Below are 112,925 nucleotides of genomic sequence, written 5' to 3' on the forward strand. Positions count from 1 at the left end.
ATGTTATTGCATGAGAACATATGTGCTTGTGTATACTGTGCGCTACATTACCTGTTATAGATATTTTCACATATTAAGCTGGTCTCAGAAAGCATGTTTTTTTTTTTGCACCCAAAAAACTTTTAACTCCACCTCGATTTAAAGCAGCCTGTCTCTAAGCTTAATCCACACTCATTAACATAAGCACATTACCAAGCTTTAGCAATTTCCTCTACCTCTGTTAACATCTGCTTGTTAGTCTAAAAACAGATTCATCACCTCATAGATGGGACATAATGTCTGAAAAAGACTATGCTCTTTTACAAAGAAAGGGTCAGATATGCCTGGGAGCAGGATGTGAATCCAAAATCCCCATTCATAATGGAAAGGTATGTATGTGTCTGACATCCCCATTGAATACACTGACTACTTCTTATACACAAGACTGTCTCAGAGCCCTGGTTGCCATAGCTGGATGCCTAAAATGAGAGCCAAAGAGAGGACAAGAGAAGGGCACATTTATATTTCAAAAGCTCAGTTCACCTTTAGAGAGAAGGAGGAAGACAGAGATCATTTTTGATTACTTAAAAATGTATGGTGTTTATAGGGCAAGATATCAGCACTATATAGATCTTAATGCTGAGAAATGGGGACAGTGAACGAGTCGCAGCATAGTCAGCACCAATGGAGCTGACATGGGAATCTAAATCTGGGAGGGAAAAAAGTCAGTTTTAGCTTTAATTGAGCTCAAAAGAAAATGTTCAAGTGATGGGAGCAGTTTGGGGAGCGGAAACTAAAATTCGGTTCCTCTCAATAAAATATTGTGCTGTGCTAGATGAAAAATGTTGGGAAATGGGAAATCTAGAAGCCCAAGGGTTTCTGACCCTACTTTGAGGACTACTGTGGTGTAAGAGATTGGAATAGTTGCAGGCTGTCTGTTGCAGCTTCCAGATGTGTTTGATAATTTATCAGGTGCCTGTTCTCAGAGCAGCAATGATAGCCTACAACCCACAGCCTGCAAGACACCTTGAGTCACAGGTTATCATCTCAAAATGAACTTTTCATGCTGACTCAACAGTACTTCAAGATCATATCTTTAATATTTGTAACTTTTCAAGGGAGAATCTAAGATTAAATCTGGAGTAAAATCTTTTAGTTATTGAAACTTTAACTTTTATGTTCATTTCAGTGCTATTTTACCCCAAATGTTTCATTTTTCCCCACACTAGATGATTTGCAGAGGGATTATTTGTGACACCGACCCCTGCATGCATTAAATTGCTTACCAGCAGCTTCCCTACAGCTGTCTTTTTATGCAATGTGAATGCGCTGTGTGTTGTTTAATCTGCTTCCATACCATTATCAATGAGCTGCATCATTTCTGTTCAGAAGAATCCAGGTAATAACATTTTTATTGAGCAGACGAATCAGAGCATAGTTTCATAATCCCTGTAGTGTTGCATCAGCTTGTACTTATGTAGTTTTTATCAAGATGTCCTAAGAGCAGATTTGATGACTTGATAGCAGAGGGAACCTATTCTGCAGTACTGGAATACATGCACCATGACTGAAAGGTTAGGCAAGGTCCATTATACTACTTGTCTACCTCATTACAAATGAGTGATAGAAATAGAGGAGTCATACTGGCTCAGACGTCGCCCGGTTCATCAAGGTACGTGTCAGGTGCAAGGGAACCAGGCCAACCTGATGAGAAATGGGCTGCTGGAACACGACACTCATGGACGAGGGCTGAGAATAGAGAACTGTTGGAATGCTACTACATTAGTAACCCCAGCAATGGGGGTTACATGAAGAGGATGTGGGACCTATGGAAAGTTCGAAACCCAACATCTAGACTAGGGCCAACTTGCAGCTCAGTGTTCCAACATCTGCAAACGGCAATTGCTATCACAACTGGTGACTGAAGAGATGCAACACAAATGATACGGCAAGGGGGAGCCAGGACAAGAGGTCAGGGGGGAAACAGCACCATCCCCACCCGAGATTGGGTACCAAGCCCCAGTAACAAGCCCCCACACGCTCAGTGCAAGAGCAGCTGACCTGAGATTTAAAATCGTGAGTAAGATGGACACCTGGAACCTCTGTAGATGGTTACCAAGACTAAGTGAAGTACCCTCTGAAAATCTACTGGAAGATGTGAATGCAGCATTACGAACAATCCCTACTGTGACTATCACTGAGACCAACAGCTGATATACACCACGGCAACAGTGATCCTTGAGATTGGCCACATAATATACACCACCACTAAGGAGAAGTATCCTGCATGGAGAAGGAGGTTAAGGGCAAAAATAAGGGCAACATGGAGAAATGTTAGCCAACTATCAGAGGTGGGATGAAGTTGGGTAAGAAGTACAGCAAGCTCTCCATACCTCAGTGCCTGGAGACTGCCAAACAACGACTCACAGCCCTGGCCACATGCCTAAAGAGGGAGACCAGAGAAATAGAAGCAAAGAGACTAAACATGGTGTTCTCCACTGAACAATCCAAAATGTATTCCCAATGGCAGGGTAGTAACATGAGAGCAGACCCACCAAGGCTGGAGACTGAACAATACTGGGAAAACATATGGGAGAAGGAGGCATCACATAACACCAATGCCCAGTGGCTGGCGGACCTGAGAGCAGACCACAGCAACCTCCAGGATACTTAGTGACTATCTCAGGCAACAGAAGCCTGATGCAGAGGAAGATCTGTGGAATCATCTGGAACATCTGTGCCGAGTATGGGCTGGAGGTCCCAAGGTCAAAATGGGACAGACCTCCAAAGGTGGTGGAGAATGACCGAGCAAAGATCCTCTGGGACTTCCAGATATATACCGACAAACAGGTGATGGCTAACCAACCGGACATAGCAGTGGTGGACAAACCACAGAAGAAAAGTGTAGTGATAGATGTAGCAATGCCAAGTGATAGCAACATCAGAAAGAAGGAACATGAGAAGAACTAGAAAAGATGTATAAGGTGAAGGCAACAGTGGTCCCCCTGGTAATCGGCACCCTCGGGACTGTGAGGGAATATTTTTAAATGTATAAAAAAAAAAAATTCCCTTCTCACCCTTATGGGTGGTGTGTGTGTCTTGACGTGGACCTTGTTGACCCGAGTGACGTCCGAGCCGGTATGACTCAAGTATTTCTATCACTCATTTTTAATGGGGTAGGCTAGTAGCGTTAAGGACCTTGCCTAAGGGCCCACACTGGTGATGCCGTGGTCGGGATTCAAACCCCCGACATACATATATATATATATATATATATATATATATATATATATATATATATATATATATATACATATATATTTAAAGCAAAGCCCAGAGATGATGATTTGTTCAGTGATACATCATTTTGTAACTTACCAAAGAATCCCGTTCTTGTATTTCTGTTTCAGTACTTTTCAAAAGTCAGAACATTGTTATATTGCCCCAAATGCCTTCACATATTTTAATGTGATTGTAAAAACAATGAACTCTTGATGATTTTGCTTTTGGCACTGTGCGTCTTGCCAAACTGTTGCAATGTGGCATGTGCTCCATGTTTATTTAAATATTTGAAAATCAAAAGAGGCTCTTGATCATCACTGAGCCAATCTGATATTTTCTAGTATATTTCATGTCCATAAAAACAGGACTGCTGCTTGCTTTTAAAACACTTCTACATTGGAAAGATCCTTGATGCTCCAGGACTCAAACCTTTGAAGCCAGATCATTTTATGTTCTGTCACAAAGTTTTTACTTGTAATGAATCATTTCATGAGTGTTTCAAACTTAAATTGCAAGGTTTCCATTAAGATAATGCATGTTGGTTTAAAGGTATGTTCCAGCAGTAAGACTTGTACCATTCATTAAAAGCAAATTTATGCTTTGGTCTTTATGGAGTTTGTGATTATCTGCAAAAGTATACGCCAACACTCCAGGTCATATGATTGCCAAGTACAGTACAAAGAGTAGGAATCACCGCTGGGTGTCAGGTGACTCAGTCACTATGGTGACAGAAGAGGCCGACACATTGCTTTCTTGCATGACAATGGAGTACCTTACTTACCTGGAGGACGGGATCAAGAGCTGTGACCTTCTACTCTAATGTTGATTGACCTGCTGTTGATGATTCAAAATGCAGAACGCTCTGAATTATCCCTTGAACAAAGCCAAATTATGAAGGAGAGTCAAGTGCTGATCCGGTATGTTTGAGTCCTCTTTTGCACTGTCCTAGAAAAATAGTTCAACATTTTTGAAATACACTAATAATAAGTCTTGCTAGATGGGAAGTTTGATACCATTCTCATATTTGTATGATAAATATGAAGCTACAGCCAGGAGAGGGCTAGCTCAGCCTTCCATAAAGACATGAACTCCTGTAAAACCACAACATGTCATTCTGACACTTTTGTCTATGTTTTGTGAGCTTTAGAGGTTCTGGGAGGCATTTTTGTTATCCTCAGTGAAGCCAAGCTAGCAGTTCCCCCCTGTTTATATTCTCTATAGTCTAAGATAACTGGCTGTAGCTGCAGATTTAGTGTAGTCACAAGAGAGAAGTATCAACCTTACCTAACTCTCTGCAAGATAGCAAATGAGCACTGTTCCTATAATGACTAAATATTCATGGAGTAATAAGTATAAAACAAATGCAGATTCCGTTTTACTGGGTTTGGTCCTTTTGTTTCTGTTTTTAGTGAATTAGAAACAGGGCAACAGAAAGTGAAGAACCGATTCCATGATTCAGTTTGTGTGTGACAGAAAGTATTTCCAAGCTGTCATCTCCTGTCTGTGTCCAGGGCTGATGCTCAATCTGAGGATGAGCCAAGCTAATTTGGAGCAGGTGATGTGGGAAAGTTATAATTGTGCTTTTGTTCACACATTCACAGCTGACAATGTACCACCTGCCACTGTGTGAATCGTGTGCTGATAATATGCCGCCTGCACTTGCCATGTGGTTTTCACCCAGAATTTGTGTTACACATTACATCTACTTCCATAATAATTCAGAGATGCTTTGTAAATTAGCTCATTAAAGATTCAAAACATAATCTTATCTAACAGTAACATATTTAAAGTCCTCAGAATGAATACATTTAGACCTTGCTTCATGCTTAAATATTTTAAGTCATTGCCTTATTGTCAATTCAAGCAAGTTATTTGACATCTGAAAAATGGAGGTGGTTCTGTGTAGTGTAGCAGCTTAGTGTAATGTGAAATGTGGCCTGACTGCTGGACTACATTATCTGGGTCTTGGCCTAGTGCCGGTTGAGCAAACCTCTGAGCAGGTTTCAGACCCCATTCAGATGAGCATGAGCTCCCTCACAATGGCTACCTATGCAATCAGATGATGACACGTCTCATTCTCACTTGTCTATAAATCCGATCCACACAAGCCACTGTGTTTGATCGGTGGGGGTATTTTTATGTTCAGAGGTGACTTGGGGCTTCCCCGTCAAAACTCTGAATTTTGTTCTTTTTTCTTAAAACATTAAATGTCTGCCTTGATTGAAATCATGCCTGCTACATGAATGAAAACATCTCCAACAATGAAACCTACAGCATATAAAAGTAAACAGTGTTCTTGGTTAAAACAGACATCCTTTAGCATTTTTCCATCTCACTGCAGCTGCACCTGCCTTAAACACCTTCACCGCCCTGAAAAAACAGACTTCACCAACAATAGAGAGGCTGACAGGAGTGTGATGTAGGCCTACGGTGAGCAAATCCGACAGGGCTATGCAAACATCTCATTGCTGACTTATTAGCATTTTGAAAAGTAGGTCAATCAAGGGAGGAGGGGGGATAGCATGTTAAACACACACACACACACATTTTACAGTTGGAAACAGTACACCCAAAATAATACCAAATTGAAAAAATGTTGCTGTTTTTTTTAATTGTAGTAGTACTTTGCTGACCATTAAACTGATTTTTAAATTATTCAAATGTGCAGGGGCCTAATGTTATAACAATCTGATACAAAAACAAGTAGGGACATTTCAGAGCCATCTTTAAATAAGTAATAGTTGCTTATTAGCACTATATCTTCTCTGCTCTCACCACACTATGGTTTCATACAAACTAATTGCCAATTAAGCCATGTAAGAGCCTTCCAAAAGATTCCTTCCCCACAGAGCCTAAAATCCTTATTTTTCATTGTTGTTGCCAAGTACTCAGTAGGGCAGGATACATCCATCTTAATGTCAACCAGGCCTTGTTGCTCAGATCTGTATCTTTGCATTTTGACACTTAAATGTGTATAATTGCAGTCAGCGAATAATTTAAACTCCCCCCAGGAAGGGGTTGTACACAGGAATCTAAAATACAGTGTCAAAAAATGAGCGAATCCTGGATTATGTGGTATGTTTGCAGTATAACACGAGCGTAGGGGATGTGGTTTTTAAATGAAAAATCATCAGTAAATAGAGCCAATACCGTATATTGTCACATTGTGATAATGATGATAGTAGTGTCCTTTTCATTTGATTTGAAGCTGAGGTCCATGTAACCTTGCTACATTAATAATGAAGATGGTGATGTCAGCTTCTGCGGATGAGAAGTGGCACAGTGAAATATGCAGATCGAAGCATATCAAGCTTATATTCAAGCAAATAAGACTTAATGCATGGAAATGAGAGAGTTCAGCAGAATATACTGTATATGTATATATACTATAGGTATCCATTGTTTACATAGTCTATAACTATTTTATGCAGAGCATCTAAATATTTAATGGCATGTAAAGGCTTTTTTTTCTGGATATGCTGTGTTTGCATATTTATTTGCTTTTAAGGCTCAGCAAATAGCTGTGTTGATGGCTCACAGTAGATTCAATAAGGTTGTGATTATGGGAAAGTACAGACTTTTGCAAATGGACTCCTTGTACATTTATCACTCATTTCACTGGGCCTATAATTTACTCTCTGGCCCGTAATTTAAAAACACAATGCACTTGCACATAATGCAAATGCACGCATGCAGAGCAGAGGTCTCTGATGGAATTGTGTTACAATGCGTGTGCAAAATCCTAATTATTGTGGCTGCTGAAAGGCTAGGATTGCCAAGGAAATGCAAAGGCAAAGTGCTGTCATGCTGATAGTACTCGTGTAGTTTTCACTGTGAACTTACTTCTTTTTTTCTTCTTTTTTGCAGTCCAAGTGTTATCGTGGTGGTGCTGGAAGGAATCAACAAAATCACCGAATATGAAAGCTTTGTCCTGCATTCTGCATTCCCTGCCCTGATCCCTGGAAGATGGTAGGGCAGTACTTTTACTTTTAGGGGGATTTTTTTTTTTTTTTTTTTTTTTTTGCCTTTTCTCTGACAGATCTTTGAAGTTATTTGTATCCTCAGGCAAAGCAAAAGTACTGAGTGTGATAGTTTTTTTTTTTTACTTTAAGATTTGGTTTTTGTTTTGTTTCTCTCCTCAAATCTTTTTTTAATGCAACGTAGCATATTTTAGACACACTGATAGCGTCTGAGCCTAAGGGAGTTATAGCTTGTCTGCATGTAGATGCACTCGTTAGGGTTTCTAGGTTCTACCAGCGGAGATCAAAATGAAACTGTATGAACAGAAAGATACTGCTCATAGTGCTATAGAAATGTGGCAACTATTCATCATTGTCCTGCTGACAAATGTGTTTCTTTATAGACCTGTTTTGCTATGCAAAGTATCAGACTTGCATTTGATGGCTAGTAACTTGACAATGGAGCCCTGCCTGCTGTAGTGACAATAAAATCGAATAAAATGTCATATTCTGCAACAAAATATTTAAAACACAGCAACTTTGTCAGGCTGTTAGGTTTAATGTACAATAATTCAAAGGAAATGATGCCTTAGCTTAAAAAAAGAAAAAGTTCAGAGTAAGGAGTTGCCTTGAAACTTTATGTGGCAGTTTTGTTTTGAGCTGCTAACATCAAGCTGCTAAGTGACAACATCAACATGTTACCATACTAACAGTACATTTTATCCATCTATCTGAATCTCAATTAATCTATCAGCTTTGTTGATTGTGTCATTTTGGGCCAGGAGGTGTTATAAATCATGTAAATGAATGGTCTGTGGTGACAACTTAAGATCTGTGCTTTCATACCCTTGAAACTTTGCAGTATAGGTTCTTTCCAGCAGTTTAATGAGCCATTTTCCCAATCAAAGCTTGTCTTAACGTCTCAAAGGGCATTGAGACGTTGTTTTTTATTTGTCTGACAAGGTGGTTATTTGGCATTCCAAGTTAAATGGCAATTTCTTACCTATCTGTTGATGAGTTCGCATAAAAACTTCTCAGCATACAAAAATTGAGCGTTTGTAAAGATGAATAACAGACGAGTGTTGGTTTAGAGGAGATGAATTACTTCTACATTTGACATACAATTCATTGATACATGGTTAAAGATGTGTGCTTGATAACGTCAGTGATGTACCTTCTTCTAACAACCAAGCATAAAGAGATTACTGAACAGGACCATGAGGCAAAGGCATAGTGGCGCAAGGACACACATCAAGGGCACAATAAAAAATTCTATTGAGTTAATGATTAGTTCATGGTTTTATGTACACTTTTGTTTGTTTTTGCTCCTGGTCCTTGTCAGTTCAACTTTAGTATCTAGTTTGCCAATTAAATATACAGTGCATTCAATTTTTTTCAATTTTGTTATATTGCAGCCAGATACAATTGTTTAAATTCATTGTTTCATTTCCTCCCACAGTCCAAAAACATGTATGTCAGGTTGATTGGTGACTCTAAATTGCCCATAGGAGTGAGTGTGAGTGTGTGAGGTTGTTTGTCTCTATGTGGCCCTGTGATGGACTGGGGACCTGTCCAGGGTGTACCCCTGCCTTTGACCCAGAGAGAGCTGGGACAGGCTCCAGCAGATCCCTGTGACCCTGAAGAGGACTAAGTGGGTATAGATGATGGATGGATGGATGTTTTTCTCATTAAGCTCGACTCAGTACCTCATAATGACAAAATGAAAACAGAAATTTAGGAATGTTTGTAAATTTACTAAAAAGGAGAAACCTGAAATATCACATTTACAAAGTATTCTGACCCTTTACTAAGTACTTAGTTGAAGCACATTTGGCAGCAATTACAGCCTCGAGTCTTTTTGGGTATGACACAAAAAACTTTGCACACCTGGATTGGGGGATTTTTCAGGTCTCTCCAGAGATGTTCCGCAGGGTTCAAGTCAGGGCTCTGGCTGGTGCCACTTGAGGACATTCACAGAGTTGTTCCTAAGCCACTCCGGTGTTTTCTTGGCTGTGGGCTTAGGGTCGTAGTCATGTTCAAGGTGAACTCAGTCTGAGTCTCCCACGATTGCTCGGTTTGGCTGTCCTGGCTGTGCCAGCTTCTTTAGAGAGGTGTGTGCCTTTCCAAATCATGTCCAATTAATTACATTTACCACAGGTGGACTCTAATCAAGGTGTAGAAACATCTCTGCAAAGATCAAGAGAAATAGGAGGCACCTTCATGTGTTGTTGCAAAGGGCCTGAATACTTATGTAAATGTTGATTTCAGTTTTTCATTTTTAATAAATTTACAGATATTCCTAAAATTCTGTTTTCACTTTGTCAATAAGTGGCACTGAGAGGAGACTAATGAGAGAAAAATGAATTTAATCAATTGTAGTATCAGGCTGCAACATAACAAAATTGAAAAAAAGTCAAGGGGGTCTGAATACTTTCTGAATGCACTGTACTGTGTTATATACATCAGTGGGGACAAACCCCCTGTGAGCACCGCTGGACTTACAAGGGTGGGGTGGGACAATGGCTAAATATGAATAATGAATGGTGCTACACCGCTAGCATGCAGAAGACTGCCAAGTAAAGCGAATGACAAACTAACACTGACAGTTCCAAATGTGGCAGGTACCGAGACCAAGACAAGAAAAGATGATTAGGCAGATCTCGCCCTCAGCTGCACCAGCACTATGGTCAATAAGAGAGAGCACGGTGTATCGTGCCTCTCAAAACATCAGCCTCTGACACTATAAAGCCAATAAATCAAGATGCTACTTGAAGGTATTATATCCCAAATACAGAGAGAAGCAGGTTGATTTATTTAGGTAAAAACTAACCAGGTGTGCCTAAAGTTGTTATACTAAAGCAGCATCTGTATTTTCCAGTGCTCAGTTTGCTTTCCAGAATGCAGCCCAGTGTAAAAAGCATATGATGTAGTTTCAACTCTGGTTGATGAAGCAACAGTCAGCAAATTAAAGGCTATTCCTCTGTCAATCAGCACTCTCACAAGGTGCGTTCAGGATATTGAGCAGCTTCATGCATGAAAGAGAAGCATAAGGAATTAAAAATGACTACAAAAAGACACAAAATGACTTCAGAGTAACACACAACAACAACAAAGAGAAAGGCAACAACAAAAAAAATGACACAAACTACAGAGATTCAAAAATGCTACAAGGGCATGAAAAACAGCTGCAAAGACACACTGCCAACAGAGACACAACTACGAAACGATGGAAATAGGCAACAAAGAAATGCAAAACAACTATAAAAGGATGTAAAAGAACAAATAAGACAAAAAAAAAAACAACTCCAGAGAGAGCAAAAAAAGGTTACAGGACAAAATGATGCAAACTGAAACAGTATCTTCCTACAAATCTTCCTACAAATCTCTATCTCTTCCTACAGGAGGGGAGGAGGCCCCTTTACATATCTATGACCAGGGGCCCGTTTTCTCATAATCTATCCATACTACTGAGGCAGTTTGTGAGTAGCTATGACTGGATAAGTGTTTGTTTTGTACTCTAATATATTTGCACAGTGTAATTGAAGCACAAATTCCCAGGCTGACAGACAGTGCAACTTTATTTTCACACATATGCATGTGCATAAACCTCTGTTCACCTTAGAATATAATAAGTAGACATGCTCTGAACCATCAAGTCTATACACTGTGCACAAAGCTACCTGGACCTGTATGGTCTAGAGTTTTTATTTCATTACAGTCAGGACTCCTATGGATCCATAGAGCTTCACATGCATTATTCATTCACAATATGACATCTGTAGAGCCTAATGGACCTGCTAGGGCCACAACTTTGTCACTGTTGTCAGGCGTGGTGATATTCAAGCCCTGCTGGCTGGAGTGTATGGATGACAATGTTTTGCATTTCTACTAACTTAGAAACAATGGTGTTGCATCTCTTCTGAATCCATTCATAAAGATTCCATATTTTCCCAGTGTATAATTAGAAATGAACACACAGGCTGTGGTAATATAAGTTGAAAGGGTGACTAGACCAGAGTGCTGAGAAACTGATTGTCATGTAAGTCTTACTTCCCATGAAACTGACTCCCACAAATTATAATCCACTTGATTAAAGAGTGAATGTTTCTTCTGCTACAAAACAAATCACAACAATCTGGAGTACCACTCCTGTATAACTACAAGTGGTGCTGGCTCAACTAAATCAACCACATGCTCATTACTAAAATTAGATTTAAAAAGCTTCACCACTCATCTGTATTTCTGTCACTTTATAGTCTTTCCGTTTATGATCATGCAATTCTTTACATGTACAGAAAACTTAGTCAATGAAAAAAAAATTAAGTTACAAACTTACTGTTTGGTAATAAATTAATAAAGAGCTGTAATAAAGTTAAAAGAAAATAATTTGAGTCTGAGTAATGTTATTCAATTATTATTATTATTATTAGTAGCAGTAGTAGTATTTAATATTCTACTGCAGCCCCATAAAAGCACACAGAGTATAAAATGGGACATCAAAGGATGTAGCAATACATGCAAATAGGATGGCAACATGTTTCAAATTCATAGCTTTTCTTCAGGCACCACGGTTTATGAATAAGGACTCTAGAACTATATAAAAAGGAAGAAGAAACCTACAGTGACATAAACTGACCTGGGACAAGTCCCTTAGATACAGTGGGTACGGAAAGTATTCAGACCCCTTTAAATTTTTCACTCTTTGTGTCATTGCAGCCATTTGCCAAAATCAAAAAAGTTCATTTTATTTCTCATTAATGTACACTCAGCACCCCATCTTGACAGAAAAAAACAGAAATGTAGAAATTTTTGCAAATTTATTAAAAAAGAAAAACTGAAATATCACATGGTCATAAGTATTCAGACCCTTTGCAGTGACACTCATATTTAACTCACATGCTGTCCATTTCTTCTGATCCTCCTTGAGATGGTTTTGCTCCTTCATTGGAGTCCAGCTGTGTTTAATTAAACTGATTGGACTTGATTAGGAAAGGCACACACCTGTCTATATAAGACCTTACAGCTCACAGTGCATGTCAGAGCAAATGAGAATCATGAGGTCGAAGGAACTGCCCAAGGAGCTCAGAGACAGAATTGTGGCAAGGCACAGATCTGGCCAAGGTTACAAAAGAATTTCTGCAGCACTCAAGGTTCCTAAGAGCACAGTGGCCTCCATAATCCTCAAATGGAAAAAGTTTGGGACGACCAGAACTCTTCCTAGACCTGGCCGTCCAGCCAAACTGAGCAATCGTGGGAGAAGAGCCTTGGTGAGAGAGGTAGAGAAGAACCCAAAGATCACTGTGGCTGAGCTCCAGAGATGCAGTAGGGAGATGGGAGAAAGTTCCACAAAGTCAACTATCACTGCAGCCCTCCACCAGTCAGGCTTTATGGCAGAGTGGCCCGACGGAAGCCTCTCCTCAGTGCAAGACACATGAAAGCCTGCATAGAGTTTGCCAAAAAACACATGAAGGACTCCCAGACTATGAGAAATAAGATTCTCAGGTCTGATGAGACCAAGATTGAACTTTTTGGCGTTAATTCTAATCGGTATGTGTGGAGAAAACCAGGCACTGCTCATCACCTGCACAATACAATCCCTACAGTGAAACATGGTGGTGGGAGCATCATGTTGTGGGGGTGTTTTTCAGCTGCAGGGACAGGACGACTGGTTGCAATTGAAGGAAAGATGAATGTGGCCAAGTACAGAGATATCCTGGAAGAAAACCTCTTCCAGAGTGCTCAGGACCTCAGACTGGGCTGAAGGTTCACCTTTCAACAGGACAATGACCCTAAGCACACAGCTAAAATAACAAAGGAGTGGCTTCGGAACAGCTCTGTGACCGTTCTTGACTGGCCCAGCCAGAGCCCTGACCTAAACCCAATTGAGCATCTCTGGAGAGACCTGAAAATGGCTGTCCACCAATGTTCATCATCCAACCTGACAGAACTGGAGAGGATCTGCAAGGAAGAATGGCAGAGGATCCCCAAATCCAGGTGTGAAAAACTTGTTGCATCATTCCCAAGAAGACTCATGGCTGTACTAGCTCAAAAGGGTGCTTCTACTCAATACTGAGCACAGGGTCTGAATACTTATGACCATGTGATATTTCAGTTTTTCTTTTTTAATAAATTTGCAAAAATTTCTACATTTCTGTTTTTTTCTGTCAAGATGGGGTGCTGAGTGTACATTAATGAGAAATAAAATGAACTTTTTTGATTTTGGCAAATGGCTGCAATGACACAAAGAGGGAAAAATGTAAAGGGGTCTGAATACTTTCCGTACCCACTGTATACCAGATTATACCAGATACCAGATTTTGTACCAGATTTGATGTAATACTACAATATACAGAGATATATTTTAATTGATTAAAATAGTTATTAATCAGAATATACCAAAATGGCAAACTGGCTGGAAAAATAATAATAGCGCAAGAATCCACATGAAAGATTAAAAAAATAAGACAGATGAAGTTCCTCATTTAGTATGTCTTCTGTTTTGTCATCAAGATCAAATATGTATTTGGCTTCTGCCTGCAGCAAAAACTGGATGTAGCCTTCATTCCTGGTGAGGGGTTTGATCAATTTATGGAGCAGAATTTTAAACTTGTGTCTCCACAGGTCCAAAGTGATTCACAAATGGGCTAGAAAAATGTTATATTAATACTGATTTAATGTTCAATAGTGCATGTGCTTAGGGTCCACTGAGCTTTACCTACAATATATATTGCTTGGGGTTAAGTGGACTGAATAGCATGAAAACATGATGATGAAGATGCATGAAAACCATTATCCTATCCAGAACATGACTACAGACCTCTAGACAGCAGCATGACACAGTTAAGTGGTATCTTTTTTTTTTAGATATATATATTTTTGGTGAATAATGACAGATAATGACAGATGATCTCTGACAAATACACTGTGTTTTTGGTGACTGCTTGTCATGACAAGAAAAACACACTGACTGAATCAGCGTCCCAGGAGGGCAAAAGTTTATCATGCGTCATACTTACACTGTCATTGCAATTGAGAGACATATTTTCTTTCAGACGTTTTAATCACTAAAAAAAATAATTAACGTTAACCGGCCTGTCACTGAGCGCAGGTTGTGACACTAAAGGTTATACAAAGTTACAGTTACAAAGTTATAGTCAGCTAACGTCGATTGTTTCAGTCAGTGTGTGGATTTCATCAGCATAACGTTAGCAGGCTAATAATTAGCAAATTGCTGACACTAACTTAGGGTAACAGTAAGTAACAGCAAATATCAGCAATAGAAAGTTATAATAAATCATCATGGATTTAAGATACTGGTTGGTTCACTCTTTCTATGTCACAAACTACTGTGGCAATTGTCTGTCCTGTCTCCAAGGGACAGTAAAAAGTGACGGACAGATTAAGTTGCTCCTGAAAACATTTCTATTGTCTTCTGTGGTATTTGCAGGGTGTTTGTTTATTTGGTTGTGTTTCGTCTTTGTGCAGCAAATTGAGCTCTGAGGGCCACCGTACAATTCAAAGACCAGTAAAGTTGTGTTTGAGGGTTTGTGTGGGTGTATGTTAATCAGTGTGATAATATTGGAAGCCAGTTTGTATGTCCTTTTTCAGTTCAGTTCAGAATAACAGAAGCACAGACGCTAAGAGACGTGCAGGAAGAGAAACTAGGCTTAACTTTCCACAAGACCAGGAAGTCCACAGTTAAGTCCAATCAGGATAGGAAAGCTTTACTCACCAGTCCAGAAAATTCAGCCAGTTCATGCAAAACTTGGCTTTTAAATGTTTTTTTTCTTTACTTTTCCAAAAATTGAATTCAGAATTTCTTTTTTTTTCCCCTCTTTGTCTTTGATTCCATGCTAATCTGGAAAATGTTTGTCCCCTCTCCCAGCTATCAGGCATCGCTATTTCATTTTTTCACCTACCGCTTCCTTTCCTGCCAAGATGGGAAAGTGCTATTCTGTTCTTTTCTTTTTCAGCCCTCTTTTCTTCCATAACTAAGGCTGATATTAATGATAATAATCACAAACAGTAACAGTAGTTACATGGGACGTTGTTTTTTGTGAATCCCTCATGGTATTCTCTGCCCATAACAATGAGATCTGCTATTGTATGTAGAGATGTAATTGCAGAATGTGAATATATTAAATGGCATGAGAAACCATAAATAAATAACACCCAAATTAGGGGTTATTTAAATTAGGGGCATCTTTTGTTGGACACTGTGACTCTGCTTTTTTTATACTGCTACTTTATGTCTGAAAGAAAGGTAATAAGAAGCAAATAACATGCAGCCTTGCCTCGTTTCTATGGTTCTCATAAACAAGAACAATACCAAAACAAAAGCCTCTGCGCACTTACCATAAGCAAATTAATGCCATCATACAAACACCCACACAGTCACATGCAAATGATCTTGTGCCAATACCTCCACAGGCGTTTCAGAGTCTACCTGAACTGAGCCAGGCTGTGAACTCTCTGTGACACCAACGTGTGAATAAACTGCACCTCTTCATCCATCTCTGAATAATTTGTAGACTGCCAGCTGAACCAGGCTAAATGGTCTCCTGGCCATTCAGAGATGCACCCTGCTCTGTAATCTCAACTGGTCCACATTTTATCCAGGGTTACTGCGATGACAGACACAAGGTCACAAAATAAGGGTTGCATGACAGACTTCTCAAGTATCTATGTGCTTAAAAGATCATACGACATTCTATGGATATTTTCTGTACTGAGGGTAGATGTGTGGGAACTGTTGTGTATTTGTAAATATATGGGGACACATTAAGCAAATGGACCAGGGGTGTTGTTGACGGTGAATGTCAATAAAGCATACAGAAAGCGTTACATGCCCCCAGGCTGGTTGTTTACACAAGGCCACAGTAGGGTATGGTACATGGCATCAGAAGTGCAGATATCAAGAAACATCTGTTGTGTAGGAGACAAATATTACAGACCAGAAAGTGGTTAATGTTGATTTATTCAAATTTAAGGAAAAGAAAAGCCTAAAAATTGGCAAAAGACATTGGCAGTGAATGGCCAAGAAATGACCTTTAAGCAGCTATACTTCCAGTCTTCCTCAAAAGAACTGCATGACCCTTTCATCAAAGCAGAAAAGCACAATGGAAAGATTAGGATCTGCACTGGTTTAACTCAACTAAATGAATATGTCTGCCGAAAAAGACACATACTGCCCGCAGTGGATGAAACCCTGGCCAAGCTGGCAGGAGCAAGAGTCTTTACAAAATCGGATGCCACAGGTGCTGATGTGGCAGGTGCCGCTAGATCCAGACTAAAACCTGTTGACCACATTAATCTCCCCGCTCAGGAGATACTGTTACAAAAGACCGTTCGAGATTTCATCTGCACCGGAACACTTTCAGAAGCAGCTGAACTATATGCTGGCATGGTTGGAAGGAACCGTGTGTCATGTAGATGACATTCTCATCCTCAATAGGTAAACAACATGACCAAAGACTACACTAAGTGTAGTGATCAGAATTGTCAGTTCGGAGTGGATAAGGTCACTCCTGGGCCACATTGTCACTGCACAGGGCATCGAGGCGTGCCCAGGAAAAACCAAGGTTATCAAGGAGATGCCCACACCCAAAGATGCTGCTGATGTGAAAAAGTTTGTGGGCATGGTTAATTATGTAAGAAAATATTCCCCACACATCGCAGAGCTCACACAGCCACTAAGAGAACTGCTCAAAACAGACACAGACTGGGTATGGGGGAGCGCACAGCAGCATCAGGAATTGAGCTCACCCACGACTCATGCCCAGTACTGCCTGAGCAGAGAGACAAAAGTTGCAGAAGATGCTTTCTTCCTTTGGATTAGGAGGTATCCTGTCTCAGTAGCAACCATCAGGAGACTGGCACCACCCACAGCAGAGGACAAGCAGCTAGAAGATGATGTGGCGGTGTCCATCAGTTACATAGTGGAACACTTGCTGGTATCAGAAAGGAGGCTGGCACAGGTTAGGAACACACAGGAAACAGACAAGGCCTGCAAAATATTGAAAAACAACAAATTGGATGTCCTGCCAAGAGAAGAGCTCTTCCACCAGAACTTCAGTTAAACTGGCAGTATCATCAGGATTTACTGGTCATAGACAGACTACTGATAAGTAGGAGATGCTCCATAGAATAGATGACAAAATGCATCACCAGGGCACAGCGGTCCATATGGTGGCCAGGCCTGACCAAACAAATCACACAGAAAGTAGTCAGTTGCATCATATGTGCAGGCTCAGTGCACCAGAACCACTACTGACAACTCAGTTGCCTAATAGGTTGTGGCAGCGTGTTGCAGCAGATCTTTTCCAGTGGAACAGTGACATGTACCTTGTAAATCCTCCCACAGTCCAAAAACATGTATGTCAGGTTGATTGGTGACTCTAAATTGCCCATAGGAGTGAGTGTGAGTGTGTGAGGTTGTTTGTCTCTATGTGGCCCTGTGATGGACTGGTGACCTGTCCAGGGTGGACCCCTGCCTTTCACCCAAAGAGAGCTGGGATAGGCTCCAGCAGATCCCTGTGACCCTGGTTTTAAGGAATCAGTATAGTATATAGGTATAGAAAATGGATGGATGGATAAGAAACAGGCAGCGGTTCTACACTAGAAAATGTTTATAAGCAAAGTTGGGTGCTTTATCAGAGCACAGAGCTAAAGTTTTTGTTGGGTACAAATTTGAATTGTATGCAGTTGATTTTTTATGACCTACCTTTCCCTAAATATTTTCCAAAATTTAAAGTAGAGCAAACTTTATGATTTATCATGACAGTGGCAAGAAAAAATATGTGAGTCCCTTGGAATTAACTCTTTTTCTCTATCAATTTACTATAAATTGTGATCCGATCTCCAACTTAACAATAGACAAACACAATCTACTTAAGCTGATAACACACAAACAATTCTAACTTTTCATGTGTTTATTGAACACAGACATTACACATTCGCAGTGCTGGAGGAAAAGGAAAGTGAACCCTTAAGAGTTAATCGTTGACCCAGTCTCCTCCAGCAGCAATGACTTGAAGCAAGTGTTTCCAGTAGCTCTGGATCAGACCTGCACAATGTTTAGGAGGAATTTTGGACCATTCCTCTTTAACAGCACTCTTGAGGTCACTCCACAGCATTTCCATGGGGTTAAGGTCTGGGCTCTGACTGGGCCACTACAAAAGGTACATTTTCTTTTCTGAAGCTGTTCTATGGTGGATTTATTCTAAAGTTTAGGGTTTAGGATTGGTAGGCTGCCCCCTTTTTGTGTCATACTTAGACCTGAGAATTCTTTCTAAACAATTCAACTTTTGTTTCATCAGACCACTTGCATAGGGTAGACTCATGAACTGAGATGTCTGACAGTTCCAGTGATGTCTTCAAGCCTTTACCTGTTACTCTGGAGATTTTCTTCAGCTCGTTGAGGATTTTGTGTTTTGCCTTTGGACTCATCTTGGCTGGGCACCCACTTCTAGGAAGAGTAGCCACAGCACTAAACTGTCTCCATTTATAGACAATATGTCTGTCAACCAATGGATGCCTAAACACTTTAGATTACTTTTTGTTCTTTTCCAGTGTCATGCCAATCAACTACTCTTGATCGTATGTCTTTAGAGACTTCCTCTTGTGAGGCATGGTATCAGCATCAGCAGATACTTCTTATGAACAACAGACTTTAAATGTTTGAGTGTCTTTTATTATTTAAAGTAGCTCTAAACCACACTTCTTATTTCTTTAACTGGACTCCAGGTGTGCAAAGCACAATTTCAGTTAGCTTTCATTGAAGTAATTAGCCTATGTAGTCACTTAATTTTTCTTCCAGCACTCTAAAGGTTTAATGGGTGTGTTCAATAAAGACACAAGAAATTAGAATGGTTTGTGTGTTATCAGCTTAAGCACATTGTGTTTGTCTATTGTGTGACTTAGATGACGATCAGATCACATTTTACGGCAAATTCATGCAAAAAAGTTATTTCCATAGAGTTCACATACTTTTTCTTGCCACTGAAGGAGCTCATCGTAAATTGCATTAGAAATGATTTTAGCAAACCGTTCTTTTCACATTCACAGAAACAATTCTTTTCGTTTGGAGTCGGTTTACTATCCACTTCCTCAATATAGATCTAATATCCCTTCTCAATGGGGTTCTGTTTTGGTTTCCACCAGTATGTGGGTCTTGAGCTAGTTAATGTTCAAGGCCAAAACAATAATGCTGCAAATACATTTGATAGAGCTAAGAATGACTCCAGAGCAGAGTGATAGTTATTTTCTGCATGTTTGTCACTGCAAACTACACTTTCCCATTCTACATGTAATCTAACGTCTTGTTAATTTAGAAATATTGGCTGTACAAATATACAATGGTGCATATAATTCATGCAATGTTCAAATGATGTGTCCAGAAAATGGAGTTATAGAGTTCATTTTAGCACTAGTGTCTCCAAGAAATATCCTGTACATGTAATGTACCAGTAAAGCTAGTCTGAATTATTTAACTTATTCTAATATTCCCTTGAGATGATAACAGAGGAATGAGGTGCTTTGGACAAAATGTATATATGCATGATTTACGTGTCCAGTGAAATATAACTGAAGACAACTGAAGATAACTAAGACACTGTAATCAAAATTTCTTCTCACCTGAATAAGCACCACGAAGACATAAAGTGGTGGTACGTTCCTGCTTTGTGAATAGTAACAAATTAATTGTGGAGCTTTTGGGATTTCAGGGCCACTGAGATTACTGATGCACTGATGCTTGAGCAACACTGGGGATATCAATTAGAAAAGGGCTTCACCCACCTGTCCAGGAGCCCGGGCTATCTGCAGGCTTAAGTGGTCTTACACATAGATCTTTCAGTGAGCCACAGCTTAGGAGAAAATGTTGGATTCACACCCCATTTAGTCGACATTAACATAAATTATTTTGGGATAAACAGTAGCCAGAACTGCACTGGAACCCAGCAGTCTATGGTTCCCCACTATTTCCATATGGTTTTCCCATTTCTGATTATTAATGAAGCTTTTTGTAATTATGAGGAACCTTTTAGGTATTTTTCACTTTATGAACAACAAGGGAGAAGATATACTCCTCCATTTTCCCCATTGCTGATGTGGAATGTAGTAGAATCCCTTTTTCTTTTTTACTACTTTCAAAAGTGAAATACTCATTTATAAGATGAAGCAGCACTTAATTTGACTCAATCACTTGTGTCATTTAAGACAACTTAGAATATTCCAGCTCTTCCTCCTTGATATGCACATACAGTTGTGATTTCGGATTGAACACCAGCTTAATAGCCCTGAATGCTGAAACATTTACTATGAACACATTTTGGTAAAAGTGAAAAGAGACGCTGCTCATCTTTTATTTAACAAACAGACATCCCATGAGGACAACATACAGTATACAGTAACTGCGTTGAGCTCCATGAGTGTTACAGATAATCCAGACCCACAGTTTATACAGTAGAGTCCATAATCCTGTATGTTTATTAATAACATAATATTTACCATACTTGTGTTAGCTCATCACTTATTTTTACTGTATATATGTGTACACATGTATGATATATAAGAACATATCATGTTATTCTTTTGAGATGCAGACATTTGATATTAATACATTTTTCAATTATGAATAGCCTACATAATATTATCATTTTTTTTAGTTATCTGAATTATTCATTTAGGAAGATCTAAATGACAGTGTACTCTCTAAAAGCATGCATGCATGTACTGTATTGACTTTCTGCAGAAGCAAGAACAGACAAGGACAAATCATCTTTCTGCTTCCATTTGGCAGCCTGAGTCAAGGGCGTGAGACTTGGCATGTTTCAGAGATTGCCACAGAAATGTGCTGATTGCAAGTTGTTGGAATCAACACGGCTTCAGTGCAACTCCCATGCATATCTACAGTTTAAATTTTAGAGCAGATTAAAGACTACGGCTTTGCTGGTGTCAGGAAGTCTTTATATTTTTCTGCTTACAAATACCATTTTTTTAAAAAACAGTGTTAATATGTTTACTCAGATATGAAAACATGTTAAATTGTCATTACATGTACATACAGTAACAACATTTACATACAGTAACAAGGTAAACGTCTACAAGTGGTTTAAGTGTTAGCTGGTGCAAGAAACCTGCCTCCCTGATTTTTGTCTAAATGTTTTAACATGTTTATTAACCTGCAACTTTGAGTAGGATGAATTCAAATAATAACATTAATAAATAAATACCTCAGAAAGTTGTAGGTATTTGTGATACACTGGGTGCAGTATGTGTCACTAAATCAAAATTTACTATTACCATGATGCAGTAAAAATAACAGAAATAACATTTTTCCTGACATTGTAAATAAATTGAAATAATGTTGAAGCTCCATTGTAAAACATTAAATTTAGATTTTGGCTTCAACAATAGGCACAATATTTTTATTGTAACTCCTACACTCTCACTGAAACACATAATCTGTTAAATTCTCCAAGATTTTCAATTTTGTAGATCAAACAATGTCACCGTGTAACACTGTATTGCTCATTTTTCTCATCACATGCATATTTCCTCACATCTTCCTCTGGACCCAGCACCTGGCCCTTCAAAGCCCTGTGCATCTGCCAGTCATGCTCCAATAAACAAATGGTTCAATGTGGTTCTTAGTGCTGAGAAATGTAATCCTGCATTCAATTTATTCATATCTTCATATTTCTCCATGGCCTGGCATTGAAAACGGGAGAACCATTGTTTTTTTGAAGGTCTTCCATTAAAAATGAATGGCCTTTTGATTTGGTGAAAAGAAGGCTGGGATTGGGATCATCTCCCAGACAAAGATGGGCAGAGGGAGGCCTTAACATGGTTAGAGGTTTTAAAAAAATGTTGCTCAGTGACTACCCTAGCTGGGACGTAACAAAGGAGACTGCAGTAACTTAATTTATGCCCGTTCTAATGGTAAAAATGTCCCACAACCAAATTATGTTAAGAGCAGTCAGATTAAAATGAGTTCAATGAGTGTAACAGTTGTTCATTTCTGTGTTGTGGCTGACAAGCCAGTAGATCAGAGAATTTTTCTTTGTTGTAGGAGAAAAAAAAAATTGTAAAAAAAAAAAAAATCCCAAATAAAGTTTTATCTGTGGTGCACCTGGGGAAATGCTGAATACAGTCGAAAGAATAATCACACACTAAAATCTCATTCTAAAAAGTTGTGTCACCTGTAGACAAACAACACAGTACAAAATTAAAGTGTTCTGGGAGCAGGAGGGGGTTGGAAGGGAGTACTAACTTGCTTCAGGCTGATTTTAATCGACAGCTTAATTTTTATTTTTAGTTTGCTGGAATCTGGTTGGACTTTGTTAGGTGCAGTATGAATAAATTAGTTTGTAAGCACATGAAAACACCTTCCAAAACTATTGCAAGACACTGTTTTAGAGCACTTACTGACTGATGCGGTATTTACTTTATTTTATTGTATTTATTTGCCACACGTATGGGTATAGTTCGGTGAAGGATGGGCAATTGAAGCTGTTTGGTCAGGGTAAGCTTAATGGTGGTGACGCTGATGATCTCCATAGATTCCAATTTGAAGTTTTTTTATAAGACAAGTTCTTGGTTTATTTAAAACTATTTAAATTTTTTATGAACTAACTAAATTTTCAATACTTAACTGAATTGCATTGTCATTCCTAAGAACAGAAGGTATTTTTGTGCTGTTTCTTTGTTGACTCCTTAAACTCTTAAACATTAAGATGCCCTTGTTTGCCCAGCCTGCCTTTCTTGCCTTGTTATGCTGCAGTCCTTCAATAATAAACAAGGTTATTTAGTATTTCTGTGCTTTGTAGGTTCTGCTGTTTTGAGTGATACCGCATGTGTCCATGTTTATTAAAGGACTGTGATGTAAAGAAAGAAACAGAGTGGGCAAAAGAGGATGAGGTGTAATGGAGCTTAAGGGATTAAAAATTGATGTTGTTCACAAAATTATACTTAACAAATCAGAGTCTTGTTCTGGTTTGTAACCCACTCAATTGGTTCCACACTTGCCTTTAATGGAGAACTCAGGCATCATGGTGATGAGTCAAGTCCTCTTGTCTGTAGTGGTGTGCCACAGGGATTTAGTTATGGCTCTTTATTATTTATACTGAGCATGAGGAACATTACGTTCTCTATTGACACTTTATTTCTATGCAGATGATAACATATTATATGCACCTGGTTCCACTGCAACCCAGGCGCTTGGACATCCTTAGTTTTCCTTAGATAATGTCCATATATCCCAGTTTAACTGTCAACTAAAAACAAATAAAAACAAATACATGGTGTTCTCTATGACAGAATACAATAGATGTAGAACATAGATATACAGTAGATGAATCTATGGCCTGAAGAAACCAGCAATGACCAAGGGTAGGAGACTCTGTCGTGTCATATTTCATCCCACATTGACTTTAGACACATTATGTTTATTTAAAGTTCTGATCATTATATATTTTTAATTTAATTTGATTTAATTTGAGGAGGTTTACATCAATATTGAAAGAACAATGACAGGTTGCTATTGTAGCTGTGAATAATATATTTTGAAGATTAAATAGTGTGTTCTTCATTGTGGATGGAGAATTCCTGGTCATTCAATGTCCCAAGCTCTGCCTAACAAGACGGGTGAGCTAAGGATACCAGTGTTTTAATGTGTGTGTTTGTGTGTGTGTGTCCTAAGATCACAGGGCAAAAGCTGCAAGTAAAATGCATCTTTAATTCCAACATTGCATAGGTTTCCTCCTGGTAAGAGTTTAAAAGTCAGTAGAATGTGAAAACCTTAAAAATAATTACACTCAATCTCAGTTGATGCGCTGAGGAAATAGCTCTCTGTAAATCCTGAAAACAATCTTTAACACCCTCGGAGAAGCATGTTTACATCAAAGTGGCATCAATAATTCCTCACTGAGACTAATTTCCTACAGGTTAAGCTTGAGTTTTTCCTTGATAAGCTTAGCAAAAATGGTACAAGGGTAAATCATCTACAGAAGAAATCCATGTTTGTGATATTAGGCCATTTTCTACATCTAATTATTTAAAGTTCTTGTCCCCTAAAACCTACCTACAATGTAACAGTGGAATATACTTTAATTGCTTATTCACTACACAGCCAACATTACATAAGCAATTCAAGGGCTGAAACCACTGTGTCTATAAACTGGATTTCCCCTACATTTGCATGAGCCTTTTCCACACTACATTAGGCAGAAAGTGACGATAGACCTAATAATGTGAACCCTCTCTTTTGCTACAGTGATGACCTAATTTCAGCCATTACCTTTGAGAAATATTCTTTATTACTTGCAGGAAGCATTTGCTGAGCACACATACTCTTTTTCACTAATGTTCTGCCGCAAGATTTACACACTTTAACCTTTTCGCAACTAATCAGTGAAAGCAGAATGGCACTGGTTAATAACAAAGGGCAGAGTTAAACTCCTTATCAAAATGAACATCTGATTTTAAACAGAACTACAAGTAATTTCTTGGAAATGAACACCTTAAAAACCATGGGCCTGATTTACTAAGATCCCATCAACTGCACGTTTAGTTGGTGAATCTCATGTGGGTGATCAAAATGGGTGAGGGAACGGGGAAGAAAGGCCCCTAAGCAGCCCTGTACTACATTAACCAATTTGCATCTTCTCCATCAAATGTACTAAATGGACAAGGCCCACTATTTTGCACATTGGTTAGACGCAATTCTGCATGGATGCTGTTTGTTGATCAGGTTGCAGGTTTATTTGCTATGAAGTTTGCACACGTTTTTATATACACAGACCTTCAGTAAATCAGGTCCCATATGTATTAAAATGACACTGATAGCCAAGAATTCCTGTTATTGGTACATTATATTTTTCATTAACAGAAAATCTGTTGCACGCTGCCTTTTTGGTGTTTTGGTGGATTAAGTTGCCTTACTGTGCTTTAACTTGGGAAATGAGCCTTGGTTATCTGATGAAAAAGGGCTGTCTGCCAATTTTACACAGTAATAGTAGTTTATGTGTCACAGGACGTTTTCAGACAATGAAAAGGGTTTTATATTGATGTGGCTCAGCAGACAGCTTTTTAAATTTTGAGAAAAGTAATTTGATGAGCATGCTTACCTTGTTTTGGGTATGGAAACAACAAAACCCAGAGTTATAAGCTAGAGGTGTGGTGTTTGAAAGACCTGGCAATAAGCATCTAATGAAAGATGTTATTATGTATGTGATTCAGTGTATTTGGAGCTTTAACAATACTGTTATACCTAAAGTCAAGACTCAGTTTTGACCATTTTTATTTTTTTTACCTTGACACACATGGGTTTTAAGTTTTAAGAAGTGCAATCAATACCAATGTAAATTGCAAATAAGAGGTTGTAAAAAAATAATAATGCTGCTTTATGTGGTTTAAAGCAATGTTGAACTGCCTGTTTTTGCCTTCTGGTCTTTGCTTTGTTTTTACTTATTCTAAAATGATTTTGCTTTACAATGAGCTGCCAATTATGCATGAAAGGTATAAGCTGCTGCAGTTGAAAAGTTGATCTAGCTATTACCATAATAACAGTAGGGTTTCAAGGTTGGATTTAAGTGCTGCTTCTGTTCAGTCAGTGAGGTTTGTTTCAGTGTTAGTACTCTGTATTTAAAATCAACACCAACACACACACTCACACATGCAATACACCACTTCACCCAAAAACACATTCCTGGCTGTGTTTTTCCTGAGAAACTGGTTATAGCAGTAATTTACAGTAAATACAGAAAGCTCAATTTCTGGAGTTCAACCATGGGACAAAGGCTGCTGACATGAGGACTGGACATGCTGGCAAGAATGAATGGATTATTGGGAGTCAGAAATTCAGCTTCTGAACTGTTTCAAAAAAAAAAAATCAAGAAATGATTAACAGCTCCTGCATGCACCCACTCCATGACAAATCTTAGACAGCAAGCAACCTAATTATTGCTGTTCAGCTCAGAACTGGGTAAGTTACTGTATGACAGCACCATAACACCTGAGTGACAGGACCATTTACAAGTCCATTGTGTGGATCTACAGGTGTTGTGTTTGTACACTCATGTCAAACTTTAGTCATTGTTTTCTGCAAATATGATTTAAATTCTTTCTGGTCACAGCTGTTCTGTCATCATCAGAAGAACAGTCAACATGAAGTGGAGCTGATGGTAATGGAGCTAAAAAGACCTCTTGATTAATGAATCCAGTTCTTTACTGAGACTTCAAAATCAACAGATTAAACTAATCTTAACCGTTGTAATGGAAAACCTAAATGTAATGGAAACTAATGAGATCAAGAAACGTACTTACTTTTACTCAGCGTGTGCAACACTAAGTTAATGTTTAATTATTGCATCATTACGTGCCATCTGTTACTGCTGATGTTAATCAAGAGGGTTTTAAATTCTTATGTGAAATTGTTCGTCATTCCCCAAAAGCCTTCACTTGATGCAGTTTTATTCAGACAGGATGAGTTTAGCAAGAAGGTGGGGTGATGTAATCATTACCAGAGCATGTCCTGTCTGAATTTACTATGGCAGTCACTTTTATGGACTGTTCATACCCGCCTAGTAAATTTTGAGTCCTTTTTTACATTAATCGTCGTGTAAAGTGATAATAAGATGAGGATATACAAGTCCAGTTCAAACTGACATTGCTCCTTTTGTTGTCAGATACTTTGAGAAGGCATTCCTGCTGTATGATAGTGGACCATCTGCTCAAACTGCGATTGGCAGCAGGATTCACAGCCAAAGACAGAGCTGACCCAAAGTCTCAACTCCTGTTCTGGCTGGGTCTTTTCGCTGTTTATCATCCTCTGCAAATTGGACATTTGATGTCTCGGGTTAGCAACTGTTGCCCTGCAAACTCTGAACAGTGTTTAAGGCTGTCTGTCTGTTTAATACAATTAAAAACCACACGTCTGAAGCTGCATGAGCACTGCACTGCGTGGGTATGTGTTACAGAACACATATTTCTGAAGCCTGTTATATTTTTCATTTGAACTTTTCACGTACCCATTTTCCCCATGTCACACTCACAAGTTGACTCAGAAAAAACAGAATTACTCTCAGGATTTTAATGACTCTAAACAACAATTTTGATCAAGATTAATTCAAAGCAAGCAGGGGAGGTGTGAAGCTATTTAATCTCACTACTGTATGCTTGCCGCACAAAGCACTGACTCTCCACTGAACAGATATACTTATTAAAAATACCATTACTTGCCATCTTCTCACCTTAATTTAGGTTGACAACAAAGGGCCGAGAAGTGGTCTAATAAACAGCTGCGGACAGCTTAATGACTGTCAAATTGAGAGCTGAGGATTAATTATTCCACATACATATCATACTATTGTTGAATTAAAGCCATAATAGACAATAACTGTTTGAGAGGCCTTCCTGTCATGCATTAAGATCAGATAGCTAGAGTGATAAATAGTGCTGAAGAGATTAGTGTTGTTTATCAAAATCTCTTCTGGGAGACCAGAGGCCATAGCATCGTAGTCATTCACTTAGTGATCAGCTTTTTAAAAATGCATTAACATGCCGTTATGCAGGCACATTATTGGTCAGGTATACATTATTTGTGTAGACCGACTATAACTGCCTGCCTGTCCTTTATATAATCTTATGTAAAATGTGATGTTTTGTCACTTTATTTATAAATTTGCTGAGTGCTTTATGCATCACCAACACAGTAATGGAATACCAATAAACAAATCTGACAGCACCAACTATTACATTTTCTGTTGTTTTCCAAGGGTTGATTTGTGCAGGGCTTCTACTATATTGATTAACAGCACAACAGAAAACAGTAAAAAAAAGAAGAAGACTTTTACCAATACAAACAAAGCTGTGGTATGTGTAGTGAAAGAGGTTACTAGACAAATCCTGCTCACAAAAAAAGAAAACAAAGCCCACAGAGGGAAGGGAGCTCGTACTTGAAGCATTAACCTCTTTAGGAGAGCAGTGGTGTTCTTGCAAAGCCAACACTAAAATACCACAGGCAGTAGATTGAATTAGCCATGGCACTGTTTCGTTCAGGGCCATGAAACCATTGTTATCTAAATTAAATTGTATTGATGTATTATTGCTTAAAACTAATGCATGTGGCAAATGAATTACATCTGTCCTTGTCTAATAGCCATTTTTAAGATAATAATTATTATAATTATTATTATTATTAGTAGTAGTAGTAGTAGTATTGGTAGTAGTAGTAGTAATAGATTCTTGATTTAATGTTAAAAATGTACATATGAATATATTTTTATAACAGGAAATCTTTATCTGTTCAGCATCAATTGCAAAATACAAATAAGTTAAAATAAAATATAAGGACTGTTATCTTCTAGTTTGTATATTGTAAATGTAGCGTGGTTTAATGGTATCTCACATTTGAGAGCTGACAGAAGTGTGCATTTTTTTACTGTTCATATTATACTGCAGTTAATAATATCACTGAGCCAAATGCATTCTCAAAATATGTAATCCATCCAAATGTACAATCTGCCTGCAGATCAGCATCAATATATTTGTGCCTCCACATCATGTGTATTTTGTGCAATCTCTTTCACATTCATTGCGCATTATAGCAGTATGCAAAACAAGAATGCAACACAGCTTATTGATTACTAAAGAAATTTCTTGAGATTTGGGTTGGCAAGGAAATGCTTCCTAATATGTCAGAGTACATACGATACATGCAGGGTGAGACATGGACTCAACAGGACACAGTAGCCACCTAGTTGCTGATCACATAGAAAAACTATGATCAGATCAGCATATGAACCAAATTGGAGACCACTGAGTTATATGAGTCTAAAATACAGGACTGTAATAATTATGCTGAGATTTGGGGATTAAAAAAAAATTGTTCTGCTGCATTCTTCCATCTCGTGTTTTAAGGGTGGTAGATTATTAGATCCAGTTATGAACTGACCTTTATGTTATTAAACTTTATCGACAGTTTATTTATTGACAACACTGTGCACACTTGGAGGATGCAGCAGCATAGAGATACAAATATGTAATATTTGATTTTCTGAGTTTATACTGTTTAGTGAGCATTATTTGTTTGGTATACTAGACACTCGATGAGCAAGGTCTTCTCTTCCTCCACCCTCCTCATCTGCCTAGCTATAATTTTCTCGACTAAGCCATCAGCCTGCCTCTCAGTGAGTTCTCCCATTGCATAAAGACAACCATGCACACATGCACCTCTGCATTCCTGAGCTGGCATTTTCACTCTGTAGTGCCCTAAAGTGTATCAGCAGGGGTGCGTTTGTGCAGCTGAACTAGTTGTGAAAGAGTAGTTAGATTAGCACTTGTGAAGCAGAAGATTGCCATTCATTAGCACAGGCACTACAGCAGAAATAATTGGATACATGCAATCTGAAAATGATGAAACTACATCGGCCCATTGGATGCAATTTGATTTTCACACTTGAAAATAAAGCTTATTTTAACACCTAAAGAAACAGGCGTCTCTTAGATTCCCACTACATTACTGACATAACTATTACAGTCACACATCCTGTCAATATCATCTGATCAATTTCTCTAAAAGCAGGTGACACAGTCACGTATGTGATGAGTGCCAACCTATTACAGAATTATAGGAGACAGTCATTTTGAATTTTAAGGATGTTTCTATTTTTGGTTTTTGAATTACATATTACATATAAACACATCCTTTTTACATCAAAACTACTCCATTTATATTTGCAGATGAAACTCAGTATAAAAGCTCTATCTGTTCACTGAAGTGAGATGCAGAGGTCAGGAGTTGCATTCATGTGTGAATATGTGACAACTCAACATGGGTGAAATGCAAAAATAGTTACTCCTAATTGCTGAGGCATTTCTTGGCTCATTTTTATTTTATGTCTATTTTGTGAACTTGCCTTTCTCACTTATTAACATCTGACCTCACTCAGGTCATTAAACATCCTCCGTCCATCCGTCCATCATCTATACCCACTTATTCCTAACCAGGGTCACAGGGATCTGCTGGAGCCTATCCCAGCTCTCTTTGGGTGAAAGGCAGGGGTCCACCCTGGACAGGTCATCAGTCCATTGCATTATATATATATCATGTGTTTCATACATATTTTCCTCAGGAAGTTGCTGAAACAAAAACAATAAAAAAAAAGAACAACTAAAAGCAGAGGGAATTGACTCACCTTGATTGGGTGGACAGAAACATAACTTTAATAAATACTGTTCCACTATGTGTAAAAAGAAAACTTCTAATTAGCACATTCACCAATATGAGCTTTATCAAAGGGTAATATGTTAATGTTCCACAAATAATCAAATAATATTGCTTTGATGTTATCTGATGTATGAAGAAACCATATCTGATGATTGCTAAATTCCCTTGGGGTTAGTTACTTTAAGTTTTTCTGTGTTTGAACCTCAGATCTGTCACGTTAAAACAATGATAACATATTCCTTCTCTGTGTATCATCACAAATCAGTCACAGGACTTAAGTGTACGACTTGAGCAGAGACATGCCTTTGTTTAGTAGCATTGTAGGCTTTTTTCCAATGCTTTCATCATATTACAGGACATTTGCTGCTTCATCTTAAAAGTGACTATTTCTTATGGTGTCAAAGTAATGAATGTTCCCAATGCAAAGATTTAGCCTATTTTTAGTCAACTTGATTAGAACTGGCAGAAATGTCTCATTATCTCTTTGTTTAGTTTGCCATCTCAGAGGCAGTGGATATGTGGTCTCTGGGTGGTGCTTTGGCAAGCATGTTCCTGGGCAGCCTGCCATTCCCTCAGTGCTGCCAGTATTTCCTGGTACCTGTCATCAAATACACTTCATTGTATAGCTCCAGTACAAGTGGATGTGACTGCATATATTTTCTATAGAGATGAAACTCATAGTGGAGAGTCTGGGTCAGCTGGAAGACATGCTGTTAATTCAGGAGAAATAACCCGTTCACAGAGGTAGCCCAGTGATGTTTGACTCCTCTAGGCGGCCCTAAAACAACTTCTTAAAATACTCTGTAAGCTGGAAGTATCTTTTTTGAACCAACTGTACTCAGAGGGGGACAGGTACTGTAAGGATGGGCTAATGATAGCAAGGCTCCTTATGATGCTGCTACATTGTGAGTGCCGGGATGCGAATAACTTTTTATACCTCTGAGTGATCTTTATGACATATGATGACAGTAGGTGTCAAGCCGTTAATAGTGAGTGTTAGTAGGCAAACTCGTTGGTAAAGGCTTTCCAAGGTGGATGGATATGAGGAAGGGTTGTTGGACGGTCAGCAGGTGTTATGATTTGTGGTGGTGGAGGTAGTGAAGGAGGAGAGGAGAGGACCCAAATGCAGGACAAGTTCTTTACTTAACCTGGATAGACCAGGCTCAGAGGCTGACAGGCTCAGTAAGCCCCATGGGCCTCTCAACAGTAATGGAATTAGAGGAAGCCAACAATTGTGTCATCTCCATCCACACTCATGATGAGCCAAATAGTGATTGGGTTTGAGCTTCTGAAAGATCTTCGGTCACTGTGAGATCAGTGGCTGGATCCTCTGCTGCCACTGAATCATGTAGAGAAGATTAAGATACCAGTTGCTCAAGTATTGAATTTTTGCACATTGATGTCTCAGGTGACACAGTGGTACATATTAGCTGATGAAGCTGCATCCGCAGATAAAGTTTCATCTGCACCTGAAACAAATGGCTCAATTGACTCTGTTCCAGGAGTCACGGTATTGAACACAGCGGCAGCAGGCGAGACAGCAGCTTTAAATGTAACTGTAGTGATGTCCCAATAGTTTTAAGCAGTAATAATAGTTTTACATGTTGAAGTGAGAAACCTTGGTATCATGACATTAGAATTTTTAGAAAACAAAGATGGGTAAAATAAAGATGGTCGGACAAAATCAAATCAAACATGATGCCAAATGTTTTTAATTCTAATAACATTCTCAGACACATACAGTTACTTAAATAGCATATCTAATATAATAGTGCTTTCATTTTTAACATGTAATTCAAATTTCAAGAGTGCTGAGGAAATGAACAGTTTGATTTAGAAACACTTGACAGGGCTGGTAAGTGAAACAAAGCGTGGCTGTAATGTCAGTGAACCTGGTTGCCGATTTTGCAAATGTATGCAAACTGTTTGTGTTTTAAATAATGATTTCTAATTAATAATCACACTGTCATCAAACCTGAGTAAATATGGAGGGTTCACAGTTACTAAACAGGTGTTTTCCTGCTTTTTCCATCAGTACTGTGAATGTAAAAGTTCACCAACCTATGATGTAAATTTACTTTAAAATTTAGAAGTTGAGCAAATGTACTCTTTCACTCTGATCAAATGTTCTTAGATCTGTGTACATCTGATAAAGAGGCAAACTGGAGCTGCAGCTTTCTCCAAAGAGGACAGACTACAAAGACTGCTTTTCTCTGCAGGATGCAGTCATAAAAAAGACCATTTTTCATTGGCTGTGGGTATTGACTGTGTAGCCCTGTCTTCACAGATGATCAATAGCAATGTATAATGTCTGCTTTCCACTGCTCTTAATAATGAGCCTCTAACACAGCCATATGCTCATTTTGTTTGGCTTTTGAAAGAATAACAAGGTTGTTAGTTACAAAGGTTACATTGATTAATATCCCTTTCTCGCCCATCAATGCATGAGTAATTCTTGGTAATGGAACATTCTTTGCTCAAAGGATCGATCAGGGTTCATGGAAGTGATGAAAAACTATCTGGATGATATCAAAGAAATGAATTAGAGGAAAATCACAGGGGAGCAATGAGTGTCTGCTTTTTCCAGACGTCCCAACTTGATGGAGTAGAAACAGAGATAACAGGACAGACAAAATAAATAAAAATAAACAAATAATCTGCATTAGCAGTTGGCATTTTGCTGCTGAAAGTGCATAACTAAACCCTCTGTAGAGGTTGATGTGCAAAAATCTACTGTATGTGGGCAGCTTGCTTCCAGCCCACATCGTGCTTGTGGACAGATTTATAATGACTCATTTGATTTGTAGCCAGAAGTGATTATACATATGGCAGATAAGGCATCCTGTACCTTCAGATAAACCCTCAACCGCACACTAAATTCTGCTACATGAGGCATATTTTGCTGCATTCAAACAAGAACTCACACACTCTATTTTTACATGAAGAAAAAAAACTAAGAAGATTGTTGTTTTTTTTTTTTTTTTTTTTTTTTTTTGCTTCCATGTGGCACATCTCCTGAGGTGAGGGGGAGATACCATTCTGATCATCTAATCCCCACCTCCTCCCCTTCTATACGCCTCTCCTGCCTATCTCTGAGACTGAGGCAGGCACTAGTGGAGGGCCAGATGGTGTGTGTTACACTTGTTTTGCTGTCATGCGACTGTTATTTATATGCCACAGAGGCAGCAGCAGCAGGCCCCCTAGACGAAAGCTTTTGTTTCAGAGCTTGAAGAGGAGAGGAGGTGAGGAGCGAGGAATGAGCAGCAGACAAAAACAAATGTCACTATTAGATTATCACCTCAGCCCCTGTGGAAGAACTCTCTCCTCCTTTTTTGTGTGCAGAAGCTCTTCTGGCATGAGCGTGTGTGCCCCTCTGCTGCCAGGAACACAAAACACCATTGTGATGTCTCAATATCACTGGTATTAGCCCAGGAAAGAGGCCATGGATCATTTTAATGCCACCTTGTGTACAGGAAGCTTTGAGTAGCAGATCGATGATACATGTCCCCCGGCCACCCATGACACCTACAGTACCAGCCACACACACAGATCCTTGCACCCTGCTTTCCTATATTTCTGTATCTCTCTCTCTCACACACACACACACACACACACACACACACACGCACACACACATTCATACACACCACTCCCCTATCCACTCAATACAGTGTGGGAAAAAGCAATATCTTTCTTGAAGTCAGAGGAATATGATTAAAGGTTTTGCGCTGCCGTTATCATCCCATGAGCCGTTAACTGCAAGCAAAATGAAGCTAAGTGAATTACCTCCAGCTGTCACTGTGTAGCCTGCAGACCCACAGCTAAGGGCCTGTAATGTTCAAAGTATTGTTGATACTTACAATGACAGATAGAAGTCGAGAAAAGCACACTGGGCTTTTGTTAAAGAAACCGTGTTATTGTGGTGAAAAGTGTCTGCCATTGTTTTCTCTGAGACATTATAGAGAAAATACTGTAAACACCTTATTGTTACTGTACAGTGTTACACACTGCTTACACAAGCTCAACATCATACATACAGTAATTTCAACAGATAACGGCTGATGTTTTAATTCACTAAATATTTCCACTTGCCATAACCTTTTGGTTTTCCTATTTCTATTCTGCTTTATTTTTTAACTTTAGCTCTCCCAAATTCTAAAAAATATATCTCTCACTTACCTCTAGCCATGCTGAGAGCTTTGGTTTTATTGGGTTTTAATGTCCTGATCCCAGTACGATGGAGACGATTGGGATTTCTTCTGTGGTGCTTACAGCCTTGAAAAGGACATTTTACAAATTGAAGAGCAGCATTTCTTGCTAGAAACAGTATTCTGGTATTCTACTCTTGACAATGCACAGAAAACACAGTTCCAGTGACTACACTTGCAGAAAAATATTGCTGATGAATACCTCAAAAACCAAAGCTATGGTATTTGTATTTGCAAACTGACCCTGTAGTTAAATTATACAATTCTTTACTGTTTATGAACATTAGATATCCCTTAAAAATTCATCACAAATGAATGACTATTATTATTGCACTTTTGGACAAGACACACATGCACAGACACACACACATTGGTTTTCATTTCTTTAGGTGATAATTACCATCTTGGGTATGGGGTTACAATAACACTGTGAAGATCTGGGTGTGCAGTAAAGTGTAAATTAATATTCCTGTCATCACACTGAGATGTCTGTCTCATGCCTCTTGCAGTGTATTGGCTGATTGAATCTCATACAGGTAAAAAAAAAAGAGAGCAATGTAAAAATGTAGCAATTCCAACATGCCATTTACTCTTTTAATCCCATCCCATCAGTCTTCTTGCTATTCCCAGAGTGCATTTTATGTCGTGTGGTGGAAACACTGCAGAGAGCGAGAAAGGTTATAAATACTGTCATTAGAAAATGTTTACACTGTCCCTTTGAAAAGCCCAGGATTTTACAATCTTTCAAAGATAACATTAGAGCTTACCATCAAATGAAATCAGCTCTGGCTGCTGCACTAATCGGCAGCGGCAATGAGACGAGAAGAGACTCAGACAAGACCAGAAGACAGAAAAATAAAGCAGAACCAGTGAGTAGGAGACTGATTGCAGTCGGCTGTCTGATCCCTGTTCCCTGTTTGATTGCAGCCTTGTCAACATGTGTTAAACCTGCTTCTTTGAAGAAGATGGACAAATATAATGGTTTACTCTGATCAGCAGTGAAAGGTAGGAAAGGCAGCAGCTACAGATGCCTTGTGTAGGCAGAAAGCAATACAATGCTTACTACAGCAGTGGGCTCTCGTGAACAGAGAGGCAGCATGTTGATAAATTAAGCCAAATAATTTGGGACAGGAACTCATTTTGTCCCAGACTGACAATTAAAGATGCCTTGGGATTCACTCAGTGATAACATCCATCTCCTCTTTTATATCCATTAAACAGAAGCAATCATCCAGATTGACACAATGAGTGCTTATGAAAAAAAATCACATGACGTGTCTACTTCAGTGTTCAGTAACAACCCAAATAATATTCAATTATCTAGTTTCCTGTAAAGGAAAAGTGCAGCATTTGAAGGTCAGTCGTCTGCTGAGTCCAGTATGCAGTCAGTCACAGCAGTCAGTAAGATCAGCTAATCATAAGGCCTGGAAAGAGCCTTGCTGTGTTTAAAGGTAACAAAAGATAAGGACGTTCTACAATGGTCTCATGTCATTATTCTTTACAAACCAAAGTGTCAAAATAAGCAGTTTTATTCTCTACATCATACAACACCCTCTGTCCTTAGACCCTCAATACAAAACTCCCTGAAACGTTTTCTGTTTTACTGATGTAGTTGTACTTAGTGTTAGATCAAATCATACTCTTGGGGAGAGATGACTTTGTAGCAGCACTTCACAATGATCAATATGCAATTTCAAGCTCATATGAATGTACAACCATATAAATTTCATAAATGATGCAATTGTGACAGTGGAACGTAAACTGAGCTTTACATTAATGGGAAAATCAAAGCTGTTGTAATTTTCTGCTCTACAGCAACCCAGCAGATTTCACAGACACACTCCCGCCACGGAGCAAAATGTACATTTAACTACAGAGAGGCCGCCAATCATTCTGACAATGACCACAGTTTACAGTCAAAACCCCAAACTGATGATTTACTAATGTTAAAACTCCACACTACCAACTCTAAAAAGAAACGTATTAAAAACCAGGTTGAGATATGACTTGGCCTTGCATTGTGTGCTTATCCAGAGAGACAATATTTTACTGGACAATTGTCAGTCAACACTAAAAAACCCACTGTTGCCGAGCACATTATTTTCTTTGCCCAATCCATCAGGAGGTCATGTGGCTCTCCACACAAGGATAGCCAAACGCACAGTAGGTGTTTATTCAGCATGAAATGAAATGAAACCTAAAAATACAAGGAGGTCAAAGGGGGGGCGGCAAGCAGAGTTAAATGGTTGGCCCTCCATTCAAAGAGCCATAGAATGAACAGCATCGCCTCATTAGCAGCCTGATATGGAAACAGGTCCATCTGGAATAACAGACAGAGAAACTGGAGAGACAGGGACAACACAGAGAGGGAGGCGGGTCAGAAATAGCTGAAAGATGACCACAGGACACACGCACACACACACACACACACACACACACATGCAAAATGTAAAGCAAGTGAAAGAAAGAAGCACACACAGATAATCACTGAAACTGTTGAAGTCAAGGACCCTGTGAAAGCCCATACAGATGCACACACCAAATAGCAAAGAGACATTCCGTAGACTGTCACAGACTCCCACACTGTAACTAGACCTCTGTTCAAGGTACTGCAGGATGTGAGGTTTGTGACCCAAAGTCAGTATAATAATAAAATCCATAAAAACAGTGTGAGCATATGATCAGCGCTTGAGTTGTGTTGCATATTTTTCTTTCATTTCTTTTTCATAACTTGATGTTAATATATTGATAAATAGCTTAGACAGTGAAGAGGATGAAGTGTGTTTCTGCTGAGCTCAAGGTGATTTCTCTACCCAGCCATATTCAGGCTTTATTATCTTTATATGAATGCATGTCTATTTAAAACCCCCACAGAGTGATGAAGTAAATATGAATACCATATTTGCAGCATCTGTATGTCCCCAGACTCAGAGACAGTTTTCTTTATGACTGATAAAGAGTGGTCATGTTTGCAGGGCAAAAATCTAAGCAACCATCTTTTTGAACAATAGGTTTTCTGTTAAGAGTCTCAAAGCCCAAGCTGAGTTAACCCTGATGGCATCATTAGAGTTTTTTAAAACTTGACAAAAGCTCCTTCAGAGACATAGACAACAATATACAACAATATTACACCTGGTCACGGGTAAAGCTTCCATGTTTGAGTTAAAATCTATAACCTCTGCAGACTATGAAGAAAAGCTCATTTTAATTTCAGCATAAATGCATGAAACCATACACACACATTTACACAGACTTTCATTCACTGTAAGGAAAGAGGTGTATACACACATTCAATCAAAAACAAACCCATCAGATTCTCTTCCCCTGGCCTGTTTGCCACACAGCAGAAAGCGGAGGGAGGAGTGTGTGACATGCTGCAGCAGATGGCCCATCTCCTCCTCCTCCTTATCGTCCTCCCTCGTTCGTCTGCCACTCGTGGAGGACACACACTCTCTGAAACCATCCGCCCTCCCAGAAATCAAGGATGCAGGTCATTTATCATGAAAGGAACAGGTCACCTCAAATTAAAGTTGTTTGGTGAGTTGGTGATTTTCCTAATGTGTGTTCTGCACATCACTCTACACTCTACCCTAAATGATTCTGAATGTCAGTGACAGTACTGTGAGTTTGTGAGCTACTAGGATCCCCTAGTAAACATCTCTCTGGTCTTGCAAGTCCTCTAATTTAAGAGAAGTAATTTGTCCCTAACTTGGACTACAACACTGAAAACTAAGCATGGAAATGTCCTGTGTTTTCTCACTTCGTCGCTCTATGTAATACATCACCAATCTGCCTCCTGTGGTTGTTTCTAATCACTGCTGTTTCTAGACCACACCTAATTGTTGGTCATACCAACCTGCTGACACGACAACATATTTGATCACTGCACTCTTCAATATCATTTCTGCATTGTTTCAGGCAAACTACAAGGGCCTGTGCAGAACCAAATCGAAACAAAACAGAACCTTGTGTTTCTTGATTGTATATATGTACATACTGTGAGAACTGCAACTCTTAAATAAAGCTGAGAGTATTTAGAGCAAAAGCAAATCTGTAGTAGTGACAAGGTCAAGACAAAGAAATCCTTTAGAAAATCCTTTAAAACTCTTTATTTCTATTGAATGCAGATGTCACAGAGCTCAGAATCTTCTGTTCGCTCTCCATTCTTTTGTTTCAGTTCTGGTCACAGCCATTCATCGCCTTCACTTCTCTTTGACTTAGTTGACGTTGCGACAGGCAAGGAAACACGGTGTCCTTATTCTGTCACCTTCTCCCATTGGCTTTGACTGGCCCCAACACATGAATCCAAGGCCCTAAAGCATAGCCAATAAATCACTGTCTTCTGATACAATACGAGAGAAAGTTTGCTCAAGGAGCTCGGCTGTATCAGCCACTATCAGTATTTGGTCTCAATCTATTTTGGTTCCCTCCTTTCAGTCGCTGGATGTCTGCAATGAAGGAAAAGATATGCCAGTGGCCCAAACTGTAAGAAAAACTGTGATGTTTTTCGCTGCATTAATGGTTTGGATTTGATTCAAAGTGATCTGGATTTGTGCATCTGCCTCTTTGTGGCATTTCAGGCACAGATACTTGCTCTCAGCTCTGAACAATGTGTCCACAAAATTATTCATATTGCACGTTTACCTGCTTGTTCATCATGACCTTTTGTCACATAACTTTGAGAGGAAAGTGACACTTTATATTCTATCTTCAGAGCGTCTCTGGGGAAACTTTATGGCTGATGCACGTTCCCCTGGGTGCATGTGTCCTCCGCAAAGAGCCACCCATTAATCTTTGAGGACTTCCTATCAATGCACACCGTCCCCTTATCATCAGCTCTCTCATTCAACCTCACCGTACAGTATCCGAAGTGACAAATTAACAGAGCTGCAGAATGACCTTATGTCATTTTCACATTGCAATGTATCTGTGGACAAATGAAGAGACAATGCACCCAGACAGCAAGACACCCAGACTGACAAAAAAGTGGAAAGAGTGCCATCATTTTGAGTCTATTTGTGATCGTTTGCCAGTGTGGTCTTTCTGTATCTCTGTCACAGCTTTATTCTATCTCTTTGAAGTCATTTTACATCTCAGACTTTTTTTTTTTCATCTCTATGTGGCTGTTTTGTGTCTTTGTATGATTATTTTGCGTCTCTTAATGGTCATTTTGAATCTTTCGAAGTGTTATGTGGTGCTTTGTGGTCAATTTAAAGCTATATATGGTTGTTTTGTGTCCCTTTGTTGTCATTTGGGTGATTTACAGTAAATTTAGCTCAGTAATCCATCCATGAATGCATTCCAGAGCACATGCTTGTTAAAAGGTAAGGACTGAGGCTGCAATGGTGCGAGACACAGACTGAGTGAAACCTGGCTGGCATATACCATCAGCGTGTCAATATAAAGCTCCTCTGCCACGATGGATCTGGCTGTTAAAAGAATGGGTGTCAGACGGTGATGATTGAAGGCGTTTGGCATCCGAATGTGGAGATGTGAAAAGATTGCATAGGTAGAAATGAAAACTGATTGGATGGCAAACTACATTTATGTCAGCAAATCAAGCACTTTTATGCAAATTCCTGCAAGCAATTTTTCATATATTCACACATCTGTCATCTCAGTCAGACCTCAGACATCCAGCCTGCAAAAAAAAAAAAAAAAAGTGTTTTCCAGACTGTGAGGAGCCAAAGGCGATGATTTGCATAGAAAATGGCCACATGTGATTGGATGAAAGTGATGTATATACAAATAAGTTAGATCTGAGGCTTTAGAGCTGGACCTCAGCAAAAACTATTTCTCGCGGTGAAAATGCAATTTGGACTGTAATGAGTTAATATAATGTTTGAAGTAAGTATACTCATGAAATATTTAGCCTTTGTAGAAAAACATGGACTGGAAAGCATTCATAATAACTGCATAACTTTGTTTTAGTTCTACACATACAATAAAAGTCAATGGGCTGTTTTACTAGAAGAGCATAAAAACAGGCACAATAGATGGCTTGTTGCAGTGGGATGGGGTTGAGTTTAACTTTGGTACGGACATTTTCTCCTGGACAACCAATATCCACAGTTGTTTATAGGTGTTCCTTTTCCTTTTTCTCTGTTTCCTATTGATACACCCAAATGTACTGCACATACATACACACACAAACAACTTGAACCTACAAACATAGATCACAAATTCTTTGTCTTTGGATGTATTAACCGACTTGTCTGTCTTTTTTTTAATCCAGCAACTGAATTATTTTAGTTCTGTGATGGGCCATTTTAGGGTTCCTGTAATTTCTGAAAATCTTTCTTACAAAAGAATTTGCACTCAGCCGTAAATATTTCAAAGAAAGGCTATGCAGTCTGCTTATCTTTCAATTCAATTTAAATATGCATTAGTTGGTTATCAACATTCATCTGGGACTAATATGTGATTTACAATTTACTAAACAGAAAATGTACAACTTCACTGGTCCAGTCAATGGAAAATTAAGTATAGAAATATGTCTATAAATGTAACAGTGTGCTTTATCTGCTGATACACATCAGTTTAAAGCAAAAAAACTGAGGGATTGCAGCTGAAAACTACAGTTAGGCATGTGATTCAACCAATATGCACCAAGTGACCTATAAAGGACAGCAGCTCAGTGTTATGAAGAATTAAAATCAGGACATTTTTTATACTGATGAATATTAAAGTCTAGTCTGGTTTATATTCTCACTTACCTTGTACATAGTCTCCTACAGTTTTTCTTTTAAGAACTCTAACAGAAAAAATCCAATAGGCTGGTGTTTAAAGCAAACAACACTTCCTCCATTTCCCTTTAGCACAATTCACAGCTAAATCTTCCATCAATAGTGAGGAAGGTTCCAAGAAATTAGATGGAAATATACAGGATCTGTAAAATAAAGACTATTTATTTTTATTCTGGAATTTGGACTCCATTGCTGTATGTGTATAAGTAAATAGAAGAAACTATTTTACAAGTAATGGAGTATTTTGACATTAAAGCAAAATTCTCTGACCATGGCTCTTTATTAATTTCACAGATGCTACTGGCTACCTGGAAATGCATAGTACAACTTTACAGTCATCAATACTCCACAATACTGCGCAGCCTGGCAGCTCAGACCTTACAAGAAACATTAAGAGTTATAATGACAAAGTCATTAATACTGAACACAAACTGAGAAAGGACAATTTAGCACCACTTTAACAGTGGTAGGAACATGTCCCTGCCACCCATACCCCAATTTACGCTTAGGGTTTGTTGATTCATGCAAAGTACTGAAAAGTCTGTGATTAGACTAGTCAATGCATGTGCTTTCCAAATTAATTTGCTGTATTGCAATTAGTAATTACCTGAGATCACAGAGGTTAAGTGTTAAAATACTCCAGCATAATCAGTTGTACTGTTATGCATTCACAGCTGTCTCCTGCAGTATTCCAGATAAAGTAACTAAGCAAAACACTCACTTAATAATCTGCGATACCATGTAAATATAATGCTCTATAGGGAATGAAATAGAGGACTTAGTAGCTTATAATGTTAGCATGCTGCACTTAATTCTTAGATTTTCAGCTTTACAAACAGTTTAAGGCTAAGACTAAACAACAATATGTGAATTTTTAAATTGAGTGTTACAGCCTTTAAATCCCTTCGCACTGGTAAATATTTAATGAAAGAAAGAGATCTCATTTGCACTTGAAAAACATTTAGGAAAAAGAAAGCAGGACAAATGTACAAAAAAAAATTAAGCTACAGGCCAGCTTAATTTTTTTTTTCCTCTGGAGAGGTCCCCTATTTTTTGGCAAACTTCATTCACGTTTTAAAAGAAAACATTAGATAACCCAGGAGGCCGACGTGTTAAGACTTTGCTCCATCTGGTTAACACTGCAACTCAGAACCCTTAAAGTTTGTTGTTTGTGTCAGTGAGGTTGAGAGAGCGGCACAGCAGGAGAGAGAGAGGCTCAGGTCGAGTCCTCAAAGTGCAGGGCTGTTCCACTTAAAGATCTTTAAATAGGGTGATTCACTAAGAATGCTTTGCTCTCATCTGTCTCTGCGCTTGTTGAAGCACCACAGGATAAACTGGGGGCTGAACGTCACGAGAAAGTGGGTTGACGTGTGGAAGGCAGGGCAGGTCGTGTCACTGCTTGAAAAACTGGGCAGACTTACCCAAATTGCCCAAAGGGATCAATAATGTTTATTCATTAGTGGATCACTGTCGGACGGAGCCAGCATACATTTGAAGAATAAAGACACAAATCTTAATAAACAAACATCTTACATAAAACATAAGCCAAAGCCAGAGCAATAAGATAATGGATGTTTTATGCACTGGAGCCAGAGTCACTTTGAATGCCAAGATCTATCCATGTGGTTAGTGGGCTCATTTACCTTCCGTCTGAATTCTTCATGATTTCCCGGTGCAGCTGATTGCCTCTAATTTCAGCTGAGCATCTGGGGAGAGGATTCATTGTGGAACACGAGTGGAGACTATGGGTCTTTGGATAGCAGAATGCCAGCTAAATGATCTCCAGTGGACGTAGGCTTAAATGGAGGCTAAATGGCGACGGCGAACGCTCTTCTATCTGAAGCTCATTACCCGCCTCTCAATTCCCTAGAGACCTGGCTCAGCTTCACGCCGAGCACTTTCCTGCCAGGAGGAGGGTGATTACAACATTTTGCTCGACAAAAGCTCTCTTCCCTCCCCTCACTTTTCTCATCGCTTCATGTCTTCTCCCTCGCTCTCCCTTTCCCTCTGTGGTCACCCCCCAAACCCTCTTCCCCCACCCTTCCATCAATTTGCTCCCTCTCTCCTGCACCTCACTCACAGGCGCCCCAGGCGATTCATACTGACTGATTTGTTTTTGTGTCCTGCTTATGATTACAACACTTAGAGACAGTCAAGCTGTGAATGGTAAAAGAGAGTTTACTCGCCAACAGACAATAGTGAATAAGCAGAATTATGAATCATACAACCCGCATGTAATCCAGACAACAATAATGGCAACAACAACACAAAAGTGCATGAAAATCAAAAGCTGAGTGAAAGTGAATCACAGAATAGCTGCAGAACGGAAAGCAGATGGGATAAACAGTGATGTACGCGCAGGGTATCATCCAGCCAGCGAGAAGCGGAGGCCTACGCATTTCTCTGCCAAGGCTCGATGTACTCGAGACCCAGATGGGCAAAGATGTCCCTTTCAGTCGTAGCCGCCAGAAACTCTTTCTAGAGACAGGACAAACAAACAGATAGTCAGTGACTTGTGCAGAAATGTGCAAGATGTTTTCACTGTGACACCAGGGTAGATCCACAGATTCTCAACCTTAAGCTTCAGTGTTCCTGATAATGTTCATGGCTTGTACTTGCTTAGACTTTACCATGCTCATATTTGGAATCCTATCTCCACCTCAAGCTGTCAATATCAGCTCCGAATTGTATTCACTCAGTTTGTGCTGTGCCTGTGTAGATTACATTTGACCGCCCCGCTCCCTTCCAACCCATAAACACTCTAACCTTGCTCTAAGTGATTGCCCTCTCCAGCAGATGAGTACTTTCCCTGACAAATCATGACACGCTTATTAACTGCTGGCTGTCCACCAACACTTTTTCTCTATAGGATTGGTGACGAGGCCTGACTCACCTTGGGAGAAGACAGCCCGGAGAGAGGACTGTGAGAGCTAAGGGCTGCGATTCTGACACATCCTGCCTGCAAGAGCTAAAGTGGACCTGACACGTTGCATGTCGGCTCCCACTGCCAGCCGACGGCAGAGATAACTAAGAGGAAGTAGCAGGCAACCAGGAGAGGAAAAAACACTACAAGGCACGTCTCCCACCATAGTGGCTTGTTATTTATAATGCAAATGACAGGTAACCACAGTGCACAATGCACACTGCATGAAACACTGTTCATATCAAACCTCTTTAAATCTCTTTAGAGTTTATTTTGGGTTAGAGTTAAAGCACAACTTAGTTTTAGTCACCTTTTCTGGTAATATAACTGTACACAGTGATGAAACATGGTAACACATATATATTAATACAGCAACAAAAAAATAAATCTGCATGTAGTCAAAACTCTATCAGAAAGTTATTTTGAGCTGTGATGGATGTTTATGATGCAGTGGTGATAATTTCTCCAGTCACCTTTGTTTATGCTTCCAAATATCTTTGGCTAACCAGAGGGTTTGATCCACTGGTTTTTACTCCCTCTGATTTGGAGACAAACTATTGATAGTTTCAGGGATGTAAGACCATGTTATTGCTGATGTGCAGTTACTGGCCCCACCAACCTGCAGTGTCTATTTGTTGTTTATTGTTACTGTTCTTTTCCCTCTCCTCTATCCACTCACCCCAACCGGTCGAGGCAGATGGCCGCCCAAACTGAGCCTGGTTCTGCTGGAGGTTTCTTCTTCCATTAAAGGGAGTTTTTCCTCTCCACTGTCACCAAGTGCTGCTCATAAGAGTTGTTTATTTTTTGTTTTTGTAAAGTGCCTTGAGATGATTTATATTGTGATTTGGTGCTATATAAATAAAATTGAATTGAATTGAATGTTAATGACATCCTTATCTGTAGCTGTCAAAAATAAGACTGATGGTTTGTGGCACTACTATTGCTTTTCATTTCTAAGTGATTAATATATTTGAGAAATTTTTACAAGGAGTCACTTACAAATTTCAGATTATTATTTGGTATATGTTGCCCCCCGTTTTTTAATCTATATTGTTTACATTTTACTCGCACTTAATATGTTTACATGCAATATTAACCAGGTTACAGGTTGGCTTTCTCCAGTCAGCTCATTTCTCAAATGATTATTTTGCAGAAAACTAATTTTTGTGCACCCAGGGATGCACACTGGTATCTCAAGAACTCCTTCCAAAATCCAACAGAAACGAGCACCAAACTAATCTAGATAAACTAAACAATATTGGTTTCCATTCCTTAATATGGAACTATTTTTAATGTAGTTGACAAAATGACACTGGGTGTGGGGAAGTAATCTAACTAGTGACCAGCTGCATGTATATGCATATTGACAGTAACTACATTTCTGTTACCTGTGTTACCTGATCTCTCTCAGTATCATGGGTACTTGAATGCGTGTAAACACACTGACTTACCACTGACAAGCTGTGCAAAGAGCAGCCCTGAAGGCTTGATGTTACAATACCTTGGCAATGATAAAAATGACCAAAACTACAAAAAATAAGACCCAAGTTGCAACAAAGCAAAAATAAGAAAAATAAATAAAGTTCACTTCAGAAAATTTGTGGACTCTGACATGAGCTGACTCTGAGGTTCGTTCTGTTTCCATCTTTTCTCTTGCACACAAAAACAGTCAATCAGTACCATCCAGAGAAAGATTATCTCTCTTTCCCAAAAAACAGTGTATTGTTGGTGAAAGTGTTTTATATTTGAGTGAAACTATCTTGAGGCCCATTAAGCGGCCTACCTCTGCCTGTATTTTTCACTGTTCTCATAACCCTGAGCCCATTTATTGCTCTAACCGCTCAAAACACATGAAATGCAGACACATATTGCTGTAGTTTATGGTGCAGCAAAATATACTGTATTAGACCTACAGGTGATAAAAAGTGGAGGCAGGGGCAGAGAAGGAATCAAGGAATAAAGGAAAGAAAGGAGAGGACTGTATGGGGCTGATGTGATTTGTAGTAAATCCACATTTCAACCATCACAGCAAAGGAAACAGTGGACAACCCAGGAGATCCAAGCAAGTAAGAACACACAGGCCACAAATCAGATTCTCAGCATTAGAAATGTTGCCATTGTCTAGGATCAGGGCTAAAGCCCTATCCCTGCTGCACTGTCCATTTTCCTCAATTCCTACAATCTTTACACGCCCTCAGGAAGACTTTGCTTTATTTACTTAGCACAACACAGTGTGAACTCTCCCAGAGATTAATCCAAACCTATGTTTTCCCCTTTAGGCATACACTGGGAAACTACTGTTAAAATGGCAAAAGCAGCTTTTATTCCAGAGCTTTTTGGTATATCAAAAGGACCTTAGAGTTTAAAAGCAGAGCAGTGTTTAATTGGAAAGAGAAGTTATCTCTCTGAGACACTCAGGTTCCCAGTGACTGGCAAGCTGTCAGCACCACAAGCCAGAGTGGAAGCGGGGTGTGTAACTGTGAGCCTGTGTCCTTGACTTAATAAGCCACTAATCAGCTACATGTTTCTCTGTCCGCTACGTAATGACATCCCTTGTGGACGTGAACACATATCAGTTCCTGCGAAAACATCTGCCTCTTCTCTGCTGCCCGTCATCCTCTCTCTGCCACCCGGCCCACTGCTTGATAGATGGAGCTGATGGACATGGCTGCTTGCCCAACTCTGAGCCAACTGAACTGACATCAAAAAGAGAGGGAGGGAGAGAGGGAAACAAAGAGACAGGAGGAAAAGCTGTATGGCTGTTGAAGGATGGAAACATATAGGAAGCTCACTATCAATCCAGATGAGCATATTTCACAACTGAGAAATAAAGAAAAAAATGTAAACATATTGCTTTGACTAAAACACTATGAACAATATGAACAAAGGAAATTAGGGAAATCCACTAATTTTATGTCATTAGAGGTTAAGGGTTTGTTCAATCTGCAAGTTTCCCAGAAAGTAATTTCCCGAATATAGGCTGATGATGAAAGATGTTATTCAATGGACATCTTTTCAAAGAGCCTTGTGATGGACTGGTGACCTGTCCAGGGTGGACCCCTGCCTTTCACCCAAAGAGAGCAGGGATAGGCTCCAGCAGATCCCTGTGACCCTGGTTAGGAATAAGTGGGTATAGATGACGGATGGATGGATGGATGGATGGATGGATGGATGGATGGATGGATGGATGGATGGATGGATAGATTGAAAGAAATAGTTTTGGTTCCTGTATTGATTTAAATAGGAACATTATTAAGACCCTTTGCGGACATGGTTTAAAAGCTGTGGTTACAACATTAATAACAAGAACAATAGTTTAAAACAGACAGTGAACAGCAGTGTGCCATCTTCCTCCTCCATACCCAGACTTTGTTGCTCTTTAACAACATCTCCTGACTTCCTACTGTGCTGCTGTCATAATCACTAGGGCTTCATTTTAGGCTGGACAAAGGGTGGAAATGCAGAGAAAAAAATCTGTTTACAAATTTAACCAGCTTAATGTGGTCTTACATTCACCAGATGGCCAGAAACATGATTCCAAATGAATGCAAATGTTGCTCCATGTCTGCTGGTTGTGTAAACATGTGACAACACTTTCACATACAGTAACAACTTCAGCTAATTTACAATCTTTTAAAGCGCAAACCACGATTTACAAAGGTGTCTATCAATGTCACTCTATTACCAGACCAAATGCATTAATGTTGTATGTCAAAGCTACAGTAACTGTTTCTGCAGTTAAAAGATTAAATATAGACAAAGAAATAACATGATGGATTGTATAAACACTACAGATTTAACATGTAGCTAGAGATATCTTTAGAAACATAGTAAGACAAAAGGTCTGCTAAGAGGATGAAGCTAAAGGTCAGTCAGTATGCAAACACAACCTGAAATCCATGCAAATGCACTTATACAACCTTGTGAGTAGGAAAATGTATCTGAACAAAAAGCTCAGCGAGAGTGCTGTCTTCTCTGTTTCAGTGCTGATTGTCTGCTTGGCCACAGCAGCAGTGACCGTGTATCAAGAACTCGAGTGTTGAGGTCAAACCGAATGGCAGACGAACATAAAGCTTTCAGAGGCATCGGTTTCAACATGCTGTATTTTCACAGGCTTAACTGTGTGAGAGGAACATATTCAGAATAAAGTATTTTCTGTTTGAGGCCATTCACCTTTATATAATATAAAGAGCTCAAGGTCGACTTCCATCACAGGAGGCTCATTCAAAAGCACAAAGGCAGAAGAAAGATTTGTTGTTTTTTTTTTTTTTTTTTTTTTTTTTTCACACAGACGTTTCAACTAATGTTCTGAGTCTCCTCTTTTTTTTATTTGGACTTTCTCACTGACAGTTAGAAATAGATTACTTTATTGCCAAGAGATAAAAAAAAAAAAAATCTTTGATTGCTTCTAAGTTAATTTGTCTTTATTACAGCACACAGAAAAAGGCTGACAGGGGCAGAAAAAGTGGGTAGTCGATTATGCCCTTGTGTCTTCCTCCTGCAACGATCCGCCACACACCCACACTTCCCCTGTGCTCTGGTCTGCAAGAGCTCAGTTCACAGGACAGCCTGAGCAACCAGAGAGGGCACAGACACCTCACTAATCACACCATCAATTAGTACAAGCATCATAAAGCACCACTGCCTATAAAACAGCTATTGAGTTTAGTGCTATCATCATTACCTATCCTTCCCCGACTTGCTAATCAGTCCATGCACAGGGCAGAGAGGCAGACAGGCAGCAAATAATGAATTCCTAATCAGAAACAATGGGATCCTCATTTGACGTCCCTGGTGTTATGGCTCTTTGCTTTCATGGAGGAGTAAACATTTGCGAATCAACGTTATTTAGTTGATTAAGCTGTCCAAAGGTAAAAAAAAAAAAAAACAGGTACAGCAAAGAGCCTGAGATAAGTGTAATAAAATGTCTATTTTTCCAGTGTCATGTTGAACTGACACGTCAGTATCCACCTATCATGGTGACTGAATAAGCAAACGGAGTGAAGCAGGAGAGATTTCGGACATATTGCTTATGTCAGGGCTAAACACATCATTTGTCATTTGTTAAATGTAATTTTGGCTCATCTTTTTTATTTAACAACTTCAGCTGTTTTTATTACTTAACAACCTATAAATGTTCTCCAATGCCAAGCATCCAAAGAATTGTCACATAGACAATACTGATATATGTATAAACATGTTACACAATGGACTCGGACTTAGCCGAGATTGGTTTGATTGGTCCAATTTGAGCTCATTTGATTTTATCATTTGTAAATGTTTTCAGCTTATGTCAGTGTGGCTTCGCTCTGCACGTTCCAAACTGTGGATTAGAAGGCAAAAATTTCAGCAAATATTTGTTTCTGGCGTCCAACGTCACTGAATGACTGTCAGACAGGCAGATGTACTATTTGCTGAAGTACTTAAGTTAGATGACAAAGACACTGGCACCAGAGAAGTATAAACTGCCAAACACAATCAGCATTTCTCAGTTCCAGAGAAAAAGCATGCCCAGCCACTGAAAATCATTTTTCACCAAACTCAGATCAAATACAGACAGATATAATGACACCACATTACAGGGGTTACACTTTGCTGATTTTATGTTTCTCCACTTGTGCTAATTCACAACATTATAGTATCTAACATTATGCTACAATTACATGCGGCCATAATGACTGTTCAGTAAAAGCTTCATATTCTTGCTTTAAAGCTTATGGGAACAGTTAAGAGGTTACTAAAATATTTTATTACACATATTTTCATCTTAAAGTGCAAGCTGGAGATCTTTTTTGTGTTGACCTCACAGAGCTTCACCTCTCACCTTGATGCACTGATGTAGAGAAGTGTACCCCACAGTATGTTGGTGCCCCCCCCCCCCGATATCACTGAATTTCTAACATCCATTTAGTTGGCATTTATTAAAAACTGAAGTTTGTCACTTATGTTTGGAGCCATCTTGTGAACATGTGGTGTGTGAGAAGGGCTGCCTAGCACAGGCATATGAGGCTCTCTGTAATCTGCTGCCTGTAATTATAGCTTGACTCTTCCTTATATGGACCCAAACAGAACACTCTTCTAATGACAACAATAAATTAACTTTCTCTGCTCCACTGAAGCCCGTAAATAATTAATTGGTTTGTTGAAGAGGGGCTGGTTTTGCATGATCAATTTGTTTCCTGCTCCAGACAGTGTGATCGGATGCTGCTGTCTCAGCACTGCTTTCATTGTGCTCAATTAAAACAGCACTTTGGCAAAATATGAGCTTTGTTTGGGAGTTTTCATGTCACATTTTCTTACTGATACGAGCCAGGATCTCCAGCCCCACCACTGGGGAAATAGCAAATTTTGAGGTTAGAGGGCTAGAAATCCAGGCTGTAGATTAAAAAAAATGAAGACGAGCCAACAAGAAGCATTTGAGTAAGCTGTGATTGCCTAATTATTAATCATTTGTGCTCTAATACAATTGCAAGGGCAACTCTGGGTTGTACTTTAAGGTGAAGGAGCTACTTTTACTGTGGTAGCTCCTCACTTGTAATCTATAATGTAACACTGAAATATATGAAAAGCTTTTATGTTTTAACCTGGATATAGAAGACCCTGTAGAACCTGTTTAATGTTAAAAAGTCAGTGAATGAAATGTTACAATGAACATCCACTGTGGTGTGCGACTGTTCTCTTGATAAGCTGGGGAAGATATACGCTGTATAATTTGAAAATTCCACTTTTACAATTTCATCATCTTAAGATTTAAATTAAACGTCAATATCAAGGACTGAATTAGTGCAGACGCTCAGGTTGACATGTCCCTCTCATTTTTCAAAAAAAAAAAAAAAATGTCAGGTTAACTTTCATACTTAGGTTTCTGAATATTGTCCTCTTACTGTCATTGTTCTAAAATCCAGATTAGAGAGGAGCTGATGAAAGGACAGAACAGACAATGCAGCAAGTGCTTGATGAACTTCTGCCTGCCCTGGGTTTAATCATTCAGGCCACATACAGTCTGACTAACCTAGATGGTAGAAGTTGTTGGGGCTGTTTACAGCCTGAAAAGAATTGGTAGAATTGTTTGGGATGAACACACAGCACTAAGTATGGTAAACAGAACCAACATCTAAACATCATCCCAGCAGTGACGTACAAAGGGAGCATCATGATTTTGGGGCTCCCTCTTGGGGCGTGAAGAGGACAACAAATTCTAAGTTTATCAGAGAATCCAACAGGATAATGTCAGGGTGGCTGTCTGCCAGCTGAAGCCCAGAAGAAACTGGGTGATGCAGCAGGACAATGAAACATCAAAGTATATCTGTCTTCAGTGACAGAAAATCCACCTTTGGGAGCGGCCCAGTCAGAGCCCAGACTTCAACCCAGTAGAGATGCTGTGGAATGACCTCAAGAGAGCCGATCACACCAGAATAAGGCTGAACTGAAGCAGTTCTGAAAGCAGAAATGGTCCAGATTCCTCCTGAACATTGTACAGGTCTTATCCACCACTACAAGAAGCACTTGGTTGAGGTTATTCCTGCCAAAGGTGATTCAACCCCTATTTCCATTGCTTTTTTTTTTACCATTAATTTGTATGCTTAATGAGTGTGTTGTTGGATGTTGTTTGTGTTTTGTGAACTGTCTGTTGATATCAGTGACTTTGGTGAAGATCAGACTGCAAAATGCAAATAGTGACATAACGTTTTCTTGTGACTGTGTAATCATAAGGTATCAGGTGCCATGTAATTTCATCAGAGAATTTCAGATGTCAAGGAGGGCACTTGTTAACTTTGATAAACCCAAAAACTGTATGTACGCTCCCACTGTCAGTGAAGGATGCGTTCAGTTTGATTCCATAACTACAGTGCTGGAAGAGGTTAGAGCACAGCACATAAATCAGCCAGCAGACACGTCTACAAGGGCTTTCAGGGTTATATTTTTGTGACAGTGCATTGGCAGGCTTTACAGAGGCAGTTTTGCCAGATGCACATGCTGTAGCTTTTCGCTCTTGATGGCACTCATTTTGTATTTTTGGCCATTCTGTGTGATGGTCACTGTGTCATTGGGGGAACTAAAGGTGCCATATAGTTTGCATCAGTAATAATCAATCAGTGGAGGGTAATTTTGGTGTCACAGTGCTGGAATGTGAGCTTACAGAGACAATTGGTTAGAGTGTCATGGCAGAGGAAGGATTGATTTTCTGTTATTACTTAAGGCTTTACTGCACATACCAAGAGATTCTAAAACTTAAAGATATGTTAAAGGGTGGCAAATGGGATCCGAAAAACAACATGGAGCAAAATATACCATTTCCTCCAACAAGTTATGTAATGTAATTTGAGGTATCTCCTGATCACACCAAGGTACCAACATAGTGCTGCTGTGGCCACAAGATGACAGAAAAATCCGTTGCCACATCCTGCACCACATCATTACAAAAATAGGGTCCTGGATGTACTGCAGCTTCTTAGCTGTGTGCCTTCTAGTATTTCATCCACCGCAGCTCTTGATTCTGCAAACAGAATCACATCATCTCTGGGCAGGCTCTGATCAACAAACAGTATTGCTCATGTACACCCTTTCATGAACTGGGTACACTCTGACTCATCACCATACGACACGAACTGACAACAGGGTTGCTAAACAGACATTAAAACTGGCAGTATGCTTTACTAAATCCTAGTCCAGCACTGCGTGTGCTCTTGGTAATCAGACATAATTCCATGACATATTTACACATTTACAGAGACCATGATTACTACTAAAGGTAGGAAGTGCAAATCACTTTGCTGATTCAAACAGTTTTGTTCTGACCAGTTCAAGTGAAGGGTGTAGTTAGAGGCAGAGGATAAAGGTCTCAAACATGAGAAACCAGTTCATCCTTTTTCTTTTGAACTGTAGAGCTGAAATATACTGTATATGTTTAAAAGCCAGGGGGAAGCTTCCCATAAAAAAGCTAGTTCTGGCTCCAAGCACTGGTTATAACAACAACATAACAGCAACATTATCACATCATGAATGCTTTGTGGGTGTGTTAAAGTGGCAGTAATTAACATGGGAACAAAGGAGAGAGTCAGGTGATATTAGACAGCAACAAAGTCCATGTAAGTGGGTGGTTGGACTGGATGAATGGCTCAGAAAAACAATGGACCAGCAGTCAAGAGTTTTTAAAGCATGACTACAATCATTCTGTAACCTTAATCAAGTATTTTGTATTAAGTTTTTGTGTGGTATAGAGGACCTGTTGCACAGTTCCACCAGTCAAAGGAGGTCCACCGCTACAAGCTACAGACAATACAGCTTTTCGTCCTCACTTATCCTGGTTTTTCTACAATAAAACCAGCCCTAACTTTAGAGGGCACTGCAACACAGTGACCACAAGATAAGCCTGAACCTCACCAATGATTGTTCAGTGAAGTGTCTCTGTAAATAAATCATGGGACGAACTGAAACAGGAGCCCCGGATGGACGGTTGCCTGTTCCACCACACGGACTGTGTAAATTAACGTTACACGACAAGGGGACACGACCACGACACACGGCCCTACTGAAACCTTGTGCCATTCACTTTAATCAATAATAGAACAGGATCTGTCTCCTGAGTGAGTCCATGCCCTGGTTCAGCCCAATCCCCAACACCCCCTTCTCCATAATTATATTCCCTTTGTTTGCCTTCCTGCATCTCTGAAATTCATAGGAACAACTAATTTCTTCTCTTTATACTATAATTCCAGAAAAACAGATTGCAGGTTTCAAGTGGGATAATAGCCTGCTATTAAATTCCATTTAGTTTTTAGTGATTTAGTTACAAGCTCAATAGAATCTATAAATACTTCTCATCCTTTCTGTTCACCCATTAAGCGTTGGTAACAGGCACTGTGTAGGTGGATGGGAGGCTGGAAAAGTGGAGGCAGAGGTACAGCACAGTGAGTGAGGTGACAATGGTGAAATGGGTGACAGGAGGAAAGAGGGGATGGGAGAATACAGTAGATGAAAAGTTAATATTCATGCAATAATCATTAACATGCTTCACTTCTTTTACAGGTTTTCCCCACCCAAATCATGTCCATCATTCTTCCATCCTCTCTCTTAATTCACCTAAATTTCTGTCTGTTTTTACATTCCCTCCTCTATCATTATTCCCCTGCTGTCAGGCAATAGCTGTCAATATGATTTATTGTTGATGCCAACTGATGTAGCTGTCCTGCAGTGAAGGCTGACTAGATGACCATCCTGCTGATACAGCCAGGCCAGGGAAACAAGTCTGCGGAAATAGCGACAAAAAACTATCACGCCTCTAATGTCTGTCAAGTGTTACTTAATGTCTTTCTCTCTTCGTTTTATTGTCATGGCAGTTTGCCTCCCCTTAGCTTGTTCCCACATTGAGTTTTGCACCATCACATCAGCCACTTAAAGCTGCACCATTTTTGAAAAAAATCGTATCAAGAATGAAACCAGCATGTACAGAGACTGTTTAAATGCAGCCGTATTATTATTCCCTTGTAATGAGGAAGACTTTCTGCAATGTTAGTTTCTCTTCACAAATGGCAATTTTTACAAAATCCACTGGCTCAATAAGTGAATTTGTATCTGACTATAGAGATGGCAGTGTCAGTTGGTTCATTGATTTGGTCCAGACTAAAATATCTCAGCAACTATTTGATGGATTGCCATGAAATTTGGTACAGACACTCATGGAGAGGATGATTTTTTTTTTTTTTTTTCTTGGCTGACTTTTCCTCTGGTTGTCAGTAATGTTTTCCTCTAGTGCAACCAGGAGATTGAAATTTTTGGTTTTGGAGTAAAGGTCACAACAAAGATTATGAATTGATGACACAATAATTAAATCTGCCATTTCTAAAAACCGGCAACAGCTTTTTTCATTCTTATAGTCTTTTGTGAGGCAAATGGCTAACGATACTCAGAAAACAACACCGTGGTCCTATGAGCAGGTGCGGAATATTCTGTGTTTGGTGGCATCACAGCAGTTTGGCACCGCCGCACTATGACCCATTGAGGTGGCACTCAGCTGTAATGGAAAATGACCTAAACCGTGTTGAGTAGAGCCGAGTAGTGCTAAAGTTGTGTAATGGAAAAGGGGCATGAGTCACTTGTAGCAAAAACGGCCCTGTTGAACAGAAAAAACATATATAAGTCGCTTTGGTGTATGAGTCACATTTCTAATTATACTAATTATAGTGTAAATTGGCCTATTAGGAACATGGGCTAGGCAAAACAACAAGCAGGAGTGCATTATGAAATGTATTCAAGTGACGTCAAGTAACGTTAAACAGCTACATTATGCACTTTCTGCAAACTGCATGAGTACTTTAATTACATGATATTACTTCAGTACTTAAATAAGGTTATGAATTCAGGACCATATTCATACTTTAAAGGGTTATTTCTTTCACCTCTGGAGCATGGTACACATTTTATCTGCTATGTGTCATTGTGAACAGGCCTTAGCATTTAGAAATGCACTGCTGGGCCTAAGTACACTTAGTACAGCAAAGCTGTAGACTCTTTTAGACCCTGTACTATCTGTTCTCAGTATATTGCGTACAATAGTTGTGAAGAGCATGTTTGAGAAGCCTGATGGAAAATAAAGTTTTGGAACAAACAACTTCAATGAAATACTAAAACTTGCTCTAACAGTAATATAACAAAATATGTGGAACTGAAAGTGAAAAAATGAACAAAAATTCTCATCACAGCAGTGAAGTTGTATGAAACCTGGCTTACTCCAACGCTGAGCAACATTATTACAGCAGCTTCACACTCTACAATCATACCTATTAAGGTCCCTTAATTGTTTCTCTGACCTCTATGTGAATGACCCAATCAAATGGCAACTTTATCCTGCAATGAATGTCCATATTTGAATTGTTCACCTGTCACTGGGGTGTCATTACCAGCGAACAGGCACCTTGTTTAAGGGGAGGAAGGACAAAAAAAAGGGCCTCACACATATGAGCTCATGAATATGCCAATTTTTCACTAAGCAAGTCATCATGTGGACGAGTGATTTTAATTTCCCAGCTCTTCTGGTGGTCAAGTATAACTATTATTTGAGATTTGGTTACAAAAAAAACAAAAAAAGTAATGAGCTAGGGAAATGGTTTAGTGCAAACAGGGATTTTAAACTGGTCAGAAAACCTGAAGAGTGGAATTAGACATTGCTGGAGCAAACACCTACAGATTACATTCAGTGATTGCTGTCACTGCATAATCCATCATGCGTCCACACACTGCATCCAAATGAAAATTCCTTGAAACCTTTTTGACAGGCAGAGAAAAAAAAAAGAGAAATATGTGCAGGGTTCTTTGGTGAACCAGCAAATTCCTATCTTTGTAAAAATGAATGACAATTTCATCAGAGGAGAATAGGGGTTTTAATCAGGCTAAATGCAAGAAGACACTTAGACCCACTGCGTGGCTTTGGCATTAACGTAGACAGAGAATTACCAGAGACATTGCAGCCATGCAGAGGAGATCCTGATTATAGGGCCTGCACACTGACTGGAAACAAGTGGCTATCAAATATTAGGAGGAGGAAGTGCAGAAATAAATGATCAGACGAGGGGGGTTCTGATGTGCTTGGGAGTATGAATGAAACAAAAAAGTTAAAGTGTTGCCATCCATCTCGTTTACCACTTATATTGCTCCTAAGGAATTGCTTTGTAAACAAATACACAAAGACCTAACTTCCTCCTGGTTATACAACCATATAATACCTAGCTCATTTACAAACTGATGGTACACATCACAACCTAATATGTTGCTGTCTCTGACATGCAAGGCTGTCTTGTTAACCAGGACTTTAGCCTGCTACCGACTAAATCTTGTCTTAGATGTTTGATTGTGAAGTGGACAAGTAAAAAAGCCCAGTTCATTGTCCAATCCATTTTCTGATGTGCATGGAACATAATGAAAAGGATGTGTGGTGAGAACAAAAGAAACCTGTGTTTGCTTTTGGTTTTGGTTAGCATTAGCTCTCACATACAGTATAGTGTCACTCATGGTAGTGGCTCAGAAAAGGGAGCTGGAGTGTCCCACTGTTTCAACTGATCACATAGACATTGGAGTAGATAGATGCAGGCTGCTTCTCCCATACGTATGCTTCATTCAAGTTCATCCCCAGGTGTGTAATCCAACAGACTGACATCAGGAGATTGCAGTAGCCAGGTCAAACTGGTTATGTCCTACAGCTGTATTGTGATGTTATCGTACTTCTTATAGCCCAAGCCACACAACATTTATTATGTTCATCCTCCAGGGACAGTCATGCACATGCGAAACATTTTGAGAGTGCCACCGCAAAAAGCCAAGCAGTTCTACAGTGTTGCGATGCTCAAATTCATATTTGACATACATTACATGATTTCTCACATATGTCTGTATCTGCTGTATCAGGCTTTATCCCCAGTTTTTACATTTTAGCATGTTTTCAACACGGGTAAGGCTGTGTGTAACGTACATGATCACTACTGCCTGTAGATAGTATTAAAGTACACTTCATTTAATGTATACACTAGCCTCAAGAATCATCATATAGTAGGAAAACCAAACTAAAAATAGTGTAGCTCATGGTTTCCACACTGGCACGGCTCTTCTGTCAACCATATTTCTCACTTCATTTTGCTTCCATAAATTATGATTGCAACTGTATTTACTGCAGGCGGTGTGCCACGCTTGTTCTGAGTTTGTCACCACAAATTGCAAAAATGCACATTTGCAACATTTCAGATGCTCCAATTTTCCAAATCCTGTTTACAAATCCCAATGAATCTTGTAATCTGTAATTTCCTATCCTTATCTCAACTTAGTTGGGAGCTTCACTTGGAATGTAAGACAAGATTTTATGAGACAAATCTGCAGTGGAAGGCCTGTAAATATGAGATATGTGGAGATTCTTTAAATCCTGCAGCCTGATCCCAGCTTAAGAAGCTACTCCTCTGCTTTGCTTCCAAGATGTCCTCGTGCAGTATATTGGTCTATTTTTATAACTGCCCAATTCTCCCAGGACACTACTGTCACATCACAGGCCAATGTTATTGTAAGTTTCATGTTGGCTCCGGTGGTGATAATCACCAAATTTGTATGTGTCCAGTGCAGGAAACATAGTAAGAATGTTATTACCCAAGATGACGTGTCTACCTGCAGTGATGACACTGATACCCACGGTGAAGACATTTCTATCTGCAGTGATAATGTTTGCACCCACAGTGATAACTATTCTACCCACAGTGAGGATGTTTCTAGCTGTGGTGATGACATTTCAACATTAAATTCCCATGGCAGTGAGGTTTTTTTTTTGCAGAAAGATGACATTTATCCAAAAAGTGGTGATGGTTTATCTTGCAAGTCATACTAACAGAAACAAAGCCAATATGCCATTGATTACAGTCCGTTAGTTACTGAGAGCTTCAGAAATAAAGTGGGTTCAATATTTTGACAGTATGTTCATAATGCTTTTGAAGGTCATATGTCATTTTAATATTAAATATACAATATACAGGTATGAGTGGCTTTCTCTTCATTTTGAGTTTGTTACTACACATTACAGCCAATAATATAATGTTGTAAGCTTCAGGAATTTTCTGGGTCTGCCTTATTCATCATTTTAGTTGTGGAAAACAAGCACTAGAACAAGAAGTCACTACAAAACATGCTCAGTCTACTATTATATACTCAGAAACCAATATATTATGTCAGTTTTAGATGTTTTAAAGTATTTATGTCAAGCTTTGAAACTGTCACATCAAAAAACAAATAAATAACTAAAAAAAAAAAACAGATGCATGACACTCCAGGCTGACTGACAAGAAATCTGATCATCTGATCACTGCTGAATGTGACCTACATGTCTGAACACATTCAACTGTTTTTGTATCTGAAACACAGTTTCTTCTTACCCAGGCAGAGATTACATTTTGTTACAAGGTGTAAACGAGTTTGACACTCAAGCTGCAACTTCAAAAATGCCTTTTCTCGTTATGTCTAACCTTTACACTCCGTATTAAAACTAGCTTTTGGCCAATTTATGTGGTTAAACAAGGGTTAAAAATAAAAGGGAGCACAAAGCAATACTGAGTCCAAAATCAGCCACTAACAAACCACACACCGCCTATGATAAAATAGACCATCTCCAAACTGAGGAAGCCTGGAGGAAGGAAGGCAAAAAAAAAATCAATTTCTGTTCCTGAAAATAGAGCACCCCATGTACCAATTACCAATATACTGTTCCTGGAATATTCCACATCCACAACAATAATAAACAGTGTCTGATTCAACTTGTAATCCACTTACTGTGCTTAATGAAATGCTACATTTCTTTTGTACCCATGTAAGATAAAGAAGAAAATAAACTTTCCCTCTAGCTTCTACTTCCTTACCTATACTCAGCCCTGCTCAGCTGTTTCTTATCTGACTATTATGAAACCCCACAACAGAATTGGGTACAGTACATACCTTATTTTGCACTCTTTGCTACTGGTTGCTTAAAAAGTGGGTGATAAACAGAAATAATTTGAGATTTTTTGATTGCTTATTATAAGCAGCACTGGATTTCTGTCAGCTAAAGGTCTATAATGGAAACAGAAATTACAGTACAGTACCTTGAAATTGCTGCATGCTGTTAATTAGTATGGAATCAGATTTGCTTGAGGTTTGGTGCTTGGGATGCTACCTTCAGTGTGAGACTGTGACTGGTGACACTACAGCATGTTATCCTGCAGGCTGAGAAAGATAACGGAGTGTACAAATTTGTGTGTGTGTATGTATGTGTGTGTATTTGCTACAGATTTTCTGTTCTTTCCCTGCAATTATTTTTATTTTATTTTTTTCCACTACTGAAACAAATACAAACAGGTTTGTTTTTTTTATTTGAAAACTAATTGCTTCACACTGAGCACTAAATCAACTGGATCAACAGCTAACCTTGAAGGGAAAAAAAAACCATCACAATGTATCCCCCCTCGTTCAAACCCAAGTACATCAGATCTATTCATCTATCGTTGTTAATTAAAATTCATAAGGACAGATGTGCCATCAAGGTTGAGAAGAAATTTTTCAAAATAAAACAGTGAGTGAACATCCCACCCATCTACTCCATACATCATTCCATTTATAAACAGTAAATTTCCCACCTCTCCCACCCTGTCATCAGGGTGTTTGGAGGACGAAGACCACACCTTCCTCAACTCACTTGTCTGTCAACATGTGCACACAGGTATGTGTGCACATTACAGTATGTGATGCCCTGAGGGTCCCCGTGCCACCATCTGCTAAATTAAACCTCTCTTTCCTTTGCTGTGCTCGCTGAGAGCGGCCGGCTTCCAGGCAGCTCCCATCCTCAGTGCAAACACTGTCTGTGTAAACGTGGGCAGCATTTGAAACCGCCACTCCCCAAAGCCCAGTGCAATTGCCCTGTTATTGTCCACTCATCCACTGTTCAGGTAGTGGAGGAGGGTGAGTGGGGTGGGGGGTCGAAAAAGCTGTGAGCACTCTACTTCCCTGATATTGTAATTTGTCAGTGAACTTTGTATTAAATTTTGCTTTTGCCCTGGTGGATAGACAGAAAGATGAAGTGAAGCATATTCTGGATAAAACGAATATCTTTACTTTATAACTTTTAAATTAAACTTTTATGGAAAATTAGGAGAGCAACTGGCCGAATGACAGTCAATTAGTTATGTATTTCCAAATATTTAAAAGGGATCTCACGTGCAACTTCATCCTACTGCTTTCTGGCCATTAGCTAACCACTGACACATCAAGTCCTTTTTTACACATGAAACAAGAATTTATTACCGAGACAAAAAATAAATAAATGAGTAAGTAACTAAATAAATAAACAGAATAAAAAAGAAGAAAGAATTTCAAATTTTGGATGCTTCCCTAAGGTCTTTTTATGTATGAAAGCTTTTCTGCCTAGGAGTCACATTTATTGTAATACTTCCAACACTGCTATGTTCAGTCTTTCAATAACAGCATAATTTATTTGTTATAAAAATGAGACAAACATTTTTACTTTAACTGATCAACTAAGCATGGAAACAACTAGAATAAAACAGGTTTTGATATTTTTCACTTTCGATGCATCATTATTGCCTGCACTTGTCACACAGTAGTGAAGTCTGTCTAACACAGCTGCAGGACATTCTGCATTTTTCAGGTTGATTTTTTTATTTCAGTCAATTTGATTTTATTTCATTCATATTTATATATGATAGAGTTTATTTATTTTCTCATCAGTTGCTGTTAGGCAGTGCGTCTGCTGTTGCCATCAGGCTAGATAAATGGTCATCAGCTGGGAGCCACGCTTCCCTGATGGTTGGCTCCATTAATTCAAGAATAATCTCAAGGTGGTGCAACTGTAGGCCTAGAATCCTTGTTTTTCTATGTCTTGTCCTTTCTTCTTAGTCAAAGCCAGAAGCTCCCCTGCGCTGCTTCCTCTACCTGGATTGAACCACTCCAAAGGACGCCTTGGGTGTTTGTTTCAATGAAGTTTCTGCATCCTACCTCCACTGGAGAGAAGATCGCCCTTCACGCTACTTCTGTGCACTCAGTTGCCAGCTCATTACTTCTCCTTAACAAAGGCAGCCTCCACGCCATCCTCCCATGGAAGCATCAGCCATGATCACAGTCCTGATGGAGGTTGTGGTGTTCTCCTTTGGGATGGTCTGCTAATAGTTGTGTTTGGCTCTTTGGTTCATCCACTTGACAGGAAATATCACTGGATGGTCTTGCTTGCTGAAATGGATCAGCTATTGTACTGCTGCAATTCATTCAACCCTGTTTGCCGCATTCATTCCACAGTCTTGTGCTGTGGTGTTCAGCACAAAAGGATCAGGTGAGTCAGCTGGAACATGAGCCCGTCTCCTGTTTGTAGTCCGAGTTAATAGATTCCAGTGGGCAGCTGGAGCCTGTTCCTTCCAAACATGCCAGCATTGGAGAGATATTGGAGAAGGCCGAGCCATTAACAGAGGTAGTTGTTGGTTAGAGTTAAGAATTCTCTATAATGATATAATTATATTCAGACTATATAATATTTCCAATGTTTCAGAGCAATAAGAAAATAAGATTAGATCTTTTATTTTAGTATACTTTATATTTTATAATTCTAGGAGCTCATAACTCCTACAGGATAAGTTTCTTATTGTTCACAGCTAATATTACATATGTTTTTTGTTTAACACTGGAGTGTGGTGTAGAGCAGGAGAGGTGTCAGGTAGAGAATATGAATGGGTTTCTCATATCAGTAACTGTGTTTCAGAAGCAAAGCCAGGACATCTATGCTCACAGCCTTTTGACCACAACCTCATTAATCACATTCCTACACATGACATAGAGTAATTACCCTCTGAGAAAGACACATACAGATACACACTTACACTCACAGTTTGTAACACTTTTCTGCACATGGTATTTGAAAGCATGCATAAATAGGCATGTCTTGTGAATTGCATTTATATGAACAGATTTTTAACAGGTGCTGTGGTTAGGAGACTGAGAACACCTGAGCTGCACCACTGAGGATTCAAACACATATGCGCTTAGTGAGTTTCAAGGGTAGATCTTGCCTCACATAGTATGGTGTGTTTTTTCGAGCCGCTGGACAGGTCACGGATCCCTCTTGCCTGGGGAGGGAGTCAGGCTGTCTAGGCATGATGAAATCCTCCACCTGTCCTCATTCATCAAGCCCACTACACATATTAATTATCACAAACCTTCAGACTTACAGCAGAGGACACACACACACACAGTCCCTCCCACGCCCTCTCCTGCAGCAACTCCCTCAGCCAGCACTAGTCCCTCAGACCTGCACTTCAGTTAATATTCAACTGTGGTGGTCAGATACTGATGCTGGTTCTAAATGCCTGTGGCACTACAAGTCAGCAGAGCATTTCCAGAGGACGCCTAGATGTCAGTTATTGCTAGTAGGGTGTCCCAAACCAACCCCACAGTGGAGGGGCCGTTACATCGATCACACCAGGATGTAAAATACAGGATGTCCATAAAGTCTCTTAACAATTTAAAAAAATTATAACAGCAAATGAACAGACAAACATATTTCATATGTGGAAATTATTACAAAAGGAGGAGTAGATATTTAAGTTTTTTTGCCTCATTTAATACACCATATTTAATATGGGCACCATTAGTTGCGTGAAGAACGTCAAGACGGTACTCGATTTCTTGCCATGTTCGCTGATGTCATTGTCACATGGGATCAGGGATCTTTTGCTTTAGATCAGTGATGTCCTGTATCTTTGTTCGATACGCGATATCTTCAACATAACCCCATAGAAAGAACTTTGATCACCACTGAGTACATACAATAAATCTGATTAAGATTTCTCTCTAATCTCATCAGTTGCCTTAATAATATATTTTTTAAATTGTAAAGAGACTATATGGACACCCTGTATTTCCTTGGTTGTATTTTTGTGTTTTGTCATTTCCATTTCACAGTCACTAGTTACAAGAAAACCAGACTGACCCTGGAGCGTCAGTTGCCAGTATGACTAGGGGTTGGATTAGGGCTTCAGTATTATCAATGAGAAATTTTCATTAAATGTCTGTAATGGGTGTTTTTATAGTAATGTTTCAAATAACAAAGTGAAACAGTGTGTTAATGTGAAAGGGGCCACTTGCAGTGATGAATTTAGAATCACCATCTGAATTTGAAACTCTTCTGGGCTTTACAGTTTAGTAGTTTCAACTCAGTGTTTAGTTTGAATCACTACGAAATTGACTTGTTCACCCAGAATCAGTTTTCAGAGAAAAAGCTCTGAAGCCCCACTGTACACTACCTGCTCAGCAGGCAAATGACACACAGAGACTATTTTCTGAATGTAGTGAAGTATTTAGCAGCTGGTTATGGTTCTCAAGAGCGACAGAGAGCCAAAACAGACCTAACATGAATAATGAACTTTCATTTTCCAGGCAGCCAGAAACTCAACTTTATACTAATAAACATTACACATGAAAAGAAGGAACCGTTATCTAACACATTTGCCGTAACAACTTGATTGGTGATCGGCCCAAATCATTTGCGTTTGTACCACTAAAGACACTAAAGACAACAAAATCAGCTCTTATTAAAGGTTCGAAATATATATTCATCTTTAACTGATTCATTATTTAGTCCAAGACTTCACATCTCAAAAGCTGGAACAACAAAATGTTGAATTCATGAATGGCTTCAACAGTTAATGAATAATCCAACTATTTGTCAAATAATTGTTTCACCACTATGTGGAAGTGCTCACTTCAGAAATAAACATCCAACCACTTGTAGCACAGGTGTTGTTTTTATGCAGCAGTAGTGTTTTCAAATCACTCTTCACTTCTGAGTAACAGAAACCTGCAAACACAACAAGTGTGTGCGCATAAATGGCACAGCTGTTCTCTTCTGGCAAGTCAGCTACTATTAATGGTTCTTCAAACACAGTGGAAACCAAGAGTGGAGTGTAAGTCCCTAATTTAGTTCATCATGAGGCTCCTTATTTTCTTTGGACTGTCTGGTGACGAATGGGCTGAAGTTAGAATAACCTGTCAGGATTGGGTAGCAGGCGAAAAATTGCAGGCATCAGTAGTGGAGGCAGAACAAACTCACCTTAATATCTCAAAGCTGTGCTTTCTTTCAGTAACTGGGAAATGTGCTCCTCAGCCCATATTCTCAAAACAGGTTATAGTGTGTTTGTTTTGCTATATGAGGTTTTATGAGCATGAGGAGTTCCAGCTGTCACCATCTATCTCCTGATACACGTAGGCCTTGTGTTGTGGGGTCATTCCCTGTAATTGGTTTATATTATATGTTCTCACTTTGGACCAGAACCTGCATTTTTACCCTTTACCCACCGATGCTGTTTCTTGATGACACCTGTGCAAACAAAATCAATCACAGTAAATGTTGGAAAAATATTTTGTGTGCATGAACCTTATTTCTCTGACAGTTGTCAAGCCCCTTCCCAGAGTGATTGAAGGATTCCCCCTGAGCCTGTCCTTAATTGGGAAGAGATCATTAGCTTGAGTATAGTGCTGTAATCTTTTTTTAAGCATTTTATAATAAGACAGAGACCAGCTTATGTCCGCTGAGAGCCTCTCTGAAGCCCTGAAGATTAAAGTCCTCTAAATGACCGCCTTTGGTCTTTAGCTGAGCTGCCTCCCCTTTAATCAGACAGAAGTCCTCTCACTCCCTTGTTTCTCTGACACCAGTCACACAAGCTGCATCAAATCTGTCCAAAACCACCAGCCAGAGAAGAGAAACAAAAATCAAATAAAGATCAAAGCACCATTAGCTCGCCATCCTCAGGCATACATTGAACCACTTGACAGTGCTGAGCACGGACCAGAAAGGAGCAGATGTTCCTCTTCTACTGCCCAGGCCAAAGCTAATAGAGGGAACAAGCAGTGCTGTGTGAAGGCGGTGACAGGACAGACACCAGGACAGTTAATTGATCTTCATTATGTTAATTATGGCTGTGATATGGAGCAAGGAATGAAAAACGGGTCACACTGTTGCTTGATTCTGTTTGAACGTACCCCATTAGGCTTTCTGCTGACCTTGAAACTAGCTCAGGAAGTGGCACTGCTGAACGAAAACATGTGCGCGTATATAACGCAGCTTGTTGCACTAAACTTTTACATCTCCAACAGTCCGATCGTGGTTTGCTGTGAATCTCCTCCATCAGTCACATTTCCTCGCTCTTTTTATAGAATCTTCTTTTCTTTACTGTGCTTGAGCTTTGTCTTACTTGTTTATGTGTGATGTTCTGTCCACCCAGTGCACGGATGGCTGCACGGTCAGCAAGACTGCCTCTGCCCTTGCATTTAAATAAACACCATCTGAGTTGGCTGCTTGTTTATAATATCTGTCAGGAAGCTGCCACGCAGTGATCCCGAGGACTCTGACCTCTGTCCCCAGGGAGCCACTGACGGGACATGGCGGTGACAGGGTGTCTCGCCTGTCGATCTGCTCGTTGATAAGCCTTACACCCTTGTCCCGTTCGGCTCACAACTCAAACGCCTTGCCGTTCCTCCCTATGCATTGGAAATTAGATGGAGCTGCCTTGCAGGATGCAATGCAGAGTCGCAAGGATGGGATAAACAAGAACTTCAGAGATTCCTGTCACAAAGATTGATGGTTCCCTGGAATTTGTGTTGTTGTCTTGTCAGTACTATAAACTTTTCCCTGCTGAATAATTGAGTCCTTCAGCTGAAAAGTCGTGTCAATCTTTTTTTAAGTTTGCTCTCAGGCTCTTGTGATTTCAGGAGTGTATCTCAGTGCCTGATAGCTGTAAATCAGAAACTCGTCTGGGTAAAAGAAAGCTGAGGTGGTGCAATCCTGGTTGTTTCTGCACAACATATAAGTGACTTGAATTTAATCAAAGATTGCAAGTGACTTCATTGATGAGAACAAGCAAACTCACATGTGCTTGCCCTTCCCTAGCTATGTCTTAAGTATATTGTATAATATTCACACTCCCTTTCTTGTTGCTCTCTGCATGGAGCCTGTAAAAATTACTGCCATCTGTCACTTCTGCCACCAAGCTCATCATATCTGCTGTCAAATTTGATTTGTCACATATGGAGTATGACTTGTCTACATGTATAAAATATAAATTGATTAATTAGCCTATAAAATGCTAGAAAATACTGAAACACAAGGCAAAATATCTGCTTGTATAAGGCTGACACTGACTGACCAACAATCCAAAATGCAAAGATCTTTGAATTTATAGTATAAAAATGCAGCAAACCTTCACAATACAGAACTAAAACAGTGAGTTGTTGCTTATAAATTCATCCCTGTCACAACTGACAAGATGACCATGTTAAAATTGTTTTATCACTCTCATTTGCCTGACTTTTCTTTTGATTTGGTGGAACTACAAACACTGGTGACCATGGTTTCATTTCTGACTTTCAAGTCTGTTTCTTGTAGAAGGTGCTAATGTTTGTGCTATCTCTGTCTGATAGCTGTAAATAAGGGAGCTGTGGAGATAAAGCAAAGCTGAGGTTTTGCAATTCCAGTCAACATAAAAATGAATGGCTTTTGACATTTGATTTATAGTGACATAAAACAGACGAGCAGCAAAGCTTCAGACCTGACGAGCAATAATATGGATTTTTGCCTAATGACATAAAGATGAACAGATTATAAAAACTGTTGACAAACCTTCTGTAAGTACTGGAAATGGCTTCGCACTAGGAATTTGTTGCAATGATGCACTAAAGCAGAAATAAATACCTGATTTATTGTTCAACTCAACAAGCTCATCAAAATCAAAACTGGGATAATGTCTTCTCTGTATGACAAAATACATCTCATGTGCTATTACTGAATGTCTGACTTTGTCATAGGTTACCGATTATGGCAGCCCATCTCAACATCGCTCTATTACCACCACGGCATGAAACTTTCAACTGCTAGATGAAAACACACCTACCCACTGTTTTATCTTTCCTGAAGCCAATTAAGCACATGAGGCGACAGACACAAAACCAAGGTGTTCCTAAACAAAACATAATTAGCTCTTACAAAGAGTTAATTGGCTATTAAATAGCATAGTCAAACTGGACAGCTTGAGTCATAGTGTAAATTGATTTTCTCACCTTTACCGTGCTACAGTGTGAGGCAGTTTATGTCATATTCTGTGCTCTATTTTATATTACTATATTATCAAGCTGTTACAGAAATAAGTTCCATTAAATAGTACATGCCATGATTCAAATCAGTAATGCATGGCCAAAGAACCATCCAAGACAACTGTGAAACAATTTCAGCAACTAACTGTGACAATGTAATATATAAATATGAAATATCTCAATGATTTGCTAGTAATGTAATTGGCTAATGATTTATTAGGCACAACATAACAAGTCGTTTCAATTATCAGGGTGCCATCACAAAACACCAGGAGTTTTCACTCTGTACACTCTGTGTCACACATGCATACATTATATGTATGTATGACACAGTATTTAATTGCCTTATGGTCACAGACTAAATTGTGAGATCTCACTGACAGGAAGCCATTTGACACTGACACTTGGGGGAAGTGGTAAATGAAATAATAGAAGATATTCTGCAGTTTGTCAGTAAACAAATCTGTGCCTTTATCACCCCTTTTGAAGACATTTGGTATCTGCAGGACAGACATGGTAAGTTCCACTTTAACACAGATATAGTTTGATTTTGACATTCAACTCAAAAGTTTATGTCTAATTCCAAACATATACGGTATTCTCAGCAAAGTAAGGCAGACATTTTGTGTGCAGTTTTTATGGTTGTTTTTTGGTTTGTTTTTTTTTTCTTTTGCTGAAGGAATCAGTGACATACTAAGTATATGCTTGACCAGCACAGAAGCACAGAGAAGTCTAAGGCAGATCAAGGTTTAACTCTGATAAAAGATACATTTAACACCTTCAACTAGTGAAAATGGCAACATGTAAGACTTGGTGTGTTTTAAGCTTTTAAGCTATTTTATCTAATAGGATGCTGTAAATCACGTCAGAACAAATGCACCACATGTCATCAATCTGTATTCATATCTTTTCACTTTAGACATCTGAGCCAGAAATATATGGAGCCAGAACAGTGACAGCTAAACTTTGACAGTAAAAAATAACATTTGGCACTAAAAAAAAAAAATCAGAACTGAAAAATAAAACTTTTTTTATATATAATATAATAATTTTTAATGCCAACGTTAGTTTTTCAGTGACCATCTTCTGATTTTCAGTCAATGTCAGTGTTTTGCAATGCCAAAGTTTTTTATTTCTTCAGTTTCACTTTTCTGTCACTGTTTTGGCATGACAGGGAGGGCTCTGAGGGGCAGGGCTAAGAAGAGCGTGATTAATGCATATTCAGCAGCAATCTGCACAGCAAGGGGAGAACATCTGGCACCACACAGCTGTCCAGCCGGACTGCCCAGGTATGACCATAGACTTCTGGTAAATGGCTTCCATGAGCTCAGATGGAGATCCCAAACCACAGGTAAATCTGCCTCTCTTCTGTTGTTTTTTTTTCACACAGAATTGATCTGGTTAGTGTCTAACTATCTAGGCTAGTTTAATGATGTTATACTGGTTTGGCAGATGTGTTAACAAAATGTGCTAACACAAAATGTATGGCAGAATCAACAATTAAGAGTTAATGCTCAGGATCCTGCTGCTCATGTGAATGCTGCTGTGCTTAATTCATGCTGGTCTACAGTCATGCTAGGCAGAAAGAGTCGTCTGTGCCAAGCCATTTTAACATTTCATGTAATTATTAATTTTAGATACCTATAATGGCATTTCTCCTAGTCAAATATGTATTTTCATTAGTAAGGATAGTGATAAAAGATGTCCACAATAACATTCGTACTGGTAGAAACTGTATTTGATGATGTTTACAAAAGAGTAGAGTGAACAGCGTGGCATGAGCTGTGCAGCTCACTCATCATTATGCAAATTATGTGCAGAACAAGTAGGAACCATGTCCCTTAGCCCCGCCCCTCCACGCCACTACATCAAAGTTTTTTTTCCACCACAAATCCTTCACTGCCAGTTTTTTATTTTTCAGTTCTGATTTTTTTGTCATTGTTGTGGCTCTATAAAAATTTGACAAATAAATCTTTACCATATTTTTACATATCATTCTCTAAGTGAGAAGAAAAAATCCAGGTGTTTTGTACGCAGTGTTGCACTAAGTACCTTGGTTTTGTCGTAAAGGGCGTGGTTGTCCAAAAGCATCCCCCGTTCCATTCGAGCAAATCTCCTCAGATCTCTCTCAAACTGCTGTGAAGAAATCAATAGTCTGAAATCAAAATGTTTTACTCGTCTGGCTTTATGGAATTGAAAAGAAAGAGTGATGCGTCAATTTCTGTTTTCTTCGTAGAGGACTTTTTTTAAATCATTAGCAAGGAGGGGCTTGGATATTATATGCAGTTGGGGCACAGAATTAAGGATTAATCATGGAAGAAACAAGTACATTTCTTTGTTTCTACTCATGGATTCTAGTCGTCATTCACTGTGCTCACTGTCATCAATCTCTATAATCTGTAATCTGTAGTCTAATCTCTAAACTCTTCATACCCTGGAGCCTGTCCAGCCCAGGAGAGCAAAGGCATAACGATCCATAGGTGGTGACACCAAGTCGACGCGCACCGCCCTCCAGTCCCTGCTGTCCCCCTCAGCACTGTTCAGACCTCCTTCCACTTGGCTTCCCTCCAGACGCAGGATCAGGAAGCACTTTGCAAAGTGGTCCATGGCTTCAAACCTGTGGCAGGGCAGCTTGGATTTATCAAAAGTAGAAGCCTGGTAATCACAGTACAGCAAAATGCCCTGGGAAAAACAAAAATAAAGTCTTTTAGTGGGGACAACTGTAGATATTGATCATTTATATTAACTGAACTTTATACTGTAGATATAGATCATTTTCTTTATAAACATACTTGCTTCTACTATATATCAACACCCTTTCCTGTGTAACATACCAATCTCTAAGACATTCTCCATAACTATAATAGAGTAATGTTTGGATGCTTTAAGATACATTTAAACATTAGATTTCATACTCATATTCTTTTATTTAATGCAAAACTGAACCTAAAGTCAGAATGCCACATCTGAAGTAAAGCATTCAAAAGCGTTGAGGATTTTGCCAGACCTGAGTCATGCCTTATTAGCATTACAGTAATTAAGATGAGAGAACATAAAGGCCTCCACAGTTATCTCTGTCAGTGACGGGCAGAAGCTGTTCCTGTTTTTAATTTGTATTTTAAAAAGACTCAATTACTGCAGACTGTTCAAGGTTTAAACTTCACAAAATCACTATTAGAGTAAAAAGGTCATTTTTTTAAGAGACCAACAGATTCACTTCCATCGAGGCAATCAAAAGTATTTCTCAGATATTAGCTATAGAAAGTTTGTTGGCAAAAAATCATTTTAATTAATATAGTTAAATTAAATGGTTTTACTGGAATAATACTGTCTGTGTAATAATGATTGGTGGTCTGGCAAACAAGAACACCCTTGCTGCCCGGGACTGACCTAAAATTGAAATGTGAAAATAAACCTGTGATTATGGACACGTTGCCATGACAACAAATTCTGCGAGCCAATCCCCTTGAACAAATCGCTGGTCTATCACAGAAATTTATGTTTCTCAAAATTCCTCCATGATACGACAATCTAAATTATATTTGTGTTCATTTTAAACAAACACTGTAATCAATAAGTTAAGTCTCAAACAAAAACAGGTGACAGTCAAAGGGTGTACTGCTTAAAAATGCTGGCAACAAAAGAAATAAAATACAAAATAAATGAAGAATCACAACATATAGGTCTGTAATTGCACTGAGGCTGTTGGCACTGGTCAAATCTGGCACATTGTGGAACTAATTGCTGAACCCCGCTGCAGACTGTTATAGTTTTTACTGCTTTTATAACACTGTTAGAAAACTTTAGACGATTCAATATTTGAATAATTAAAAAATGTCAGTCTTTGTGTGGAGTAAATCATGTTGATGCTTGACATAACTGAAATCTGCCCTAGGATAAAATCAAAAGCAAAGTCAACGTAATTGGATAAATTAAACTTTTAAAAAAAAACTGTAACTGTGGTTTAACAGAGAACCAAAGTGGCCACAGGGCTATGGATGCCAGTAAAAGGAATCGGACTACTGTGTGAACATCTGCTCACACTTGTCATCACTCTGATTTGAGCCCGGAATAGTGAAAAAAGGGCGATGGCTGAGTGTGAGATCCTATAGAGACACAAGTACCCAGTCAGCCATAGTAGATGGCTGCAGTCCATTCTCTGGTAAATGGTTCCACTCCTCAGATAATGGAAATCTCTGCCAAGTAAGATGTCATTGTCTTGAAGAGAGAGAAGGCGAGAGGGCCACTGATGAGAAACAAAACCCAAGTGTAGAGTAAGAGTAAAATGGAGTGGGGGCAAGACAGTTAGAGAAGCATTCAACCTGTGCAAGAAAGTAATAAATAGGTGGATGAGTAGATCACAGGAAAGACAGAAAAACAGAAAGAGGAGAAAGAGAGCGTGTGAATGATTACCTCTGGGCCTCGCCCCGGCTGATTATGTTTCTCCCTGGATGTAGCAGTGTTAAGGCAATTAAGATTACAAATTGTCAATTTAATTCCAGGGGCCAGCATAATTGTTGGGATACTACTCTCCACTTACTGGCCATAAATCTGCCTTGCTGTCCTTAAAGAGCAATAACTGGGGAGGCAAGTGCAGCAAGCAGCCCCTCTGTCTATCCAGCTGATGACTTAGGTTAATCACAACACATTTAACACCATGTCTGCACAGCCCAAGTAGCCACTACTAAACAGTCCAGGCTGTGCATCAAACTGCACGTTGAGGACAGTGCTTCCCAGAGGGCACGAAGGAAGGAGACGGTAAGAAATCAGTGAACCCTTGAGTGACACACTGGGAGAAGATCTCAAAGAAAACACCAGCCCTCCTCCTCCTCACTCTCCTCCTTTAATTATCTTCAGGGTTGGACACACTGGTTGTGCAATTGCAGGTAAAATTTCTGGATGTCACCCTCTTCTGCACCTCCCCTGGACTGCTTTCCCTCTGCAATTACAGACAACCATTCACCTTCCAATAATAGGCAGAGAGTGGGATTCTTAAAGTTCCCTTTATGTTCCGTAATAGCTTAGCTAAAGGCAGCGACAGCTCCCACTTAGATAATGAGGCCAGAATGACAGCATAAAAGCGCTTAAACACTGACTAATCTGAAATTAAAATCCCCTGGAGCCACACTTGAGACAAGTTGTGCGAGAAGGTCTGCAACCCATCTCATACAGTAAGGCCACAAATGTAGGTCACTTCTTATTCAGATGAATATTTTATTCCCTCCTGGCACTATATTTCTTTCAGCGTTGAATCATATTGATGCCTTCAGAGAAAAGTATTAATGAGTTATGGTGACAGAAGCACGGAACATTAAGTACCTGAATATGGACGCCCTTCGTTCAGTGAGGTTTGAGGCCTTCCTGCCTACGCATATACAGTATAGTCTCTCTTTCTGTCTGACACACATACACTCACAAATCCACCATAAAAAGCAGGATGTCATGAAGTTCCCCATCTCAGCATCACCGGGGGCTGTTTAGCCCAATAGCGCTCTGTAATCATCTCCCACACAGCAGGTAATGTCAGCGAGTATCTGAGAGTAAGCTTATTCCACCAGAACTGTTTATAGAAGGAATTACAGAGGAGGACAGCGGGAAGATAATCGTTCCCCCTAAGCTTTGCCTCACAGCACTAGGGGAAAAAATGTAAAAGAAAAAAAAAGAGTCAAGTGAACATGACTTCAGAAAATGTGATCTAAATGCTGAGGCTTTTTTTTTCTCCATTTGATTATTTTCTCAGGGTCTTGTCTTGTCAGTGTGATGAGTGGCCACAGCATCCGGCACATTCACCTGCATCCAGACTAGGCCAATGTTGTCCGGGACACGAGAGGTGCGTTGATTTCATCTCACATTCTCTCTGACTCACAGGAAGACTTTAGAACATGTCTTCAAGTCAAGTCATTTGAACTGTGCTTTGACTTTGATTCACAGCTCTGCAGGAATGAAAGAGACTGATTGCTGAAATTAATCGCAACACATTATGTGTCCGTCTGTGTCTGGGTGTGTGCCCTCTCTGTGTCAGTCAAAGTAGCCACTACTGCTCAAATTCTATTTAGATCTCAAAGAAACTAATTTTGTGTGAACCTCAGCTGTATGGGCAGCTCTGTTTGAATCACCTATTCAACTAAAGGGAAAACTCTGTGATCCCAAACCACATTGACTCAGACCAAATGCAGAACAATAAAGCCTGAGTATTATAATTGTGGCAAAGCATATAGAGCTGAGCCTTCAGATAGCAGCACTAATATAGTATTTAGACACAGAGATGATAGATGGATAGAGGATGAAACATGGCTCTCTCCATGTCTCCGTTGCTATTACCAGGGCCAAGCTGAATCTCATCTGTCTGCCACAGAAGCTGGTGGCTGACCTTGCCTTTGCCCCCAAGTTATGCTTGGAGAATACCAGCAAGAGGATTGGAGGAGGGTGGGAAAAAAAAAATGATGAACCCGTTTTTACAAGGACGTTGCTAGATAGATGTATTTTCAACTACCTGCAGGCTGAAGAGGGGTGCTGAGTGGGCACGGGGGGTGCAGGAGCTGCCCATGATATTAGGCCTGAGTGAAGGCACATTGATCCCTGGGGGCTCGATTGCAGATGACAAGGTTACACGACTTAGAGTGAACCTCTTCTACCTCCACTTCATCACTGTCTCTTGCGTCCTCGTCCCTGCAGACCAGTCTCCTCGCCATCCCTATTCCATCGAGCTTGCTGCAAATAAAGCTTCTGGTCGTATCGCACTGTCCCTTCTTAGGCTCCCTAAGCCTTTTTAACACCTGCCCTACCCACCTAATTCACTGTCTCACATCTCTTCCACCTCCTTATCCCCACACATTTACACGCTTTCACACCTTCAACTTGCTCCCTCAACTTATAGTGAAGCCAAGTGGTTGCAAGTGGTGAGAGTTCCCTGTGAGAACATACAGTAAGTAGGAGATAATTATCATCAGGGTGAACCTCTGAAGGAGTGGAGGCATGTGGAGGTGCAGATGGAAAAGGGATAGAGAGCAGACGGATATATTTTTAAACCCAGTCATGAAAAAAAGAAGCTGGCAGCCACACTAGACAGTACAGCCCTGCTCTTCATCAAGTTCATGACCCACTCCAACTACGTTTCTATCTGAGGGGGTAGACAAAGTGTTGAAAAAGTCCTTTCACATCCACTTCTTTCTTTTTTCACAGAATGTCATTTTCTGTAAGTGATAATGTCCATTTTCATTTGGTCCTGGGCATTCATTTGGGCAACAGACTCACACATAATTTACATAATTTGAGAGATAATTTCAGAATAAAGTTAAAAATAATATAGTTGCAATAGAGAAACATGAGAGTTGGTTGTATTATTTTTACCTTCTTACTGTAGAACTAGGCAGGCTAATGTAATAAACCTATCAAATATTTGTCTACTGACGACTTCCCATCTGTCATGTCACTCTTTCCTACACAGTCCTCTTTAGTGTAGTTAGCCACCTGGTCCACTTTGGAAATATATTTTTACACAATAGTCACATGGACATTAAAACACACATTGGATGCTTGCATTTAATCTGCATAAGCGCTTAAGCTATTTTTTTATAGCATGCCTGTGAAACCAAGGATAAAATCCACAGCACTCCAAAAGTTTAGCTTATGTTAAAATTAGACATCAGGACTCTAAAACAACCAAGCCAAACAAGGATCCATTCCAGCTATTGTCTTTTAACACAAAGATCCTTTTTTGCTTTTCTATGGACAATGTTTCCTTGCAGAGCTAAACAGGAGAGACATGTCAAAGCAGTCACATGCAGCAACAAAACACCCACAATAATGCTACAAAGGTTAACAGTTAAGTGGCACAGAGCTCATTCAGTGTATTTCCTAGTGTCCTGTGAAAAGTATGTATCAGTAACACTTCTAAAACCACAAGGGCTGCTTTGAGGACATTCATTTTCAAGTAAGCTATTGCATTGATATATCAAACACAAGTGCAATAACCATTGTTAATGGCTTAATGGTATAACCTGTGATTTAACTGCCATGAAAAAAAAATATGATTTATGCCACAGATGTACATAATGAACAAATGGACCAATTTTTAACTGGGAAGAAAACACAAGCTGATGAACCACATTAAGCAGAAGAGCCTTTTGTCTTTTGATTGTAAAAACTGACGGATTAGGCAACTTAGTCCAGCTTCCTTTTTAATTGCAGGAACTAAATGTGGGAACATAAAGTTAATGATATGACATTTGTGACAAAACAAAGGGTGGAATTTTTCAGGATCAAAATGGGACGTAAGAGAAAAAGTTTAGGAGCTGTCATATTAAAGCCTGACACACTCAAGAGAACATCTATTACCATTTATATTTTTATTTAAAAAATATTACTTCTTTACTTCCAATGCATGTTTACCACTTATCTGGCAATCAGTGTTTCTACTTTGGGAACTTGCAATTTCCTCCTTCTCCTTCTCAGAGGCAGGATTTATGCTTGTGCACAAAAACTCTTTATACACTAGCTCCAATTTTCTCCTTTGTTTGAAGGCAAAAGGTGCTGGTATTGAAATTTCTACACTTATTAAATCTTGCAAAACCTGAAAGCTGGATACTGTACTGCAAAAACAGTACAGTATCTACAAATATGAACACACTGGTCTTATGTTTGCACAAATGTGATTAATTGATATAATTAGATGAATGTGTTTACGTGCAGTGAGTTTTAATTTGACTCTTCTGTAGCCCACTGACATTTGTCACATTATTGTGATATTAGCAGCAAATAATTGTCATAATTTGAGTACACCTCATAATTAAACTATTATGTATATGTAAACATAGCCTGACGTTAACGTTGTCTGCCTCTGTGACACATTTCATCACTGTTCTCACTTTCTGCTTGTTTTCTCTCTGCTTTAATAAGCTGCTATCTCTCTCTCTTCCACATTCATCCCCTCCTTTTTCTCTCTTCTCACCCCTCTGTTCTACCCATTTTCCAATAAAAGGCTGCCTTCTCCATTAAAGGGTCTTCAGTGCTGCGCCTGGTCCATGAAAGTCCTGCTAAAAGTTCTTAAAAGTAACCTACTAAATTGTACTATTTTTCTTTTACCTGATTCACTCACCTTTTCCCAAACTCTTTCTATTAAAGACTGCAAAAGTTTCCAAGGACAGATGATAGAAAAGTGACCAACTCAATTTAATATCTTATTATCGAAACATACTGCCTGCACTGTGGTCAAAGATACAGAACGTCCCTAAGGGAAGAAGTACTGTAAATTATTCAAATTTTATTTAAAAAAAAATCAGTATCTAAAGTGACAAATGAATAGAAAATTGACTTGTGGATTTTGCAAGTTTCTGTCATATATCAGTTCCAAATCACATAACATACAATGATTGACAGATTTTCCACCTACTGTCGTTCATTCAGCTGGAAAGGGATAATGGACAGTGCTAAACACTGACACCATGCTACCCATCCCCTGTAACAAAAAAAAGCAGCTGCCCTATTTTAATCATGCAAACACAACACTGTTAAGCGGTAGGTCCTGGGTGCACAGACAGCATAGGTATCTCCAAGCATACTTCCTGTTTTAGTTCATGTAGGTGCAGAATAACCATGTGCAAACAGGCTGGCTGAGGTGGAATATAAAACAAACCGTGTGGTAATTAATAAATACACTCTCAACCGGTCACATCACTGGTGTTATCACTCTGAAACAGCTGTGTCAATCACGGTGTTGCATGACAACAACAGCTCAACAAATGGAGAGAAGGTTTCTCCAGGAAATAACATTATTGGCTGGAGGGTGCGGAGCAGCGCAAGCTGAGCATGCAGCACCTCAAATCAGCCAGAAGCAGATGGTGTGGCTTTTTTACTTTTTACAACTATGACAAAAATAAATAATAAAAAATGTTTGAGCGCTTTATACGACCGCATAAATCTGACACAATTGCAATTGCATTGAAAAAATGCAATCACACATGTGTAGACTGCACCAGGTGGATTTTGGTCTGAGTGCACCATAATGCATTTCAAACAATAATACATGAAACACCACTTTTTGAATTTAAAAAAACTGGTTTAAATGGGTAATGTTGCAGTGCCCTGTATTTTGCTTTAGTCTATAACAAATGCATCATGTTGTTTTTTGTTAGTTTATTTTTTTAATATAGTTAAATTCAGTGATCTTAATTTAAACCAAAAGTGCAAACCAATCATGTACTAAATTGTTACGAAAACACTAAACCTATTTCCCAAATGATGGCTCAGCATCCTCCTTACTTCCTTACTTCCCTTATATGTTGAAAAAAAAAAACATACTTACTTGCCGTGTCAGTCTGTTAATAATGATGGGTATTAGACTCGTCTCCATCCCCAGCTCTGGTGTGGTCACAATAAAGTCTACGTCATGACCAAACTCCTTTCCCCTAGAGATAAAGACATAACACTATTACCCACTCACTGTGGCCAGGAAACAGTAAAAAGAATTACAGTCATAGTCCCTAACTGATGAAGAGGGAAGGTGGCAGACGGAGCTATTAAAAGCACAGGCCAAGTTGGAAATGACTTTTTTTCATTATGCAAACAAGTCATTTGTCCTATGTTGTTAGGTATAAATGCTCACTAGTTGTTGCCTCATCTGTCAGAGCTTTAACTTTTATGAGAATCATCATTTTCTACTTGGATCAGTGTTATAAAAAAAGACCCATACAGAGCCTGACTGGGTTCACAAAACGCATTTTCTCAGTAAGCACAGCCGAAAGCAAAGGGGGCTTCAGTACTGTGAGTGATTATCAAGTGATTATCAAGAAGGAATAAATACTTAGAAATAGGAAAACAGCTCAGCAGAGAACCCCTGCATGTGCAGGAGATATAAAGCATATCAAAGCTTCTGAGAGGAGTCAGTCCACTGAATCAATTATCACAACACAATGTTCTCAAATTACTCCTGTTATGGACAACACTGATGTCTCCCTTTCTGAAGATGCAGTCTGAAATGATGAATGTCTTAATATTTCATTCAGGCACTGCTTATTTCATGATACAACTCTTTAGTGGCTTTAGTAATAAACTGAGTGCAACTCATAAGATAAAAACCTATCATTTTGCTAATGAATGTTGTAAAAATACTATCAATGTGTAAAAGACATTGATAGTATGTTGGAAATTCAAATGTTTCTGTGACTTTATTCAACAATGTGGCATCACCTGTCCTTAGAAGGAAATGTGTACATCTAATGTAACAATTGCTGTACAAATTACTGAGAATATATTCCTCCTTCCAGCATTACAGTCATCACTTTCCAGTCAGTTCTCCACATTTGTCCTTGCTGTGTAAGAACTGTAAATGCATGTCTAGTCCACACAATCACAAAAGCAACTGGGCACACCCATGTGTATGTCTGCACAACAAGTGAGCATCTGCTACTGTGTGCCTACACTCACTCCTATGGGCAATTTAGAGTCACCAGTCAACCTGATATACATGTTTTTGGACTGTGCAAGGAAACTGAAGTACCTGGAGTAACGCCTATACCCAGAATAATAGAAATAATTAAAAAAAAGTAAAGCTTGTAGATTTATTCAGTATTTTGAGCTGCCTACAAAAGTGAATTTAAATGATCGAAGAAACACTTAGAAAACTTGTGTATCTATCAGTTACAAGAGCTGACTGGCTTTTTTGTAGTTTGGTGTGCTTGTTGGCATCCTAGCAAGAAGACAAGAAAACTGTGGTTTGAAAAAACTTTGACAAAGATGTGATCAGGTGAATCATTAAGTGTAAATATGGCAGTGAATGCATCTGAGTGTGCTGGTAGGCTGGTCACCTGTCCAAGATGCATTTCTGCCTTTGCCTGTGCCTTTGGTAGACTAAGATTGGCTCCAGGATGACTCAGACAGCAGCAGATCAGATGATGAAAAGTAACAGTGGAATTCTGTTATTATAGCACCACGCTAAAACGGCATTACGTTGCAGGTGTTTCATCATTCATGAAAGGGAGAGCAATGCTGACTCAAATACAAGCTAGTGCTGAAGTCGCCCCTCAGATGACAGAACCTCCCCCTGCCGGGCCTGGCCTCCCCAGTGCTACCTGACAAAAAGCCATGCACCATTTCAAACCGATCATTAGCCAACAGACACACATACACACACTGACAAACCTTTTGATAATCAATAGGTAAACTCATACAGGTAATAGCCTTCGGGTCACAAAGCTAACAACAAAGCAGAATGACAACAAATGTTGGAGATGATATGACTTTATGAAGCCTCAGCAGCCATGAGGCTCCGTGTTTGATCTCTGCTCACCACCTTTAACAAATGAGTGACGACAGCAAGAGAGAAACATTAAAGGGATGGAGAGAGGCTGAGAATTGCTCGTGGGAAAGCTTCAAAGGTCACCATGGCTAATTCAGGGAGCAAGGAAGTATTAGAAAACAGCCATTAGAGCTCCACAAGGCATGATAATGTTAATGGTTAGAGTTAGTGACAGAGAGCATGTACCCCTGTGGCATTCACAGAATGAGTGCCTGGCTTACAGGTTCACTCAGCAGATGCTGCTTTAGTCACAGCCATTTAACATGCACTGTGACTGTATATAATTTATTCTCTTTCTAAAATAATACAAGATGTGGGAGTGCTCGCATTTGCCCCTATGTTTATACTCAGTGGTATTTATGTAGACCTGTATGTGAAAAGCTGACACTCCTTTATTTAAAGTGACTGGTAGGACACAGCTATTTGAGGACACATCCCAGATTTTACAGATTTGCTGAATAAGCAGCACTCCTTCGAACCTTCTAGCAGTCTAAATTGGCAAAGCTGAGGTTCCACAACACTTCCAGCGGTGCACACAACTTGTTAAGTGAGTCTCCCTGCTCTCCTCTGCTGCACTAGCAGAATTCACTCAAGTGCACTGTATAATTGTGTGCCATGAATAGCAAAAATCCAACACAGGAGAGAGACAGGGAAAGACCATCAGCATAAATTCTGTTTACATCCAATCAGCGTTGAAAACAACCCCGATTGCATCAATGCATGGTTGTGCATGAGAGACTAACAGGGGAAGTGGTGGTTATCTGAAGAAAAGACACTGGCAGTACTCCTCTCTGAGCATTTGTATGTGTTGGGTGTCTGGAGATACTTGCACTAATTCAACCCCAATCAGCAGAAAAATAGATGACAGAACATTAGGCACAATCTCTTTGGCAAAGAGGGTGTTTTCCTTCTTGTGCTGCTTCTCTGCCTCCCATGGTGCACCTTCGGAGTACTTTTTATTTAGCATTAGGAATCCACTCCTGCTCAGCGGGAGATACGCCTGCAAAGATTCAGCTGACACCATTACATTTGATGGACTGTTAACAGGCAGTACACAGCAACACCAGCAGTGTTTCTTTAAATGAAGTGCAACACACAGCAGAGCAGTAGATCCATAAACTTCTGGTGTGAATTTAGCCCATCTACTCTTTTACTGCGTGAGGAAAATTGTTGAATTATTGAATATTTCTGCACAATGCCCATAAAATATAGATGGCTATTTACAAATTTGTGTGGACATCAGGGCGACATGTATGAATAATACAGATGTGGGAAGTGTTGCTACAGCTGGAAATTTCGCAAAATGCATTCATCAGCAGTAAGGGCAGAGGTCAGCACCAGTTAAAAGCTGCCATGTTTGTAGCCACTCATCCTTTCCATCTCCTTTGATATCTTGCCAGTAGAGAAAAAACAAGGGAAGATATAATCTGGAAGATATAGAAAGAAGAAAAAGCAGTATGTGTGACATGTATGTGAGTTATACCTCATTACCAGACAGCTTGTTTTACCCCCCACCCACCCACCGCCAAAAGATCCTGACACACTGAACTCAACTGATAAGGATTACTTATCTCAGTTGTTCAAAGGAAACGATGCAGCCTGCTTGAGAATTTGAGAGCAGACACCACTGCCCCCCTCATCAGTGTCACTTTGAGTCGTATTCCAAACAATCTGATGTTAAATAAGATTCACAGCGGGTCTTGTCGGCTTCACACTGAAATAAATACAGCGCTCCGCTGACGCCTCGTGAGCCTTTCACACACTGTGCTGGTAGAAGTGGTATTTTCAAGCGTAATCTATTTTTAATCCTCCCCCCAACAAAACCGCTTTAAGACTTGTCACCCGCCTTCCACAGCTGTCCTTTCAATAAGGCTAATGTCAGTGGCATCAACAATCTCTTGCAATGCTGTTTGGCTGCGAAGTGGATGACAGCTGGAGTTTGCTTGAGCACAGTGCTTATTTTGTGAAACTTTTGGGAGCCAAGATGTTTCTTTGTGCATGTTATCCAGAGATGAAAGATTTGGAGCCGAGTACATCTAAATAAAGAGGTATATGGTACATGTGTATTTCCATTTTTGACAAGGACTATGCGCTGAATATATGAAGAGATGAAGCTTATAAGCAATTCTACATCACGCTGGATATTATAGGTCATTAAATCAAGCTTTGACATGGCTTTAAAAGAGAACATCGGCAAATATTTCACACTTAAGAGAATTAGTGGGTTATTAGGGTTCTGCCAGCATCTTTGAGCATATGCACTATTTTTGTGTAATAGGCCTTATAATGCCTCCCACTGTGTTTAAACCATGTCTTGAGAATCTGCTTTTCAACCAGATAAAGCTAAATTACTTACTTACTTACTGACTGATAATGTAGAAGTCATCGTTCTTCAATTACATCTCTGCATGATTCCAATTAGGTCTCACGTAATACCCTCTAAACCTGCACCAGATATAAGATGGAGTAAATGTGTGCTTCATCTCCCTGAGTTTGCCATAAAAGCTCTCTCACAGGCCCCTTTACACTTTGCAGCAGACTCCTGGCCCATAAATCCTGTGCTGTTCCTCCCCTTCATTCTTGATGTTAACTATCCATGATGCTCTAATGACTTTCCTCATCTCTTTTACCACATTTTCCCCTTGAGGAGTAGTTATTTACATAATCAGATATCATTCCAGCTGTCATTTACCCTTCTGAAGATTAGGCACATTAGTTTTAGTTTTTTTGTTTGTTTTTTTGAGCTGATAGCATCCATCTTTAGTTAGGAAAGCTGTGGAGCTACAGCTACATAAAGTAGTTAAATGTACACCACAGTTTTTAATAATGAAACTGTTTTGAAAGGAGCGATAAAACAGTCTTTCTCTTACAAATGAAAAGTTTCATTTATAAGCAGTTAAAGGGGCCTTTGACCAATTCATTATTACTAAGCAGGAAATGGAGTTGAGGCAATGCAACTGCAATGCATATGCACATTTGTTGTATGTAACTCATGTTCTTTGCTGACTTGGCAACATTACCCAATGTTAGGTCAACTAAATTTGTTGTTTGAGTTGAGCCAAGCTATATAACAAGAATAATGAGTAATGCAATCCTTCTTCTGTTACGCATTTGGTAAACTCATAGTGATTTATTTTTTAGATTTATTATGTAAGCAGTACACACTTATGTTTATACTGTAAACTAAATAAAAATAGCTTTATAGTATATAAAGTGATCACACCTGACATTTTAAGTACACACAAATAGTCACTATATAGTGTATAACAAAAATATTGGATTTTTGAGTGCACCCATAATGCACTGCAAATAGGAAATGGAGTAGCTGGTCATAGCTGGAAGTAAAAACTGAAAAAGAAAAATTGTGGATGGTGGTTCTAGGAACCCGTCTGAGAACAAAAAGGGTTCTGGGAAATCCCTAAGGGGTCTCTATAAAGTTTCACTGGCAGCAGCATTTTAAGGTCATAGCTTGATTCGCAACTACTGTATAATACATTATTATTATGAAACACCATTTGTTGATTTCTTGTATACTAACTGCAAAAACAGTATACCGTACTCTGAAGATTAACGTATACTGTTCCTATACTTATATTGTTGGTGTTTAGCATTTAGCATTATCTCATAATGGTTGCTTGTAGCCACAGTGGCTGTTATTTATTACATTTTGTACCAAACTCTGACAAAGTACAATATGTTACAGTACAGCAAATACAGAAAAGTGAAACATTTGTAAGATATTTAGAGAAAAAAGAGAACTCTCCCTGGCAACATGTAAAACTTGTATTCCAGGCACCATTAGAAACCATCAGCTAAGCTGTGGTAGCTCTGTCACCCCTATTGAGAAGCAAGTGCCTTTCCTCACTGCCAGACTGCTTTTGAATTATTTACTACACAAGCCACTGGTTAATGCTGGATTTTTACAACAGTACAGAGTGATCCACCCTCACTCAGGCACAACGCACATAAAAAGAGCAGCACAAAGAGGTGGCGACGGACCGAGGCTGTGAGCCAATAGTCACACTCAGTAGGTAGCTTTACAAGAGCAGTCACCATGCACTCTGAGATTGACTAATGCATTTAACACATTCAAGTTTATATCTTGATATGAACAAGAGACAATATGAAGACATAAAGACATTCTTATGATCTATGATCTAAATTTCAAATTCATCTATTTTATGGATAAATCTAATCTAAAACTAAAACAGGAGGATGCATTTGGGCATGGAGAGCTCTTGACATTTCTCTGTGCATAACTATTGCACATTTAAGAACAGTGTAAAAGAGAAAAGATAGGAAGTGCTGTTGTGTTTCAACTAGCATATCAACAGTGAAAGGAGGAGACAAGTCTTGTACCTGCGAAAGCCACCTGTCAGTGCTAGTATACCGTCCGGTGTGATCGCATGGACAGCTTCGTCAATAATGTTCCCCAGGGCTCGGGCCTCCGCTTTACTGACAGCTCTGGAGATGTCTTCATAATGCAGAAAACCTGCAGGGAAAAAAGCACGTGGCTATTAGTCTGGCAGCCAGCCATCAATCATAGCCATTTGCTCTGGGGAAGTGGAGAGTCAGGGTGAATTAAATGTAAGGTAAAATGTGATACATTCTGCTGGCTGATAGAAGGCGACTCACAGAGTACACCTGCTGCAGGCACGGAAGGATAACAGCCACTGTTGTGGATAGGCAAATTTATGATTGATGGATTGATGAACATATTGCTATATTTGTATTTTGTTATTTTTCTGTGCTACATAAAAAGTATGAATCATCTTGTCTCTCCCTTAGAACAGAGCTACACCACCAGTTAATTACAAAATCTTTAATGATATTTCTGCCTGTGCTGCAACACGGGATGACTCATGCTTCTGCTCTTTTAGGATTCACTGTAGACAGTCCAAAGATCAGGGTTCAAACACATTTCCTGTGTCAAAAGCCTGCATTATTTCTCTGTGTGAAGCAGAGACCACTGTGTTCCCAATGATGGATTATGATCAGTTTGATGAAGATGTCTGTCAGCGTAATACATTATCTGCGACCTGCGAGCAGTGTATTACAATGCTATGAATTACAACCTCATACAGTGCTACAGTAGAACAGCAGCAAAAGATAAAGACAAATGAAAAGCTGCATATCGGTATTTCACTTTGAGACGTTTACCCAAGTGGTATGTTAAATACGATTGGATGTATCTGAAGCCGATGTTACCTGCCCGTCTGGTTGCTCCTTTATTGCTGTATTTCTGTTTACTCAGCTACACTTTTACAAATTTTATCAGAAATCAAACTCTCAACAACTATTGGATGGCTTACTGCACGATTCAGTGCAGACATTCACTCACAATGCACGCAAGAAACATTCAACACACCTTAGTCTCTACAGCCATGCTAGTGGCTCTTTGATGCACAGGTGCTTTGAGTTAAATAATAACACATATTAATTTAGTATCTTATCTTGCTAACATTCACTAAATAGTACTAGAAATGAATAAGAGCAGATGGGAAAGTCATTATTTTGCAGGTACTGTGTGTGCTTATAGAATTGGGCTGATTCAGATTTTAAGCTGATGGCAGTTAAAGGGCTGGGAGGTTGACAAGTTACAACCATTACAGATATTAAAACATTTCTCAAATAATTCTCAGGTGAATTCCACAGTAAACGTTTCCCTTCATAGTTACTATTCACTGATTTATATTAAAACATACATCTGCTGTGGTATGTATCTTGTTCTGTGTGTAAACTCCCTGCTGGTCACACCTCATCTCATTTACAGATAGAGCCTGAGATAAGGAGCTTCCTATGGGACCAATAAGGATAAAAAAAAAAGTCCCAGTTGACAGACAGGCACCCCAAGAGAAATTTAATCATAAGGTCTTTGAGTTTTTCTTAGAAGTAAACTCAAGTTGTATTTTCCAGTCTATAATTCGTGGAGAGGCAGAGTGGAGGTGGTGAGATGTTGATGTACCACTTTGTTGCATCTGGTTCAGTTGAATGCTGGGTTCTGCCAGAATGTCGCTGAATGAGCGCAGCCCTCTGCGGTACCACTTCTCAGCTGTCTTAGGTCCAACCCCAAACACACTTGTGAACAGCTGGCAGGAAACGAGGTAAGTAATCAAGAAGACATGCTCTGAAATGACAGACTCTTCTCAGAAGGGTTAGCGTTCAGTGCTTTGAAGAGCTCTATGTCCTTAAGAGACAGCAAATGCAAATCATTTTCATGGTGATTTTAAAGCACTAGAATCGAGAAAGCAAAGCAGATGCTTTTCATCTACTGACCTTTAGTGTTTGATACCTTTCATCAGAGAGTGTTTTTTCCACTTCAAAGGCTCGGCCATATCGGAGGATCTCCTTCAAAACATAAAAATAGATGATATTAACAAGGAAATTGTTCATGGTGCTGTTCATGTCAGTATGTTTTCCCCCTCGGTTTTCGTTCCATCAGCAATTAACAAATGGCCCCAAATTGCTGCTCGTTTGAAAACAGTTTCTTCTTAATCAGGTATCCTCATTTCCATTCCTTTTCAAGAAATAACCACTTTGTTGTTGTGAAGCCTAAGATTAATTCTGGTTTTATGGCATTCATAAAGAAGCCCAAGGTAATGTTTTCCTAACTTCTATTGTTTCCTCTGAAACAACTTTGTTCCACTTTTAATGGCCTGCTGCTCCGAGCAGAGCACCAGTAATTTGCTGGTCACATTTTAACTGTCTTCATTATGTGAAGGCGTAAAATCAGGCAGTTGTTATCTGGTTAATATCGTCCATCTTCCGCAGGGAGTGTTGAAAAAGGATCCGTATATGCAAGTTTAAAAGAAGTATGTGTGTGCATTTTCAGCCTCGTGCATGAAGGGATGACATCTAGTATCAGTGAAGCAGTGAACCTAAGATGCAGACTGTGAGTACGGTGCAGTTTAAAGCAGCCTTCACTGCTCAGCGATGCATCCACCCGTCCACCTCTGCTTTTCAACCCTCAAGCTAAGGCCAACCTCAGACGCAAAGATAATGCTTCAACACACTCCCTGCTCCAGGGAAGACATATTTCTTCGCATGTACACCTCTCCCTCTCTCACACACATACGCACGCACAGAAAACACACACCAACTATTCATCCCAACTCTGCCTCAGCGCTCTCAGACTTTCATGTCAGTAGGTTTATATCTTTTCCCCACTTTGGATGTTCAGTCAGCAGCAAACAGTTCGGTCGCTGCTGACAGAGTGTCACTCTGATGTTCACAGGCACATCAAGCATTTTGTTTTTACTGTTTGGTTTCACATTGTTTGTCGTGTCGTGTCGTTTTCTTGTTTTGAGCCACGATCTGTTCAAAGAGACAACCTGGTGGGAAAAAAAACTCACAGCTGGGCGTGTCATGTAAGAACAAAAGGCAGAGGTCACTCACAGGCAGTCTAATTTGGTCTCCCTGGTAAATTTATGTTATTTTGTTTAATAAAGCTTCCTCGGTGCTGACAGGGTTGACAGATTTTAAAACTTGCTCTGAGACCTTCCTCTGTGTATGTTAGGTTTACTGTGTCAGGAAGTTGGACTGCAGAGCTCACCTTGTTCCCCTACAGGGACTCTGCGTTCAAACATTACACTTTCCCTGACAACCTGCTATGATTCCTGCCCTGAGCACATCAGTAAGTGAGGGGAAAATGGCCGAGTGGTCTAATAAGACTTTTTTTTCTCTAGAATTTTTTCTCTACACTAGATACATTTCTTTGATGCCCTGTCAGTGTCAATGCTCAGGTGTGAGCATCACTGTTTTGTTAGCATGTCTGGACTTCACAAACTATTCTTGAAATTTTTGTGAAAGCTGTAACATAATACTGAATTTTATAACCTTTTTTTTAATGTGTTCTCCAAGATGAAATTCCTCTTCACTGTACAGAAGTGCAGATTGTTACTTTGAAGAAAGATTCAGCTACGGAACAAAAGGAACGCTCCACAAAAAACTTCTCTTTTAGGTATGAAATGCCACATGCAGGCTGGAACTGTTTTATCAGAAAAACGTGAAAAAAATCAAGTTAATACAAACACCCACAGCGGAGACTAAATGTTCTGTGTCAATGATTGTATCTTTGTACTGTAGCTCTTTCTTCCCACAGGATGTACATGTTGTTCTGTTTTTCTTACTGTAAATAAAAAAAACATAACAAGAACAAAACCAACTATGTATTATCCATCTGAATAATTTCTGACTCCTAAGGTTAAGGTAGCGTTTTGACTTTTATCTTTATGTGATGTGATTTGAGAAAGTTTGTTAAATCCATTTTCTTTGTAAACTTGACACATGTATACAGTGTTTGCACCACAGGACGTCATTCCTTGACTTTGTTTTGCAGATTTATAAAAAATGTACCACTCTTATGTTCTGATTTTCAGCAAGTACACAAGAGAGCAGCACAATACAGCTGCTGACATGCAGTGTTAGTTACTGTACATTTATAATTATATGTGTGACCTTGCCATTTGGATAATTTTTTAGGTGCTTTCAGAAAGTAGGAAACTTTTTGTACTTCTTAAAAACCTTTGGAGGAAGTTCCCCTTTTTGTGTGTGTCTGCACAGCAGCAACTGAGAACTAAAATAGTTTCTGAAACGCCGTTTTCGGGGCTTTTTTATTTCCTACTTCAGAGTAGGTACTTTTCCAGTACAATAAGAACCACAAGTGAGGTTCATTTACATTGATTCATCAAACAGTAAGACTGTGTGGCACCAGCAACCACCATTTTTAAAATTGGATTTTAGTAGCATGGCTTTTGGAACAACAAAAAAAAAAACTTTTGCTAGCATTGTTCAGTGTCATATTTTAATGTATGATCATGACTGTTATTGAATGTTATGCAATAGCGACGTTGCTTACATTATTTCAACTTTCCTACTGCTGGTGTGAATGGGAACAGTAAAAAGGCCTTTAAGATCTGTAGTTCTTGGGTCCATTCCTCAGTGGGTTAGTCTCTAGAAGTGTTTGGTCCAAAAGTGCCTTTTCTCCCCTTTTATTAATATAAATCATTTAGTTCTGTGGCTGCTCTCGCTGAGAAGAGGACATCCAGCGAAGATGATTTTAAATGCACAATGCAGGATTTTTAAAAAACAGCCAGGAGTAACAGTTACAAGCTTAAAGGGATAATAAGGAGCTGGTTAGCACTCCTGTCATACAGTAATCACATACTATAGCATAGTGTCCACGGCAGAACACCAGAGCAAAAGAAAAAAACAATACAAAAAAAAAAAAACATCAAATTTGCCAAAAAGCACCTTGACAATCCACAACACTACTGGGAAACTGTTTTGTGGATGGAGAAACATATATTGTATGTAAGGATTACCACCTGTGCCTGGCTGTATAATTACCACTCTCAGTGTATAATGAACCCTGTCAGACAGTATTTTAATGTATGGCCATGGTTCTTGCTGTAATATTATCCAAAGCCATTCTGCCAGATAGGTACTCCAGTTTCCTTTACTATACTTTACTGTATTGCTATTTTAGTGGTGTTATAGATCGGACAGTAATATACATTTCATCAAAGCTTAATCATTTTACTTGATTTTTCATTGTTTTGATTATTTTTGTTAAGTGTATATTTAGTTTTAAATTTATGGCTAAGCAAATATTTGAGGCTGCACATAAACAGCTTTGCAAGACAAAAGAGTTTCACAAAAAGAAAAAGAAAAATTGTAGATATTGTAGTCTATTATTAATATAATGTACCTATTGTAATGTTCCTATTGCTTTTGCAAGTACTGTAGCTAGCAGCGGGGCAAAAGGATTGGAAATTGTTGAGAACAAGTGAATTATACTTCAGTGGAAATTCCAAGCTGACTGTTTCTGCCAACCTTTGTGAAGGAGCATAAAGCTGAAAACCTGTGACACAGAGAACAATCTGAAGTGACATAAATTAGTACAACACACCAAGAAAGATGGAAACCTGTGCAAAATCTGCTACAAGCATATCAAATCAAATGGGGTAATATTTACGTATATTTATTATTATGAGATGGCTTAGTTTTTTTATGGCATTGGAGTAATATTAAACAGGTGAATATAAATGGCTTTTATTGGTCTATAAACTACCATTACAAAGAGGCCAGTGTTACTATTTTATCCTGGACCGAGACAGTTCTCAGTGTTTCTGCATTTTACGTTACTTAGTTCAATGAAGGTCATGGTTTCCTGCTACGATAAACAACCAATTGGTTGTGGCTGTTGTAGCTCATTAATCACATCAAATACTAAGCATTTGTGCTGTCCACTTTCCACTGCATTGTGCAAAGCATGTGGACCCACTTCCTACTGATTTCAGATCATTTCACAGCAGTATATGAATCTAGTTCAAAATCAAATCAAATGAAATCAAAGTTTATTTAGATAGCATGTTTAAAACAACACAAGTTGACCAAAGTGCTTCACAATATAAAAATGGTAAGAGAGAGTATGGAGTAAAAGGTAAAAAATTAAGAACCAGATTAAGAACCAAATGCCTTACTAAAAAATATTTTTTAATACAAACTTGAAAGCACTAAGATCAGTAGTTAAACTGTTTTGAAGAGGTGAAGTGTTCCACAATCTTGGGACCACCACTGTGAAAGCTTGATCTCCCCATCTGGATCGAGTCCTAGGTACTTCTAAAAGCTGTTGATTAGAGATCCTCAAAAGTCTGTTTGGCTGACGGAGAGTCAGCAGTTTAGAGAGATAAGAAGGGGCTAGTCTATGTAAAACTTTAAAAGCAAATAATAAGATCTTAAAATCAATCTTAAAAGAAACCGGAAGCCAATGAAGAGACCTCAGAACTGTGTGAATGTGCGCAAACCTATTGGTTTAAATGCTGAGCCTTTTGGACTAACTGAAGTCTGGAAATAGTTGTTTTGATGAGTCTGGCATAGAGGGCATTACAGTAGTCCAACTCAGACGTGACAAAGGCATGAATAATTTCAAGAGACATGTAATTTGTGAGGTGAGAGAGATATTCAGTCATAATAAACATTACATCATTTGTTGTTAACGAAGGGACCGATTTGGAAACTCTTCCTTCCATTTTACTACTTCATAAAATTAAACACTTTCATCACAACATTACTCAGCTGGACTGAGTGGACTCCACATACAAATTCAGGGTCTTACCTCCATGACTGCCTTAGTGTGTTCCCCCAGGCAGGGCAAACCCTGAGTGGCCGCTAGACACGGCACTGCCATAGGCAGACTCTTCAGGACTGAAGCGGCTCTCCTGAAAGCCAGACATGGGCCCTCAAGCTCACTGAACTCATAGCTTTCAGCCAGAACTTCAAACGCATCCTATGGGAAGAGATATGCAAGGACAGGTGAAGGTAGATGAAAGAATAATGTAAAATAAGACTGAAGTTATACCTGTAGAAACAGTAATACAGGTAAAAGTCAGGCTTGCTGTATGAATCACCAATTCCTTAAAGGGTTTAAACAAACGAAAGGCAGAGAAAGAAAAACAGAAACCACAAAACCTGTCAGGTGTGCATTGCCATATGAGAATCACTGACCCATACAGGTAACCAGAAGTGGATAGCAACTCCCTCCAATTCCTTCTTCCCCCTTCTACAAGTTGTCTGTGTCTGTTCCTGTTGCTGTCACTGTACAGTAGGACCTGCTGCATGTTACGTTCCTTCTGGATGACTGGACAGAGGTACTGGATGCTGGTGAACACCAGACAGGAACCTGTCATTTTCCACTTTGAAAACAGGCTCCAAAGATTTTCCCTTTACCAAGGCACCTTATTAAAATGTTCAGATCAGCACAGCTTAGACCATGAAATGAACCTACTGCAGAGCAGACAAAGTCCCGAGCCTATTGATTTAATCATGCTATAATAAAATATTTTATCATCAAAAATGAATCGATGTATAATATGCGAAGGGGGGCAAGTCGAAGAAACAACAAATGACCCCATAGTCCCTACAGCTTCAGAGAGCATTTCAGTGTTTTTCAGCTCATTGTTTTGGCTTAATGTCCCACATATTTAGGCTCACTCCCAGTTCTCATCTGCATTCTTCCCAGACACAGCTGATTTTGGCAATCAGCTCAAAAAACCCACAGCTCAGCACCAAATGGCAGAGAAAGCAAACAAATTGTGAACACATCAGAACATTTAAGAGCTAATCAGCCAAGTATTTCTGACGAGAATGAAACCTGGATTTGAATGTGTTGAGTGGCCAGAAACCTCAAATTTAATCAAACAAGCCAAATTGACTAAAAAGGACCTCCTGGTTCCAGTTTCTTTAATGTGATGGGTTGCTGATTAGTTTGTTTGCTAATTTATTACTCTAACCTACATAATGATTAGATAATGCCAAGAGGTGCTATCACATCAATTTAAACAAATTTCAAGACAACGGGCAAAAGAAATTAAAATGAGGTGCATTTTTAAATACTGATTCAAATACTCAAAATCTTTTTGGTCAGATAAACATCTTTTTTTTTCCAGCCAGATACTATTACACTATTTCAGACAAACAAGACAACAAGGGTGAGATAATTAAAAGAACAAAAAAAAAAATGTGTTCAATAAAAAAATTTTTTGCTGAGAAGAGTGATGTGTCCCCATCACAGAGAACTGTTTTCAGATTCAACCAAATATTTGACTAAAGTGATTAAAGTGACTAGTAAACGACAACATGGTGTTACTGTCTCTGCCAAATCCTAAACAATCCAAATGAACTAAAATACAAATAGACTGATTCTCTTACTTGAGATGAGCATTCTACATTTTCTCCATCAAAACAGATACGATCATTGTTATTTTACTTCCAAGGCAAAGAAGTGAGAACACCACTTCATGAAGCAACTTTATAGTCCCACTTTCTAATAATAGGGTATACTGGCACGCAGATGAACATTTGGCACACTTTTCAGTTGGACTGTTTCACAGTTTGTGCTGCTGTTGAAGTGATGAGCTATGAGCTGTTGCAGAACTAAGTGGAGGAAAACATGTCACCGCAGGGCCAATTCGATCATCAGTATAGCTATTCATTAGCTAAACGTATGATTTTTATGTGGGCTATGACAAAGAGATGAGATGAGATCGCTGTCTGAATGTCTCTAAGAGCTGCAGGAGGGTTTATGCCTGTAATAACACAATAATTCCCATCATTTCTAAAGGCAGCACTTTCCTGAAAAACGAGTTAGAAAAAGTAAGAAATACGGTGCCAGGTAAAGCTCAGTAACAATCAAAAAAGATATTAATAGCACAATATGTGACAATTTACCAATCAAAATTATTATTCTGTAGCATCTAAAAGTGACTTGATACAAATGATCACATTTTGATCATTTGCAGAAGCACAAAACACAAACAACCATGAAAATCTGTCCAAGCATTTAAAGTGTCTCTTTAAATGAGGGGAATGCGATGATAGTGGAATTTTCTTTTATTCAGTTATTGTTGTGATATCGTACAAAGTAGTTTTAATTTGGTGTGCTAATGTGTGCTACAGTCATTCACATTTTATTAGCAAAAGGTCCAACTGAAAAAGTTGGAGGACATGACACCCATCAGGCTGCAAATTAAATGTCTATTACGTCAAAGAAACTTCAGACACAACATGATGTTTTTCTTTAAATTAATTCCACATTGAGCCTGCTTCGAAACATACTACGGCTGCATCACCCTGATCCAATAGGCTACCATTTGCAGCTTATATTTTAGTGAGCTACTCACACGGCTACATGAACCAGGTGTCATCATAGTGCACTAAAATTTGGCCAGTTGTGGTCATGTGCTTGCTGTAATTATTGGTCATCTCAATGGGGTAAGGTTTATACAGCACCTGAAGAAAATCTAAGAGCTACGTTGTGCTTGGTAAAGAACTTTGTTGTTGTGGTTAGTAATATGTATTAGTATGTGTCGTCTGACATGTTGGAAGGTAAAAGTGATAGAGACTGTCCACAGGTGAACTACGATGATCTGGCATAGAGCAGATGGAAAACAAAAGTGAGGGAATGAGTGATCTTGTGGCTTTTGGGGAAATTAGAAATGAAAAGGGCCAAAATACACTGTTGAGACAGGGAGTACGTCCCAGTTCCCTTAACTGATCGTTCCTGACTTCTCAAACCTCAGTTGACCCAGACGTCATTCTGGACTGCCATCATGAAACACATTCCAGTTCCCTTGCTGCTGTTTGGAGGGATGAGGAGCGAGGAGGCTGCCTGCAGGACACATGAGTGAGGACACACGATACCATCGGTCACAAAGGGGTTTGTTTTGTTTTTTTTGTGGACCATCACAACCCTTTATCAGAAATTAGTTTGGATTGTTATCAGCTTATCAGATTGGCTATTTCAAGTGATGATCAGAGGAAAGGACAGCTTATGTTGGAAAAATGTGTTTCCTCATTTCCTCTGTCCTCGCATTCACTCTGATGTCATGTTGCCACTGTGCAGCCAAAGGAGGCAATGTTTGATCTCTAGAAGCTTAACACAAAGCATTTTGGTCAGTATTTCATACTGCTACTTTTCCCTTTTAGTTATGTTTAAGTTAAACAATAATAGAAATTCCTATCACAGTCTTCCATGGCTCAGGGCCTGAAAGACAGACTTTAAAAACCAGTGGAAGGACTAAAGCTAAATTGTGATTCTAAGTAAACCCTGACCACTGGACATGATGCAGGCTAGTGTGAGCAGAGCCTGGGACATACCCACATTCATGCTTTTATTTCCTTTAACCAAGCCAACATCTGAGGTCACTGCACCATCCATAGTGCTGTACAGATGCTACTCAGGTCGATGAGCAGCAGACTTTAGTCCAGCTCACCCAAGAGACGCAGTGACCCGTTTACTTCTGCACATGGAAAGGAAACAACCCTGTTCATGCCAGTACACACACACACACAACCGGGTTCTCTTCACAGCATGTGATAAATAGGAGAAGCAAGCGTGTAATTGGATAGGCGATAGGGCACACCATTTTTTATAGTGCAGGGTGTGTTACAATAAGCTTGTCTGGGTGAGTTTGGGCTGCTGCTTTGGTGTTCCTGGCAACTCACTAATAACAATCACCACATGATAAATTATTGTTTTTAGCAAAAGCAGATAATTCAAAAAACAAGTAACAGCAATACAACCATGTCTTGTACCGCAAGTCCAATATAAGAGTCCCTACGCAGATAATATACTATATTAAATCAAATCACAAATATGCTAAAAAAAACGTTATCATCCTCACCCTTCCATTAGTCATTTTTTTCTCTCTGCTAAAAATTAAGGTAGACCACATAAAATTCAAAAAAAAAAAAAAAAATTAGAAAGAGAAAATAAGAAAACTTAATCTACAGTGAAAAAAAAGTCCAGGTTTTTGTTTAGAGTGCATTAACTAGTCTAATCAGATACAGTATCTGTCATAGTTAAATAAGAAATAAATGCTTTTATATAGTGTTTAGATAAGTATGCAATGTGAACAGCATTCTTCACAGTCACAACAAATATGACTTGATTCTAGAGTTCCCCTTAACCCTACAAATCTAAACTCTTTTAGTGAACTGCTTGGTTTGGTTTGCTGGCATTAAAGGCCGTCCTGTTTTGTTTCGGACTCATTGCTCTCATCAGTCTTGTTGTCAGCCACACACAGCAGGCAGCTGTTTTCAGAAGCTCTAATAGACCCACGACAGCAAGACAAAGATAACACCAAGCTAGTGAACCAATTGGAACATTTACCAACTAAAGAGCCAGATATTTCCCTCAGGAGCTGGAGGACACCACAACAGAGTTAACAGGAGAGTGATTATTAGACTTAAATTTGTACGGTGTCCAGAAACACAACTCCAATTGAATACTAAAATTGTTTTCTCTCTGCTGAATGTGTAAATAGACAACTGTTAGCCTAACACATTTGCCATATCAGTCAGTGTTATGCTTACAGCTTGTTGAGCTGTCCCCAAGCTGTCAAAAAATAACAAATATGGCAGGTTTAACTCCTGGCAGCATACAAGTGAATTTCCCAAAGTGTCAGTGTTTTTCTTTAAACCAGAAAATAGTTTATTGATACTAGAAGATATTGTGTCTTGTTGATCATTGTCTCCAGACAGTAGTTGAAATGACTGAACCGCTCAAAGCATGTGAAACACAATTATACAACCTAATTATCTCACCTGTGGAAAAACATGATTTCAAGACCTCTTGTACACACACACACACACACACACAACAGACAGTCTGTCAATAATCATGTTGTCTTATCAACTGCATAAAGTTAACACTGCATGCTCAAAAACCCACCCTGCAAATGTGTTAATTTAATAAATGAGGAGGTGAGGCTGGTAGAGGAACTGAGTGGGCTGGGACGTTGATATAGCACAGACATTTACCCCCCACCACCAGATATCATGGACATGCCTGCGAGTCATGTTCGCACAGCAGCCCATCTCGCTGCATGTGCAAAAGAAAATCATGAAAGGAGGTCAGAAAACCCACTGAGAAGATTTTTAACATGATTAAATCTCTAATTCGGAGTTAGGGAGTTGGTGGGGGGAGTTTCATGTTACAATTTGGGCCTGAGTTAGTTGTGATGGTTAACATTACGGCAAAAGACTGGGAAATGCATTATATCATGAATGTCCTCGCAAAGGTAGCTGTACTAACGTGTGTTGCACATCAATCAGCCAAGACACAAATTCTTTTGTCAGCGTGCATCAGGCTTATGGTAAAATCCTGACAGCATAAGGCTCAAGGCTAATCAGATGAAACAGACAAGATGTAAGCTTGATTTGTGTGTGAACAAACGCAAAGAGTGTGTGTCCTCGTCACAGCAAGAGCAGGGCAGCAAGAGACGAGTGAGAGAGCGCACAGCAAGAATGGGTGAGGGGATGGAGTTAGCCATAACAAAAGGGCAGGGAGAAGTAATACAGGACTGAAGGAGTGCAAAGCAAAGATGGTGAGAGATAAAGAGGGAGCGGGGATGAATAAGTCAATAGTCCATGGCTGGGAAATGAAGAGCCACTGTGACTGACACCTCACCAGGGTGCTGTTGCTAAGATGATATTCCCCCTCTCCTCCTAATCTTGACACCTCTTCTACACCACCTACTTCCTCCTTCTTCATGCCCTGCTGGCCCCAGATGCTCCTCTTCTCCCCTCCATCCTGAAATCACTGCAGCTTGTTTTCTCACTTCCCCTGTCTGTCTAATGAATCTCTCTGCTCACGCAGTTTTGTGCCCAAACAGCACAGACAAACAAGCAGCGCACAATCACCTACTGTGCCGGTGAACACATAGGTATATAGAATTTAAAGCCCTGGGTGCGGAGTATTTGCCTTTTCAAAACAAAAAGGTGTAGTTGATCAAATAAATTGTTTTTTGATAGTGGAGAACACTGGTCAATTTTAGGTACTTATAGTTTGCCCTCGGTCTATAAATCACATTTGAAAATGTTGCTGGTTCATACAAATAAACATTACAATCAGCAACATTTTCAGATGTGATTCATTATTTGTTTTAATAGCAATACAATGTAGTAATGCACAATAGCAGATGTTGTACAGTCCCATATTCCCAGAGTGCACCTCATCATCTGTAGCAGTGGTTGACATTTTGGAAAATATGCTTACTCAGTTTCTTGCTAAGAGTTACACGAGAAGACTGATGTCACGCTTTCATGTCTGGTTATTATCAATAAAGTTAGAACCAGGCAGCAATTAGCTTAGCATAGACTGAAAGACTGGAAACAGGAGGAAGCGGCCTACCAGCACTTATGAATTATAAACAGTGTTTTGTTAGTTTGTACACAAACAGAGATGTGGCTGTGGTTTTACCAACAGTCAGAAACACTAGTCTTTACCGCTAGTCCCAAGTCTAAGTGCTCCTAACCCAAGTAGCAAGGTAACACACCTACCTACCTACATACCTATGTTAAAAGCATCATGAGTTAACGCTACATGTTCTGCACCTGTCTTTGCCTCAGGCTTTGTCCTTTTTTCCAACTCTCAGCCAGTCACTGAAACCTGACCGTAGCAGCAGCCATATTTTCACAGCCTCCTTTTGGCTCCAGCCCCTTATCCATTTTAGTTAATAGAAAACACTGATTTGCCAAAAAAAAAAAATCTAACATTTATTCCTTTTATAGGTGTACTGCATCCTCCCATGGTACCGTCAGCTCCATCAAATATGCAACACGGGCAAGATTTAGACTTACATTAGTGATAGCTATTTGCTGAACAGCTACCAGCTATTTTCCTAAATGTACTCTCATACATCAGTCCATCACTGCCTTTAGCTGCCTTCAGCCCTGCATCTTGTCTGTTCAAAGTTGCTGCCTGGCTTGTTCACCATCACAGGTAAACCGAACTCCGCCTTGTTTCCTTTTTTGTATACAGTGAGTTTACCTCTAAGCGCCTAGTCTCAATAGGTATTGCATGACATGCCAGCATTTGTTTATATCTCCAGGTGTATCACCCTGAAGACAGATTTGTTGTGTAGGCCCTGTTTTACCTGACAGGCTGCTGTTGTGCATGCAGCTTCCTCACAGCCTTCTCTTACCTCTGAATCGCCTCTACAGCCAGTTCCCTCCTGTCAGCTGCTGTTGCTTTGCTCTAAGTAGGCTGTGCTGTGCTAGGTTATGCTCCCTACTAAACAATGCCTTGGTAAACTTGCATGTTAAAAAAATGTCTTAGCTTGTTTCTATTTCTATATGTTGTTGCTGTCCTTCTCACAATCTATAGCCTTCCTCTACTGTGACCCCAGACTCAACATTTAGTTTCCTTTCTTCAAGTTCTCCAAACTGTCCTTCAAGTATACCCCAACAAAGTTGAATTAACATTAACAATCTATATCCATCCTTGTCTCCAGCCCTGAGCCTTCACTTTGGATTTCTGCCTTACAGTCCTTTATTTCATTGGCTGCCTACTCTCACCACTCTCCTGGCCCGACTCTTACTGAAGGCATTCACAATTGCTTACTTGTATATTAATGTAAAAACTAGGCTGCTGCCATAAACTGCCAGCCCATGATTTCCCGCACAAGGTCTATTTATGTTTATCAGCTACCTTTGCAGGCTGTCACTTAGCCTTTCTCTAGTTGTTGTACTGTAAAAATGTATGGTAATATAAACTAATGCACATATTAGCCCCTGGGCTTTTAAGCCACTGCTGAACACGAATCAAGAGCGCTTCATTTCATGTAGCTGTTTGACCTGTTGTTGCTCTTCATGAACACGCTCCATACAACGAAAAAAGCCTGTGCAAAAAATCTTTCCTATAAGTAAACAGATTAAAGCTCCACTATTGGTGAAGTTACACAGATCTGTATTCGCTCTGTGTTCTGCAGCAGTGACTTAAAACATTACCTCTAAGGGGGCTCAAGGGTCATCAAAAAATCATTCATTTTCAATTCTACTGGCAGAAGCTTTAAGAATCTTTATCTAATATGATGTTATTTTCAGTTTTCACTTCAGAAATTCAGAATTTATTAGTCAAGTGAAAATGTTGGATTGGCAGGAGGTTTTTCACTGCAAACAATATAAAAACAGCCAAATAAAAAATAAAACCCCTCAAGACATCACTTGAAGACAAACTCGTGGTTGTGGTTGCTAGGTGACATTGGCACTGGACAGCCATGCCACACTGAAGCACGTACCAAAAATACTTCTTGGCCACACAGTATAACAGTAATAATAAACATCATTATCATTTTTATAATTATTATTACCAGCTAATGTGAGTATAATATTAGTTTAGAACATTGGCAAAGAATTACTTTTTTGTTTACATCATTTGGTTTTCTTTACAAAGACCACTGAAACAGTATATATCAACCTTTTCATTTGCCACTACTGTTCATCATTACATTTACAAGTAAATGTACCATCTCAAGTATTTTTAATATCTCAAAGGTGTTTTTATTAGAAATGTATTCACCATTACTCTTCCTTGCAATAAAGCAGGGAGCATGACAGCTCCAGGATTGCGTTACCATGTTGGATCAATAGTTTACCCCTGATTAGCACTATTACAATACTCATATAGTTTGTTGTTGCTTATTTCTAGGCTTTACAGGGCAAGGCAAACCATTTTTTAAAATTTCTATCTAACTTAGCTATTTCAAGTAATTGCATTTTGTCTGCTTCGGTGGAGTGTTTTACCTGTGGCTTTCTCAAGACCACATCTAGTACAACCTCTCTCTCGCTCACATCAGAAAATCTTTGATGTGGCTTTATATGGGGATAATGAGTTAATCATGAGGATAGGGAAATTGAGTGGGATTGCTAATTATGAAGTTAATGCTGTGGAAAGAAACGGGGGATAAGAAATTGAACAGCAGCCCTCCCCAGGTGAATGTGTGTGGGTGTGCACATCTGTATGTGTTTGTCCTTGTGGACAAACGTGTCTGTGAGAGTTTCATCAGATGTACGGATGCACACATGGGTGAATATCTGTACACATGTGTGCATCTATTATGTACATTTACCGTCACTGGAAGTAAAAAGTCATTATGAAACATATGCCTCACAGGCCCTGGGTAAGCTGTGCTTAATAGGTCTTACAGAAACTCATCAGTGGGTCTTCACTCTCCCACACAAACATGCACATAGTGATACTGAACATCTCAGCCTTCCAGCTTCATATTCTCTGCTAAATATGGCACTAAGACAGATAATAACAAAAAGCAAAACTGAAATACATAAATTCTAAGAAGCACACCGACACCAAGTGCATAAATACTATTATTTTTCTTTAAGCTATTCTTTATGTGGATGTTTCATTCTTACAAGTAATTTTATGATAGATTAATCTGCCAATTATTTTATGATTCATTATGTTCTAGATTAATGGTCTAGTCTAAAGAAATGTCAGAAATTATTGAAAAATGTCCATCACAATTTAAATGAGCACAAATTGACTTTGAATAGCTTGTTTATTCAAACTAACAGTTCAAACCCAGACAGTCTATTTACAATTATTAAAAACATCATTAAAGCCTTAGATTCATTGGCTGACAGTTTTGGTATTGTTGCCTGATAAATATATATATATATATATATATATATATATATATATATATATATATAGATATCATTATATATATATATATAATGTCAAAAATGTTTTAAGCACTATTTTTTAATATGCCACTTGTACGATAGTTTATTGTTTGTTTGGTTAATAGACTCGCTGCATGTAAACACTGGCATGTTCCTATTTCCTGGTTTAGCACTGTGTACCTGACTACAATCAGCAATTTGCAATTTCCCCATTCCATGTGAAAACCTCAGTGTTTCTATCAACCACCCCACGCCATCAAACAGATGGCAAAGCGATAGATCCATCATTGTGAGGATGTGAGGATGGATGTCACGTCCACTGCCCAACTTGGCATGGCACACGGCACCTCAGGGCGTGTCTGTGCCTGCCCCTTTGCCAGGGATCATGGGAATGTCAGCTGTCGCACCACCAACGTGTTAGAGCTGCAGATGCTACTCATTTGCAGGTTAATGTATTTTTAGGAGATTTGTGTCAGCGCGCTGGTGAAGGAAGTACGCCAGCCATCCAATTAGTGCAGAACAGATTAAGGGGCTTTTTTACACTGCAAAGTCAGAGTGACAGCCTCTGGTGGATGAACATGTATAAGTGCAGTTGTGTCCACAGTGAATTTAGAAAACTGTTTCTTACTGTGAAAATCTTGTTATTGTTTTCTATGGTTGTCCGTCTCTGGCAGGCATATTGAGAAACTGCGGCCACAGGAGTGGGTGGAGGACCTTCTGTGGGCAAGGTATCCTGTGTAAAGAAATAACTTATCAACACACACATGCAGTACACAGTCATATATCATCCTAATTTCTGAGCCTGTGCAAACTGGTGACAAGCTAATGTGTAAATGTGTGTATGAGTATTCCTCACTAGCACAGAGCCATGAGTTCAAATTGAATTACATAAAAATGTAGCCATTTCCTTGGAGAAGTTATTTTTATGACTGTGTGTCTCCAGGGCAACAGGCTAATGACACTCATCTCACAGTCTGGTAGCATCCAAATCCATTACGCTACCTAACCCGTGGCATTACAAATCTGCTTGCCATCATCCAATTTGCCTCCTGTAAATTGCCTTTTCATTCTATGAAGAAATGGTTCCCCATTTGTAATATATGTGTCAAAAGGATTACCAATGTAATATTAATATTCTTGCAGACAATTAGACATCACAAAAGGGAATATTTTGTCCATAAAATTACCCATGGATTGGGTGGCGGAATGATCCAGAGAGACGAGTAAAAGGGGAAAGAGGGAAATGGAGAGATTGTCACTGCAGTGTTGACTGGGACCAGTGCTGCAGGAAGAAAAGAGGTGTCTCAAAAGATAATGAAAAGAGCTAGTAACTCTCACACTGCTGGGCTAAATCAATCAGTAAGAGATTCAAAAAATGTTCATCATTTATTCTCTGCCAGGAGCCTTTCCTGTTCTTCAAAAAAAAAAAAAAGAACAGAATATATTTCACGGCACAATTTTTCTGCCAATCAAAAGTAAAACTGCCTTTAAAACTTCCAAACTGTGTTCTTTCTAACTACAATAGGGGTTCTCCATTGCCTTTCCACCTCAGCTGCAGTTTGTTTAATCCAATACAAGATTCAGAGTCCATGGAGACAAACGTCTGTGCATCAGCATGCAGAGCTTGGTTTTCCCCATCTGGGCTCAGTTATTATACAGGCCTATACCTCTGTGGCAGTTAAAGCTCTCTGACCGATCTCAGAGGCAGCATATCCCCTCATGGCCTTCTCTCCAGTGTTCTCTCCAACTCTGCTCTACAGCTTAGATGTAACTAAACTAACAAGTCTACACATCGAATGACTATAGACTGTTGCAGGGTACAGGACCTCTCCTGCAGCCTCCTGTAAAGACACTCCAGGCCTGTTCCTCTTTCCATACTAGTGCTTGTCACATAGACAGAGGAGTGTACCCAGGTGGGTTAATCAAACCCTCTAGGGCCACTGAACAAGGCAAAGGTCACCAGGTGTCCTCTGCCCTCACACGCCTACACACTAACCTAAAAACATATTCCTCAGAAACCCAGGGCACCTGGCTCCTTACTGAGGAGTGTAGGTAGATGTGTTCACAAGCCAGATGCAAACTCAAAATCCTGAGCTGTCACTTTATTTTCTTAGATCATGACGCCTCTCCACTTAAACAGACCAAACAACCTCTCTGCAAGCCACAAAGTAGTGGAAAATATTGCATTTCAGTGGGTTTAATACTTAAAATTCCTGTCTACTTACTGTAGAATATTTATGATAGTAAAACACATTACATTTCCAGACTATCAAGTGGAGCCGCAGGCAAATGTGCCCAAGAAGTAACCTGTTCAGGGAATATTTTATTTTTACATAGTAACTTCTTAAATGGATTTATCACTCATAAAAAAAAAAAAAAAAAAACAATCTACTGGAAGTGCTGTACAGAGAAATGCCACCACGTGTTACCTCATTGGCTCCAGAGAGGAAATTCATGACAAAACAAGCAGGGAAGTGGGTTTGTGGTTACTTGGGGAGATGGTTCAATAAATGTCAGCATGGCACCATTAGCCTTGCCACTTAATGATGCAGCCGACGAGAAGCACGCCACTGACTCACAGGGCCATGTGGAACTAGCGCCAGAGCACGACAAAAGCGTTTTCTGGGTATCTCACATGAAGACACTAACGCGGCAAATGTCATTGTAACCGCTATTGTTGTCACAGGCTGTTAGGAGAAAAAGTAGATGGAGCCTGGAAAACGTTACTTCAGAAGTCAAGCCAAGCCCTCCTAGTGCCATCCACAGGGTAAATGTGTGTGTGTGTGTGTGTGTGTGTGTGTGTGTGTGTGTTTCAGTTAGTGGGCTGCTCTGGGTTTATTTGACACTCCCACACAACATGGGGGATGCTTCTGTGACGAAGTGAAGTGTGATAATCTGAGCTGACGCAGAGGCAAGTTACAGTAGGTGTGTCCTTCCTGTCAGTGGTTGACATTGATGAGCAGGGGGAGAAAGAAGCTTACTAAATACCTAAATGGAGACTACACATTATGCATTTCTCGCATAAAAAGTGTTTAATATCACATTTTCATCAAATCATCAAATACTGCATGTCTATTTGATATAAAATCCTGTTTGGCATGTAGTGCCATCTAGTGCTTACCTTATATCTATCTATAAATATTTATATCTGGCTAATGAAAAAGACAAACCTGAATAAGGTGTCTGGTCTCAACAGCAACAGGTCTCCCCTCTCTCATGCTCTCAGTGAACCAGCTGATGTCCAACACTTGTATGTTGGACAGATTCTTCAGGGCACAGTCCTTCAGCCAAGTCCACAGTGAAGAAGCCTGACAGTCCTCTGACACAACATGAGTGACCATGTCGCTATAGAGGGAGAAAAATAAGATGTATGGCCCCATTTACCATTTTATTCAGTTCTATCAAAGTACAAAGACACTGGTGAACATAGTTTAAAACTGGCAAGTTGAAGTTCAACGTCCACTGCAATTTGTATATCAGTTTGTATAGCAATCATTGCCTTGGTGGTTAAACTTGCATTCTCATTGTAACACACAAAAATTTAAAGTTGAGTTTTTTAACAGAAAGTAAAAGTACATTTAGAAAACACATCATAGATTTTCAAGGGGGAAGAAGAAAAATGACACAATACTGACATGATCATTATCATTAATTTAATACGGTTAACCTGTCAGTAAACTGTTGTCTCTAGACATCAAATAAGTACAAAACAAGACTTACACTGATTTGGAGTCTTATTTCTTTCCCACCTGCCAAATTTAACTCGTATTCACTCTCCTATTAGCCATGTTTCAGTTTCCACCGACTCCTGAGGGAACTATCTGGCTCTTTAGCTGCTAATGTGCCACTGTGTTCGCCAGCTAATCACTAAACACGAGCACAGTGAAAGTGGAAGAAAAACAATGAGCTGAGAAATGTTTAAAATGCTTCATAGAACTGAGGAACTTTGCTGATTCAGGTTTGAATTCTTCTTTTAATTCTTTTCGTGACTGACCCATTTCACATTTAAGTAGTTGTGGTCTATTCATTTATATCAAAATATTCACTAGTTCCTGCGAGAGCTTGGTTTCAAGTATTTCTCCCAGGTGATAAATAGCTGAACTAAGAGGTTGAAAAAGCACAGACAAAAACACAAATACAGAAATCTTTCACAAACGAACCAAAACCCAACCAAGGGGTCAAAGGTTCTGTGCTCATGACAAACTAAAACATATAGAAAATTAAATTTCAGGAACTGTTTGCTATTACATTTCTCTTGATGTTGCACAAAAGCAGACAACAACCTTGATACTGCATTCATGGTTTAGTAGAACTCCCAGGATGCTTTGAATTGCTTGACTGAAAATTTTCCTTCACTGCTCGATTCAACAGAAAGAACTTTCCTGTCCTGGCCTCAGCAGCCTATAGAGACTGAAAAGGTTCAACTGAAGCTTTTGAAATGCAGCTCAAATCTCTGCATCATGCTCTTTCAGGGATAAACACTGGGTGAACAACAATCAGCACAGACCCTCTGTGCCTCACTCCACTGTTTAATAGCTGAACTCATTCAACCGGTGCCTCCTACAGCTCTGCAGAGACTTTCTCAACAGACTTTTTATATGGCTTCCTCCCCCTCCGCTTCTTGCCACGGAGTTTAACTACCATACCCAATCAGGGCACCCAGCCGTGCATAATTATCCTCAGCATGCTCCTCCTCTTCAGCTCTCCTAGCAAGTAAACTGGTGGAATGACTCCTCAAAGGAGGACCCAGCAGAGCTCAGGCGGAGACCTAATTGGCCAAATCACTGGCGACAGACAATCCAACCACCAATGGTCCAAATTGAAAAATGGTCGTTCTCGGGCTAAAGACGTGAACCAATAAGGGCCTTTAACACAAACACATATGAGATATCTACAGGACACAGCTATTACCTCAAAAAGCTTAAATTCACATGCTGTGAACAGTTTTCTAACCACTGTAACAGAGATTTGACTCTCAGGTTGATTTCCCTCTAAATTCACAAGGGGGCTGAGTTGCAAGATTGAAGATCATAGAATCTGTCTCTTTGCATGTCATGCTTACCTAGATATTATCCAGCCCCGGTATTTGGATCCTTATCTTAATGCAAAGCTGCACAGAATTTAAAACAGCAGATTCACATGCAAATGAGTGTGAATGCAAGCCCAGCACTAGGATGTACTTCCCAGAATCAGTGGGTCTCTGAGCCCAGACACAAGGACAAGCGAAAGTCAATGGGCTTTGATATTCAGAACTCTCTCGAGTCGTCTCTCTGCCCTGTTCATGTCAGCTGTGACCCTCCTATCCCTTACAACAGGCAGATTAAAGAGCAAGTATGTCCATAACAGATTTTCACACCATGGCCAGGTTTTATCTGTTTGCCTTTCACAACTGCTCCCATGAGACCTCTTCATACTTATGATCACTGTAGCTACTTAGATCAAATTAATTTAAATAAAATATAAAATAAAATTTAAATCTCTCTAAAATGTGATAAATAAATATGTAAATTGATTTATGCCAAATTATTATCAAATTCATTCAAGAAGTGCTTTGATGCCTAATGTCCAGTCACAGCCTTCCTACGTGCAGCAGGCCTGCCAAGCTGTGGATTCCTGTGATGAAGCAATGTGCTTGAGAACAATAATATACATATAAATAAATATCTTTTCTTTATCATGTCCAGAAAAAAATGTCATGTACATAATCAAAATCCATCTACAGAGTCTTTATTTTAAAACCACTCAGGCATAAAAAAATCATGAAACAAAATCTTAATTGACTTTATTCTGGTTATTTATTTTTAATGTTCTTCTATTAGCCTTCTAAAGCATTTTGAACTGCTTGTGTGTTGGGAAAATGCTATGTCCATAAAGCTGCCTTGCCTAGAAATGGGAGGTATTCCTATGTCTGTCACTGTCTGAAAACTAAACCTTCCATTACCACTCCAAATTAGATATGTGCCATGCAAACCCCCAAAGACTGACAGCTCGAGTCAATGATGACACCAACGGCCACTGAGCTTAAACTTTGTAGTGATGACTGTATTTTAAATTGGGCTGTGGTGTCAACAACATCTTGCCTATTTGTCCATTTTATCAATCATCCATCCATTCATCCATCAGTGCTAGTGCTTATCCTGGAGCATCGAGGGCGGTGGGGGGCACTGGAGTCGATCCAAGCTGACATTGGATCACCAGTCTCATAGACAAACAAACACTCCACAACAACATGACTGACCTCATTTCATTTGTGCCTTAGACAAACTATGGCACCACACTCAAACATGATATTCAAGTCATTACTGAGATGCCTGTAAGTCATAACTCAAATTGGATGAAATTCTAACAATTAAAATATTACAAGGAACAAAAAGTATTCTCAAAAAGTGGTCTTATAAGACCACTTTTATTTCTTATTCCTAGCACACAGCATCCTGTTAGGCTGCTCCCGTTCACCTATATTTACAAAAAGAAATAAACAACATTACATTACAGTACATTAGAAGAATTAAAGGGAAGTACAAAAGATATCTGGCTGAGAAAAAGAGAAAAAAGTGCAGTGAAAAGTTAGGAGTCTAAAGTAAGCTAATGTATCTGCTCAGTAAAGCTAACACAAAGCCCAGCACTAAGACTAAAGCAAACAGAAAATGAACAGTGTGCTTCACCCCTGTAGCTAAACACGGGGATGGAAATGGTCTGACGGCTAACTTCTTGTATTAAAGTGTTTGGTTTTAGAACAAGTACCTACTTAATATGTTGATATGGTAAATACTTTATGCTGCTATGGTTTGTATTTACATTAACCATGTGGAATTAACATTAGTCTCTGCTTAATGTAAGTTTAATATACATTTTATTCACAATCACAGTACTTTATATTATCCTGTGCCACTACTTTAGCTCTAAGTGCATCAGTTAGCTCACTGCAAGAAGGCTTTAGTTAACCAACTACACCAGATTATTGATTACTATTCTTATTGTTATTATATTGTTTATTTGTGCTGAGATTAAAATATAGGTGTGCTTGAGCAAGTAAGCATGTAACATCAAAGTCCCAATGAGGAATGAAAACAAGTGCAGGTTTGTGTGTGTGTATGTGTGTGTGTGTGTATGTGTGTGTGTGTGTGTGTGTGTGTTTCCTGCCATTTGTGAAAGAGCATTTATTGCTACTCATCAATCAGCCAGGGCAAACATGTCAATATGTTGATCCGTGTTCATGTGCATCCAACTTGAAATTAGGGAAAAAGGGAGGCTAATGTGTTCTTGTGTTGTGTTTGTGTGGGTGTGCCTGTGCGAGCACATTCCTTTTATACGCAAATAAATGCACACGCTGTATGTGACCATATGCTCAAGGCAATGTGCCTATAACTTGAGTAAGACTATGCACGGTAGGTGTTGCTATCAAGCTGCAGCTGATATCAGTTTTTTTTTTTTTTTGTTGTTTTTTTTTTTTTCTTACAGAATTAATGTCAGTTTGAGGCAGGCACGCTCTACTTCCTGTCGTTGGTCTCAAACAATTGTATCAAGCCAAGTGTAACTGTAGGAACGCTCAAGCTGTGTTTCTGGGAATGCTGCCATGGCCAAGCTGGCACATGGCTGACAGTCACACTTTGACATGCAGTTAAACACTCCCACATACACGCGCTGGTTATACTATACTCAAGAGGACCTTTTACTCGTTATATACATAGCACCTAAATCACATTATAATTTCAAACACTTCTAAATTTAAGCTGCCCCGTCCCAGTGTCTGTCTGTTTAAAAAAGTAGAGGTGGCATTAACAGTGAGCAGTCCCCAAAAAGTGCATCAGACCCTGACTCTGAAGCACTGCAGATGTCACGCAGATGAACACTGCTGCGTTCATACTTTGAGATATAAAAGTTACTTTCAGTTAGAGACAGAAAAACTGAAGAAAACATGCTGCTTCCATAATTACCGCACAGTGGATGATTGATCTTTGCAAGGAGCAAGCTTGCAAAATATCTTTCCTAACTTTATTTAAAAAAAAACACTATACCAGACTTCTGCCAGACTTTGTTTGGGCCTAGTTTTCTTCCAGTGTTTTTATTTTTCTGCCAAACAGGCTGCAGATTTTATGCAGAAACTGTGAGTTAAAGCTCAGAGGGTGAGGGGGCAGGATGGATGCCCTGACCCTTCTTAGTTAAGTATTCATGAGACAATAGTAGTTCTCTAATTAACTAAGCAGACCACAACTATTTAAAAAAGGTAAAAGAAAGTGGCACATAGCAACAGTGAATATTTCAATGAGAACTGGTTTTTTTAATTATGTCCTGAGCATTTGTTTGTTGGGGAACACTGTAATTCATTTTTTCGCTCAAACAGGCTTTAAATAAGTTCTCTGACCTTCTGTTTCACCACAGGCTAAAGCTTTCAGGCTGGTACATAAGCAAAACATTTCTCCAAGCCTTCTTACATCCCTCTAAGCTCGGCATTCTGAATGTGAAGCTCAGGGCTTCACCTTCAGAAAAGCTTCAGGTGCCTAGTCCTGTTCAGTCACTGAACAACACAATAGCAAGTATTTTCCAACCTGAGGACGTTGTCCACAATAAAACCCTTTGACCTCGCCAGCTGGGTCAGAAAACTTCTCCTGCTGCTGCCCATTTTCCTCTCCACCAGGTACAGTCTGACGTCCTCAAACTTCACCTCGTCATGCCTGGGAACACTGGCCTCCGCTGGTCTCGACCTTTTCCTCACACGGGGCACCATGGCAGCATGAAACATCTCTTTAGAGATATGTCACCCAAAATGTTTCTGAAGCTCTAGGAATTTTTGTTTTTCTGAGCTTTTTGGTGTTATTGTTGTATGCCAACTAACCTCCATCAAGGCAAAACACAGAGTTTGGTAATGCCACAGTTGTTTATCTCACAGTTGTAGTTGTTTTTTTTCCCATGGCAGTGGGACAGCGTGTCAGTTGGAGCAGTGTTGGTGAGAGATGGCAGACAGGAAAGCCTTTGGCAACAGGTGTTGAGGATTTGGTGTTTACCAAAAACCACCTGCCAAGTTCCAGTGATTGAGGATGTCAGTAAAAAGATAAAAACATCACATTGGAAACACACATTTGGAGGAAGTAAATACAATCTAAGCTAGTTGCTTCTTTAAAAAGTTTTCATGCAGTTGTAATTTCACTCTCATGGCTGGAGCAAAGCCTCAATTCTGATCACCTCACAAACCCTTCACAGCTGTCCTGCCTTGTCCAGTTCATCTTGCCACTCACCGTCTCATTATGTCCGGACCAAGCCTGTACCATCTGCTCCACCACTTTAATTAGCTTACTGCCTAAAATGAAAGTCTTTGTGGGCATTTCCCCCAGGATCCCACAAGCTCATACATGGCCTTTGCAAACACACACACACGCATGTGCACACACACACACACATACACATGCAAGTACTGTGTATGCAAGCCATAGATGATTAGGGACATTTATCCAGGGAAAAGAATTGCACATTCAGCATTCAGCAGTGCAAACAGAAAATACTCTGTTTTAAGTCATCTATGCCTTTTATAGGTACTGTAATTACAACATTAGCCATTGCCTTGTGTTGTTTTGATTTCTCTGCGGCGGTCAACAATGTTAAAGAAAAGGTTTAAATGTCACCTGCTGTAATTATCTACAATAATGCAACTGTTTCAGTAGACCAAATAGGAATGATCTGCTGAATGATTTAGGCAAAGAGAAAAAAAAACATCATTAAAGGCCCTGATTCTACATCTAATTACCAATGCCTCTGTTCATTTCTTCACTTTAATAAGCACACCTTGCCTCTGTCTGCTAGACAGAAATGATTACACAGCTCTCATTAGCATGGTGCTCTGAGGGTTAACGGGTGTCACAGGCCAGACGTGACTAATTGTTTGACGATTTACCCCCCTACCACCCTCCATCCCCTGACCCCCAACACCCTCAATCGCTCAGCTGTATATGAGGGTGCTGGCCCCTATCCAGACTGAGACTGATGAAATTCTAACATCACTTCGACAAATGCTTCTTACACTGCCAGCAGCAATCACTGCAAAAGCAATGACTAATTTTCGATCGAACCTTCTCCAGTCGCTCTAGGTGTGTATGACAACATATTCTGATAATTACAATTAACCCCTATATCCAGTTATTGTTTAGAAACCAACACTATATTAACTAGCTCTACATGACTGTGTCAGTAATAACAATCCAGTTTTATATCAGTTTGTCACATAATATGATATAGTTGTAGCCTGCATGTATCATATAGCTCTCTATGGGGAACCAGTCTGCATGAGTCAGCTCTACAGTTGGCTCTTAAAATGTACACTTTGAGTATTGGACTTTCACTTGAAAAGGAGCTATTGATTTTTGATTTACTGATACTTTTCCATAGGTAAAGCAACAACACTTATTGCAACCACCATCGAAGACATGTATAGAATATTTTCATTTGATCAAATGGTTGATCCATACAAACAACAAGTCCTGGTTTTGAATATTTAGCTAATCATATATCTTCTATGAAAAACAAAGCACCAGAAATGTTATCACCACAATTTTGATGGTGCTAATATGTTAAACACTTTCCTTGGGGCATATCTAGTAGGCTCATATTGTTTGTTTAACAGATCTTCCTTTCTGAAAACAGCTGTCTGCTGCTGCTTGAAATGGAAAATCCTAAAATAACTAAAGTTAAAACAAGTAAACACTCCAACAAACTGACTGGGACAGCAAAATGAGGTGATTCTCTTAGGCTCTGTCACTAGAAACAGATGTCTTTCACATTATACTGTCATTTAATTTCACTGGGAATATAAGTATATCGACTAGTGCAGCAATAAACATATCAAAGGAAAGCACAAAGAAAAAAGTGCATAACAAAGGGATTTAAAAAGCTAGTTATCTAGATAAACAGATAGATGTAGATGGATAAATCGAAATGTAAAATTGAATCTTCAGTGTTTCTTGCAAACATTGTTTTGACAGCACTGTTTTCTGAAAGTTCCCATATGGAGTAATAAACTGGCAGGTCCAGTATGTCTTCTGCATTAAACATTTTGAAATCAATAGCCAACAGAGCATAAAAATACAGCCTGAAGGTTAAATCTTATTATCCAGTTTTCTTCCTTAAAACTTAAAAGTTGTTGTTTTTTGTCATGAATATTTCAGGTTCACAAGGCTTCCTAACAATGAATATTGGTGTATTGAACAAAAAAAAAGACTAACAACATGTCCTACAAATTTGCCATTGTTAAGGAAGTGTATGACTGTGTTTTGTTTATTATCTAGGGCATTTTCAGTTTGTTTTTGGGTAATGAGAGAAACACATGCATACTAACAATAAGTGGAAAATGTAGGAAAAAAAGTAATTAATCTAAGAGATTATTCTGATCTTTAAGATTAAGAAAATACCACAAAAAAAAAAAAAACAGTTTGAAGTCAATATTCATCACCAGCAGACGCTAAAATGTCTCTTTTGAAGAAAATCAGATGAGAAGATTGATAACATGCGTACACCTGAATATTAAATATGGAGCTGGAGCCAGGAGGTAATTAACTTACCTCTAATGCTTACTAATTTGAGGTTACTGCTCCCAGCTACTATTCAAAAGAAATGTGTATAACACAAAACTTCCCATTTTAAGATTCCACTTTGTATATATATATATATATTAAAGACAT

At 39.3% G+C, this 112,925-nt stretch overlaps 1 protein-coding gene across 1 annotated transcript; it reads right to left on the reverse strand.

Annotated features, from left to right (window-relative positions):
• Positions 1 to 43,755: 43,755 nt before the first annotated feature.
• On the reverse strand, positions 43,756 to 110,090 carry dntt (deoxynucleotidyltransferase, terminal). The gene is made up of 11 exons (XM_026309743.1): positions 109,806 to 110,090; positions 104,427 to 104,601; positions 101,885 to 101,989; positions 91,388 to 91,558; positions 86,545 to 86,616; positions 86,234 to 86,357; positions 84,628 to 84,760; positions 78,277 to 78,379; positions 70,407 to 70,655; positions 70,026 to 70,109; positions 43,756 to 43,882 (listed from the first exon to the last, which is right to left on the reverse strand). The coding sequence occupies exons 1-11, from the start codon at positions 109,997 to 109,999 to the stop codon at positions 43,796 to 43,798; spliced, it is 1,497 nt and encodes a 498-aa protein (XP_026165528.1). The 5' UTR covers positions 110,000 to 110,090; the 3' UTR covers positions 43,756 to 43,795.
• Between the last annotated feature and the right edge of the window lie 2,835 nt (positions 110,091 to 112,925).

Source organism: Mastacembelus armatus, chromosome 15 (assembly GCF_900324485.2).
Source record: "Mastacembelus armatus chromosome 15, fMasArm1.2, whole genome shotgun sequence".
In the NCBI taxonomy this organism is placed as follows: domain Eukaryota; kingdom Metazoa; phylum Chordata; class Actinopteri; order Synbranchiformes; family Mastacembelidae; genus Mastacembelus; species Mastacembelus armatus.

Coding starts and splice junctions, on each gene's coding strand:
- dntt (XM_026309743.1), bottom strand. CDS start 109,999: ATGTTTCATGCTGCCATGGTGCCCCGTGTGAGGAAAAGGTCGAGACCA. Junction 104,602..109,805: donor ATTGTGGACAACGTCCTCAG/GTTGGAAAATAC, acceptor CTCCCTCTATAG/CGACATGGTCACTCATGTTG. Junction 101,990..104,426: donor AGACCAGACACCTTATTCAG/GTTTGTCTTTTT, acceptor TTCTTTACACAG/GATACCTTGCCCACAGAAGG.